Here is a 144,179-nt window from a genome sequence, read left to right as displayed (position 1 = left end):
TTCCCTTCAGCCTTAATATTTCTGCTACCGTATGGTCCAGAAGTTCTGAGATTTTTTTAAAGTAGGTGTTACAAAGAAAGTGCAATTCTGGGGAAGCTTGAGAGCTGGTCAGCTCTTGGGTGAAGGAAGATCGCGGTAAAATGACGATTCACCTCTGCAGGAAAAAACAGGGGACAGGAGGTAACAGCAGCTGGTTTCCAGCTTAGGCTTTGCTGGAGACTTTCCAGGCAAGAAAAAAACCCTGACAGATTATTTTGTGCCAGCATCTCCTGTCCAGCTACAAAGGGAAAAGAGTGTGGCTTCCAGGATCCAGTCGGCACTTGGTTTTGCAAAATAAAAAGTGAATAAAAGCAATGGATTTCTTCTGGGCACGACAGGGTGGGTACCTAAAATTCGGGACACCGACACGCACTGGTCACTGGATAAAATCCAAACCGTGACATTGAGGGAGGTGATTCGCAGTCTGACCACGCGCTCAGGGGAGATAAAACCTAACTGTCCCGTTGGAGATGGCACGGTTTGTTTCATTAATGCATGTAAAGCACTTTTGTGGTCCCCAGGTGGGTTAGGAAGTGTTGTTATAAAACTGGGACTAAATCTGAGATATTCTTCTCCTCGCCTGTAATGGGCATGAACAGAGCAACTGCCAAGCAGACCCTCTACGGTTCAAGTGATTCAGTATTTCTTTATGTTTTACTGCCCTATCAGCTGCGAATAAACAAAGGGAAAACCAACTATGGATGCCACAGCTCATTTTAAAGAAAAAAGTTTTCTTTTCTCATAAACATCCATTGTAAATTTTTGCTCCGGATAGGCGTGAGCTGGGGAAGCTCTTGGGGAAGGGAGGCAGAGGCTGCCGCATGCCCCGCTGCTGAACAGGCTCACAACCACATTCTCCTATTTCTGTTTCCCGGTGTTGCTGCAACCCCAAACAGCCTGGGACCCCCTTTAAACGGCAAAGCCCTTCCCGGTGCCCAGGCCACCGCGCTGGCACTGCGGGCATGGAGCAGCAGCAGCCATTTGCAGGACCCAGCCGTCCCCTTTGAGCCTGGTTTCGCACTAAGGGGTTAAGCCGGTCCTGGCTCACCCGTGCGGTTGATCTGGTGGATGTTCTACGTTAACGCTGTCTAGCAAGGCTGGCACCCAAATAATCTAAGGGAGAGAAAATCAGGGGAATTACGGTGGGAAGCAGGATGCTGCCGAATGGCTTCAGCTGCTGCTTCCCCTCCAGTAAATCGGGGTTTAAACCCCAGGGCAGCCGGGAGCATCTGGGCAGGGAGCCCAGCGCCGGGTGCTGGGGGCTGCTGGGCCACCACCCCGCCTCCGGCCCCGTCTTGGCCACGGTCGGCTCCCGGCGTGGAGGCAGCGAGCACTGCCCTTCTGCTACTGTTTGCTGAACAAAACCAATTCTGTAACTCCGAGCTAACTGGCTAAGCAGCACTCATCATGCCTGATTTACAAAAGAAGGGGCATATTTCAAAATATTTATTCTGCCTTTCCCAGTTGGATTGGCATAAGCATGTGGAAATCTTCGAGGAATCAAACAACTGTTAATCACCTCAAGCTATTCCAGGCTGAGTTTGCTATGTAAGCTGCCGCCCTCTGTTTACACATAAGAAGCAATGACTCAAAGAATCCTATAGAGACTATTTTTTTTCCCTCCTTTTTAACGATAAGGTCTGGCCAAACGGCTTAAAGGGCCCAGCTATTTAGTATTGGAGCTGCACCTTCTCGCCTCCCTCTCTCCCCTGTAATATCTGCATTTGTATTCAGCCGGCGAGCGCTGGTGGGCTGGGAAGGGGGAGGGAGAGGCGGTGGGTTCCGCAGCCCGCCCGCCTCGCCGCGCTGCCAGCCCCGGGGCTGGCTCGGGGCCCGGGATGCAAGGATGCTCCCGACAGCATCGGGCAAACAAGGACAGGGCTGGACGTTGCCAGCGGCTTGGGCAGCATCCCGGCCGCTCTGCGAAGCTGCGTGGGGTTAACAAATCCCAAACCCCCAGGAAAACTTCCCTCCAAAAGGCACCAGGAGCGGAATTTCAAGACCCAGCTTCTGCAGCAAGAGCAGAAGCGGCATCTCCGCTGTGCGGTTTGGACCCTGCTCCCCGTTCTGGCTTTTGGGGCTGCTGCCACCCCTCCGCCCCGGCATCTGGCCAGGCGGGTGCCCGGCTCTGCTGACCCCAAACCCTGCAGCTCCGTGCCCAGGGATGAGCCTTTCCCCCGCGCAGCCTGCGCACAACAAACCCGGCACCGACCGCGTTCAGCGCGTTTTCAGTTAAACCGGGCTCCAGCCTGCTCAGAAGAAAAGCAAACCCACCGGTGCCCCGCTCCCCTTCCCTTTCATCCGCCTGCCAGCGAGCCGCTGCGGCGAGCATGCGCCGGGCTCTCCTTCACGCCATGGCACTGGTGCTGAATGCTGATGAGAAATTCTTGGTCCAACCCCAGGCACTCATTTTCAAGTAATTAACTTGGCACCACCACAGCACACAGCAGATCCGACTTTCCTGACCAGGAGATAACTGAATTAAAAGGCCAGGTGTGGGATTATTTATGGCCAAACTTGCTTCTTCCCCACTCCTAGGTTTAAGTCAGCAATGACAATTTTATCCAGACTCTCCGTCTTCCTACCCAGCCCGGAGGCTGACATGTTTCTTTGTCGGGGAGCGCAGCACATGGGCAGCTGCAGTGGGAAGCAGGGCTGGGATGCTGGGAGAGACCCCGAGCGCTGCCCCGAGGGCATCCCATGCCCAAGCTGCTGGCAGGGCAGTCTGGGGATGGCTGAAGGCTTTTTACCCTTTCTACCGCATGGATGTGCTGTACGTGACGTCACCTATGATCCATACATCCTATTCCTGAACCTGCACGGAAGGAGCGAAGTCCCCAACTCGCTCCGAAGACGCTCGCAGCTCAGCTGAAGTCCGAGCTCCTGTTTGTTGCCCCAAAGCCCTCCTGTTACTGTTCCCCTTCCTCCTCCCAAATAAACCCTTGCCTGGAGCTGCCGAGGGCTGTGACGGGGGGAAAGGAGGGTGGTGTGGTGGCGAGGGAGGACGGTGCGGTGGGGAAAGCCGTGGGATGGAGAGCCAGGACCTCCCGCCTGCCGGGCAGCGTCGGTGAGAGCGGCTGCCTGCTCCCTCCTCAGCCATGCGCAGGCTGCTGCAATCCTACTGCCCCTTCGGCTACGCTGGCAAGTTACTCGTGATTGCAAAACCCGGAGTTTTCTATGTAGAAATCCAAGCCCAAATGGATGGGAAAAAAAAAAAAATGAGGTGACAGACGTGGGTCTCTCCCGCCCACAACCCCACTGCTGGCCTCGTCTTCCAGCACCAGCACCGCTCCTAACGATGCTCCAGCAGTAATTTCCACGCAACGCAACCCGAGGTTATATTTTATACCAACACAGGACTTCTCCCGCCAGAGCCCGCAGCCCTCGATGCAAATACACCTCTGCAGGCCTGCCAGGACTGATAACGGGAAAGGTAAAAATATTCCCCAAGGTCAGTGGCGGAAGAAAAACCCCAAAGTCTCTCTTCGCTCAGCCTCTGGCACGTCCCTCCCTGCTGAGCAGTGCAGAGCTCGGGGTCCGCTGCTTTAGGGCAGAAGTGGGGAACCCCGGTCCCCCGAGAAGCGTGCCCGGCCGCGCGGGGATGCGGAGGGGCCGAAGCCATCTCTGCACGCAGCGGAGAGGAGAGCTGCGGCCCGCCAGGCTCGGGGAGGAAGGCTGCGGAGCGGTGACATATGAGGATAATGAGTGTTGACATATGAAGATACAGCCAAACTGAAAGCTACATCCTATTTAGCTTTTAATTTGGATGCTCATAGAGTGGATTCTGAAGACCCATTTCATCCCTGCTCTTAAAATGGATCTGACTTCTAGGAAACAACCTGATGTGAAACCGCATTACTTATAAACTTGACTTGAATACCACCACCCTCTTCCTCCGCTATCCACTCCGCGAAGTCCTGCGGCATGCTCGGACAGGCGAGCTGTGCCCCGGGAAAAGGACCCTGGCTCGGGAAACCCACTCACTTTACCCATGGGAAACCCATGGATCTGGCCCCAGACTCTGTGGTGAAGACAAACGGTGCGGATGACGTGTCTGGCTTAGCCGCAGAGGTTGGGGCCAGGTCCAGAAATCAGAGAGGAACAGTCCTGGACCAGCCAGAGCCCACCCCAGCATCCCTGCAAGAGCCACTGGGATGGGAGCTGGCATGGAAAACCCAGCCGCGATCACCCCTTCCCTCCCTCGCAAACCTCCTCTGGGTCAGCATCCATGCGGGAACTTCCTGAGCATCGCCGTGAGCGTAGCTGCCAGGGCAGAGGGTGGCTGCTGTCCCTGCCTCTCAGCCGGCGCGGGGACAGCCTGGGGCAGGAGATGCCTTGGTGCCCTCCTCGGGCTGATGCCCGGCCACGCTTCCCAGCATCTCCCCTCCCAACCCGCCTCTCCAAGCCTCCCACCAGCTCTTCCTCTCCCACTTTGCTCCCAGCCAATATTCCAGTTACTGAACTTCGCGGGGGAAGGGCAGGTAAAGGTTCGCTACCTGCGGCTCCTGCTAATCGTGTCCCAGATTCCCCCCTGCCAGAAACATCCACCAGAATAAAATAATAACAGCGACGACAACAATCACACGTTACTATTTTCAACTCTGCTTTTGCTTTCTCCTTTTAAAAAGTCATTCCTGACTCGCAGCGCAGAAGAGGCCCCTGTGATCCCCGGGTAATGGCCTGCCCTCTATGCAGAGTGGAATAGAGTTAGAATGAACGCTCCAGAAACCCTGACAGCCCGTTTAACAAGGTGTCTAACATCCCATTTCCTCTGCACTTCCTCTCCCCTTAATCCTTTTATGCGAAACTCACTCAGGAGTAAGCACGTGTGAAATTGAGGACTCTCTAATACACATTGCGCGACACCGGCTCACTGAAATGGAGTGTCTCAGCCTTGTTCCGTCAAACAGTGCCAAGAGGAAGCCGACGTTAATCAAAGAGTCTTTTCCATGTGTCCAGGGCCTTGTGCACCCGCAGAGCAAATAAACAGCTTTCTGCTGCCGCCGCTCTCCCAACACTTTCATCTTCTTAAAGCTCCGGATTCGACAGGGCGGTTCAGAGAAACAGGAGGGGTGAAAATGGAGAGAAGCGAGGGGCACCGCGCGCCCAGCCTCCCGACGGCTCCCACTTCGGGAGGGGGTGAGGAAGGAGTCGCCGACTTTTGAACCAAGCTCGGATTTTCCAAATAACATCTACTGGCAGTGCAAAGCAGCCCCCCCGGCTGCCGAGCCCCGGAGCTGCCGGTTGGCACAGCCGGGCACCCACAGCTCCGGGAGCTCCCCGGAGCATCCCAGGCACGAGGAAGGCTGGGCAGCAGCTTGGCTTGGAGGCAGGGACAAGGCGCGCAGCTTAGAAGCATGAGAACATTCAAGACCAGGTTGGACAGGGCGCTGAGCACCCTGATCTCGTTAGCGGTGTCCCTGCTCGCTGCGGGAGGGTTGGACTAGATGACCTCTGGGGGTCCCTTCCAACCCAAAACTTTCTATGATTCTATGACATAGAGGATGGGATTGAGCTCGGGAGCAGCTCAGGTCTCCCAAAACTTGGACTGAACCTACTTTGAGGATTATTCCCTTTTTTCCTACTACTTCCGAGTTTCAAGCAGCCCGGATGCGAGGTTTGCTAGTGGCAGCGCTGGGAAGAGCTCGTCAAGCCTGTGAAACCAGTCAGGGCCAGGCAGGCCCTGCTCATGCCGAGGAAAGCTTGTCGTGGCGTTAGGGTTTCTCACGGAGCGGCCCAGAGACACGCAAAATATCACGCAGAGAGGCCGAGGTCCGTGCAAGGGGCTCTGCGCGCTGCCAGACAGCTCAGCACAGATGATTCGCAGAATTATTTTTGCTGTTTTCAGAGGCTCGAGGATATATAAATAAATTATCCATTGTTATGTATTCATTATAATTAGCCTCATTCTGCAGTGGAAAAATACTTACAATTTTACTTACTGACTTGGATGTTTCAGCAGAAAGCTTTTGCAGGGAAAACAAATGCCAGAAAGGAAACCAAATGCTCTCCTGATAAATTCCCAGGGAACACTTTCACTAGTTTTGTGTAATTTTAATCCCAAGCCACATCCACCTCAGATTTGAGCAATTTACTATTTAACACCGGGTACAGCTTATATCAGGGGGATAATGTGCTGCAATTGCAGGCAGACAGACCTGATCCAATAGGTCTATTATCTCCCCCCGTTACTATGATCCTGTCCTAATTAGGATCTCACACAGACCAGATACACCAGAAGTCAATGACAACTTCATTTATCCAAGGGCTTCGGTCTAGGAAAGCTGTCTCGTGTTTTCAAGTCACCATCAAGTAGGTATTGATTCGGCAAAGTCAGGAAACGATACTTCATTTGCGTGCCTGAGCCTGGAGTTTGGGGTGCGGGTCATTGCTCACGGGGTGGCCCTGGGCCGTGAGGGCCGAGCTGGGTCTGCAGTTTGCAGGGAGAGTGGCTAAAATATCTCGTGTCCCTCTTACTCTGCCCGACAGGCTTTCTGAGGGTTAAAATTCACGGTAAATCAACAAACATTTGGATCAATAAGAGATGCAAGGGAGTGATGTGCATCCGTGCTCTCAAACCTCTGCTGGAAGCGGAGCCTGGAAAGCACGCGACGTACAATATGGGGGTTGTAGGGAAAGACAGAGAATCCCTCTGATTGCACGGTGGAATGCAGATTACAGACCTGGAGATGGTGAGCAGTACTAAACCCAGTGCCTAAAAATAAATAACCACGCAATATAAACCCCCAAGCGAATGAGATTTCCGTATTATCATCACACCATGTAAATGATCGCGTCCCTCCGGATTAGCCGATGGAGAGCAGGCTGGGGCGCTGGAAAGATAAGGCATTTTTAATCTGCACACATAATCAGCTGAAGGGAAAATATAAAATGCTAATAACAAATTGGAATTCATTCTAGAAGGATGCAACAAACACCAGAACCATTTTCCCCTTCTTGCCTTTGGGGAAAAAAAAAAAAAGCAAGCCAGCCCCTGCTCTCGCCACCAACCTCCTGGCTCTTTCTTTCCCTTATTTTCCCCTCCAAAATGCTTCATTACAACACTTTCGGGGGCAAAATCTTCTCATAACTAGCTTGGCCCCCATTTCACTCTGCCCCATACATCCAACTTTATGTTTTAAATGGATCAGTTTACTTGTGACTAAATATAGAGTGGATCTCCGCATGCCTCGCTCGGTGGAACACTATAAAGGTAAGTGGTACCATACATCATCTGAAAAGGTGGCTTATCGGGAGAGGAGGGGCAGGAAATATTGTGCGAGGGACTGTCTGCATCTGAGGCGCAATTGGATTCCATTTTTCCTTTTGAAATAGGGAAAGGCGAGTGCGTTGCTAATGCCTGAAAAATCACGTCAAACCACGAGGCGGGCGGCGACGGACGGGCTCCCTCGGCGCGCAGGGGAGGCTGTGCCAGCCCAGGCTGAGCCATTCCCAGCTGTCTCCATCCACCCGGTTCAGGAACGCGCCTTTACGCCGCTGTCTAGCCCAAGATCCCAAAGCCTCGTCGGCGTGCTGGGACCTGTCACGCTGTCACCACGGCACAACCCTCGTATCGAGACAGCACAGCCCTGCGCTGAGGCCGGGAAAGCTCTTTTCCCTATTCTGACCAGCATAATGTAAAATGGAAAGGCAATTTTTCTTCCTAACTGCGACGCTCCCAGGGGCTGCGCCTACACGGCTGCATTGCTGAAGCAAGTCACATCCCTGGGCAGCGTGGGACACAGAGCCGGGCGGGCTCCGCGCAGACCTGCACCCGGGAGCCGCTCCGATTATCGGCCGTGACCTTCTGAATGAGACGAGCATTTCTGCGTTGACCCCTCAGCAGAGGGACTGGTCTGTCCTCCTGCACAGAACAACGCTTTAACGGTCAAAGCCATCCATTCTTTAAGCCTTACAAAGCATTTCTGAGCAGAACGCAGACAGAGCGCGGATGCTTTACTCAATTTCTGCCTAACCCCTCTCCACCTAAAGCAAACCAGCAAGCAAACGTCGTTCTCTCGGATCCCAGCACAGCCACGATCCCAAACGGCCCCGGTGCTGCATTCAAGTGTCCAATGGCCCCTGATGAGCTGTGTTGCTATTTGTCATTAGGTTCCAGAATTAACACCCTGATCTGAATGGGGTGTAAGAGGCAGCTGCGGTGCTTTTTTGATTCCCTTTGCCGTGCCATCACAAGCATGCTGTACATTAAGAATTAGCCTTTTCACGTACTTGAGTTTCACAGCCCCACAGCCCAGTTTCCAGCGTGCAGGTGAGGTCACTCGCAGACTCAGAAAGGCTTCTCCACAGAATTTAAGGTTCGTTCTTCCACATCCCCAGCACGCCAAGGCTCCGTGGCAGTAAAGAAAATCCAGCATCAGCGTAGAGATTTGGGGTTAAGCCACGGGCTACTGCAAACCGCGTAAGCCCCAGTGACAGTGTATTTATTTCCTCCCCACGCCTTTGCTCAGACACTGTAACAGGGCAGATTTCCCATTACACACACGCGCACACACGGCCAAATCCTGTGTACTGGGCAGGAAGATTATTGAACAAAAGTAAGTGATAAAAGCACGGGCCAAAAAGATGCGTTACAGTGTTTTCCTTTGAGGCAAAGACAAAGAAGACACTTTGCTGTTTGTTGTGCCAGAGAATCATCTCTGATTGTTTGTGTCACGGTGGCAGATAAGTGCAAAGGAGATAGATGTTCTGTCTCCAAGGCACAGTTCTCATCTGTATAGTATAAATTTATGCCTGCTGGTTGCAAGCCTCATGATTCAGAGCTGGTATATGACTGCCATCTGAGCAGAGGAAAGCCACTGCCTTTACGCCTGACGTCGATCTGCTTCGTTCCTGTTGTTGGCTGGGTCCCGAGCAACGTCCCCTCGCGTTAGAGCCACCCTCGCCCCGCACGCAAGGCTGTCCCCGGCCAGGGCTGGGCTGCCCCTGTTCAGCCAAGCTCACCCCACCAGGCTCTGGCAATGGCCTTGTTCACTGGGGAGCTTCATTTTCCTTTCCTCTTGGCAGTTTGGGCATCCTTCATCTTCCCATTCCCCAAATCCAAAGCCATTTCTCCGCACAAACCAAGCACGTAGGCTGGAGAGGAGGAAAATGGCTTGGGAGGTGGCCAGCCCTGTGCTCCGAAACCCCGCTCCCACCTTCCCACTGCTCCTGGCCACCGCATTCGGTTTTGGAGGAGTTCTCTGCAGAACAGCAGTGCCGCTCAGTCTGGATTTCAAAAGCCACGTCTAAATAGCTGCCTGTTTGCGTTTTAAGTGTTCACTGGGGCACTATCAAGATAAATATATAATCAAAATAATTATATTCAAACTGAGCTGAAAGAGCATCTTGGCTTCAGCTTTCACTTGTTCAATCACTACCCCATTAATTAAGTATACCTTACAGTGCGCTCTGAAGGCTGCCAAAATCAGGCTTGGAGAGGTTAATGAGACAACGGTAAGTTTTCTTACACAGCAGTGTGTAACTATAACCGACGCATATTAATGCTCAAACAATTAACAAGGACCGGATCTGAGCCCAGATCTCTCCCACCCTTTTTCATCTCCGCCTCTGGGCTTCCCTTCACAGCGCAACAGGAGCTGTACCCAGAGCTTTGCTACTCCTCTCTGTCCTTCGCCTTCCCCAGCCCAGAAGGATGCTGTACCCCAATCCCTTCCTCACGCCGCTCCTCTGGGAGATGGGTCATGTCACTCCTTCCCCCTCCCCGGCCTCCTGGTCCCTCTCGCTCCTAGGACTCTGCAGAGGTACAAGACCTTTCAAACGTATTTTTACCACAAGTACTAAGAGAAGTAGAGGATTAAACCCAACACTGACTGTTTCAAGACCATTTACGAGGGCTTGGTTTTCCTTGTACTGATGTCTCTGGTGAAGTATCAGTGAGACCTGTGCACCAAGAGTGAATGTCAGCAAAGAGGAATGATCAGTCGCCATCACTGCAAGACAAGGGCCATATTTTGCTGTGCTTCCGCCTCTTCCGTGCAGCAAACCCTGCCTTTGCTCGGAAGTTCACTCCTATCAGGGTAAGATGTTGAGTTAGAGCGAAATATCTCACTGACACTTACGTTTGGGTCTGCTCGTGCCAGGAGAGAGGGCTGAGAACCAACGCACGCATGGACAAATGCCGACAAAACCTCTGTTGTGACAGAGGTTGCTCAAAAAGTAAAGGGTGGTGGAGAGGCCAACAAACATCCAACAAATACTTTTCCTTCGGTAAACAGAGGAGTGCAAGAATGGTCCTACCAGGTCAGCCCGAGGTCCGCACAGCCCCGTAGTGGCCGTGGTCCTACCACAAAGCAGCTAAAAGGACATCAGCTGAGGACTGCCAGCCACCGGCACAGTGGGAAACACTGCTGCTACACACACTCACACGTAGGAAAAGCACCCACGGGGCTGTGTGAACCTCGAAGAGCAAAAACCCGTCGCCAGCCCATAGAAGGAAGTGTGAGCAGAATCACAGAATCACAGAATAGTAGGGGTTGGAAGGGACCTCTGTGGGTCATCTAGTCCAACCCCCATGCCGAAGCAGGGTCACCCAGAGCAGGCTGCACAGGACCGCGGCCAGGCGGGGCTGGAATATCTCCAGAGAAGGAGACTCCACAGCCTCCCTGGGCAGCCTGGGCCAGGGCTCCGTCACCCTCAGAGGGAAGAAGTTCTTCCTCATGTTCAGACGGAACTTCCTGTGCCTCAGTTTGTGCCCATTGCCCCTTGTCCTGTCACTGGGCACCACTGAAAAGAGCTTGGCCACATCCTCCTGACACCCACCCTTCAGATATTTGTAGGCATTTATAAGGTCCCCTCGCAGCCTTCTCTTCTTCAGGCTGAACAAGCCCAGTTCCCTCAACCTCTCCTCATAAGGGAGATGCTCCAGTCCCCTCATCATCCTCGTAGCCCTAAAAGAAAAAAGGGAGACGGGGAGATCGAAGGAGCCCTTTCTGACCGAGAGCTGAGAAGGGCATGTTCTGGAGACAAATTCTTACAAAGCAACAGCATCAGCGAGACCTGCACCCATTCTCCCCGCCCGAGCAAGGCTGCTGGGAGTGCTCCTTCTCACACAGAGGATGGTCGTGCTTGCAGGAGTGAAGGAGATGAAAGAATCTCCGGGCTCACTGCTTCTGCCTTCCCCTCCAGAGCAGAAAGTTTGTTTATTTGGGTCTGTAAACAACCCCAATTTCCCCCCCAACTGCTGATTGCTTAATTTCATGCTCCTCTGAAACAAGACCAGTATCTTAGCTCATCTCCTCACCCCTCCTTCCTGCAGGCAATCACTCACACATCCAGCCCCCTCCCCTGCCTCACCAGCTTGGAGCAACCAGCCAGCGAGGGGATCCCGGAGGAAATGAGCTTTGCTCCCATCACCGGACAATCTGGAAGGCTGAGGGAAATTAGGGCTAAGACCAGAAGTTTAATTTCCCCTTGTGATGATCAAGGGACTTCAATCCTTTTTCTTCTTCTTTTGGTACCTCTGAAGTTAGAGGGAATTTAGCCAGAGCCAAAGACAAATGAGAAAGTTCACCAGAGGCTCAGGATTTCACCACAAATCACCTCTGCCGGGGAAGGTTTTATTGCAGGAGTTTCTGGGTTAACCCAACCCAGGAGCAGAAGCGCTACCAACGCGGAGCAGCACGCGTGCCTTGCGCGGAGTCGATGGTTACCAGCCACGTCACATTTCTGAAGCCGGACCCAAACTCTCTCAGGAGTCCCTAAGCACCCATTCCCACAGGAGTTTTATAAGAAGCAAACTTGAAAAGCAAACTTGTGCTGCCCATTTTGGGTCAGTAAGTGTTACCAAAGCCTTTTTAGCACAACGCAAACATCCCCTGGAAGAACAGTGATCTAGCAGCTGCTTTCTGACGAGGCTCCTGTTGCCATCTTTGAAATGCCAAGGCGAAGGAGAAATCCTCGTAATTCTCGTGTCCCTGAAGCAACCTGCTACTGAGCACACGGGGAGCCAGGGCAGAGCTAAACTCAGGTGCTCGGTTTTGACTTGGGGCAACCTGAGCTCAGCCTTTCCATTTCTGTGTCTCCTCGCTGTCGCTGTACCACTGCGATAGGGATCACAAAATCACAGAATAGTAGGGGTTGGAAGGGACCTCTGTGGGTCATCTAGTCCAACCCTCCTGCTGAAGCAGGGTCACCTACAGCAGACGGTCTGGGGACAGATCTGCATCCTGGCGCTCCACTGGTGCTGGTGGTGAGATCTGGAAGAAGCCCAGGAAATTCCTGAAGCCACCATTTCTAAAACGGGGCACGTGTAAACCTGTACTTGCCAAGTCCCCACACAGAGCCCCCGGGAACTGGGAGGGACCTGGGTAATGAAGACCCCGAATTAGGGACCTGAAGAGCAGAGCTTCAGTTCCAGCCTTGCCGCGTTTCTTTGTAAATAATTTCACCTGCCTCGACATCAGCTTCCCCAAAACTGCAAAGCACAGAGCCAACTCCATTTCCTGACTGCGATACCAGAGTTTGAAATCTGTTCTTCTCACACTTTGTATAGCTGAAAATCATAACTTCATGGCATGAGAATAAACAAACAAAACAAGCTATTTAGCACAAACTCAATCACAATTTTGAACTTTACTGGCTATTCACTGGGCTCGGTTTCCAGCTCAGACAGCCGGGAGCAGGACCCTCCATCACGCCCAGACCCGAGCACGCCACTGGTGCTGGTAAATCTGCCCTGGGCACCCCAATGCCAGCGGGCAGAGCCCGGGAAAGCAGAGACGACGGAAATCACCAGCAAACACCCCCTCGGGTACCAGACACGGCTTCGTCAGGAATTTTGCACCTCTCACCCTGGCACCAAGTTCCTCGGAAAGGAGGGGCCAGCTCCTGTTTGGCGTACATTGTCTTAGAAGATTGATTTTCCACCTGTAAAAGTGATCTACACTCTCCCTCCTCTCCTGGATGCCTTAGTCAAAAGAGAAAATGGATCTTTTAAAGATACATGTATCCATCACTATTATTTACATTCTAATATGCGTACGCAGCTCTGCTCCAACAAGGGAAATGTAAATCAGATGGACATCGTTCCCTGAATGCCCTAAAGAGCTCCATTCCCCCCAAATTAGAATAGAAAATGCTCTTCTAAAATGCACCTTTAATATGTAAAAGCTGCCGCATCCCGACTCTAAATAAACCAAACTTGAGCTACATGCCAAATATCTTAGATAAAGGACAGGTGAGATGGTGGTATCTGGCCAAGGAATCGGTCCTAAACAGCTATTTATATTAATGCAAAGAAGGTACAATGTTCTTCCTCTTGATATATGCTGCAGTGGGATATGGTTTTGTCCCACTAGTGAGAATAAAAACGTACAGTTCATGATAGGCAAAGTCACATGTGTGAGATAAAAAGCTCCAGCTATAATATATGTCTTCACCATGTATTCTCTTCAGGATTTTCTTTAGATCTTTGGATGACAACAAGAAAACACTTACTCAAGGTTAGACACTGCTCTCTGGGCTTTTTAATAACCATTCCCCGGATCCTGGGGGACTGCGTCCGTGAAATAAGGCGAACTCAGCTTCGGCTTCTGGACTCGCAGAGACGAGGCAGCATCCTTCCGAGCGCCTTTGTTTCCGTTCCGCTGTGCGTGCGAATGAGCGACGTGCTCGGGCTCCGGGCTGAGCCGAGGCACGGGGCAGTGACCGTGACGGGCGGCTCCGCGTTGGTGCCAGCGAAGCCGACCGTCCCCGCAGTGGGAGCGAAGCCCGGAGCAGCTGCCCTGCTGAACACACACACCCACGTACCCGAGCCCCTCTCTGCCTAACGAAGACGCTTCGTTAGCCCACCGGATGTTCGGGTGGGAAGATGCAGATTCCGCCTCTTCCTATTTCTGCAACACGTGGGTAAAGCCCAAGGAATTCCGCGGCGCAGGGACTCGCTCCGCTCGCTGCAGACGGTTTTATGGCCCTTGTGCAGAGGTGACAGCTCTGCCCCTGCAGCCGGGCACCCCCTCCCCACGGCCGCGGGGGGAGCGGGAGCCCACGCGTCCCAGAATCACAGAATGGTGGGGGTTGGAAGGGACCTCTGTGGGTCACCCAGCCCAACCCCCTGCCCAAGCAGGGTCACCCACAGCAGGCTGCACAGCACCGCATCCAGGCGGGTCTGGAATATCTCCAGAGAAGGAGACTCCCAGCCCATCCCAGCAGCTTTCCCAAGAGCAGGAGCAGGGCAGGGACCGTTGCACGCCGGGGATGCGCTGACGGCGAGGAGGTCAGCACCAGCCCTTACACACACCGTCAAACTTCAAAGACGACCACGCAAACTAGTAGTTGCACTGCTCATACCTATTAAAAGGAGACCCACGCTCACAATGAGATGAATAATTTGGTTTAAAAGCAAACACCTCCTGCACAGCCAGGCATGGGCGGCAGGGCTGCAGCCGGGGCGGTGCGGCCGAGGGCTCGCACGCGCTTCTCGCCCAGCGAGGCTGCTCCTCACAAAAGCACCGACCTCTCCCAACAGGCTCACGGCAAATCTGCGGTGTCAAAGCAGTGTATCGCTGAGCCGAGATGGTATCTGCCCCGTGCCCTGCTCGGCGGAGCGCAGGCAGGGACCGCGCAGTCCCTCGCCGTTGATACCATCTCCCCGATGGGAAGGAGGAGAGATAAAGCCAAGCAGACGTGCACGGAGCGCAGCCTTCCTCCTCCCTGGCCACGCAGTGCGGCCGGGCAGCACCTTCGCTGCGGGGACGGGGGTCTGAGGGGTGGGCAGGAGGGACGGGCAGGCGTGGGGTGCACCGTGGACGCAGGCTGGGGCAGCCAAGGGTGGCTACCAGGGGCTTCACACCGTGTAAATCCTGAGTCTCTGCTGCTCCAAGGGCACACGGATACAGGGCACAGGCGTGAAGCCACGAGCCAGCCTCACCCAAAACCTGTGTCATGGCCGCAGGACCCGTCCCTCAGTCTGGCTTTTGTCTTTTTTTTTTTCATTTGACACACGCAGTCCTCCCTTTTTGTGCAGTCGACTCACACAACCGCGCACCCACAGGGACACAGAAAACATTTTACCTCGGAAGCTGAGATTTTAGCATATGACATCGTGCAGCTCCCAGGCCAGTGGACCAGAACCAAATCCCATCCCACCTACGGAGCGGGCAGCTGCCGTGGGCTGCTCCCCTCCTCCGGACGTGGCACACGGCTTTGGCAGCGGCCGTGGGGAGCGGCTCAGCCCTCTTCACCCCAGCAAGACCTTGCAATCCCACAGGACTCGGGATTTCACTGAAAGACAAACTGAGTTTAGCAGGGGAGCTGCTGAGCTGCCCTCTCTCTGCGGTTCAGGCACCCTTTAAGCATCACCTTGTTCCGAACTGTTCTGGTGTACCACGCCGCAAATGCTCTCCCCTTTTTTCTCTCTTGCTGCCTCTGGATAAATTCACATCTACGCCCTCCGTCCAGGGGCTGCTGGATCACACCGGCAGGCACAGTGTCATAATATGCTCAGCTTGATACTTCTCCCAGCCCCAAAACAAAGCTTAACCAGGCGGTGAAAGCCATACTGAAGATGAAATATTCTGGGGATGGATTTCCTTCTGGGTTGCTGGTTTTTGACAAGTCCCCTAGTCCAGCAGTGCCATGTCCTCCTCTTTGGGACATCAGCAATAGGGGTTTTGCTCCCACCCAGAAGGAAGGAGAGTGCCTGGCTGGTGAATCATAGAAAGTTTTGGGTTGGAAGGGACCCCTAGCCCAACCCCCCCGCAGCGAGCAGGGACACCGCTAATGAGATCAGGGTGCTCAGAGCCCTGTCCAACCTGGCCTTGAATATTTCCAGTGATGGGGCCTCCACTACCTCTCTGTGCAACCCGTTCCAGTGTTTCACCACCCTCATTGTAAAGAATTTCTTCCTTATATCCAGCCTAAACCTACCTTTTTTTAGTTTAAAACCATTACCCCTCATCCTGTCACTGCTGTCTCTACTAAAAAGATTGTCCCCATCAGGACAGTGCAAACGCAGCCCAGAGTCCTGGGGCAGGGATGGCCACAAGCTCCACTGCGACGGCGGCTGGAAGGAAGATGCTCTCTGCTCCGTGCCTGCTCTGCAGCTCTCCTCCTCCCCGTGGTTCAGAGCCACGCAGCCCACCAAAGGCAGCTTTGGGCCCTGGCTAACATTAAATGTGTCAGAGGGTCTCTGCCACGTAACCTGGCTGAGTGTTACGCCGCAGTCTGCAACCCTTCCCCGCGCTGGCCCCGGACACGAGCCAGAATTCACCTCTTTCATTACGGTCTCTGCTTATTATTATCTCTATACCTGTTTTATGATTTAACAGCATTAATTGACTCCGATCACCAGCTCTCAGGGGAACAAGCGGGGTGGTGACCAACGGCTGGAGAGCAGCACAGGCTCAGTGACTGCTGGCGTTACTGGGATGCTGAGCGGTAACGCCGGGACCGACCCGCAGCAGGGCAAGAGTGAGAGCTCCAGCTGCTGGGCAGCTCAGCATCTCCTTCTTCCACCTGACAGACACGCATTAAACCCAAAAATCTGTTAAAATGTAGTCAGCTGGCTACGTATATCCATCAGGATATAACCCTGCTAGTAGAACACGTGTCCCGGTATCATCGCGGTGACCCGTCAGCTGTAAATGACCCAGGATATTTTGGAAGGAAAAACAATTTGCTTCCACTATTTACTTCTTTCTCCTGTTCTTGACCCTGCGAGCGTACAAATGTTTTTCTGCGCCTCCGCTGTGAAAGAGACACTCTCATCAAGGAGGAGTAAATCACAATAACAGGGAAATAAACCTTCCCCCGAAATGATTCCCATTTATTTATTTATTTCTCCGGCTTCGCACAAGTCTACATAAAAGTGCATAAATTGTGGCGGCGGCTGCTGGCTGATTAGCAGCCCGGACTCCAGGCGAGCATCCTCGCTCCGCTCCTGTCCCCGCTCCGCGCTGGCGGGGCGGTCGCGGGGCACGCCGATGCCGTTTCCCTTTAAATCTAACTCAGGTAATGAAAACGCACAAGAAAATAGTGCGGGTGCATCTGGGAGCAGTAGAAAACAGTTAGATCTTCATAGAGCCATAAAGAAGTAAACAGTAGGCTGCTATGAAGATCTATGGGACCCCGCAGTGCCATTGTCTTCAAAAGGAATTAAAAACAAATTGCTGAGGGCCAGCACATAATTTAGAGACTCACGGCAATTTTATGACTTGCTAATGTTCCTAATTACATGCCCGTGAAAGGCTTAATTAATTGGGGGATGTAGCAAAAAGTGGAGCCTGTGTTTGTTATCATGGTTCCACTGCATTGATTTTAGTGCCTATGGAGAATTTAGGGCCTCTTTATTTGCACAAAGAAAATGCAAGTCTCTCGAAAAAATGCACATTAAGATCAACCCCTCGCTGCTATCTAATATACTTTCCTCTACTTAACCAAAGTGCTTGTAATCATATTTTGTAAATGTTGGTGCCGTTAATTGCATTGTGAGAGAAAATAGGTTCCGCTTGACTGGTTGTGGAGAATTTTACAAAGTTCTTTTCCTGCTCCCAATTCTGAGGACTCTGAGAGAGAAACTCATCAGAAGTTGCTGCAGCGGGCAGGGAGCGGTGCCCCTCTGCGTCTCCCCGCCGTCGGCCGGGTCGGTGGGTGCCGGGGCATCTCCCGCACCCACCCACCCAGCTCAGCTCCGCAGCAGGGCTGAGGTTTACCTGCACCCTCCAGTCAGGGCACCCGGGGAGCTCCGGTGCCTGGAAAGCCCTGGGGAAAGGCAGAAGTCTCGGCCTCTGAACCTGCTCGCACCGTGGCGAGGTTCAACCCTCAATCCCCTTCCAGCCTTTCAAACGCGCATGGTGTATTCTGAGCCCAACATCTTGCTGTGATCTCCTAGAGGAAAGGACTTCTCATGGCATTAAATACAGGCCCACGCTGCAGTCCCTCTTCCCTAAAACGCTGCTGGGATCGATGCCGGGAAGGTCCGAAGTGACCATCTTCAACCAGAAATGACTTAATTCTGAGAAATGTAAACACATACGAGAAGAAATGTGGGGCTGTAGAGCGCAGAAGCACCACAGAGCCTTGGCACACTGGCACGACACGCCTGCCTTTCTCATGGCTGTGACAGTCTCATGTATTCACATTGAAAAAAATAAAGAGAAAGGATTTGGATAACCCCTCCTCCGGGCTCACGGGTCTGAAGGAGGAACTGAGGCAGGGTAGAGAGAGCTGCAGAGCATCGGCAAGCGCCCGCTGGGGACAGGAGCAGGAGCAGGGAGGGGGATGGAGCTGGCCTCTGGTCACTGCCTGCAAGCAAGCAACGCGCCCAAGAGCACTTCTCTCCTTTTCCCGGCCCACGTGCCCGGACACAGACTGTCACACTCGGGAGTTCCCTCCAGGGGAAGGTGCCGGATGCCAGCAGCATGGCCGAGGGAGGGATGGGTGATCTGCCCAGCTGAGAGCGGAGGGTGGGCTGCCTGCTGACAGCCTGCGCAGGGAAACCCGCAGACCCGGCGCTGGCTCTGCCCGGCCGTGCCCTGGCGAGTGAGCTGACACTACAAGAACCATTTCACTGAGACGAAAAATAACTTGATTATAGAAGCTTAAGACCAGTATTTAAGCCTACTAAATAATGACATTTTTCCCTTTCACTCCTCCTCTGCTGCTTACAGTTTTTTTGCCCTTAAAGACAGTTGGGAACTTCACACTGACGACCGCTTGGGAGCTGAGAAACTCAGGGCAGCCGAAGCCTTTGCAAGTCCGGGTGGGCTCGGTAGCAGCACAGCCGGGAATGGAAAGTCAAAGCAACAGCTCCTGGGTAGAGAAATCTTCCCAGCAAGGCAGTGCGGTTTGCCTTTATTCCGCACAGGAGGCCGGGGGCTCCTGCATCGTCTGTTGCGTCGATGACAGCCTGGCGGGGTGCGAGTCTGCAAGCACGAGCTGATGAGGATTTACCAGCAGAGAGGGAGCATCTCACAAGGCGCTACAGAGTGGGGTGGGGTACTCGCGGGGGGAAGCCCTGGGGCAGTGCGTGCTGCCAAGGCACCTCCCCGGGCATCGCCCCTCGGTGTGTGACACGCTCAGCGCCCGGCTCCTCGACACGGCCCCGTCGCTGTCCTACAGCAAACCCAGACGCAGTGAGCGGTGCGAAGGCACCACAAGGTCCCCACCTTTTCCAGCCTAAAATTCAGGGCACCCTCACCTCCAGCACACTCACCCCCAGCACCCTCACCCCCAGCAGCACTTTGGCTGTGCACGTGCCCACCATGGCCACTAGCCCCTGCCTGCCTGCAAGCCATAACCACACGGCCTCTTTCCCATAGGAAAACAAGACAAATAGAGCTTAAGGTTTGTGTTGTCTCAATCAAAATTTAAGATTGCATTCAAAACCACAAACAACGAAGAATTTTTTTTAACACCTCACATTTTGATTGAGGTTAAAATCTCTCTGCAAAAGCAAACGCAGCGACACAAGGCCAGAGCAGATGGTCGAGAAGAGCTCTCAGTCTGCGTGTACAGCAAGAGCCAATATCCAGACCAAAACTGGGAGATCGGCCGTGGGCGAGCGGTGGGTGCCAGCTCCAGCTGCCAGCCGCCCTGGCTCCCCGGGGAAGCCACGCGAAGCGCAGGCAGCAAACACCGAGGGACCACTCCGGCTCCAGCATCCTTCCACGCTCGGTCAGAGAGGACAACGTCAGTCAGACAAAGAAAGAAATTCGGAATAGCAGTTTGAGTCGGGACGATGCTCCTGAACTATCGATAAGTAACTCGCTGGGGTGCAGGATTGGGGATGTCAGAAGGAGCTGGGCAGCCCTCTCGCCGCCTTCCTCCTCCCTGCCCCTGCGCTTCCTTGCAGCAACGTTGCAACGAGGAGGGGAAAAAAAAGGCCAAACCAAGTTCGTCTGTTGCTCTTGAGTAAAGGAGACTCAGAACATAGTTGGTGCTTTGTCGATAAGACCTTTGACAGCAACATGAACGACGTGAATACTTTGATCTCCAGTCTCAGAAGCTTCAGCAGCAATTCTGAGTCAAGAGGGGTGAACGCGGGCAGCAGCTCCCGCCGTGCCCCGGAGGGGGGTGATGCAGTAATTAGAGACACAACCCGGAGCATCTCTGCCCGCCCCACGCACACGAGCCAGGGAGGAGGTGGGCTGGGGAGATGCTTCATGAAAAAAACCAACTCTTATTCTTCTGAGAGAAGTAAAATTGACAAGACTTTATACATTTCAAAGCAAAGATCTTCAAAGACAGGTAAAAAGCTAATTCTGCTAATGTAGGGGTTTATGTATATGCTCTGAAAAGGTAAAGCAAATTAATCGCCAGCTTTACCCCCTAATATATATCTGTGTTACAAATATATTACAGCATGTCAGATCTAAGGAGATATATCTGAACAGCGGTGGTTAAAACAGCATTTCGCTTTTCATGCTCTAACACAGTTATTTTGATCTTTCAGTCTTCATATTTTTTGTTCTCATCAAAGGAACGATGGTGCCAGAGATTAGGATGTTATTTATTTCCCTCTCGCTGTCCTGCCCATGTTAATCACTCCCGGTGTCACCAGCCGCAGCAGCGGCGGTGCCGGCAGTGCCCGTGCGAGGCCGGCCACGCTGCCTGCACCCTCCTCTTCCTCCCTGCCTCTGCCCGCTGCCCAGCCGGCACCAGCATCCCTCGGGGTCACCCCCAGCAACACCCCGACCTTCCAACGCTGACGGAAACGCCACGCAGACGGAGGGCCGGGAGGGGACGGAGACGCCTGCGGAGCGGAGGGATGGCATCGGGGAGGCACAGCCCCGCACCCAGCTCACCCTTCTGCGTCCCCGAGACAGCCATGGAAACCGTCCGGAGGACAAAACGCTGACGGCGTGGCAGGGCGGTGCTGGGTGCTGCCAGAAATCCTGGCTCCAAATCACGCACAGCTGGAAGGGGCCAGGGAAGCGGAGGACGCAGAGAGGGAAGCAGGCGCAGGGACAGGAGGTGGTGACCGGGAGGTGCCGCCCGGTTCCAGCCCGTCACAGCCCAGTCCAGCCAGTTCCCTCCTGTTCACGAGGGGATGCCTATCACCGATCGCCCAAAAGTCCGCTGTCGGAGGAGAGCTGACCCTTTGCTTTCGAACAGCATCCCCCAGGGCTCTGCTCCTCTCTGCTGGCCCCGGCCACCCCGCAGAATTCAGCGCTTCGGCTTTTCCATGAGTCGGGACAGAGTCCCGCTTCACCGCGGTGTTTTCAGACCCTTCCCACTGAGCTGGCACCTGTGTTTCCACGGCACATCTCTGCTCAGCCAGACCTCTGCCCTCTGAGAGCAGCACATCCCAGGGTCAGGCACGTACAGAAACATCCCCTCCGCGCTGCCTTACAGGCTTGGCTTCGCAGGCGTGCGTTGCCTCCAGACGCTGCAGCTCCTTTCTCCCCCAGGTTCTCCATGCAGAGAGCCTGGAAACTAAGCTCCTGCATCCGACAGACACAGGGCTCCAGGCCGGAGCCCGGCGTTGCTCCTTGCCCAACACCAAACACCGCGGACGGCAGACAAAGGTGGGGAAGGGATGCAGCCGGGAGCTCAGCTCCACGGGGAACCTGCTCAGCCGAAACGCCCGTCCTACAGCCACGGGGATGAACAATGCTGCTTCTCCTGCGTTCATTTACACCTCGGTCAGGACAGGCAGGGCCCAGAAAACTTTGGGCTGTCTTGAGAAGGACTGAACTTCTCTCTCAGAAAATAACCCGGAGAGTCCACGCGGGCAATAGTGTATGTGTACCCAGGATAGAATCATAGAACGGTGGGGGTTGGCAGGGACCTCTGTGGGTCACCCAGCCCAACCCCCTGCCACAGCAGGGTCACCCAGAGCAGGCTGCACAGCACCGCGTCCAGGCGGGGCTGGAATATCTCCAGAGAAGGAGACTCCACAGCCTCCCTGGGCAGCCTGGGCCAGGGCTCCGTCACCGTTAGAGGGAAGAAGTTCTTCCTCATATTCAGCTGGAACTTGTAGAATCATAGAAAGTTTTGAGTTGGAAGGGACCCCTAGAGGTCATCTATTCCAACCCCCCCGCAGTGAGCAGGGACACCACTAACTACATCAGGTTGCTCCTCTGCTTCAGTTTGTGCCCGTTGCCCCTTGTCCTGTCACTGGGCACCACTGGAAAGAGTCTGGCCCCGTCCTCCTGACCCCCACCCTGCAGATATTTATAAGCATTTCTAAGGTCCCCTCTCAGCCTTCTCTTCTCCAGCCTGAACAAGCCCAGCTCCCTCAGCCTCTTCTCGTAGGAGAGATGTTCCAGTCCCCTCACCATCCTCGCAGCCCTCCGCTGGACTCTCTCCAGTAGCTCCTCATCTTTCTTGAACTGGGGAGCTCAGAACTGGACACAGCACTGCAGATGGGGCCTCACCAGGGCAGAGCAGAGGGGGAGGAGAACCTCCCTCGCCCTGCTGGCCACACTCCTCTGAATGCACCCCAGGATCTCATTGGCCTTCTTGGCAGCCAGGTCACACTGCTGGCTCATGGCCACCTTGTCATCCCCCAGCACACCCAGGTCCCTCTCCGCAGAGCTGCTCTGAGAACAACAGCTTTGAAGTTTTTCGAGCATCCCGACAGCGTTAGCCCTCCTACCCTGCGGTTAGCATCGCTCACGCTGTGCCGGAGCCGCAGCCGGCCGGGCCCCGGGCCGGTGCTGGCAGAGCTGCCTGCCGCAGCCCGCGGCAGCAGGGCAGTGACTTCAGCAGCTCTGCCAAAACGCTGCTTGAAAGGACGATGTAAGATCGCAGAGTTTAAAGAGCAAGCAAGATAGCTGCTGGCTACGTTTTCAACTAACTCACTGAGCTGAACGGATGAACTTGTTAAGAGCGGAAGATGGCGATAAGCAGGTATCTCAATAATTATTTGCAGAGATTAACGGAGCAAGGTGCACTTCGGGCATAACTAATCCTGGAGAGACAAGGAGCAGGAAAAGACTGCGGGAGCTCATGTCTTTGAACTAGGTGAAACCAGTGACATTGCCCACCAGCAGCATTGTGTTCCTTGCCGTTAAAATGCTGACACTCACAGGTCTGACGGTAACTAGACCGCATAGGGGCACCTTTGCTTTCACATCAGATCTGCTGACATGAACAAGAGTCGATTCAGATGGGCATCCAAACATTAAAGTCCTTCCCTATTTCCATAAAATGATTGGCAGGGTGCCTACTGCTGGCGGCTGGTAGCGCTGCTGACAAATGGCATCTTGATAAAAACTTTGGGCTGTTTTAAGGAAAAAAAAACCCAAAAAAACCCACATGCTCTTATTCTGATTCACTCAGCTTCTGTCAGATGAGACGCCTCGTCTCTGACAACGCGATCTCCCAGCACCTTGGCTGTGGGTACGCACAGAAAGCAGCACCCGGCGCGCGGGACGGGAGCACAGCGGGGTCCCACTCTCCTGCTCCCTGCCCACGCAGGAAGCCGTCCCCACCACGGGGCTTCTCCCTCTCCTCCGCACCGCAAACCTACACCTGCGTACTCGGCAGAAAGTACCTCAAATACCGTAAAGGTTATCCCTAGGAAAAAAGGGGGTTTTATTTCCAGGTCTCGAACTACTGAAGCTTTCCAGGGAGTCCTGTGGATAAAACCAGCTGGAGCAGCTGAAATCCAAGGTAATTTCTAAGACAGAGACCCGACCCCTAGAACCAGTTCCCTCCTGCAACTCAGACATTAACAAATGGATGATTCTCGGAGAGTAAAAAAAAGCACTGCACAGATCACTTGCTGCCGATTCCCAGCTAATCCATCAGTAGATCAATAGATCAATACAGGTAAAAGGAAGAGAGGAGGGGGGGAGCTGATTTCAAGCCCTAATAATGTTATTATTCAGTTTTTGTAGCTTTTTCAAGCACTTAACTCTAGGTATTTTTCTTGAGGTTTAAAAATGGCTTCTAAAATGAATCTGAATACTACAGTGGGAACTTTTTACCCCTAGAGATCAAATATCTCCTTTTCTCATACCTTAGCATTTCCAATCATGCAAAAATCCCATGAGCTGGGAGGCCCTGCCAGGCTCCCTGGCAGCGCAGGCGCTCTGAGCACACCATGGACCCAGATCTCACCTGAAAATAGGCGCAGGGCAGGTAACACCTATAGCCATTTATTACTTGTTCTTTTCAATAGATGTCCTACCACCCTGCGGCACATGAGAAGGAGCAAAGCTGCACAGGGCAATGCCAGGGTGGGGGAAAGGACCTCTTGCTCTGCAGCTGGGGAGCAGCCCAGTGACACCACGTCAGCCCTCGCCCACCGCAGCCGTGGTACCTAACACCCTTTGCAGGACACCCATAACGACACACCTTGGAGCAAGAGCTTGACAAAGGTTGAAGAGAGGATGGCCACGATTGCTGGAGGATATCCCATCCTCCTGGATGTAAGAAGGAGCGTGCTGTAACAGTTCCTTTAACTTCTTCAAAAATCTCAGTAAGAATCAACAGAGAGCGACAGCACACGACAGACCTCACTCTGCCTCCACAGTATCACTGACTTCATTTTCTCTTGCAAACATCACCTAATTATCTTGTGGTGCACCAAAGGGTAACATAGTGGGGTCCAGAAACATTCCCTGCCTGCACGACGGCAGCAGCCACGGACAAGGACAACCCAGCTGCACGCAGCAAAGCCTCCAGGAACCACGGTTTGTTGCTACTCAGAACAACCTGAGCATGGACAGACCCTAACGAACCAGCGGCAGAGAGCTCACTCCAACCAACCGGTGATTTACGGAGCTGCTGGCCTCCCCTTCCCCTCCCCGCCGCAGTGCTGCCTCCAGATGTGCTGCCAGCTGTGCCAGCACCCGCCCTGAGACTGAAGACATCTGGCAGCGAGGAAGTGGCTGTCCCAGCCAGGTGAGCGTCCCTGTACCCTTCCCAGCAGCGGTGCTTGACCCTGGAGCAGACCAGACCACCGCGAGTCTCCAGGCTGCCCAAGGACAGCGTTACCATGGTCCTCTCCATCACTGCTTGGCTGCTTGAGGCCGCTCAGGGTTCCCCAGCAAGCTCTCTGCCCCGAGGTTGGCTGTCCATAAGCACCACCATAACGAACGCAATTAACAGCGGTGACATCCCTACCTTGATTCCCGTCATGGTCCGCTGGAAGTTCCTTTGAGAGCTGGGGCTTCAAACCGGCCTCGCCATCATGTGATCTGACGTCGCGGAGAATTTACTGTGGAAACAAAAAAACCCCACAAGTGTGAAATGTGACTGTCGATAAAGTAATCCTCAGCAATCAGACAAAATTAATTGTGTGAACATCATTGATCAAACCTCCTTAATACATTGGGTTTGTAGAAAGCTGGAATGTAATTTCATTACCAATCTGCTCCATCCTAATGAAATTTCTAATAACACTCTAATTTTGATTTCGGTTAAGGAGCGAATGATGGAAATTTTCTTTTGCTTCTCTTGTAAGGTTTTATTCTGTTGGTTTTCTGCAATACTGGGGATACTAATTTTTTTTTTAATTTGACATTTTATTAGCAGGGGGTTTAATACAACAAGACAGATAAAAACAAAATTGCAAAATGGACAAACTTTACAGAAATAGAAATTATGTCAAAATTAAGGAGGCTAATTTTAAAGAAATTGATTTATTATATGAGTGGTGATTTGGGCTTTTTTTTTTTAAGTTCTAGCTGATTTTCTGACCTCAAGTGATTCAAATAATACTAGTTTGCAGTCCGCTTTATCTGCCATTCTCACAGAACGATGCTAGAGGAGTTCAGCCACGCAGGAGAGGTACCAGCACACCTAACGGGTAGATGAGGGTGAGCAGACCCCGGCCCTACCCGCGTCAGTGCCAAGGCTCCCGGTAATTTGGGCGTAACCAAGATTTCAGCTTTTGGGTCAAGTTTCCAAGGACACCGTTTGGTCTTTCGGACTCAGCCGTGTCGGTGCACAGAGGAGGGCGGGAGGTTGACGAAACCAGGAGGGATGGAGCATTGGGCAGGTAACTACTCGGTGACATCTGGGATTTGCATTGAAGCCCACGCGCAAGGTGCCTCACGCACCGGGGCCCAGCCTGTGCTCCCCAGGACCCCGTCACGGCAGGGAGCGGGGACAGATCCCAGGGCTCACCGCTCCACGTGCAGGCAGCACCCACCGATGGGAGATCCCGATGTCCCAGGGAGCCGGGGCAGGACAAGCCGCCTGCCCGGGGCTCAGGGCTGCTGCGGTCACGTCGCCCGTGAGACCGGAGCCTGCAGGCTTCCGCAAAATGCATTTCACTGAGGGCAGGGGAAAAGCCTGGAAAAACCAACTATATTCTGACATTTTCTGCTACGAGGTACTGAAAATGAACAGCGCTTGCCTGTAGCACGCATGAGAGGGCAAACCCTGCTCTGGGAACATGTGGGTACTACTGATGGCTCGCCTGGCAACGTGGCCGGTGAACAGAAATCGCCTCTCCCGGGGCAGAAGCCGCAGGCGGCGGGATCCACGTTTAAGCGCAGAGGATGCGCACCGGTGGTTTGCAGACATCTGGGGGCCTCCGGGTGATGGGACGGGGCGCGATGAGCAGGCGAGGGAGCACAGAGTGCGCGTGCTTGCTGCAGGAAGGCGATGCTCTTTGACTACTGAACTGGTGCCTATCTCTGGTATTTCCATTTTCTGCAATCTGATGTGTTTTGGTGATTTATTCATGACTGGTGTAGTGAAAAATTGGAAAAGGCTAGCGGGATAGCCATGGCCTGGAGATCCAGCATCTGATTGAGGCTACAACTGAATTACTGTCAGAGGCATCATGCAAGGTTTACTCCAGCGAACTTGAAGTTGAATCTTTATATTAATAAGTGAACATGAACTATCAGAGAGACTGGCATATGTCTGCTGCCGGGCAGGTCTGGAAAGGAGCTGTCAGATCAACAGGGAGCTTGAGCAGACAAACAGAGCAGCTCCAGTGCCCCTCTTCACGTGCTACAGAGGTGTCTGCGGGCATTCACTGGAGCCACGGAGCGGGGATGTTCCTAACGCACAGGACAGCTAAAAAGGCTACTGCAGGCAAAGCTGTCTCGCCTTTAACACGTGCTAAATTGCCTGGGGGACAGCACACAGGAGAGCCCTGCCTTCCACTCCGTTACTTAAGTGCATATGAAAATCTAGCCCCTTGTTCAGGCTACACTGCTAAGACACGTTGGGTGAGCACGAAGGATCCATTCTGATATTGCACACCAAACCCCAGTCCAACCAGAAACACCGCTTCAAAAGTGACAGTCCCCGAGAGCTGTAACTCGGGGAGATACCTTCAACACAAACCAAAGCCAGGCAGCCCAAACCTACAGCACGCACTCTACAGAAAGGATAATTTTTGCCGTTTCCAAAAAGCAAAAGGAAAACATCCTTCCGCAGCGCTGAGCGCACCCGTAGGAGCTGCCCTCCGAGCCATTCCCCACGTTAATTTTCACACCAAGTGCAATAAGCCACTTTCCATCTTGGCTTCCAATCTGCTGGGTGTGAAAGAGGGGTGAGGAAATGCCCCTTTCCCCAAGGATCCCCTCCAAATCTGAACTTCTAAGGAAACAAAACAAAGCAGCAATTGATCCAAAGGGGGTAAAAGAAAAAAAAAGGCAAAAAAAAAAAAGAAGAGGAAGCCAAATACTGCATTACAGTAGCATCTAGCAGTTCTTCATAATTACAGTTTCAATTCCACCTCCAGCTTCCCGCCTAATTACTGCCCGCGGTTGGCGTGCACAGACTCACGAGCAGCAGGGGTTTTTCTTTTGCTCGCACTGATCGCTCCTCAGCTCCTCGTTACCGAGCGCTCGCTTCGGGCCCATCAGGCATCCCACCTCCCTCCCGCAGACCCCACGGGGCGTTGCACAGCCTGGCCCCGTGCCTTGCACCAGGGCGTCCTGCCCGGCTCGCCAGCAGTGGGTCCATCCCTCGCTAGAGAGAAGGGACGGTCCCCAGAGACGCGCACGGTGGGTACCCCGGTGGCAGTCAGACAACTGGAACCGATGGGACAGGAATTTTTCCGTCCCTGCTTGCTCTGGACTGCTGCTACAGAAGGTTCTCCTGGACATCCTCAGGTTTTGCAGGGAAAGAGCTGCCAACACCTGAAGCTGGGCCGTGAGCTCCACACTGCGGGAAGCAGACCTAAGCCTTCATACCAGAAAACTAAGAGGTGAATTGGGTTTTGATGTTTCAACTTTCAGCTTCTTGGCAACCAGAATTAACCTGTCTAAGGTTTTGTTCCGGCTCTCCTTTGGACCTTTCCAGGCTGCACTTGAAGCTGTGTAGGTGAAGCTCAATCTTGTGAGATCCTCCAGCTGTTTCTGAGCATAGGAAGTTCTGTCTGAACATGAGGAAGAACTTTTTCCCTCTGAGGGTGACGGAGCCCTGGCCCAGGCTGCCCAGGGAGGCTGTGGAGTCTCCTTCTCTGGAGATATTCCAGACCCACCTGGACAAGGTCCTGTGCAGCCTGCTCTGGGTGACCCTGCTTGGGCAGGGGGTTGGGCTGGGTGACCCACAGAGGTCCCTACCAACCCCGAACATCCTGTGATTCTGTGAAAAAGCTTCCAGGGAAGGTGAGCTGGGGTTGACCCTGGGTTGGCGGTGGCCGTGCACCAGACCTCCAGCACAGCAAATACCCCTCTCGGAGATGAGATGACTCCTATTTTGTTTCGGGGGTTATAATCCTGCTACTGCTTTCCCTGCAGTCCAGTTGCACTTTGCTAATCATGAACACCACCGCTGTCCTTGGCAAGAAGTGGGAAAGGGGCCTTCTTCTACCAGACAGGCAGGAGAGCCGATTTCCAAATAATTTATGGCTTGAACAAAGTTGTAGAGCAGCAACTAAGTATGCAGGAAAGGTTGGGGTGAAAAATTATTTACAAAGTGAATGCCCTGAAGACACTTGTACTGGACAACAATTACGGCACCTTAATTAACTGAAATTTAGTTCGCCCGTCGACTGAGGCATGTCCAGTGCGAAAGTTATGCCACTGCTCCTGTCTACTACTGGTTAATGAATATAAATCAGATGGTTTATAGTTAGTGAACATGTAATAGGCTTGCAATGAGTTGAATTCCAATGCAAAATGCCTGGGGATAGGAACATGCCATCCATAAAATATATATAAATAACAGATTTACATTTCTACAAGGAAAAAAACAAAGCTATCCTCCCATCTTTGTATTCTCCCAGCTTGACAGACCTGTGCCCCAGTTCTCCGACAAGACAAAGGATCGATAAGTAGGAATTTAAGAGTCCGGTCACCCAAGGCGCGGCTAATTAGATACCAAAACTCTTCTGTGTCCTCCGTGTTTCCTTCGCAGCCATTGAGCCCTGTCCTGCAGGTTCGTCATGTGCCTGCTCAGCGCTGCTTGGGAGCAGAGCCCGAGGCGCAGGAGGACTGAAGGTGACTCCTGAAGGTGCAGAGCACTGGGTGCAACCGCCAGAGCCCGAGCCAGGGGCAACCGAGGCCATCGGAAAGGGGAGTGCTGCCTTGGCTGGGTTTTATACCAAAGCCCAGGGATGGACAGGGGAAGCAAGGCTGTGCTTTTGCTATAGCTCCTGTTGGATGAGCCTTTAGTGATAGTAAATGGAAAAAGCAGGCAGTCTTTAGTGATATTAAATGGAAAAAGCAGATAGCTAAGGCTCTACCTCTAGAGGTAACTCACGTAAAAAAAAAACCAACACCTCCCTCCCCTTCTACAGTCAGTCACGAGTGCAGGTCTCAAGCAAGCAAGAAAATCTCTCCAAGTTTCTTGCTTGCAAAATAACCTTTACTCTGTGCCAGCTACGTGCTGGCAGGAGCGGGCAGGCCTACCCAAAGAGCCCTTGCAGCTGGGTAAATCACTTTGCCCGACCTCGGCATCGTCCGTGATGTTCAGCTGCAGGTTGTTGGCCAGTGGGCTCGGGCAGGCACCAAGCCTGAGGTATGAAGGGCCATCAAAAACAGACCCAGTGTCAGAAAAAAACCCTGGTCTCAGCTCTTTACGTTTCCTTGCTGCAGAAGCAAGAAATTGTGGACTTTATTTATTGCACAAATTAGGTACAAGAAAATTATTTTCTTAATGTGAGACTTGATGAATGTTCTCAACTCTCCACCCTGCTAGGAAGAGGGGGTTACAATGAAAATTATTTACAAAGCATGTGCTACCCTGCAGGGATATTTATTCAGGCGGGGGATGTTTCCACAGATTTTGTTGACAAAGGCAAATCAAATTACATTTTTGCGAACATTACAACAAGCATCTTGATTTGATATGGACATCAGCCGCCTCCTGACAAAGCCTGGGAAGCAGCTCTGGCCCAGCACCCTCCAGGCACCGACAAAGGTGGCGATTTGTAGTATTAGGGAACAGATGGATAAAAAGCTCTGCAAGCTGTTCGTGCGCTTCAAAATACTGATTCAAAGTTTTTATTCATTTAAAATGTATAAAAATTGTCATAAGTCTGATGCCTAGATTAGAGACAGTTAGTGACTCGCGGGAGTAAGGTGACCTCTCCAGAGCTCCTGCAAGCCCCCCGGCTGGGCTCCTCCGCGGAGCCCCAGCAGAGCAGCACAGGGCAGCGCTGGAGCCTTGTCCCCACAGGGCTCAAATGAGCCCCACCAGCACGGAAAATGCTCACGCAGATGTGTGCGTACAACTCTGCACCTACACGTTTATGCACAGAACATAGGTGTAATAACAGGGGAAGACGCGCCAAAATCAGGCTCCCGAATCTATATTTAAGTGATTAAATCACAGGCCCTCCTTTTCAGAAGAGAAATGGGCTCGGCAGGGTCTTTGAACAAGCAGCTTGGCCCTTCAGAAAAAAAATAAACCAGGCTACCGAGTAGAAGCCTGTGTCCGGAGCCGAACCCCACCGCTGCCCTGCCTTTGGTCAGGGCTGGCCATGGCAGCTGGTGCTCGGGCAGCGAGCTGCCCATGACAGCATCGCTGCCCTTCGAGTCCCGGCCAAGCCTGAACCACCTTGCAGAGTACAGATCCCACACCACTCAATGGCATTTTTAATCCGATTATTGTTATCTTAAAATGACTAATTTCCGCCGGAGGACGCGGAAGCAGAACCCCCGGCAGAAGCTTCTTTCTTGGTGGGAGCGGGAGCTCGGTGAGAACGCGCTGCCTTCACCTGCAGCCCCTCCGCTCGCAGGGAGGAAAGGCTGCCGCGTGATTAGGGCTAGGATTTTTCCCAGTGATTACACTCTTTATGAATGCCTGCATATAATATCACGATGCAGCTTTCCCCCGCCTCCTCTTTGCATTAAAAATCCTTCTTCCCTGTACAAGCAGTAACTCGCTGTATGGTTTTACGGCATGCGACTGCAGACGGCTTTGCTAAGTGTTCGGGGAGGCAGGCAGGGAGCCCACTGCCGGCAAGGGGACCTTGGACCTGGGAATACGAAGGGCACGGGGATCAAGGTGTCGGTAAAACACAGTAGGCAAAAAATGTTGCACTCGGTTGTAAACGCCTGTTTTTCATCCTCTGCAGCGTGGCTGCCGCGTCGATACACACACACGCTGGGCAAACTAGCGTTACTTGTTTGGCGTGAGTTATTTCTTAAGAACAGAATATACCTACCCAGGTTCACAAGGGAGAAATACAGATATGGAGGGCTCTCTCCTGCAGCAGAGAAAGTCATGGCACCACCCTGTAGCTGAGAGTCCACGCTAGGCAAATTCACACAAGAAACGGAGATATGGATTACGGACAGCGTGATCAGCAAAGCATTTGAACAACACACTGCGAGAAGGATGGATTCCCACCTCTCAATATCTCTTCTTCGAGCTGAGGTTCCCTGTCTGGCACAAGTCCTGTGGTACGATATAGGCTACTGGTCTCAAAGTACAACATAACCAGGAAATTATGTAAGCCTTTGTGATACATAAAGACAGGTTAGATAATCTGTAGATCCTCTCAAGGCTTAAAAATGTGAGTATTTTTGCTGAAGCATGGGGGTTTCTGGCTAGCGAAACCCAGGAGCTCATCCTTAGCCTGGGACCCGATGCAGCTCTCTGCCCGCGGCTGCCAGGTCTGGAAGGGGTTGGGAAGCACACAAAATGCCACTCAGACTTGTGACAGGGTTTCTCATACTGAGAAGAAATGGTTTGGAGCTCCTGGCTAACAGGAAAAATCACTTCAGCTCAACCTCGTTGATCCCCTCTGATTAAACCTGTGGGTCTTAAACTTGGTCTTCAATCAGGTCTTTGAGAAGTCCCAACAGATTACAACATCCCTGTGCTTAGCCATCATAATGACCTGCAAGTGATTAGCTTAACCAGCGTTTCACCCAATTCAATTTCCATGGATGGCCTATACGTACCAAGAAAGACATTCACATTAATTTTTACATAATTAAATCAGGAATGACCCCGGTGCCAATGAAACAAAACCTCAATTCTTCCTGGGCTGCACAGTGCTCATCTCGTCTTTAACCCTCGGAACACGAGACCGACTTGGCTGGAAGGGACGGATCCGGCTCCAAGCCCTCTCCTGTTCTCCCCTGCCTCTTCCAGCCCCTTTGCCCTCCCCAGGCTGAGCGACCCCAATGCCAATTGCCCACCCAGCCCCCAATTCCCCACCACAGCACCAGAAAGCCCCTTGCACAGATGATCGAGTGCCTCACTTCAACCTTTATAGGAAGACACATGCATTTTCCAGGGAAAGCCTTAACAGCAACACAACAATCCCTTGATGAGCGACAGCCCAGCCCATGGGGCCAGGACAGGACCTTCACGATGGCCGAGGAGCATCTAGCCCCAACGCCACAATTTGTGTCTCAGTCCCGCAGAAGACAGTTGTGGAAATCACAGCCGCAGCAGGGAGACCATGACCATGAGCCATGGTAGCTCCTTAATACTTGGAAAATCAAGCGGGCGACGTTGGCATGAAGGCCAGGTCCCCTCTGGAGCAGCGGGTACCTCCCGGGAGGAGAAGACTTCCCTTCCTTGGCATCCCTTCCTGCAGCCCTGCCAAGCTCCCTGCCTGCTTCCACTGCTCGGTGCCCGGGGTCCCGACTGCTCGCCGGGACGTGACATCGGGCTATGCAAACGAACAGGGATAATTACAGTGCATTTCGTTAAACAATCCCCCTTCAGAGGCAGCAGCGATTACTCACTTCCACTGTAATTTTAATTGGTGGGCAAACATGATCTTTGTAGAGACAAAGCCTCATTCTTCTCTCTCTTGTAACAGTTTAAATCAATACTAACCCGGGGCTGCTTGGAAATATTTAATGAAAACTATTTTGACAGAAAATTGGATTCTTGATGGGGCAAAATATTTGTTTTCTACGGAGAAGTTTCACTTTGCTGAAAAGCCAAAACTTTTTCCATTTTCCCTGGAAGGTCAAACTGCACGACGCAGCCGTCGCCCTCGCGCACCCTTCGCTGCCGATGCCCTGGGCGAAGGGAGGGCGTGCCGGTCGCCGCGGGGCTGGGGCTACAGCCTGCGCTCTGGGGGAGGGAACCAAAGCCCTCTGACATCCCCCGAAGCCCCTCTGAAAGGAAGGACAGTCACAACCTTCATGCTGTGACTTGCCTAGCTGTGACAAATGCCATCCAGGGACCGAGGGCACACGGCGCATGCCGGGAGGAGCGGGAGCGGGGCGATGGCACGGAGCGACGCGAGCAGTAACATCACAGCGCACACCGCTCCGGAGGGTTTCGCCTGCGCGTTCACCTTGAGGTGAAATTAGTGATGGCAGAAAAAAACCTTACTCAGGTCTTGGCTAATGATTATCCCATTAAAGAATCAGCTGACATCATATCATTTGGTAGTTTTATAAACCTCAGTGACAACAAGACTGATGAGACCTAAAGCCCTGACAGCTCGTCTGCCCGGAGAAGAGGAAGGTACAAGAATTTGCTATTTTACTGTATTGCAGATTTCATGGTACTAAAAAAAACCACGATAAAATAATCCTCAGAAAGGTGGGCAACCTTTGCCCATCTCCAGAAAGACGTGTATATTCACACCCAGCCCTCCCACTCGTTGGCAGATTTCCACCGAGCCGAAGCAACGCAGCAAGCGAAACTCCCCATGCGTGGCCGGGCACCCAGGTTCCCCAGCCCGCGGCGGGACGGCGGGGACGTGGCGGCCGTGGGTGCCTTCTCCTCGTGCCGAGCTCCCACAGAGCCACCCAGCCAGGCCCCTGGAAACCCCCGTGGCAATAACGACCCAGGACCACTGCAGCCAATGCCGAGGAGCGATCGCCTCGAACTCTGCCAGCAGCAGCGCCGGCTCGTACCCTGGCTCAGCCTCCACCGGTTCGGGACAAGGTGAGGTCAACCCAAAAAGTCACCACAGAACGCTGGTGTCTGGTACAATTAGGCCAATTAATGAAAAAGAAATTAAAATAAAGTGCATGTGCCGCAGTTCCTCTCCTTACCCACACCTCTACACTGGAGGCTTTGGTGCTGGCGGGACAAAACGCCATCTCAATCGACATTCATCTGGTTCGCGGCGACAGAAGTTATTTTGGTAGCGCGTGTGGCCTGTTCTGCTGTCGTTTAAAGGAGGCAACGTCACCACATGCAGATGATATTAGGAAAGATTTCTTTACTGAAAGAGCTATGAAGCTTTGGACCAGGCTGCCCAGGGGAGAGGTGGAGTCCCCATCCCTGGAGGCGTTCCAAATACGTGTAGACATGGCCCCTCTGGAAATGATTTAGCAGGCGTGGTGGGGATGGGTATGTGGTTGGACTTCATCATCTTAGAGGTCTTTTCCAGCCCTAGTGATTCTCTGACTCTGTGAGCACTGGCCAGCAACTCACTGGCTTCCACTGTGGGTTTATGAATGCATATATATGCACACACATAAATATTTAAATTTTTTTTTTTGCTTTTTTTACTACTCTACCAAAAAAATTAGCCAAATAAAATAAAGCATTGGCCTAAGGCATGGCCGCATCCCTAGCATTCAGTATTCTGCATTTTAGAGAGAAAAAAAAAAAAGCAGCTTGCTTTTCCCCCCCTTGCCTGGGTGTCACGAGCAAGAAATGAGCAGCTGACCTGAGTTTGAATTTAGAGTGTTCATTAATAGGATATTATGCCATATGCTCAGCACACTGTCTTTTTTTTTAATGCAGCCACCAATTTGAGAGAATTTCTAATTAGTAATGGTATAATGAGAGTATTCAGAGGCTAATGTGGTGGGTGGGGAAGCGAAATAGATCGCTTGGTGTGGACTGGAAATATTTCTGTTCGAATTCCTGGTGAAATAATGACCCGCCGTAAAAGGCTGCGATCTTTGACAAACGAGGGACGCTGGGGGAGGTTACGTTAACTGCAGAGGGAGCATTTATCGGGGCGGGGGGGGAAAGGGGAGACGATTTGGGCTCGTGAAGCTCAACGCAGGGAATGTCTCGGAAGGAAAAACACTTTTACTGGGGCTGGGCTGAAGGGGAGGAAGCACAAAGGAGGCCTCGGGTGGGAAAGCCCCGGCAGGAGGAGATGCTCAGCCGGGCTCGGTGCGGGCAGCATCGATGCTGGGAGTCACTGCCCCAGCCCGGGGGGTACCAACCCTCGCCGCCACGCCAGCGCCAAGGCATCGGCACCCACTGGCGTGGGTGCAGAACACAGCATGGCACAGCAGCCCTCAATATGTGAGCTGGTGCAGGAAACCCTCTTCTCAGAAACGCGCGCCCGAGCCCGGGAATGGCGTCGCATCAGCAGCCGGCGGGCAGCAGCGTGCCCAGCGAGGGGGCACGGGAGGCGACGGAGCAGGGGGCCGGGTCGGTGCCGCGGGCACGATGCCCAAAACGCCTTTGAAAAGTGCTTTTGGAGTGTATTTGGGGGTCAGATCATTTCATCCCTACTCTGCTACGGAACATTGGGACTAATGAGGCACGGCTGCAGGTGGGTGTTTTGTGAGAACTTGTTGGTATAAAATGCTCAATACATTTTTAATAAAATAAAGCTCTGAGGTTTGTGAGCTGGCGGAGAGCAGTGTCTGAGGCTGGCACGTGCTTCACCCCCCCTGCAGGAAGACAGGACATAAGGACGGGAGATAAACCTACAGCAACCACGACAGCAGACACGGGGCCCAAAGAGCCCACCTAACATCCCAGAGCATCCTTTGATTTGAACTAATTATGAATTTGTCTCCCAACCCATCCAGCAGCGTGGGCACTGTGATTCTACAGCAGAGAAAAGGGACAGATTTTCAGTGTTTTACAAAAAGTCAGACCGCAATACAGAAAAATGGTATTTCCCTATTAAAAAACCACAGACCTCATAAATTGGAAAATAAAACATTTTCCCAGAAGAAAAGGGATTTGGTCTGGTGTGGATCTGGAAGTTGGGCTGTTGGCTCCAACAGCAAAAAGCCAGCCCTTTGGTCTCAGAGGGAAATTCCAAACAGTGACAGGGAAAAACTGAGGGTTGTAGGTTAAAAAAAAAAAAAAAAAAGAGAAGATAAAATTATTGTCCTCTCCCAGGTCCCAGCCAGCACCAAGTCCCTTCTGAGGGAGTGCCCCTCGTGCTGCAGAGGACAGCGTTCCCAGCCGCCGCTTTGCCAGCTTTGGGAATGCCGGGGCTCCCACGTGCAGCCTCTACACAACAGCTAGGACTCATGCAGATTTCTTCAAATGAGACATAATTAATTTGCCTTTTGCTTGGACCAATTAGATCTTTAACACTGTAGGAAATGACTTTTTACTAAGTCATTTACTAAGATTAAGCTGAAGACCAGGAGTTTTCCTCTCCTGTGATATGTTTTTACTGCATTATCATATTACCTTTAAGAAAGCCAATAAAGTTCTACGACTGCGGGGTCTCTCCGGTGCCTCCTGCGCCCCTTTTGCCCATTGCCACACGCGTGAATTTTACAGAAACAGATGCCACAGGAGCGAGGCAGCCCGAGATGGGCACTAAATGATGAGTTTTGGTAGATCTGAGCCAAGCGGAGCAGAAAGGCAGCCATCTACTCGAGTAGATCTGCTGGAGCTCCAAGCCAGGCTTGTGGTGGAGGGACCGGCCGCACTGCCAGACAGTCTGGCACTGTGTAAACCCTGCTCTGAAAATTAAATATTCATAATGCTAATATTAGATTCTAGAGCAGCTTTTAGGAAGAAATAAATGAGATTTGCTTTAAAAGAAGAAAAAAGGCATAGAGGCCATGTAGAACCAAGCCACAGCTTCATAAATAATATGTTTTTATGCCAACACTCAACAATTAAAAGGCTTAAGATTCGTTTTGGAGAATGAATCAAGCTTAAAATTCATTCTCCTACCCTGATCCTTGCGCCACAGAAAATTAATGCCTTCACCCAATATATTTTTAGAAGGGATTTATTCCTTGCTCGCATGCCATCCTTATTTTCCAGAGTAATAGATGTGAGTGGCGAAGTGTAAGCAAGATTTTTTTTCCTTTCTTTAAAGTAAATCTCCATCTTGCTGACAGCCGTGCCCAAATCTGTCAGACCTGAAGGGCCTGAATCCTCCAGCTCGTCTCTTGATGCTGAGCTGCGCTTCCTCTCCCTGCGCCTGGAAAGGCACGGTGCGAACGGCTGGCACCAGGACAGGCTGGCACCGGTGGCACCGTGACTTCTCATCGACCACAACGCTCCCAATGGTGAGGGAGAAGAGGGAAGGGGCACGGGCCATGCCAGTGCGGGCCAACGCGCTCAGTCCCCCTGCCCCGGGGATCCCGGGGGCTGTCGGGAGGCAACAGGCTCTCCACAACGTGTCCCTCTGCCCCTGCCCCACCGCTCCCACCCTCCAACACCACATCCCACCACGAACGTCACCCAGCTCATTTCACAGCCCATTAGCAAGAAATAAATATTAATATAATATGATATTATTCTGATGAAAGTGAAAAATGTGACTATAATAAGGCTATCGTGTTCTACTGGATTAATATGCCTGTTAATTACCAGCAGTTCCTGTGGTCTCCAGCCTAACAGATGGCCTTCGGTGAGCAGTGCTCAGCCCGCACGCCCAGGAGGTTCCCAAGGCTCAGAGCGAGCCCAAGATGCTGCTGCTGTGTAAAGAACCCAGCCCATCACGTGCACTTTGGTGGCCCGGCTGCACCGGGAGCCGGTGCAAGAAGAAGGAGCAGCCACGGGGACATGCGGTGGGGACGGTGCCAGGAGAATGGGCAGGGGGCTCTGGCCACCTTGCAGGCCCCCGGGTGCCCTGGGAAGTCCCCCCTCTCTCCCGTGCCTCCCCGTCAGTGTTTGACATCTAAACTTCACAGGTTAAGGTAGCAGCATTTCACATTCTACAGCTCGAGTGGCCACAGGGCAGAGCCCTCTGGTCCTGTCAAATATTTGCTTTGGCAAAAAGAAACAAACAACCAAGCCAATGCCCCTTGATTCATCTCGAAATGAAACTTCCTACAGAAGTAAAAAACCCGATAATGTCAAAGGTGAAAACACCTTTGATAAATTCAGTCCAAAATCAAAATTTCAAAACAAAAAACTCAAAAAGTTCCATTTTCAAACTGCCAACTTTATTGTCATGCCACTGAAAATTTCATTTCTTATTTCTTTCTGCCTGAAAGCACTATCCAAACTCAGCCTGAACTTCAAAATGGGTTTCTGTCACCCCAAAATCGCTTTTTTCAGTGACCAAGCTATCCATCCAAAGAACTCCTCTCCCAAAAGGCTGATGGCTGTGCCACATCCCGCTTCGGCCCCAGGAAGCCCCGGAGCAGGTTGGCCCTGGGGCTTGGCAGCGATCGGAGCACTGGCACCAGGGAGCTGCTGCGACTCTGGAGAGAGCTGCAGCAAAGCTCTGGCGTGTTGAAAATAATCCTGACTGCAAAAAACCCCAGCCTGCCGGGGATGCTCACTCCTCTACGCTGGAGAGCCAAAGCATCTTCTGCAGATGGCCCCGTGTCACGCGGGGTAAGGCTTGACCGAGCTGCCATGGTGTGGTTGACCCAAACCGGTTCCCACCTCAACTCTGCTGCACAGCTTCGCCAAAATGTCCCACTCGCCCTCACCGTTTCTCTAAGCTTCCCACCCCAGCTTTGCAAACTTTCCGCCCCTTTTCCCAAGCGACACCCAATTCGCCACCACGTCACCGTTCAGGGAATATTTGCTCCTTCCTGACACAGGTGCGTCCCCCCGGGGAGGTGGAACGGATAAGCTGACACCTCTAAGGAGGTCTGGAGATGAAAAATGCTGTAGATGTGACAAATAGGTCTCAGCGCAGCCCCAGGGCTGGCAGCTGCCGTGCCCTGTCCCGAGCCACCAGCGCGGTGTTTGCCGGGACCCGGTCTCGGATGAGCCTCGTCCGAGGGAAACGCCGTGGCCTTCTGCCAGTGCTCCTCTCCCTTTAAAATGTTATTTAAGAAGTTTGCCAGCTTTACTTCGCACAGCCTGGTGCTGTTCATTTTAGGTTTGCTAGAAATGTTCTCCAGCTGAATACTGAGTGAAATAAATTCAAATCCTACTCTGCAAATGACACTGCACATAAATATTCAGTAAATTAGCAGCACACTTTTATAGATTTATCAGTCATTGCTGGCACAGAATGACAGGCAATGTTGTAGCTGAAATATTAATGCTGACAAATTAATGATTTCTGAGTAAATGATGTCATTTTTGCACCGTTTCATTAAAATTTACTCACTTTCAATATCAGCTTCATTTCTACGCCAAAAAAAAATTAAAATCATTTTCATTCTCTTTCTCTCTCTCTTTTCCTCTAGAAGCCTTTTTTGAACCCAAAGGGCATAAATTTCCTACCTCTCCGAGGAAGAAGAGGGGCTGAAGTTGGCAGAGAGGGCAGGCGGCGGAGGCCCACGCTGCGCCAGCATCCCCATCCCCGTCCCACTTCGCATGGGAGCCACGTCCTCTCCCTGCACCGTGCTCGAGCTGGGCACCCGGCATTTGGCGCTCCGATCGGATGCCAGGAAATAAGCCCCTGCCTTCGCCCAGCCCCTTGCCGCCGAGCTCCAGTAAAACCTGTGAACCCCACCAGTGCTGGTTGGTACTCGACCGCAGAGCCCGTTCGTGCAGCGGACGGGGGGAAACGCCGCAGCAGCCTGTTCTCCACCCCAGGGATGCATCCCTGAGAGCATCTTCTGCCGCCCTCGCTGATCCTGGAGCCCTCCCGACACCCCAAGGCCCGTGGGGAGGGGGGACGGGCTGCAAGCGCGGGGCAGGCGGAGAGGAGGACACCGGGGTGTCACCCCAGCCAGCCCCCCACACACCGAGAGGTCCCCAGAGCATCGATGGAAGGAGCAAGGCTCCATCCCAAAGGCAGTGGAGCTCTCCCACACGTTCCCCAAAGCAAAGGGGTGAGTGCTTCTGGATTCATGGTGGTTTCGAGAAGAGAAAGCTGGTTTTACCCGCAGCCGGCTAACAGGGATCTCTTCCCTGGAGCCTTTGCCACCCTCTACCATCCAATACACCGCATCGGGTATTTTTGGCAAATTACCCCATCAAAAGCCTTCCCGCCCAATCTGTCATCCTGGACAGGACTGGTGACATCTCTGACAGGTGACTGACAAAGACAGTTGTAGTGGGTAAAAAAAAAGGGGAAGAAAAAGGAAAAAAAAAAAAAAAAAAAGACAGAGAAAGAGCAAGGGAGAAAGAGCCCGGAGAAGGTTTTACCCAGGATTCCCTGGGCTGAGCTATATCAGTCAATCTCCAGGCTAATTCGTGTCAGTACTTGTTTCCTATCTCCTTGAGTCTCCAGCGGAAGGTTGATAAAATTGAAGTGGAAATGAAGTTGGATGCACAGGAGGATACATACAACAATAGCCCGGTGAAATGGGTTTGTATCCCTGATACACTCTTTGGAGCATCAGGATTCCTCGCGACCTTGGCAGTGTCCTTGGGAGAATGAAATAAAATAAAAGGGAGAATTTCTATCTACCAGAAGAAATTTAAGCAAAGCGCTACATTTACCACATCGACTTTGCGGCGTGAAGGAGCGATGCTGGCTCCCAGCGCCGCGGAGCGGCTTTATTTATCCAGTAGGAATTTAACTTTGCACAAGTATTTCCCCGGCTATCTACCTAAAAAGCAAAGAGAGCGCCTTGTTACAGCACTAGAAGACGCCTGTTTCTTGTAAGAAAGTCTCCATTGCCTCAACTAGTTGTTGATGAATAGAAGAAAACTTGTCACAGTTCAAATAAAATGTACCTCCAAGCGTGCGTGCAGCACATTTCTCTCCAGGCTGCTCGGACCAGTTGTCAATACTGCGTGAGCAAAATCTCAGTGAAACTCCACCAAGGCGCTGGTGGGTAAAGACAAGATGAATCTCTGTTTGCCAACCCCCTTAAAATGAAAACGCTGAGGATAACTGTGGCAAGATGGAGATGGAAGAGGGGGAGAAGGACCATGAAAGCGCTCAGAACATGGAAAAAGAGGAGCCTCTACTGACAAGTAGATACCATCAAGAAATCTTAACACAATCCTTCAGTCCATCTGTTTTTTAGGCCAGGTGTACAGACACTCACCTAAAACCCTTCACAGCCCCGTGCCTGACACCAGCACCTTCCTTATGGAGAGCTGTGATGCCCAGGGCTGGGGCCACCATCCCCGGTGTACGGTCTCACCATGCCCAGCAGCGTGGGGCAGGCAGGCGGGCGAGCTCTTGGAAACAGTGACAGTGCCCATGTTTGGTCTGCCCTCTGCGTACGGCCCCCTCCCCTCGCCCCACTGATTTTGGCTGAAGCACCAGCTGCCTGATGGAAACCCTAAGCGTCCAGGTTGATGGAAAGCCAGCGGGTGGATGAGACGAGCAGCTCTGGCTGGAGCCTTCCCCTTTGGCATCCTGAGGGATTTCTCCAGCGGCCGTGCCATCCTGCCTGCCTGACAGATGAAGGGTTTCCCATACAACTCAGAGCAGCCCACAATGTTTACAGGGTTGGAGAAAGGAGGACTGCATAGGTGTCTATTTAATTGCAGATAAATACGAAGAGGCAACAAGTTTCCTTTAACTCATTTTTCTGCTACGCCCAGCCCTCGTAGACTTGGGGCTCAGTATTGACACCAGGGCTAGAAGATTTTGCCTGTGCAGCGAAGGCACAGGGCTGGCAGTGGTTTGTTCGCAGCTCTGGGGAGATACGACCTTCCCCTTTGGCATCCTGAGGGATTTCTCCAGCGGCCGTGCCATCCTGCCTGCCTGACAGATGAAGGGTTTCCCATACAACTCAGAGCAGCCCACAATGTTTACAGGGTTGGAGAAAGGAGGACTGCATAGGTGTCTATTTAATTGCAGATAAATACGAAGAGGCAACAAGTTTCCTTTAACTCATTTTTCTGCTACGCCCAGCCCTCGTAGACTTGGGGCTCAGTATTGACACCAGGGCTAGAAGATTTTGCCTGTGCAGCGAAGGCACAGGGCTGGCAGTGGTTTGTTCGCAGCTCTGGGGAGATACGACCAGGGAAGGTCTTCCATATGAGGACTGAGCTCATACAGCATCATATCTTAGCTTGATGGAAATGTTCATTAATTCTAACTTGGTGGTGCTGATGGCGAGAACAAGAATATGTAGGTGGAACCGATGCTTTCCCTCAATGTGGTATGTATGGGTTGGGGTGCTTCACCTGACTCAGAAATCTCAAAGGCTTTTGGAGGGATCTTCAGGGAAGACGGATTTGAAGCAGCAGGTTTAGGAGCCTTCGCTCAAGAAGAGACTGTTCCCAAAAGAGGTGCAGAGGGTTGAAAGAAATCATTTAACGGCACCAAAACAAACGGATCCTGGAAACGCGCAGAGCAATCCCAGCTGTGATAAGATCATGGAAAGCCACAGCATCTCACAGTTTGTTTGGGCCTGGCCCTTAGTCCCAGCAGTTGCTGCTGAATGACAGTGGAGTTAAGACCCCATCTTTGCAATAAATAAGAACAATCCTACAACGTGTCCTCCGTTAGAGAAGGAATGGCAGTCACCCCGCTCCCCACGGCAGCACCCTGGAGTGGGTTCATCCCGAGCCACCGAGCACCCACCGCTGCCAGCCTCCCCGGATTTGGATAATACGAACCAGCTGGGTTTTTCCACTCCGATAGCTGTGAGAAACTGATGACAACCTGTTTGACCGCTGACCTCTGAACTTGACCCCCTGCTAATACCTTCAGCTGCTGATTGTCATGGGTGGCTGGCAGAGCCCTTTGTCTTTTGCTGTTTTGGAGTCCAGACAGATAAATGATTTCTATTTGTCCTTTGGCGCAACGGAAGAGCTGATCGATATTATCCACGAATGATGTCAAGGATTTGTCGCCACAGCTTATGAATGACAAAACACTACCCAAAAAAACACCTTTTGGGGCAAAAGATTGAAAGCTGGAAAGGTTTATTGATTTTTGCTTTCTTAAATAGCAGCTCAAGCCACAAAAGAGAAAACGAAAAGCTTTGTGTGCTAAAATGCAGCAAAAAGCTTCCTCGAGAACAACGATTAGATCAGCTCTTGCATTTAAGTACTGTGTGCCTTGCCACAGTCAACTGCTCAATTTTGTCTGCTAAGCCCACTGCAATTTCCACCCATTTTTCCTTATTTCAAAAGCGCTTGTATAGTGAAATACCAGCCTCTGGAATAAAACACTTCTCTGCTTTTGGTCACCGGTCGGGCAGAAGAAGGCTATGCATCTCCCACGAGGGCAAGCAGCGAGCTCAGGAGAGCAGAGGAAAAGCATTTAGGTCCAAGCGCTGGAAAGTTGGGCTCGGGCCCCACCTCTGCCCCGGGCACCCCCGACAAATCACCACAGCCCCTCTGTTCCCACCTCCGGGCGAGGGATGCTCCGGCCGGGCGGTGCTCAGTGACGCTCCCTTCCTCCCTCAGAAACCCACCATGCGTAGGAGGAGATCACGGCACGGGGCATCCCATGGCAAACACAAATTTAAGAGAGAGTTGATGAAATGAAACGGGTCCCCACTTCAATATGTACGTGTGGCGCTGGTTTTGTGCCTCCTCTGGTGGAAGCAACATTTGGCTTCTCCAGGAGCCTGGGGAAAGCCACCTTCCCACCTCGCAGCCTTCCTGCGTGACACACGAGGAGCATCCGTGGGTACCCCCACCGCTCGCTTCTAGAGCTGAGCTGAACTGAGCTGAAGCTCAGGCTCCAGCCTGGCTGCTATAAGCCCATAAAGCCCCTCTAAAAAGAGACCCAGAAACCTCCCATGACACCCTGAACCACAGTGACAAACACACATCAGCAACTCTCGAGCCCAAAGGGAGGCAACAGCCGCTTCCCTGGCACTGCCGTGTCCCCACCGACCACCCCAGCTCCCAGCCACCTTCTCTGCTTCAAGAGAAGTGTTTCACCAGCACAACGCATGCGGGAACGAGTTGCATGGAAAACGAGCTAAATTAGCTTATTGCCAGTAGAGAAACGCATTTGATTTTTATGAATGAACGTGTCTCCTCCAGGAATGGCACAGAGTTTGGAGTTCAGAGCCACGCAGAGACATCTCCATGTCCAGCACTTCTGCGAGTCCCTTCCACAACAAAAGTCCCGTGATGTTCCCCTTTCCTAAAATACGGCACTGCTAGGACCAGCCTCTAAAACAGAGCACTCTGCTGAAGTTCTGGACTTCAGGCATTTTGGGAAACAACTTCTTTCCTCACAGACATATTTTTCAGAATATTTTTCCACAAGTCAGATTTTGTGAGTAGCAGAGAAACAAGGAATAGGATCTCCAACACCGGAGGTGTCAGCATGGTACATGGACACATGTCTGCACACCCTCCCTCACACTCACATCCCACTCAAAAATGGATCCCTCCAGTGGAATTATGATTACAAAATTTGTCTCCTGGGAGAAGTTTGACGTGTTCCCAGACAGGAAAGATCCTCACTGCCCTCTGAACCCCGCAGAAACCAGGTTTGGCGAGGAGCAGACAGCAAATCACAGCTCACACTTTGAGCAGTACTTGCATTTCGGCCACACAACTGATGTTTAAAGGGAATATAAATAGGGGAAAAAAAACCCCGAGTGATTCTAAACCTCGAATGCTAATGGAGATAAGGATTGCTAGAATAATTTCAATTGTATATTTAATTATTTTTATTATAAAAACGGGAGAGGAGAGATGAGAGGGTCTCGACCCAACTCCATGGAGCCAAAGAGAGCATTTGGGCAGATCTGGCTGCGAGCGCAGCAGCAGGGCCCAGCCCCAGCGTGGAGCAGCTTTTCCCACCGGACCTTTCCTTTCCCAAGCTTTACACCGTGTTCAGTTTTCTGGCCAAAACAGCTTCAAAACTCAGCGCCAGCCCTAGATGAAACCAGAGAGTTTCTGCCAGCTCCCACCGGGTCCCAGCCCCGCTTGAAGTTCAGTGAACCTTGCCCAGCCCTCAGGCAGTGATGAATGCCCGCTCGGGTCAGAGGGGTTTGGTTTCAGCGGCACAACGCCTGGCTCCAGGGAGGGCATTGCCTTGGTTTAAAAGGCTGGAGCTCACTGGGGTGAGGGAGGCTTCTCCTCCCAACACGGCGGATCTGCACGAGTAACGCAACTCAGCGGGTGCTTTTGCTCGGGGACTTTGACTACTGAAATGAGACAGCGCTTGGAAGCACTTCTGCTGTGACGATTCTGTGATACAGAGAATATCAAAGTGCAGGAACTACAGAGGGACCTCACCTGCAGCTCCGAGCAAGTTTGCTGAGCCCGTTTGATCCACGTTCCTCCAGAAAGCCCACACAAGCATCCTGTGGTCCAGCAACGCTCAGCTCCCGGCTTCCAGCCCTCCATGGCATTACAAATGACCTAAACCCCTGAGCACTCTCCGGCCACGCCATTCCTCTTCTCCCCTTTGAGCTTTCATTTTGATCTGCGGAGTGTGTCCCACCGCCGGTGCCGAAGGAAGTTCCCGAGACAATGCGCGCTGTGTTGTGCTCGTGGCACTCACCTCCTCGTTTGTACTCCTCGGGCAGCTTGACAGCTTGTTGCCCTAAATTTACAGAGCTCACATTTCATGTATGCATTATTCATTATGAAAGAATCTAAATTCCTGCACAATATCCTGAATCAGAGAGTAAACTGATTTAAGCACCTGGCTAACAAGCTGGGTGGCTCCAGCTTTGGGCTCTTAATCAGACTCTCGTTAAAAGGCACAGCCCAGCTTCTGCTTTTAGAATTGAGACTTCATCAAAAATGCCTTAAATCTGAACCCAGCCCCCGGAGAAGGGAACCGAGGATTTCTGTTCCTCCCTGTAAAATTTGGCCTCGGCTTCCCCGCAAGTGATATTTTACACCCTGCTCGCAGCGGCAAAAACGCTTTTAAGAAAGTGTTTTCTAAGTAATAAAACGTCGCCAAGTACAGGGATTAGACATAATCCAATTCCTTTATCAAATAAAGATGCCATTGTGGCCTTTGAAACACAAAGGAAGAAGTTCCCTCACTGTTTCCCAGCTTACAATTATATCACATAACGCACTCGCCAGAGGCTTGGCCGGCGCCGCAGACACCAGCGCGGCGACATCATGAGAGGTGGAAAGGGCTCGGCCTCCCCTGCCACCTGCTTGTGCTTCTGCATCATCTGGCGAGAGAGGGATTAATCCCCACATTTTGATTTTCCATCTGCATTGCATCAAAGGTAGCCCCTGTCAATCCGGAGACACAACCCACGTGGAAGAGAAGGAAATACCCCGCTTCGCCGCGGATTTTGCTGTGACAAACGAAACGCTTTCTTTAGGGGTCTGTAGGTTTAATTAAATTTTACACGCGGATAAAATGTTTTGTGAAATTTCCACTGTGGGGTGTTGTAATTAAAACTGCCGAACTCGATACGGACAGGCAACAGTTGTGGAGCTGCCTTTGTCTGCCGTCTGAATTCCGGCCGCGGTGCTCAGCCCTACAGCCAGGGTTTGCTTTCAGACGCCAAGCGCTTTCCGAAGGAGGTGCAGCCTGGAGCGATGCTCGTCGGCTGAGAAGTGTGTCTGGCTAAATGAGGAGGACACTCCTCTCAAGAAAGAAAAGGAAATAGAAAAGAAAAAGGGAAGGCAAACTAAGACAAAAAATAACTCCACCTCAAACTTGTGAAAATCTCCAATTTTTGTCTACACCCAGGAGCTGTCACATTTTTCAAAGGGATCTAATTTCTCCTTTGCTCTGACCACCCTGCAGGTTGCAGCGAGCAGGGTCCCGGCTGCTGTCCCTGTGCGAGGACTGACTCCGAACGGGCGTCTCGGTGGGTCGGCCACGCTACCCCCGCCAGCAACAGAGAAGAAAAATCACAGGAACGGACTGAAATTGTGTGCAATCCGAATAGATGCTGCATCCACTTATTTTTATTTACTCAAAAATGAAATTTCTCGTGAAACAGCAACCGTGCACTCCAGCTGTGGGTTCAGATGAGATGTTTCTTCTAAAGAACTGGCTATTTCCCCGTGTAGAAGAGTAATGAAATACCCTGGGGACTGGTGGTTTTGGAAGCTCGAGTTCGCCAGCAGCAAGGAGTCGTTGGATGCTGGCCTGGGTGCAAAGCGGGATCAGACCCATCAGAATCCGATGGAAGATCGGATCCAGAACGGAAGAGGGCTCATATCTGAACCCACACACACAAACTCACTACGAGCCCGTGCCTCCATAACAGATGGGCTCCAAGCGTAGCTCTATGGCCAGAAAATCTTAGATCTTAATTTTATAATACCAGCCTCCACTCTATTTGACATTGATTTTTCCTCTAAGTCGCAGTGCAAATCTATGAATCAGCCCACGCATGATAGGAGAATGAGAAATAAAACTAAAAAACATTTTTACGATTCTTTTTCCGAAGCAGGCAGCAAAATCTCAGTAAGCCACCAAAAATCAACGGAGGAAACGCATTCCCTTGAATTTTGCTCCACCCTTTGGCAGTAGGGATTATGTAAAGGAGCCCTGCGTGGGACTTGTGTTACAGAGTAGGGTTGGTGGGAATCGAGGGCCACGGGTCAGCGCGAAGCTTTCCCTTTTGCCCCATCGACCTCTTGCTCTGTCGTTTTATCTGCACGAGTCGGAGCCCGGGCACGGGACAACCGCCCGATGTGAATTAGCGTAGGGGCTACCCGCCACCTGTCTGAACTGTCAAGTTATGTGGGAAAGCGTATCAATTAACGGCCGTGATGATCTCATCAGACTTCCCATCTGACAAAACAGTCGCCCCCTTTCCAAACTAATCCCCCCGCAAAGCCCCGGCCGGGGCCGGGCGCGGGGCAGCGATGCCCAGCCTCCGCACTTCGCCGCATACAGCTCCACCCCGCAGACAGCAGGTATTCGGGTTCAATTCCCAGGAGCCTCCTATGTTCCCTTCCAGCTTAAAAAGCTGGGACACCGGCCAGGAAAAAAGACCTTCCGTGACCTGCTCTTAACCCCCGAGGAAAGTTACACAAACTCTTTCACGCTTCGCTGGGATCGCTGTGTAGGAGTTGGCCAAAACAATACTTTCCCTTGTGTTTGCCTACCTTATTAAATATCAATTAATATTTATGGAAGTTTATAAACAGTGCAGCTTTGGTTTCAAGGGTGCTTAGAAATCCGATCTCCTCCTCCTCTCCCTCCTCCCCCCCGGCAGCATTTCTCCTGCTCAGTGCTGCATGGTGAGAGCCCCCAGCTCCTCCGTGCGGGGACAGGGTCCCAGGGCTGGGGGGTCCCAGGGCGTGCACCCCAGCCCTGCTGCCCTTCAGGGCACCCCTGGACCCACCACCCTGCTCATGCCCAAAAGTCTGAGGCCAAGAGAAATGCGGCGGCACAGATGGGTGCTGGACCAGGATCGGGCCCGCTGGATTTATACCAAGTAATCTGTATTTATTGGAAGTCCATTCTCTGGGATTTTCCCCCCCCACCTCTATTGATGCACTACTTTGTTTTAAATTATGTTTCATTTAAAGCATTTTTCTGTACCCTTATTTCCTAGGAAGAGGCTTTCTAAAAGGCTCCCGCTGATTAATTGTTGCTGGGCTCCTGCCAAGTGTTGGAAGTTTTACATGTAAAGAGGAAATACGTCTCTCTCCACTTGCCCGTGCCTTTGCCGTTCGGTACTTCAGTCTATTTTACAAACATATGGCCTGTCATTCAAGCCAGAGAGCACCATCCCGCTGTCAATATTTCCCTCCCCATCACAAAGATTAACATCAGAGGCTCCGGCGGCGGAGGCTGGGGTTTCTCACCTCTCACCCCAGAGCCACGCTGCTCTTTGCCATGCAGCAAACACGCTCCCTGCAACAACCCAACGCGACGGAGAAACGACTCCTGCTTCTGCTTTCACTCCTCTGCTTATTTTTGCTGGATAAATCAACATAGCACAGATGCTCATTGCCCAGTATTTCACAGTCCCTTTTAAATTTACTCATTATTTGTAGCAACTTGGAATACTTGAAATTTAATAATATTAAAAACAAGTTGGTTTTTTTTCCCTGCCCTTGGCTTACCCTTCATGTCAAGCCAAGTACTGCGGCGTACTACAGTAGGGTTTGACACCGCTGTGGCAGTAGCTATAAAATATTATCGAGTTTGGTTTCCTTTCATTTTCCAAACACAGACCAGAGCCAACATTGCCAGCGTTCTGCAGTTCTTTCTGCAGCACGAGTCTACCTGCAAGGTCGGCAGCCGGGTGCCGCAGAGGACCGGAGGCCACAGGGATGGGCACAGGGATGCTGGCGAAGGAGCTGACGCTGGCTGCTGCCACGATCCACCGCAGCACCCCGGCCAAATCAATTTGCTACTCCGTGCCCGAGCATCCCCGCACGTGAGCCAGATCAAGCAACGCCTACCACATCTTAGGTGAGCTACATCACAGAGCATCGCCCCAAATGCCGTTCTCCTCCCTCAACACCCCCCTGCGTGGACCAGGAACCTCTGGGTGAGCTGTGAAGGCTGGTGGCAGCTCATCCCGTCTGCTGGGGAAGGCAGCTGCTACCCCGGCCCTGGGCAAGCTCTGCCACGGCGCAGGGGCTGGAGGAACAGCAGCAGCAGCCCTGGCAGCTGATCTGCAAGGGCTATCGGCGGGACCATCTGCAGGCGATTAGGTGAGAGGGTGTCAGGTTTAATGCATCAGACAAACCTGTGCGCTTGGCCTGCCAGACCTTGCAATCTGAGAGTGGAAGAAAGAGAGGGATTTAGGGCTGGATTCCCTTCTGGGCTTCCAAAAATAAACTTCTGCAAGCCCGATTTAAAAGGCAACACTCATTAGACAGAATCAACTTTGGAAAAATCTGCTATGTTTCTGCAAGAACATAGACTGTGGATGATAGTAAGTAATAGTCAAGGAAAAAAACAACCCACCAAAACAATCCCCACTAGTAAATAAACCCCTTAATCTCATGCACGGTTGTTATTTTTCCCCCTTTCTCTCCATATTCACCTCCCAAACCTATCACCATTTAATGCAGAAAAGTAGCTGTGATGTTTTAACAGCTCAGATCAATAGCAACCCCCCTCCTCCATCTTTCCCTTTTTTAACCTCCAAAATTATTTTAGGCAAGGCTAGGTTCATTTTATCCTTATTTATTTATTACTTAATCGGTAGAGAACCCTTGAGGCAAAATAGCCTCATCTGCAAGAAAGATCAGGTGCCGGCAGCAGCAAAGGCAGAGCTACAAATCAGGATGCAAACCAGCTTCACTCCCCCGGCAGCAGGGCTTTCCGACACGGCGCGTGTGCTGTTTGCTTACACGGCTTAACCCAGCTTCACACTGATTTTTTTAAACAGAGTGCTTGTTTATAAAAGCCACAATATGGAAGGGCAAGAAGTTGTTTCCAAACCATGCTAAAAATTGGAAAAGGCATTTAAGCTGAGAAAGCGCATCTATCCCAAACAGCGCTCTGCAATCAATTCTTGCCTCGTTAACGCATTCCATGAAAGATGCCCTGTCTGTCCATTAAGTGTTGTTCCTGCGTGTCTCTCCTAAATCTTTACATTTGTTCTGGTTAATTATTATTAACACAATTTCATTTGCTCTGAATCGGGTGCAAGGTGCTGAATTAGCCTCTACGTGGGAAGAACTTCTTCTTCTGCAGCACATTAAAACAAGACCCCCCAGACCTTCTGTCCAATTTTAGGCCAGAAGAGACAAACGAGTAAATTTTGTTAAGATGGGATTTTTGTGCTCACTAAAAAGAGGGGTGGCCTCACCCCCTGCTTGCCCCCACGGAACGCGATTCAACATCGTGAATCCTCCGTGGGTCCGAGGGACAGAAAGACCTCTCCTTCTGCTGGAATAAACCCATGTAGTAAAGTGAAACACGGGAAACTAGCTAACTTTTGAAGCTGTTCATTGTTGGAGGTTTTCTTAAGCTATATTTCTCTCATTCCAACGATCAAAGGATTCTCTCCTTTCTTTTCCTCGTCCCTGTGTAGGGAGACAGGTAGCAGATCCATCAGATAACTGGCATTAAGATGTCACTTGGACAACAGCTTCTTCTGAATGGTGAAAACAGCAAAGACTCGGGTGAAAGATCTGGGCTGAGAAATGAGTACGAGCCCCCGTGTCACGGGCTGGAAGACAGCGGGAGGAGAACGCGATATCATCGCGCTAAGGACTCGAAAAGAGGAGGGAAGGGAGGAGCCAGCTAACGCAGCCGTAACGCATCCCCACAAAAGCTTCCCCAGCTTCTGATCCAGACACGGGCGGGGAGTCTGAGGGTTTGGCTGCAGTCAGACTCCATAACAAGCAGCGTTATGGAGGGGTATTTAAATGTCGGCAAACTTGAGGCCGTACGTCTGCAGGTACATTTCTTTAATGAATAGTTTGTTGTCCGGAGATATTTACAGCTGTGCTGGCAGCACTGCAATCACCCCACAGCGCAGGGCTGCTTATGGAAGAAAATCACTTGCCTTAACCAAGCGTACTGTAAATTTTCAAGAGCCAGTGTCCTGTTGAAACCAGGGCCTTGCCGCGTGCTAGCGTCTGCTTTAAAGTAACGCGTGCCTTGCTGCTTTCCGTTCGCTGCCTTTACTGGAGATCTGCTCTTGGTACGGCACTTTGCCACGGGGGCAAGCAGAGGGGCAAACCTCGAGCCGGGGATGCTCGCAGCAGGACGGGGCTTCTGGTACCCCAGGGGGTCTGGGTGACCCCACAGCTCAGACCAGCGTGTCCTGCAGGCGTCTGTGTGCTGTGAGACCGCAGAGCCCTGCGTCGGCAGAGATTTACGCAGAGGGCTGAACTTCAGCCGTAGAGGGGGATCCTTCTGCTCTCAGATCAAACCCTTCCTCAGGACGGGAGCGCACGCGAGCCCGTAGGACCCAGAAGTTCAGCCAGATCTGTGTTCTCCTGGTGTGAACGAAAGTTTGAGGAAACCCAGGAGCTTGGGCAAGAGTTTCCTTTGGGTGTGGATTTTTGTTATGTCTGAATCTTCGAGTCCTGCCTGAACGTGGCCTGGAGCCTCCACTCCTGAACGTCAGACATGATCCCAAGAGCCTCCTGTAAGACCCGAGTGAGCTTTCTAAACTAAAGTGGGCCATATCTGAAGTTTATAGCAATGGTGATTTAAGAAAATTCTATATTTTTTCTGTGCATCTGTGTTGTTTCAAAAGGATACACATACATATATGGAAAGGTAGGAAATCTGTAGGAAATGGGAACTTTGCAGAAGGAAAACTGAGGCAGGATGAGAAAAAAATTACAAGAACTATAGAAAAACTCTAGGATTTCTGAACAGCAGAGGAGGAGAGACAGCCGAGAGCCGGCCGTTTGGAACAGGGCTTTCCATGACCTTAGCTCTCTGCTCGTTGTGTTCTCCAGGGAAGAGCAAAAAGGAGCAAAACACAGTTAATGGTTAACTGCATGCCCAAAGCTCTCCCACAAAAACCCTTTCCGACCACGAAAAATATTATTCTACCACTTAATAAAAGCTTACCCCGAAATCCCGCCATTGATAGCATCAACCTTCAGCCTGCGAGGCTGGGGTGACCTGAAGCCACCGGGTCCGAGGCCCGCTCTTAACCCCGGAGTACGAGCGCTCTCCGCGTGTGACCTGCCGATTGATTTACAGTACGGCGAGGGGACACTGGATTAGCAGCGTGTGTAGCTGGATCAGCTTCCAAGGTGGAAAACAAGCTCAGCCTGCTTTAGGTCCGTGCATGGGAAAATTTGGCATCACCGTCTCCATAGGTCACTTGCAATTTACCCCCCCCAGAGGGTTTTTTTTTTTTACAGCAGCGGCAATCAGTCGGTCAAAAGTCTCTTGTAAGTCAAACATCCCACCCTTCCACAGAGCATCACGGTTCCTCCTCCCACTCATCCCTCTTGTTTGTGCTACTTCCAAGGGGAGATCTTTCCCTGGGAGGCCAGAGGAAGAAGGGAGCAGGCAGTGAACTCGAGCGCACAACCTCTCCTCGGCCAGAGGAGATGGCAAGGAGAAAGAGCGAGAGATGCAGCTCCATGTTCAGCGAGCAAAAGTGCATCAGAATGAAAAAATCACTATGTGAAAAGAAGTGGCCCGATGGAGGCTGATTTGCACGTCCAAGCGTGGCGCGCGGGCAGCACTGCCTGGCTCCTCTCCCTGGCTGCTGCCTGGGCTGGATGCTTCTCCTGCTCCACGTATGGGCAGAAGAGGCAGCAGATTTCCAAATCCTTTCCTCAAAGTATTGCAAAGCAAACATGAAGAGAGAAGTTAGAAACCAAAACAAAAGATATTCGGAAATAATAAAAACTGCATTGGGAACAGAAACTGAAGCAGGGGGAGTCTGGAGACTTCTCACACGCTTCACAGAGTAATAAAACATGATACCAGGGAGGCAATTTGGTAACAGAATTACTTATCCTCGGGAGCCAGAAATTCTCCGAAATCAGACCGCCCCATTTCTTTAGCATCATTTACACCGTACTGACAGCAGCTAGCGACTGATGCGCCCGAGTGACGTGGTCACGGGGGTCCCTCGACAGCAGCTCGGGTACCACAGGACGCAGGCACAGCCCCTGCTGAAAGCACGGCACCAGATGGGAAGGGTGCTGGGATGAAGCCTCTGCCAGAGGCTCTCACAAACTCCTCTCACCTTTTCGTTCTTTTTTTCTCTCAGGCAGGGGGAGGTAGGGTGGGAACACCACCGACAACCCCCAGTAAAGATTACATTTACCCCTGGGGGTCTGAAAAGAGACTTTTGAGAAACACTACATTTTTGGGGCTTTGGGAAGGGATCAGATTTCACAAATCGCCAAATCCTTCACTACCTGTTTCCTTAACCCTCCCGAATGCCCTTCTGCCCAACACACAGCTCTTGCCAAACAGGACGCTTTGCTCTCATTGTCCTCAGCACCCTGTCCAGGGGCTATGCACGGTGCACACCGGCTCGGTGTGTTTAAAGTTTGCCTTTCGAGTGGCACTGCCTTCTCTCCGCTTCTCTTTCCTTCCACTGAAGCAGGAAAACACAAACCGACCCGCTGCCTCGGAGCTGCCTCGAGCAGCGTGCATCTGCCGAGAACAAGGATGCGCCACAAACTGATAAGGATTAGAAAAAAGAGAATGATAGGCAGAATGTTTGGGGTTGGAAGGGCCCTCTGTGGGTCACCCAGCCCAACCCCCTGCCCAAGCAGGGTCACCCAGAGCAGGCTGCACAGCACCGCGTCCAGGCAGGGCTGGAATATCTCCAGAGAAGGAGACTCCACAACCTCCCTGGGCAGCCTGTTCCAGGGCTCCGTCACCCTCAGAGGGAAGAAGTTCTTCCTCGGGTTCAGCTGGAGCTTCCTCTGCTTCAGTTTGTGCCCGTTGCCCCTTGTCCTGTCACTGGGCACCACTGGAAAGAGTTTGGCCCCATCCTCCTGACCCCCACCCTGCAGATATTTGTAAGCATTTCTAAGGTCCCCTCTCAGCCTTACTGAGAAATCCCACTTGCTGTACTTCATAGCAACATACAGTTTGAAATGGATATTGAGTCCGCTCTTAGACGAAACTATTTTTTTTCAGAGATCAGCTGTGAAGTTCATGAAGTTCTTGTCCCACCCTGAGGCACTGGTGCTGGCCATAGCAACAGGCAACGCGGCGAACGCCAGACCTGCACCAGCCCAGCTGCCCCGGTGAGGCTTCTGCCAGGCTCTCTTCGGAGAGGGCATCACCAAAGCACCAACCGGCCACCACCCCGCAGCCGCGTGAGGTCCTGCTCCTCCATCTGCCTTAGCCAAGCCACTCTAGTCACGCCTCACCCGTTTGTATCAGTGTTAATGCTGCTAATGACAGACCGCCACAGTGCTCTGCTCTCCTGCCCCAGAGCGTTTTGCATTTTGCCCTTTGCTGTTTTCCGAGCTGGTACCTCCCTACCCCAAAAGCCATGCACCAAACGCTGTTTGGGGAGCTGGTGGGTGACACTGCAGTGGCACGTGGAGAGCAAACCCAGGCACTGGGGCAAGGATGTGCCGAGGGGTCTGAGCCGGGGACATCGCACCTCCCTGCCGAGGGACCCTCCGGGAGCAGACCTGCATGATGTCCGTTCTCCAAGGTCAGGTTATTCAAACCCGTACTGAGAACAGAACCAAGGACACTGCTGCAGAGTTCTGCCGCTCCTCGCTAAGCACAAGGACGTGACACCGAGTCAAGGCGGCTCAGACCACGTCCGTTCACAACCATGGGGCCGATGGCACAGCAGACCAGAGGCTCCTCATCCACCCGGGGCACAGGGAGCCACGGCAGCACCCTCGCCCTTCGCAGAGCCTCTCCAAGGGACTGCCACCATCCTTGGCAGGAGGATGTGCCCCGGCAGAGCAGCTGCAGCTCGCCCCGGGGCACACGGAGGGGTTTTTATCCACCTGGCTGTGCGAAGAAGGGCAAACTATAGCCTAGAAAACCCCACCAGCAGCTTTGATTTCAAGTTGTTATTAAACAGGGCCCGAGTACAGCTACCAACACCTGCAAAGGGCTCCAAATACGTTTGCGGAAGAAGATTTGCTGCTTCCTCCTCCCTCCCTGGCACTGCGCAGCCAGTCGGCAGCAGGGCACGAACAGCACGGCTGGGAGCAAACCCCTCCTTCGCGCGGACGGTCCCTTCTGAAGGTCTCCAAAACTGGTGAGAAACCCGAGATGGTAAAATTTGGCACAGCCGTGTGGCGAGAGCATTCCCCTACAGCCGCTGTGCGCGTGCACCCGCGGCCGCACTGCCCCTCCGAAGCGGATATGTCTCTATCTGAGGTGACACAGGCAACAAAAGGGATGTCCCCCACGCCACCCGTCCCCATCTCCTGAGTGATACAGATGGGTAGTTCGGGAGGACCGTGTGCACATATGCAGAGATGCTCTCGTGTCCTTTGACCCCTCGTCCCTCCATCATGGGAGATCTATAACATTTACAATCCAAAAAACAAAAGAGAAGGGAGAGTAGGGCCAGAATTCATCTTCCAGGCTGACACCTAGCGTTAATTAACGACTTAAAAAATCAATGACATAAGGGACAGGCAGCAAATGACACCTCCATGAAGAGCCTGTCTGCTTTCAGGAGCAAGGGAAAAATATCTTTGAGGACAGCTTTGACGCGCGCCGTACAGGGGGGACCCGGAGGAGCGGCAAGGCGGCACCCCCAGCCCACTGATCTCAGCCAGTTCAAACACCCCAAATTCCCCCACTTAATTTTTCCATTTTCCAGGCACCAGAGTGCCATGTTCGCGTTTCCCTGGGGATGCTGCTCCCAAAGGTACGGGAAAGCTTGACAGGTTTTAAATCTGAGCATACAGCAAAAGCACCAGAAGACCTCAAAAAGCTGTCAGTGATGTTTTGCTGCTGTACGTTTTGGGGGACAAAAGGCTGGTGGCTCTGCGTTCACCTGGGCGCAGCCGGGTCCTGGCCCACAGCTCGGGGCTCGTTCCAGGCATCCCGCACCGCAGGCGAGAGCAAGGCAGCTCCATCTATTGTCAATTTTACCAGCAAAAGGCAACCCCAGGGGTCCCAGGGTTTTTTTTTCCTGGTTGAAACGTTTTTACACCCATGCATCTCCACCCTTCAGTGAAATCACTTGTGATACACGTCATGGTGGGATAGCCTGGTCGGCTCCGTCTGGCACAGGCGTGGGGCAGGATGCGAGTGGGTCCCTCCGACGGGGCCAACCCTCGTCTCCCACGCACGCATGGAAATAGAGAAATGGCAGAAGAGACTTATATATTGACTTCAAGTTAGGAAAATACAGGCATATTCACAGGAACACTTTGGAGTTTAGCTCCCAAGCCATCAGAAAAGCACATTTGTTACTTCCCTTGTTAGGCGAGGCGAGGAAAACGGGTTGGAACCCGCACCCCTCTCCGAGTGCGGTGGAGCATCCCTGTCTCGCTTGCACCAAGCACCAGGTAAACCGAGACCGGGGGCGACTGCTGCTTCTGATGAGAGGAGAGGAGAGGCAGGTACCACCAACAAGGCTGGTGGCTCCATCCCACCTCCGTGGAGATGGGGCTGGGAGAAACAAGCGGCTGCGCCCTCTCCGAAGTGCAGCAAAGGGTGACATTTATAGCAGGGAAAGAGCCCGTAGGCTCAAACCACCGCTCCCCCGTAATCCGTGATGAGTTTTGCAGCCTAATCTAGCTAAAACAAACCGACCCCCAACACGTGCGGGATCCTCGAAGGCCCGGGGCAGAGGTGTGATCCCCGACGCTGCCCATCCCCAGGCCTCAGCGCTGCTCCTGCCCCACTCTGCCACCGAACTTCTGGGCAGGAGCTGCGTGGAGGGACGGTCCTGCAGAGCAGATGGCCTGCCTTTTTTTTTTTTCTTTTCTTTTTTTTTTTGAAGAGAAAACCTTTCTGGAATACTAAATCTTACAGGAGCTGTAAATGTCAAATTTAAATTCATACTTTGTACCACCTTTGATTTCAAAGAGGATTACACCTATTCGCTGAAAGCAAAGCAACACCAAAGCTACATGAAATGGAATTACGACTACTTAGGCCTTTTTCTATTGCCTCTTTATATTGTTAACTCCTTCCAATTCATTAAGTCTAATCCTTATTAGGCTAAGTAACACACATATGAATAGACAGGACTGGACACAGGAGCATATGTGCCTTTTGTATCACTTCCTGGTTAATCCCTCGCCCGGGGAGGGGACGGACACGGGGAGCAGTGGCCGGCCCTCGCCCGCGCCGGCGTGCTGCCCGGCAGGGAGCCCGGCTGGGGCCACCGACCCGCCCCGGGCGGCCACCCCGGCGCGATGCTTTGTTCATCAATCTGCTACGGGGCGAGGGCACCCGGCACGCCGCTCCGTTATGGAAATCCGCTGGACTCCGGCCATCCCGCCGCTCTGGACATCGACTTCAGAAGCGCGTTCTGCCAAAGTGGGAAATTTCGCAAGGTGGGGAGGGAGGGACTGGAAACAGATGCATCGGTAGGGGAAAAGAGAGCCTATTTCCAGTTTGCCATCTCTATTAGCAAAAACCTTCCAAAAGCATGGCCAGCCACAGTGATTTCTCCATCCCTGGGCTCTTTCTGCTCTGTGCATGGACTCGCAGCTCAGGTAGCAAGACCGGGAAGGGGCTGAGAACTGCGCGTGTCACAGGGGCACCGGGGCTGCCCGCCTCGCACACACACGCACCTCTGGCACGCTTATAGCCCAGGACCACAACAGGAAAAACTCCGCTCCATGCCGAGCTGCACACACAGCAGTAGTGTCTCCCCTCGCATGCTCTCTGCAGAAAATCAAGGGGTAAAATTCTGCTTTCCCGGGCAAGTTGTAAAGCAAAAACGACGTTCGTGGAAGTCAGTGAAGTTCCACAGCAGTGAGAGAGATGGGAATCAGACAAAGTACATAAAATAGGTATTTATACAGCCCCAGTCTTGCTCATAGTGTTTTAAAAACAATAAAGCAGCAGCTTATATAGTCTCTTGCATATTGCGGACATGAAATAAAGCCAAGACAGGAGCCAGAACATCTAATTCCCTGGCTACAAGGAAGAGAGAGTGATTCAGGTTTACAGGGTGCCATTCAGTTTTATGACAATATCTCCTAATACAGCAGGTTTATCAATTGAGCAAAAAGGCACAACGGGGTGTGTTATTACTGGAGCCTAATCTCACGCCTCGGGTGTGTTGTGCGAGGCACGGGGGCAAAAGGCCGCACCACTGTGTGATTATCCACCAGCAATGCTCACTCAGGACGCCGTGTCTGGATTATAAAGAGGATTGGCTTAGGTTTTAAAATGAAATGTTAACATTTGTTGCTTAGGTTTCAACTAAGGATGGATCTCCCTGCTGTGGGTTTAAAGTACAAAGTAGGGTATGGACAGCAGAAGAGCAAACATCCTGCTCGGTTTCTTTGGGTCTGCTCTTTGCTGGTGAGGCTGCCCATGGCCTTGGGGTGCCACATTGCATCTGCCCAAATGCTTCAGAGAAGAAAGCATCTTCCTGGGCCATAAGAGCGAGCTACGACATAGTTATGCACATAAACCTAAAAGGAGAAGCTACATTGCCGCGGAAGACTCCCTGAGCAAGTCAGCAGTAAACCAAATGCTCCTTGCTGAAGGTGAAGTTGGGAGCTTCCCTGGCCACGGAGGAGCCCAGCTCCTGCACCCGCTGCAGGCCTTGGTCTCCCCATCCTTAAGATGGAGCTAACGTCTTGCTTCTCTGTCGATATTCCTGAGGTCGAAGAAGCCGTCTGAGATCCCGGGCGCGTACGCTACGTATTGCATGGCACCTGTGCAAGAGCCACTGAGCAGAAGACTCTCTGGTGCAGGAACAGAGCAAACCATTCCTTGCTGGATCGGTCCCCTTTACACCAGTGGGATACTGGGGCACATGCTGGATACCCGGAGGGAGGACAGTACCCTACAGGTTTTAATTAGCACTCTTCTAGCAGCAAAGTTCCTGTCTATTGTCACTTAATTACTGTGTATCTACCCCAACAGACATTAAGCTTTCCCTATGACCTCTCGCTCTCTACACCCTTGTCATTCTCTGTCTCAGAGCCCTGTGTGACACTGGGGAAACATGGAGCAACTTCTTAATTAATTGGACTAATTAGCCTCCTAGATGGCTGGACAGCTGGACCCTATCTCCTCCCTGATCTGCTCGTGGAGGGAACAATCAAATCACGGTTTGTTTCTCCAGAGTTGACAAAGTCTCAGTGCTGCCCGTGATCTGGTTCCTATTAACCCGACTCCCCCGAGAGCGCGGCGGAGGATGAAGACGTTTTCCCTGTTTTCCCTTTGGCTAATGAAGTCCGCAGCAAGACCACGCTAATGCCAGAACAGTAGCCTTACGAAGAGGTCGAGAGGAAGCCTCGACCCCTTCCCTGTTTCGCAGGGTTTATAACACGGCTGTAAAACTTTGCTCTGGCTTGAAACCCTTCCCACTAGGTCCCAGCCCCACACCGTAATTCATTATACCTTCCAAAATTAAATTTATGCCTTTTTTTTTTTTAATAACCCTTTGAATCAAAGCTGATTTTTCAAAAAAGTCCAATATTTGATCCCCCTGAAAGGGTATTTTTCTCTTCCATGTCCACAAGCACAGTCGGCACCCGAGACCTGTCCCTTCCTGGGGCCCCTGTGAGCAGAGCGCTCACCTCCTTTTCTTGCTCTACAAACAGAGGCGCTTCCCGCTCAAGCACAGGTTTAGATAACGCCGCCATTGCAAGGGTTAACCTGCATCGCTGCGTTTTTTGTAATTCTCAGAATGGGTAGACTTTTACTGGTTTTCGATGCTTTTCTGCCTTTCGAGAGCTCAGAATTACCTTTGACTCACAATGGGAACATGGGGAATAATTGGTCAAGACTGTCAATAATACGAGGAAAGCAAGCACGAAGAGTGCGGAGCCAACCTCGGAAAGCAGCAGCTGAGCCACGGTGCAGGGCTGGGGCCTGGGATGAGCAGCAAGAGGCCACTGGGCTTTCTCTGGCACATTAGTATGAATTAACACAACAGGCAGAGGGCTGTGTGGAGCGGGGAGCGCGCCAGACCCTTCACACCGTCCCTCTGGTCGAGGGATAGCTCTTGGGCACAAACACCTCGCTCGCTTGTAGCTGTATGAATATCTACGTCCGTAATCTGTCATCAACGACACGAAAGGAGAGGCCGAGTGAAAAGAACTGGGAGATCTCCAAAAGCACAACAGTGTATGGTTCACTACCAAGGTCAGACACAGAAGGGAAAGGAGGCAGCTGGTAGAACATTTTCTGCAAGAAAAGTTCAATTTCTTGAACCAACACAGCTCAGCGTGGACTGCCAGGACTTTGGGCTCGGCCATCGTTCCCTTGTCCACGCTCTGGGTTCAAACTCTGCAAATTAAGCTGTACAGACATAACGAAAGACACAGCCAAGTGTATGTACACCTGCACAGACCTCCCTGCTCCAGCCCACGGCAAGCCCTGGAAAAAACTCCCCGGGAACTCGCAGCTCTGTTGGGCACCGGATTACCGCATCCAGCATCCCGCCTGCTCGCTCCAGATCAGATGTTCCCCCTGATCCTGTCCCTGCCTCACCTATTGCTCCAAAGATAGGTTTTGATCAGAAGGGGAAAGTCACAGTTTCAGCATGCTTTTGCCGTGCATCGACACACCACAGATTGGAGAGAAAACAAGGTAAAAATAGTTTCTATTTCTGTGAGAACTCTTGCAGTTCTCAAAGTGCTGAGATTTTACTTCTGATTTGTTAGATTTGAACTCCACCTAGAAGCAAAGAGGGGGATTTTTTTTTTCACCCTGTCTATATTATTTCCTTAGGGGCTACAAGATGCTTTCCTCAAACGATACAGCTTTAAAAGGACCTGGGAACAGTCAGCATCCATCTGGAGATTTAAAACAAATACACTCGGTGCATTTTGGACGCAAACGCCAACCGGCTGAACAGTGCAGCAGGAGGGAGACGCAGGCAGCGCGGTGGGCTGACAGACAAGGAGCAAAGGAACCGTTAGCTCCAGGAGCAGCGGCAGTCACATGAAAGATGGCTGTTGAGTGCCGAAACGGGCACGGCGTCAGAAGCGCTTTCCGGAGAAATAAAAAGGTACGGGCTTCATTTACATCAGCACGGAAACCGCGCGCTAGGCTGGCTCTGGCTTTACCAGCACCCAGCCTGGTGGCAGGGGTCGTATAACTCGGTCGAAAGGAAAACCAGCAGGCAAGAAAAGCACTTCCCAAGCACAAACACAGACCCAACGCGTCTCCTCCCCTTCTACCGCGGTTCGCAAAATTGTCATCGGGACTAAATTAAAATAAATGAGCAAGCACACCCGGGCAGGCTCTTCCCTCCCAGTCTCAGCAGGCAGGAGCTCAGGGAACCTTCCCAAGTCCCACAAGTTAAATGGCGAAACAGAAACAGGAGGAGCTGAAGTTTCCCAAGCTGCTCCAGAGCCTGGCAAACCCCATTCCCTTTCATCCACGTGCAAAGCTGGGTGTCTAAGTCTCCTTGCTTGCCTTAGAAAACCGCAGCTGCAGAAGCCAATGGTCGATGCTCTGGGTCCATCACACAGACCTCCAAGATGTCAGGTTTTGTGCTGGATTGCAATGAGAATAAGCAGGAAAAGGGAGTAAATAATATAAATGGAAAATACTATTTTTCAAGAATGTATTCTGTCAGGGCATGCTATGGCAGACGGAGGTGACCAAGTTTCAGGTGTGTTGATCCTTCATCAAGCAGATGACCCATTCTTCCATCAGAGTTGTTTCAGTCCCTGTGACAAGCGCTGCGAGACCAGCTCAGCTTTGGTGGGGTCTGTTCTGTTCCTCAAGCAGGGCTTTGTTCAGCGCCGAGCCCGCCAGTCCCTGAACTCTTGCAAGAGTAAGAAATGACTGAAAGAGTGAAAGGTAAAGCCGGGGCTCCGAACCAGCAGGTCCTCGGATTGAAATGCCAGCGAGATCCATTGAGCTCCTCCTGGCTGGCCTCCTCCCCGAGCTCAGACCCAGGAATTTCAGACACACAGTTCCAGCGGCTCACCCACACCCCCCCAAACGGCATTTTGTTTTATAAAGACATTCAGCCTTTATTTATTAAACTTTTGAGTGATGGAGCTTGTACCATATTCCCTGGCAATTTTCTGCAATGGTTAATTACTGCGAATGTCACAACACACACTTCAGTTCTTGTTTTAATATCTCTGCCATCAGTTTCCAGCCATGGAACCTAGTTCCTAGTTTTACACACACACATATATATATATATATGTTGCGTTTTTTTTTTTCTGCTCAGCTTTAGAGTCTTTTACTGTCTTCACTCTCCCCCGCATTGGTATTTGTAGATTATGACCACATTGTCTTTTAACCTTTTCTCACGCAAAGATTGGTTTGAACTCTTTGACACCCGATACAAGATTATCCTACCGCACTTCTGCACTGCAGAGAGACCCCAGAAAGGGAGAAGGATTGCAGGCAGGAGGGACTGTACACACACGAGAAGAAAGGCAATCAAGCCCTGCAGAGCAACCTGTGCAACTCACTTGTATCCATGGTACTTTTTTGCATGCTACCTAAACAACGGTCACTTAAACACACAGAAGGAAATCGTTTAGAAGTCACAGATATCAAAACATCCCCGATAGCTTGCCTATCGGACAAAAAAATGGGCTAAATTAAGTCCTCTCTTGCTAAATACATCACTCCCCACTGCCTGAACTCAGAAACCATCAAAAGGACTGTACAGCCCGTTTCCCAGCAACTCTCGTGCCCGGAGCACTGATCTGCCACCTCCCATCCTCTTTCTGGAGGGAGAAGAGAACCTGAACATGCCCCCCGAGAGCCTCGTGCCTCCCGCCGATCCCGGGGAGCAGCTTCCAATTCACTGCCGAAGCACCAACTATTACCTTTTTAACTCACGTATTTTCAATACATACAAAGAACTTGTACAACAAGGTTTTGCTGTGGTCAATAATCCCTGAAATGATGTTTTCAACAAACCTCATTTCAAGTCTAGATCTGGAGTAGAGAAGCGATTGGATGAAAGGCCATTATATGACTGCTGTAATTTATTCTGCAGAGAGCTAAAACCACCAATTATCTGACATGAATGACACCACTTCTTTTTCTTACCAACACAAAGGTGCACAGTATCTATTTTCCCGAGATCTAATTTAAATTTTAAAAAAACCTCCTATGTTTAAATAAAAGGTGGTGGATACAAACCAGCTCGAGTCAGAAACACTGAGCAGAAGTAAGAGATGGAAGTCAAGGCCAGCGCTCCATCCCTTGGTCCCCGGGGCCGCACTCCGGCTCCGCGGGGAAGCGGCTGTTTTGTCGCTCCGTTGACACTGTCTGTGTGCAGGCAGAGCTGGGACAAGTTTGTGTTTTCTTACTTTGACAAGCGAGAAGTGGGGCTGCAAAAAGGGGGGATTTTAATTTCACACAAGCTAAAATTATCCACATTCTGTGAAGCAGAAATTGGCTGGCAGACAGCCACCACACTAGCCACCCGATTGTGGTAGAGTTTCTTATCTGGTGCCTTGCTAGGTCCGAGCTGCAATCGCCAGCGGCCTTGAGTAGATTATAAAATTAAGCCAAAAGTCCAGAAATCCCACTGTATAACATCGGAGGTGTTTATTTACGGGGCAGCGTCCTCTGCTCTGTTCCCCATCCATGATACCTTCCTCTGGTTGGGGAAGCTGGTGACCCACTTGCTGGACCAAGTTAATTAAATCTCATTCACTCATTAACGCTAACTAGAGAGCAACTGCTTATTTTAGAAGCTCATTTATTTCCCATCCTCTCCTCCAGAAGGACCGCAGCATCCAGTAACTGTTTGCGTGGTGCTGGTGACGCTTCTCGGGACGCCGGCACCGGTGGACTTGGGTGGAAGTTCTGCAGCAGCAGTTTGCGTCCGAGCGTCACCGGGGATGATGCTGAGCCAGCACAGAGAGCTCAGCTGATGCTTCAGTCACTAATTTACTGCAGGGAAAGGCTACTGCCGCTATATACTGGTTTATGGCAAACAGGGCAACACCTTTTAAACTGACAAGTGAGTGACACACGGGAAGCGTTTGACAACATCTTGCCAGTTTGCTGAAGGTGGAGGAAAGCAGTCTGGATCATAAAGCGCCGGCTTTAATCTTCCACAAAAAAAATTTACAAGCAAGAGCAGGAAGATAAATATAATTACAATATTCTGAAAAGCTCTGTACATATGTGCATCCATTTCTAATATTCACCAGGGGAATTACAACGTCTTTGTTCTGTGGCACGGTCTATTTTGCCAGCAAGGTACCCTCAGCTCTATACAGGCCAACACAACTCCTTGGATTTAACGAGAGCGTCGTCCCACAGTTAGAAGGGGACAAGTAGCGGGGAGATTGAGCTTTACCTTTCTCATGTTTGATCTTCAACACTGACTTCTGGAGCTCGGTATAGGGCAGGGACCAAAGCAGGCAGGGCCCCTTCTCCACCAAGCTCCACAGCTGAGCGGCCCATGGCAGGATGGGGAGAGGCAGTCCGGCCGCGTCAAGGCCATCCGGGTGTACCGAGGATAAATATTAATTAATTAATTAGTGCTTAAGCTGCCCTTTTGAAACCTCTGAATTAAATGGCAGTATCATGAATCTGCTATATTACTTTTAAATGTCATTAACATTGCTGGTGTTTCAGGTCAAACCGGAGTTTGAAACCCTAAACAATCCAAAGAAAAACATTAGCGCTCGGAGGGGGGGAAAACCCCACATTTATAGGATAGGGATATATAGTTTTCTAAACTATCTTTAACTTATTGCAGCAGCTCCTATTTATCTTGAACAACCACTTCATAAACTCCAATTCCAGGACTAAAAAGCAGGCAAACACTTTTTATGGACTGCTTCAGTTCATTTAGCTCAATTCCTCGTAGCTTTGTGGATGTAACCGGTGAGCGCGCCCGTTCCTGCCGCGCAACTTTACGCCGGCGCAGTCCTTCAGGGGTGGGAGGCGAGAGGACTCCGAGCTGTCACTTTCCCCTCCCGATGTTTTACAGCCGCCGCTGCTGGAAGTGGTTTCTGCTTTTCCTATCACGGTGACATCTGAGCACCGCTTTCATTGAGGCCAAATGGCCAAGTTCTAGCAGGTTTTGGACACTGGGAATTAATCAAAGTTCAACGTTTATGTCCCGCGCTCATTCATCAGCGGGAACAGCCAGCACCGCTCCCAGTGAGGACACCTGGGTTTTCCTCCCAGTTTTCTTTCCCAGCTCTGCAGAATCGGGGAAGTTTGGCCACAGAAAGCCAGTTTGGATCCTCACAGCTGGTGCTGTTTAGCATAAACCCCCCCAAACTCCCTGTCTGATCTTCAGCCTGTCACTAACCTGCCCCTGAGCCAGTCCATCAGCTGTGGAGGAGCTATGTGCGACACGCAGCGCGGTGTCTGCCGAGTTAAATGTTGATTCTTTTAACCCTTTCCCATAAGGGTTAGCCAGAGGGGAAAAAAGCTGAGCTCTCTGCCTTTGGGTTTTTGTCGTCCATCCTTCTTTATCCGGACAAACTTTGGATGTTTCCATTTTTACCTTTAGCGTATGCATTTTCAAATAAAGCACAGGGGGTGATGAGACTGGAGCAGGCACCATGCCGTGAGTTGGAAGGTAACTTTTTCTGGAAGCTTTTAAACTTAAAAATATGATACGTCTCAGCCGATTTCTTCAGCGTTTGGTTTCTCCTACTGGGGAAGGGCCGGACAAGACGGGGCAGGAGGCAGTTTGGGAGGTGCTTGCAGCTTTCCTGCTCCTCTCCCCGCTGAGGACAGCAGACAAAGGCGACGCTTCTGCGACTCCCAGCTCCCTGGCACACACGCTCCCCGCGCTGCTGATCTGCAACATATTGCTCTGACTCACCCGCGTCGGAGAAGAGGGGAGCGAGCAAGCTGCCAGGGAGGGAGGGAGGGAGGGAGGGATGCCTCCGCGGTACCCACGCTGGGACCAGGGCGAGAGCTGCCAAAGCCGGAGCGCTCTGCCAGGCACGGCACCGTCCACCGACGGAAAACTAGGGCAATCGCCTTCGCAGCCCTGGAAGCCAACACCGAAACCCTTGAGAGGTTTAACTCGTTCAACTTGCCACACGTGATGGAGATGTTACCCAGCCCCTTATAAAGAGGTCTAGAAAACAGCCGCTGCAGAGTTTTAAAGCGGCTGCTATTAAGATGTTTTAAAGAGGGTGAGTTCGCGTGTACGAGCGCAAGAGAGACGGAGCGAGCGCACACGCAAGCGAGCTAAAGAAATATTACATGAAATAAAGAACCAATTAAAGGGGGGGGACAGTCTCTTCAGAATGATCGGCTCTGTCGAAGCCGAGAACTGGAGCATTTAACCTTTTGTTTGTGCTTCACGGAAGTGTTGCCTCGCTATCTGCCAGGGTCACAACCAGGTCACAGCCACAAACCGTCCCCGCCGCGGCCAGTCGCCGTAAATCACCGCGGCTGCGGATGCCCAGGCTGGCCTCGGCCCAGCCCTTCCCGATGCGCCCGTCACCTCTGGAAAAGGCACGGGGATGGCGATGAGGCACGAATGGGATTCTGGTGGCAACGGCTGCTGTTTGCTTCGTTCTGAAGATCTGGAAGAAATCCAGAGCTGAATAGAATGGATTTTGCAACGGCGCGGGCGCTGCTCCATCGTTACAACGGCTGGTCGGGGCGCTGCGGTGAGGCTGCGTCAGCTTTACGATAGGATTGATCTGCCCCAGGACTCACGCTGGGAGAAAAGTTGGCACTTGGAGTCTTCATCCAGGAAAGAAGAGAGAGGCCTGAATCCTCCTTTCAGAGGAGCTTGGATTCTAAGCTTGTATTTGAACATAAGATTATGATAAAATTGAAATTTCTATGTGTAGGACACAAGCATAAAGGGAATTGTTTCTTCTCGGGTGAGAGATCCCCAGACCTGTTGCTCTGAAAGGGAACTCAACCAAAGAGACAACCGCAGTTATTCAGCTACTTGCAGCCCAGAGGCGGGTCCATGGGTGAAGCACAGCCTCGGCCGGGACATGCGGCCCCGAAGCCGACGCACGAGCCAGACCGAGACGCAGACAGTCCCCACGGGGCAGCCAGAGCGGCTTACTCGGAGCACGGGAGATGGGATAATCTGGCGGGATAAGCCGTGCCAAGCCAGAAGCCTGTCCCTGTGTCCCTTCCTGCAGCTTGCCCTGGCAGGGGGAGGCAGCGTGGGTCTCCCCACTCCTCTGCAGCCCAGCCCCGCAGCCGGCGAAGACTTCATTCCCTCCGATAACCACAGAACACGATGCAGAAAGCCCTTACTGATCCTCAGCCACATCTCCTTTCTCAATTAACAGCAATTTTGCCACGTTTTCCCCTTCCACCCGATGACAGCAACGTCTTTTGAGTAAATGGTAGGAGTTAGGAGCCCATTAATTAAACACACCATGGAGTAGAAGGAGAATCAGATGAAAGCAGGGAGGGCTGAGGGTGCCGAGAGGTCCCCTTCGTGGTCACAGAGTATGAGCAAACCAAGAGTAGATTTTTGCTTTTAAATACAGGTTTATCTTTCTGCTACAAAAGTAGTATTTTCACGGTCCTTCTGGGGTGCAGTAACAATCCGACATAGGTACACTAGACAACATCTCTGGAGTGTGCCCCGTCCAAAGCTGGAGGTACTCATTCTGCAGGTTACCTTCAAGGGGTTTTCCTGAATGGATGCAGCCAGTAAGAAAGACTGGATTGTGTATAATGAGTAAATAAAAAGCTTTTCCTACAAGCTAGAGTTTTTCCACCGACGTAAAAACTGCACAAGAAAATGTTAATTCAGTCCATCTTTCAGCTTTTCAAAGAAAAACAGAATCCAAAATATCCAAAATCTTGCGGTGAAACAGATCAGGCAGAGGGCAATTTTTTAACTCATGCTTTGAAAATCGAGACTGATTTCCTACCAACCAAATTCCTCCCTTCTGCCCAGGTTTCCGATAAAAAATATGTAACTTTCTGAAGTCTACTAGGAGGGAAGGAATTATTGTCTCCTTGGAGGTTGGCTAAAAAAGTGCTGAGAGGCAAACAGAGAAACGTACCTCTTCACGGAGCGGCCACAGACGCATCTACCCACAAGGAGCTGAGCTTATTTGTTTACCTAGTAATCAAATAAATTGTTTCACTCCATCTCTCTAGGCTTAAGTCCTCTATTTATTCCTAGCGCTCGAACCACCGAGCACTGGCACAGCGAGCCTCCCTGCACACCGGCGCAGCAAAAATAGCGCAAACACGAACACGTCCTCTGCTTGCACGCAACCACACGCCCGCTGCCGGGGCGGTCGGTGTCAGCCTGACCTTCCCAGCTGCTACGCTAAAATACTCGTGTCCTTTACTCCAGGTGCAGGAACGATGCGTGTTGCCAGTGTGCTGCTGCACGGGTTGCAGTGCATGGCGTGCATGCTGGATTTGGGACACCCGTGCATCCCAAGGTGACATGTAAACTCTTTTCACGGCCAAATTAAACTCATGCACATGAGCACTGTGGCCATCTCTGCTGCTGTGCTTCCTCACTCTGTGTCCTTCACCCATATCACACGTGCTCTTTTTCTGTCAGCTTATCATTTGCGTATTAACTCTCCATTAGCTCAGAGCTGGCCCAATTTCTCTGCCCCCCTGCTGTAACACTTTAATGGAGGATTTGTACCAGCAAAGCGAAACGGCTCCTTTGCCCAAGAGACTTTCACTTAAACATAAAGATCCAGAGAGGGAGAAAACTGGCAGAGACTGCCGTCCCCATCACTCACCCACTGGCAAAGTGGAGGGATGGTCCTGGGGAAGGGCAGCCTGCGGTTCTTGCTACACCACCGTTTCTGACTTGCGTTCACACACTTTCATTGGCTGCTCTTAACTATTTTGACTTTCAAAAACACAAGCAAAATAAGCGAAAGGCAGCACAATCTCTAGAAACACGTCACTGGATTTCACGTGCCTCCGGGACGTTGCCCATGACGGTCCCACTGTAGCCTAAGAGCATTGAGCAGATGAGGACTATCTGCTCCCAGAACTCCTTTATTTTTGGAGCCAAGGTATCAGTGCTCAATCTCCTCCTTCCTGCCAGGGAGAGACGAGGGACCTCTTGCAGACCAGGGAAGGGGAAACCTGGTGTGAGCTAACATTAGACAGAACAAGAGGATCCTCATCAATACAAAAGTCTCACTGTGCTTTGCCCCCCCACCAACTGAAAGACATGAGATGCCTACACTGAACGCCCAGCACAGGAGGAGTGGACGGTGAGGACTGCAATGACAGATGAGGATCCCACGACATCCGCACGGAGCTGGCGAGACCCCCAGCAGAGCCCAAAGCGAGGACCTCCACGCCAGCACCCAGGGCCTCTGCTCTTGCCCCGGTGCTAACGAGCAGCACCCTGGCACGAACCCCCCCAGAGAGAGGGGAGCTGCCACCTGCCCAGCTCCACACAGTCCCGCAAATACTGGGACACGTAAGGAGATATGAGAAGATATAACTTCCAACATCAGAGACCAATCCAAATAAGCTCAAAAGCAGAGACAAGCACACAGCCGTGCTTGCAGAGAGAAGGAGAGGGCTCTACTGGCTCAAAACAGCCAGAAAAACCAACCCAGAGGTCCTGGTTCAACATCACGAGTTAAACGCGGATCTAGTTCTGTTCGCGCAGATACCTCGCTTAAAAAAAAGACTGCTCATCCTAAACATTCATAACATGCATTGCTAACTGCACATTGCACCTCCAATCATTTGTATGACAGGAAAGGAACCTAATCCTGAATCTGAAAAACTATGTGATGGAGGATTTACAGTATTAGAAGGCAAACAGTGGCAGGTGTAATTAGGAGAAAAATTTGTCATGCTCTTGACTCTAGGAGAGAATGAAAGGTCTGGAATAGCAATCTCCCAAGTGTTTACCCAATGTGAGCGCACACAAGATGGAAAGCACATTTCCGACCACGGACAGATTAATATTTGATGCCAGAAAGAGAAATGCACGCTGTTCATGTTTATTTAGGATATTGTGAAATACAGTGAAATTTGCAATTTTATTGGATTCAGGGGTTCTGTGTTTTTGAAAAGTCCTAAGCTACTGTATGTTGTATAAGCAGCACACATGGTAGCAGTTTAGACATGCCAGCTGCAGAGAATGGAGGAGCTTCCCCTCCCCCTGATTTTAAAGAAGGAAAAAAAAGATATAAAAAGATTAGCCGCAGGATAAACTGGGAAAACTCCACTGAGCTTTCTGTGTCTCTTAATACTAATTTTAGTAGCTAGAGCTGCCACAAAGGAGAATTATATCTAGGTTACTTTGCCAGCCACTGCAGCTCCGAAAGATGATATTAAAGCAGCCCACTCCTGCGACGGGCTGGGATGAGCCCCAGCCTTAGGGGGGTTCGCTCAGCCCGACGAGGGGTCTCTCGGGGGCACGCGGCGCTGATCACCTCCCCGTCCCAGCGCGGTTTCCAGCACGACTGGCGTTTCTGGAGCTCTGCCGTGTGAGTGCACAAACACCCAACGCTGGCCCACAAAAACAGGCGCTCCTCCGGGAAGCTCGGCCGCCCTTTCCCGAGCAACGCCCCGACTCCAAGGCTTTGCCACAAGGCTTCCCAGGATGATGACAGCAAATAAATCAGCAGGATAGGGTGGGAGCATGGCGTGATTTTATATTTGTCTACCCTCCGCTAATTAGTGAACAAACCGGTTGCAGAAACCATGTGCGTAGTCTGCTCTTCCACGAGAGAACCTGGCTCCGAAAGCTGCCCCTGCCCATGGACCATGGGAACTGCCCTGCTGTTCGCCACGCCGCAGAGCCCTTCCTGGGATGCTTTATGAGTGAAACATTCGGTCAGACGAGAAGAAAAACAACATAGAAAATTATATGGGCATGTATTAGCCATGTACAAACCCTCGTGCATGGCACGACCCTTCATGAGAGAGCCCTCCTGGCTTTTGCCTGCGAGCTGGGCTCTGTCTGCTGGTTTTGGGGCTGGATGCAGCCATCCAGAGCTGGTGCATGGAAACCCAGGGATGGGACCAGCGAGCAGGTCTCAGGAGAGCTGGAAGGGGATAGCGAGCAGGTCTCAGGAGAGCCGGGAAGGGCACAGCGAGCAGGTCTCAGGGAGCCATACTCCGTCCTCTCTGCATAAACTCCCATCCTCTCCAGTGCTGCACGATGCAGCTTCATACCTCTCCCTTTATCCCTTTCCAGCTCAGGGCCCTGGAAAAGCAAACTCTGCCACCGGCTTTTTGGCACCGGTTCCACAGCGCTCGCACCGGGCACAGCCCACAGCCTGAATTTCTGCGGGAGGGCGTGGAGGTCGGGCTGGAAGAGCAGCGCTGAGCTCTCCAGCCCGTTTCTGCGCCCGGCAGCACAGCTCGCTGCAGCCCTGCCCCTGCTCTCAGCCATGCAGCGCGTCCCTGGGCCGTCCCCGCATCTGCACGGGCTTTGTCCCCAGAGACGCAGCCTAAGCCCTTCGGGAGGACAAAATGATGGCTGGGACGGCGGTGAGAATGTCTGTTAGGGTTAAAAGGAAATCAGAATATTCTGGGTGAGGAAAAAGGAGGCAGTTTGTTTCTCTCATTCCTCTGCCCAGTTGTGAGCCCAATAAAAGGGATATATTATTTTCCTACACATCATTGGGCAGGAGAGGAAGTGTGTGACAGCTTCCATATTCCCCACACGGCCCGGGTAGGGAAGGAGAAAGACGGGAAAATTCTCCTTTTCCCCAGGCAGAGCGGCAGAGAGGGGGGTACCTGGTCACCCCGCAGTGATCCATCGCACGCAGAGAAATGGGCTGCAGCAGCAGACACATCATTTGTAGCTGGAGGAAGAACTGTTTGTAACAGAGGGAAGGGGATGGAGAAAGAGGGAATAAATAGCAAAATAGAGAAAATATACCAAGAGAGACAGAACCTGGAGAGAGATCCGCGCAACAAGGCAAGGGGAGAATTAACGGTGAGAGTAATAAATAAAGCAGGTTAATGAAAGACCGAAAAAGACATTGGGAAATCCTATCAACATATTGCGGTACGAGAGGAGGGGAGAGCAGAGCAAAGGGTGAGATGGGAGGAAGAACACGTGTGGAGGTTACACGGCACCTTCATCCATTTCTGTGCTGAGGACGCTGGCTGCCGTTAAAATATGTAAAGTGACCAGAGAGGGACACAGGCTGCGCGACCTCACGCGCGAGAATAAATGACCCCAAATGGTAAAGTTGGGGTCAGCCCCAACTCCTTTGTGAGAGGGGGCACGTTTCACAGCTCTTAAGACAATTGAAATATGAGCAAAACCAATTAATTAACCCGGTGGTGCCTCGATGGGCAGCAGGTAGGAGGCAGAGGAAGATGCGCGACGTTTGCGTATTGCTTCCCAGGGCTTCCCGGTTGTTCCAGGATTTCGCACTAAACCCTGGGGTAGGACAAAAAAACTCCCTGAACTTCAGGAATTAAAAAAATACTCTGAGCATCGTAAAGGATTGTCCTATCTGTGAGCGTGTGTCACATGCACAAGCCCCAATTCATTTACACAAACCCCACAAAAATACATTTTACACAGCTGTGTATGTGTAGCCACACCGATGTCTCCTAAGAGGTTTGCATGAGACAGGCTTCTCCATGAACCCTAGGCAGCTAAAATTAGTATGAAAATGGTGGTGTTTCATAAAAGAAAGATATGTGGATGCCCGTAAGTGCCATTTTATTTCTCAGTGAGAGGATAAAGTGTTTTTTCCTACATAATTTTTGATGTAGAGGCTAAATTAGGCCCGAGAAGAGGGACAATACAACTTTAAACATCATTAGTATTCAGTCTACGTAAGCCAACCAACAGCAGTTATGTATTTTTGCAAGTATGCATATAATTTATTGTGGAGAACACAATTTACATGGGTAGTCGATGCCTGTTTTATAGCCTCACAAATAGATGTATGAACTCAAGCATATAATGGCTCAACCAGCAGGCGCAAATACGTTCTAAATCTTCTAAATGTGCTTCACAAAAATGTAACTGAGGAATATAAAACAGATCAATTCTTGCATGTTATATATTGGTTTTTGATTTACAAATCTAATCTGGGAAATTTCTTTAGAAATGAGTGGATTTTTTTTTACTGAACTTCTTTTACAGGATTGTGCCAGTCAAATCCTAGAGGATTCCCTTCTGTATATGACTGGTTTTAGAGGTTTTTTATTATTATTTTAATCTATGTATAGAATACAGTATTGTATTTGTAGCATTTGATTTCATAGCTTCCTGCATGTCCTAGTGCTAATTTCCTAAGGAAACCCTTTTCCACTATTTACAAGCTCATAACACACAGTGTGTTTTATCTACGTTTGCCCTAATTAGCTTCCCAAAAAGAAAAAGAAAGGAAAAACAACAACAACAAAAAAAAGAAAACACATTACTGTGTGGATTCTTGCACATCCTAGAAAGTTGGCAGTTTCATTTCTAATTCAGGTGCAGGGGGAAGATAAAATCTGGGTGTCTGGAATAAAACACATTTCTAATGGGATGGAACGACAATCCCTTATTACCTCCCACCATTTTTCTCATAGTTTTGCTCCAAGTACAGCAAATCCCTGTGCTATATTTTTTCCTAATGTATAGCTTGCTATTACCTCTCAAGAACAATTTTTATAGAGAGGGTGCCCTGTTCAATAGATCTGTAGTGTCTCCAAGGGGGAATTCACACTGGGTTTTATTTATGGTTACACTCAACTCTACCATGTTGCCAAGCTTCCCCTTTTGGATTTGTCAAAAAAAATACTCCTTTCTCCACCAAAGCCCCCGCATCACAAGGGTATTAAGATATAAAGGAAATAATTATTTTGCCCTTTTAAGACCCTTATGGCACTTGTCTGATATAACATCAAAAGAATAATAATAATAATTAGAACAACAAAGTTGGGCATTTGAATATCAGAGAATGAATATTCCAAAACACAGGTTTTGCTTTGAAGCATGGATTATCCAGAATCTCCAGAAAGATGATTGTTGCCGAGCGTTCGTATGTTTTCTGACTCGCATATGAAGCATTCATCTGTTTCCAAAGGTTTCTGGTATCATCTTTGCTGATACCAGAACACAAACAAATTAATTCTAGCAGACCCCTCCAATATTCTTCCATTTAGACTCAGATTTTAGCCCTTTCCACATACAGCCTAATATTTTCTGTCCAATTAATTACAAATTAAAAAAAAATATATCACTGGTTAAAATCAAAAGGAACAAATGTTTATCATTATACAAAACGAATGCCACCTTGTGATGACCTTTCCTCCAGCCCTCATTTCCCCGCGGGGGTGTGTGTCTGAGTGTCTGTCTGTCTCATCGCGCGTCCCTGTCTCTCGTGTGGGCGCTGGCGGAGGGAGAGGTACGCAATTAAACTCCTTCATTAGAAAACACATCTGGGAGCAGAATGGGGGCATTCAGATCCCAAAGCCCCTCGGCTCACAGCGCTGAGCCCTGCTCCCCCAGCACCACGCGGCTGCTGCTCCGGCAGCAAAGGGGAGAGCAAAGCGCCCGCTCTGCTCGAGGAACCACTACGGGCACCGCCAACTCCTCCTGTCCTAACCTTGGAGTGACGGAGCAATGTGGGAGCTCAGCGCAAGCTCAGAGCTGCAAAATTATTTTCAAGTCATACTTGGAGGAAAAAAAAAAAAAAAGCCATGCCATTTAAGGGCTTGGTAATGGTTTTGTTTGGGTTTTCAAGAAATGAGAGAAAAGCCAGCATCCTTGTGGCAAAGACAAAAACACCCTGCAAATTTTGCTGTCATTCTCCCGCAAGAGTACATTAAGAATGCTTCTTATCCCATTGGGAAAAGTGCCTGATTTTCCAGAAAAGAAATCCATATTTCTATTTTTTACAGTAAAAATTCTACAGCTTGCCTGTGAAAAGATCAGTGTCCCAAGTGACAGAAGTTCTGCGGAAAAAGGAAAACGCTCTTCTGACAGCGATGACATCTCATATTAAAATCCACACATTTAGTTACCACGAAACAGCTGTAGATTGTCTTTTCCATTGCAGTAACTTCTACTACAGATGACCGTGGACCTTAAACCACCCCAACTCCTATGAAACTCCACCAAGCCCAAAACACCCGTTCGACCTTCCTGACAGAGGCGCAGGTTTTTAAAACGTCTGTACCTCCCAGGTGAAGCTCAGAGCCAGCCGAGCCCCACGAGCCCCAGCATGTTCCCTGGGCCACAGGAGCGATGATTGTGAATTCCCTGGATGGTTGGAGGAAGGACTTGGATCCTGCAGGAGCATCAAGAACCATCAAGGTAGTCGCTCACCAACCACAAGCGAAGCGCTGCCGCAGCCTGCTACGCCACGCCTGCTCTCCAGGCTGCTGTTTCAGACGCGATGTTTGCAAGAGGCCAAGCAGCAGCTCTGCCAAGCTCACCACAAAGACACGAGGTGATGCGAGCCCAGCGAACAGCCCCACACCCCCTCATCCCCTCACCTTTGTCAAGTCAAGGACACTGGAAAATAACCCTCCTCTAGCAAAATCTTGCACAGCACTACGCATGGCTGGGCTAGACCTAATGACCAGGCTCGACTCTCTGCTCCAGAACAGCAGTGGCAATTAAGGAAAATTTGGTAAAGGAAAAAAATTCAAGTCATCCACATCCCTATTTCCCTGATCACTGAGCAGAGTCTGCACCGCTGAGAGCAGCCCTGAAGGTCGGAGCCCTTGGAGACTACGGGCAGCACGTATTCAGGTTAAAGGAGAGCAGCTCTTGCAAGGTGGATATTTATACACCAGGAGTTTAGAGGGGGCCCAGACTCATTTCATGTAGGACACCAAAGAATCACCACAACTTTGAACAGAAATGTTTTAACAGAAAAATATCAATAGGTCACGGAAACATCCAGGAGGAAAAAAAAAGCACTCTTTGGAAGGTCAAAATGAGTATGATGAAAAAGAAGTACCTAGAGACAATTCTACTTAAAATAAGAAAAGTAAATGTTTCTCTGCCAAAATATCATCAGTTCACCTAAGGATAACCCTCTCGGGCCAGCCGTTGCAGCTGGAGACAGCGGAAGAGCTCCCATCTGGAACACCAGGCTCCCAGGGAGCTCCAGCAGCTCCCAGCACAGCACCAGCACACCCACGGCTCGCTGCCTCAGGGCGTCAGGGGGCTGCTCAGAGGGGACCCCAGCCCCGCACGGGCAGCCCCAACTTCCCCCACACTGCAGGTTCTTGCTGCACCCACTCGGACACCCCACGGTGTCCCAGCGCTGCAGGTGGAAAGGTGTCCAGATGACGACAGCCTACGTGGCACCAAGCCTCTTGTTGACGCTCTGGTAGCCAGCGTCCTCAAGTAAGGAGGGCTGCCTAAACCTTCCACCTTACTGAGCATTGTAATTAATAACTACCCTCTAAGAGACAACGTGAACATATTGTTTTTGTTAAATTGTTAGCGCCGTTACAGTCAGTGGAGATGGTGACAATCTAGCCCAGGAGTTCTGCAAACGTAGGTTTAGATGTGGGAGTACAACTGGAGTTAAATTTCCAGACCGTGGTACGTGGTGCATCCCCACTTCATTTTAATTGATCCTGCCAAGCAAGATTGATTATCTGTGAAAGGGCATATTAACACGAGAGAAGTAAACAAGGATCTCTGCTAGCGGGAAGCAGAGATGCCATAAGAGAGTAGCGACTCTGCTGTCAGAGAGAACAAAATCCCGTGGAAACGGGGAAAACCAGGGAAGCTTTCAAAAAAATCTTTCTGAACAGAAGGCGAGAAGGATGGCTTTGCCTGTGCAAAACCTCCACCCGTGCACAGTACAGCTCCCAGCACAGGCAAAGCTCAACTGCAAACCATCACGTCCTCCTCCAAGGTGTACGGAAAGCATCTCGGTCAGCCCAGCAGCGTGTCCGGGACCACCGGGATGCTCTGGCTCCCACCACACAGCCCCTGCCAGAGCAGCCGCTGCGTGCACTGGGCTCAGCATCTCTTTCCAAAGCAGGTTTCAAGAGGAAGGTCACCACCAGTTTTGATGGGCTCGGTAGGAGGTGGAATGGCCTACAGCTGCCCAGCTGGAAGTCACGGGTCGGATTTGCACCGTGAGGACCCAGCACACTCGCCGGGCTCTGGGTCTCGGCATATCTGGTGGTCACGCTCGCTCTCATCGTCTGTCTCCTCCTTCCCAACTACAGCTCTGTCAAAATGCTAAACACACAAACGACCCCTATTTATGGTTGAAAAGAAAAACATATTCTCTTACTCCTTTCAAGGCCGGCTAAAATAATAGTAATAATAATAATAATGTGAAAAGACACACATGCAGGGAGAAGGCGCTGGCTGAAGTCACATCCTGTTCGTTCATTACAGTAACAAATGTGTTCGGCAGTAATTATCCAAAGGGGAGAATTCCAAATCTTCTCATCTTGCTCTCTCCTAATTAATTAATAGTTTAAATGTCATCATGATGGGAAGTGCTCATCAGAAGCAGAATCTGCTGCCATGATTTACAGCTCTGCCTCCAAAGGCTCTGAATCGGTGGCACCCCGGGGTTAAATTTAATTCAAAAACGTAAGGCTCTCATTGCGCTCCTAACCGTTTTTGCACTGAAAATCCCCCATCGAGTGAACGGTGTGAAGGGAAGATGCGGGTGAGCACTTCCTTCCCCTGGATGTGGTGGGTTTTTTTTTCCATCATTAAGTTGGAAACTGAAAGATTAAATTAAAATTAGTCGTTTGTCAACTTGTTACAGATTTGTTGCAGATGGCAATTGAGGGACAAGCCCGCTGCGTCGCTGAGCAAAGCTGATCTAAAGAGGGGCCCTCGTACTTAGTGCCTATGTCAGAGCTTCTCAACCCAGCTGGAAAGGGAGCTCAGCACTCCAGCTTGAGAACAATGACGAAAGCGATGCCGTCTGCTTGCAGAGGGTGACATGGTCCTTGTTCCCAGACAGCTTCCCCCATGCACTAAGCATTTCACCAATTAGCCAGCGCCGTTCTTCTCTCCGAGCAATTCTGGGCCAGAATAATTAGAATTTGCACTTAACGTAGCCTCTCCTGCTGCAAGAGGTTTGCACAGTGTTAGCAACTGTAAGTAAAGTTATGGGCTAAAGGCAGCAGCAAATGACGGTGTCGAGGAGCAGAGACTTCTCTGAGCCCAGGGGAAGCCCTCCAAGGCTGACCTCAGATCTCCTCTGCTCTGGTTCTCCAAGCAGCTCTTCGACCTGGGAGCCACAAAAACCATTTTGCTATGCAGCAAACTGTGCTCCCATGAAGGAGAGGCAGATGCAAGAGTTCCGTCTACCTCATTCCAAATGAAACCCTGAATATATTATCACCAAGCACCATGCGCCTAATGGCAGAGTAGTCTCATGTGGACTCAAGCTCACATGGGGAAAAAAAACCTGCATTTGGAGAAGCCTATACAGTAATCTGCATTTTCAAGTACCAAGAGGCCAGCTGAGAAAGTGATCTTCAGAAGATGCCCACCCCTATACAGGTATCCAAATAACTTCCCGAGTTGTGAAAAAAGCTCAGCACCTTCCGAGTGCCATCACAACACCCACCAGGTCTTCCAGAGAAGTCAGCGCCCCGTGTCCTGCAAAGCTCGCTCCAGTCCATATCTGAGCCGATGGAGCTCAGATTTTCTGCTAGAAGAGGACAGGATTCCACACAATGGCTGTGAGCTACCCGGGGCGTTCAACTACAGCTACCAGCCCCGTGTCCTTCACCGACGGGTCGACTCCATCTGGCTGAATGTCACACCAACCTGCTCGCCTACTCCAAAGCAACAAAGCCCTGTCCTTCGCCTCTCCCGCCTTCCTCGCACACACACATGCAGACACATGCACATGTTTCAAATCCATGAGGCAGAAAAAGGGAAATTACAGATCTTTATTTGCCAACTTCGTACATTTTTCCCTCCCTCCCCCCTTCCATAAAACAACTCTTTTATTCCCAAGAAGGAATGGGGGGTGGGAGCTTGTTATTTTTCTATTTCAGATAAAAGGTTGGCAAAAGAAGAACCCCATTCATGTCATTGTATTTCCTTATTGTCTGCATTAACCTTCCCCATGGTTACTTGTTCTTTGTAATGTTACACTTGTCTTGCTGTAACACATGAATACCCGAGCCAATTTTGTCATGCAAATGAATTCAGTTGGATTGTAAATTGTGTGAAGGAGCATTAGTTTATCAGGAACCCGCCTGCATGCTGCACCCAACTGATTTCTCCTATTCACACCAAGAGTGCAATGTTTTCTAGTTGATCCTGAATGTCCATTCGAAAGCTGTGGGTTTTATTATTATTTGTAAGGACTTTTACATTTGCATTTACTTATTTATTCAGTCACAAAGCTGTATTCCTTTTCTAAAGCTTGATTTATATAATCAAAACCCACGGCTATGCCATCAAAAATGAAATATTACTGCAACCCATGTTTGTATTAATCGTAAGCCTGAATGGAAGGCTCGTACCCATGTTGGGAAGGAACAGATATTATAATCTGGGAGCCGCCAGGTAGATATCGTTGTTGGCATTTCACACCATAAAATGAAAATCTTTCTGCTGAGGTCGATACCTGTATTTAGAGTGACATTTCTTCAGCCAGCCCTGGGGTTATCACCAATCTGGAAAGCCCACTCAGGACAGAGACACAAGCAACGGTATCTGCAGAGCAACCTCCTCCCCGCCGGCTGCCAATCATCGCAGGAAAGGCACTGCAAGGAAATTCCTGAGCTTCCTTTTGATCTCACCCAAACACCTCAGTCCCCATCTAATTGCACATCTGGCTCCCCTGGCAGAGGGGAACGCTGCCCACCGCCCTCGGTAAGGCCCCGATCCCAACAGCTCCACGCTCAGTAGCTGCAGCACCCCACACCGTCGCTCAGCCCCAACCCAGCACCATCCCGAAAACCAGTGCAAGTGCTCAGCCTCCCCTTTGTTTCAACCCCGGAGTTGTTAGAAAATGCTCACACAACTTTGCTTTTGAGCTGGAGACCAAACCCACGATCTAATTTCAGTACTGATGATGAAGTTGAAGCCGCGAACACAGACCAGATATCAACAACTAACTCTCCGACCTGCCATGATTTGTAGCGAGACACAAAATTATCAATAAGTTGGTGGCAACAGCAGAACAACCTCCAAATCAAGTGCAACAGCCTTATTGCTCTTCTTATCTCCCTGCAGACTAGGCACTATTTCACCGGGAAGCTACAGAAATGAAACCAGAATTCACATTTCCTCACAATTTTCTTCCAGAATTATAGATGGAGTCAATACGCTGCTAGGCATCTGCTTGATCGTACTTGATTAAACAACAAATGCCAGGGCTATCGTGTGCCCTGCCTTCCAGGCCCAGCTGGAGCAACGCAGTGGCATTTGTCCTCTCCTCACAGTGCAAGATACACTTTGTCAGGTCCATCCAGACCAGCTCTCCACCCTCACAGGAGAGCTCTGAGATGCTCAGAAAGCCAACCATATCCTGGGCTGCATCAAGAGAAGCGTGGCCAGCAGGTTGAGGGATGGGATTCTGCCCCTTTACTCCACTCTCCTGAGACCCCACCTGGAGTCCTGCGTCCAGCTCTGGAGCCCCCAACATAAGAAGGACATGGATGTGTTGGAGTGGGTCCAGAGGAAGGCCACGAAGATGGTCAGAGAGCTGGAGCACCTCTCCTACGAGGACAGGCTGAGGGAGCTGGGGCTGTTCGGCCTGGAGAAGAGAAGGCTCCGGGGTGACCTTAGAGCAGCTGCCAGTGCATGAAGGGGCCGACAGGAAGGGTGGAGGGGGGCTTTTCACAAGGGGGTGTAGTGATTAGACAAGGGGGAATGGCTCTAAACTAAAAGAGGGCAGATTTAGGTTAGATATTAGGAAGAAATTCTTCCCCCATGAGGGTGATGAGGCCCTGGTCCATGTTGCCCAGAGAAGCCATGGCTGTCCCCTCCCTGGCAGTGTCCAAGGCCAGGTTGGATGGAGCTCTGAGCAACCTGGTCTGGTGGAAGATGTCCCTGCCCATGACAGGGGGGCTGGAACCAGATGATCTTTAAGGTCCCTTCCAACCCAAACCATTCTATGATTCTATGATTCTCAGAGCCCCCAGCGCGCTGCTGCTCTGTCCCGATGTGCCACGCCTGCCCCGCTTCCAGGGCTGCGTTCTGCTGAGCAGTCCTCGCAGCGACCACTCCTCCTGCCCACCAAACCATCCCATTGCAAGGATGGAAAATTCGCCTGAATTTCACAACGTTGTGAGAGCTCTGATGGGCTCTGACCCACACAGAGGACAGCACTTTGTGGTCCACGGCACAGAGGGATGGAGAAGCATCAAGGGCAGCTGCATCCTTTGGGGCACCGCGGGAGCAAAACTAGAATGAATGGGCTGGGGAGGCTGTACTGGGTTTTGATCTCAGGGGACTGTCCCATCTAATCAGCCTTGAAATACAATGGAAGATCAGCGGGCAGATCCTCGCCCTGCGTGTGCCATATGGATAGCAGATTAGGAGCCTCTAGGGCCGCTAATCCAGCACAATCTCTAAAAAGGCCCTTGGTTTCGTTATTAGAGCAGGGCTTTGGGACTGGGCTGCGGCAAGGCGAGGAATCGCCAGCAAATCTGCACAGATTCACCCAGCTTCTGGGCCTCAGTTTCTCCAACTGCAAAAAAATCCTTCTCCTCCTCAGAGGCGCATTGGAAACTTATTCTAATTTCAAAAGTACCTGTGAAAGCTCTAGATCATCAGTGTTACAGGGGTACAGAGTGTTTTTTACAAACTCACCCAGTAAAAACAACTTAAAGATCGTGCTTTATCTGCTGGGGACCTGGCTTGGATTCAAATGTCATTTTTCCCCCCTCCACACTGAAGATAAAAAGATCAAACTTTAGGCAACTACGGACAAAAAGGGAAAAGAGCAGCACCCTAGAATGAGCAAGGGAAAGGAGACATTTGTCGCTCTGCAGAACAGCAATCTGAAAAAACAAATCAAAAAGGCAGGGAAGCAAATACCAACGGGGACACCAGCACGGGGCAGATGCGCGCTGTCCTGTCCCACCCCGTTGGGTTACTCTGGCTGCTCCATCTCAGCACAGCCCTCCAGGGAAAGCGCTGGCCAGGCGGGCTTTTCCCAAAACAGAAGGTGAAACTCCAACAAAACCGACATTTTTCACTCCACAGATTTGAGGTGAGGATGAGTCTCTTTCCCTGGCCTCCATCAGGGTGTTCCTCAGCTGGAAACCCTGGGGCTTTGGGGTTTGTAGGTACAAGAGAGGTTGGAGCCGATCCCCTCCGCGGCTTGGCTGCGTTTGGGAGCAGCCGCCCTGCAGACGGATGTGTGCGGGGGTGCAGTCGATAGGAAGGCAGCGCTGGTCACTCCGCAGTAAGCCCTCTCTGTATTTATTGTCAGTCTTTGGAGTAAATAGGTCTTAAGCTTGTGGCACGCCATTATAACTTTTTCGAAATAATGATGCTGCCTTTAGTTTTTTTGCTATAATTTATGCCCAATGCACTAGCGCCAGTCACTCAATACTGTAGAGTCTGCAGAGGTGGAGATAGCCCTTAATGAGAAGAGGTTTTGCCTTTATCTCCTTTATACTTCAACCATTATCTTCCTCCAGTCTATAACCATGCGGTTACCACTGACAATAATGCTCAGAGGCAACAAATGCTGATGAGTTTTCTATGCAGTCTTCACAATAAGTCTATCAAAACAACCTCGAAAAATTATGAACCCTAGTGACAGACAAATAGAACCAGCTTCAGCACGAATTTACAGCCCAAATGCAACGTTCCTTTTAATTCTTCAGGCTTTTCTTATCTCTGCTGTTCCTCTTCTGGCTAGGAGATAACAGTAATTCTTCTGTATGCTATTTTTTTTTCCAACTGAGTAAGATGTTCCTCGTGTCTTTCTGCTTGCTAAAGATAAAGGGTTAAAGACCAACTTGTGTTGGTCGCTTTGTGTTGGGGAAAAAAAAAGTAATCAGTATTCAAGAGATTGTTATCAGAGGTAAAGCGCAGAGAACAGTAATTTTGCCTGCTTCAGTTAGGGTTCTTTTTTTTTTTAGGTTTTTTTTTTTTTTTTTTATGAATGCACATAATGCCTGGAGTGTTGGGGCCAGATAAAAGAATTAGTGGCAGCACAGGGGGACGGAAGCACAAAGTACACCGGAGAATTAGACTGTCTATCTTTGTCTCTCCCAGCTCATCCAGGCAGCCAGGGCTCGCAGCTCGTAAACAATTTAATCTTTTTGCTACAGTTAAAATACAAAGACAGCAAACCTCCTCCTTTCCAAATGGGGAGGGGGTACGGTATGGTGGGGCGGGGGGGAAAAGGAGAGAAAAGGAGGTGGCAATTGTAGCAGGGAGAAATCAAAAAAGGGCTGACACAAACTTTTCTGCCTCAGTTTAACCTCTCGCCTTCCGCCATCAGCATAATTTTCCAGCCAGAAATTCAGGAGGATATTTTATCTCACCAGCCAGCCCCACCTCCCGTACGTTTTCCCCATCTCCTCTCCGCCTCCCCCATCCCCAGCTCAACAGCTTTCCGTTGTCGGAGGCTGAGAATTCCTCTGGCTCACAGGTTAAAAAGCTAAGCAGATTAACCCACGTAGGGAGAAAGAGAAATAAAAAATAAGATGTCAGGCTTCTCCCCCCCTCCCTGCAGGAACATGGATTCAGGCTCTGCAACAAAGGTACAACATGGTTGCACCTCGTTGCTTGCCGCTTAGGAGAGCCAGGAGGTCCACAGCCCCAGAAGCCGGGGAAATCTGAGTACAGAGGCCGGGAGGGAACGCAGTTCCGGAGCCCAGCTGCTCACCCACGCCGCATGTGATGGGGCTGGCGAGGTATCTCCTCCACCTCCGCGGGAGGAAGGTGGTGGAGACTCTCGAGCACGGTCGAGCAGGAGCTCTGACCTTGTCTGGGACCCCACGCCTGCGGTGCCTTCGAGAATCACCTCCACCCAGAGAGCATTTTCTGCAGCATCCCACATTTGGGGGTTTCCTAGCTGTACGTGCCCGGGGAGAAGGAAATGAACTCACGGATGTGCTGAGCACTGGGAGAGGGAGACAGAGGGAACCAGCTTTGGAGCGTTCCGAAACCAAGGCTTAAGCTCTGGAGACTGAATCCAGATAGACAAACCAGCCCATAGAGTCCATTGATGACTCCTGCTCTACAACTACCGCAACAAGCACAACTAAACAAGCAAATACAGAAAAACACGGGCCCAGAGGAAGCGGCAAACAGCAGCAAGGCAACTCCAGCATTGGATTTCCCTTAAGATCATTTACACAGCACCTCTGCTCCTCCCCTCCAAACAAAGGCTCCTCTCTGGGGACTCGACAGCCACTCTCCTCCATCACCAAAGTGGTCATGTCTTTGGGGCGAGTCTGAGAGGGGTGGAGAACAATAATTGCCTTGGATTAACAAATTAACTAAGTAATCATGTGTTGGACTGGGCAGTCGTTCTTCCCACATGCCATTCCGTACGTAAAGACTCCATCTCTGCCTATTGGTCCTCAACCAATCTGCATGTCACACATCGATATCACTCACACATGAATGACATTTACAGGACAATAACCCAAAGGCTTAAAAAAGCAGCCCAGGAAAGCATAACTGAGTGGTGGTGCCAGGGGTGAAAATAGCATGGGGACAGCTTGCTCTTTCTGACCTTCCAAATGACGTCTTCTCTGCAGGCTCTAACGTCCATCACCACCACCACATCTCCCTCCCTGCAGCAGCCCCTATCCCACGTATGGCATCTGCTACCTCTGAGACTGCAGCACAGACAAAGTGATTTGGTACCAAACTACTTTCAGTTTAATTCTTTCGTTTGGCTAAAGACAGATCATGTACACAAACAGAAAATCAGAATAAAGTAGTAGAAGCATAAGACTTTGGAAGGAAGAAATATTCTTCCTGGCTTTAGAGCGAGCTGCCAAGAGCTACTTTCTTGTATCACAGAATGTTCGGGGTTGGCAGGGCCCTCTGTGGGTCACCCAGCCCAACCCCCTGCCCAAGCAGGGTCACCCAGAGCAGGGGGCACAGCACCGCGGCCAGGCGGGGCTGAAATATCTCCAGAGAAGGAGACTCCACAGCCTCCCTGGGCAGCCTGGGCCAGGGCTCCGTCACCCTCAGAGGGAAGAAGTTCTTCCTCGGGTTCAGACGTTCATGCATCTCCATCTAGGAGTCGCCAAGGGCGTTAGAAACACTGTTCGAAACAGCCTCATCCGCTGCTCCGCGGAGGGGATCCTGCCCGTTCGGTGAAGTACACGAGCAGAGGAAAGCGAGTTTCGGATAAAAACATTAGATTCCCATGCTGAGGACCCGTTACCCAAGCACTACCTGATATTAACGGCTGCGGTAGACTGACTGTTGCTCCCTATATACTGCTGCAGGCTGATTTTAAGCACTTCCAAGGAGGTCAAGAGAGGGATTAGGGTGCAACACTCAGGATCCTCGTTTGAGAACCAAGACTGGCATCTGGAGCCGGTAACCCACGCGCGCTGCTGGCTGCTCCCCCACGGGCGCCCGAGGCAGGCGCAGGCTGCCGTGCTGGGCAGGGATGCCGGGGCGAGTGGGCAAAGGGCAGGTTTGTGCCTCCCGGGATGCCAAGCCAAGCAGGGCGCTGCACACCAGCTCAGAGGCCGGCTGGAGAGGCTTCGTGGTGCGAGGAAAGCAAAGCACAGTTCTGCCTGTGCTCGCCGCTTCCACTAATGTTAATTCAAACAGCTTTTTGCTTGCACATGTGAAGCAGAAAGGGGAAATAGTTAAACGATATTAATATTTTTTAAATTAGGGGACAAGGAGATCCCGTTTAGGAGTCAAAGGCTGCTCTCACCCAAGGCTTTGTTTTAGAAAGGAGTGCAGAAGTTAACGAACCTAGAATAACCTTTAATTTCCAGTGTCCCCTCACTGCCTGTTCACTCCGCATGCACGGCGGTGGCATTGCTCCTAATGAACGACTTGGTATTCAGGCAGCTCTCCCAGTATTACTTATGTGTCTGATCTCTCCTAATGGAAAAAGTGATTGTCACTGGGAAGTTATGAGGAAATATGAAAAAGATCTGATCCACGGTGAAAGTTTCTGCACTGTAAATGAAACTGCCAGATGATGAATGCAAATAAATTTGGGGAGCTTATTGGTACTGAAGTTTAGTGCCTTTATAATTTATATCTTTACTGGAGAGCATCTGATCTCCAACTTAAATGGAACCAAAATCATTATGAAAAGAGGAATCGCCTTACTTTCGCTATCTTTCCACCAGCAATCACAGCCGCAGCCTCGCCAAGCCTCGTGTTTACATCGCAGCTAATTTGTTTTACATCCATGCTGAGGTAAAGATTCCTCACTAAGCCAAGAGAACTTCTTTCTTATTTTTAAATTATCTATGCAATGCTATAGATGCATAGAGAAACCGTGCTGTGCTTCCATCTTCTCCTCCCGGGCCGATCACCGCTCGGGCTCCCGGCACTCGCGAAGCCGCTGCAGGAGGCAGGCGGTGCCGGGGCCCGGCCGCGGGCGGTGGGAACTCGGTATCCGTACCCGGCAGGTCAGATTCTTCCAGTTTATCACCCTGTTGTGTATCCACCTCACCCGGCGCCAAGTCCCTCTGGTCAGGGATGCTCAGAGTCCCCCCAGTGTCTGCCACTCCATTGCTACCCTCCCACGGTGGTTTAAAAAGGCACCTGGATCTCCCGGCTATCCTGAAAGAGGATGCCTTAAAAAAAATATATAAAAGGAAAATAAGAGAGACACGCACTGTGCTCCTGCTTTCTGCTTCCGATGAAGCAGCCATAGAGGACGCCTCCCGCATTCCCTTTCCGCCTGCACACGCCTGGCACGTCCAGCACAAACCTGGCAAACAGCGAGGGGCCTGGCACGTGGAATAATTTTCACTGTTAACAGTTGTATAAACCAGGCAGAGCAAAATAATTCACAATTTCCATCCAGAGCAGACCTAGGCAAACCAAGCTACATAAACCCTCTGAAATCTTTCCGTATGATTTGTATATTTGAACAGGCTTTGGTATTAAGTCTGGGCTGATTGGGAAGATGAGTTCAGAGGCGTCACACCAGAATACCAACGGGAGCTGCGGCTCAGCTCGCTCCCCTCCTTCCTTCTCCCCTTCTAAAATTCCCCTAGAGGTAGCAAATATCTCCTCTCCTTGCAAGCACTTTACAGCAGCCTTTCTTTAGGATAATAACGCTAATGAAAAATGCATGCGAATGATTAGTTCTAGCAAAACAAATTTCCTTCCCAGAAAAGCTGGGAGTTAATGCCGCGCTCGGAGCCCCGCGTCAGCCCGAGCCCCAGCACAGACCACGCCGCCGCTCCCGTCTCTCCCCAGCCCCCAGCCAGCTCTCCTTCCACAAAGGCACCGCTGGGCCCTAAAAGGGGTGAAAGCCCATCGTGTTTGGCTCTTTTGGCACAGCCAAACTTCTTGGAAGCAGCAATGGTTCAATGCCGGCCGAGAAATGCGTTTTAATTTTTCCACTGTCTTCCCAGGCAAATTCTTCACCTGCTCAGTGCCTCAGTCCCCTTACCCAACACCAGGCACACGAGGCTGTTGCAAAGCTCGCCTGCTTTTTGGTTCTTCAAAACACGCTCCTCCCTACTCTGGCTTGTTGTCGCCCGCGATGTGCTCAGCTGGTTTTTCCCTCGTCAGCAATCCCACAACGAACCAAAGCTCTCCAGACGCAGAAGCGTGCGACGGCAGTGCCGGCGGCGCGCACCGTGTCCCTCCGGCTGACCCAGGACAGGCAGCCAGCACCCCAACCTCCCCTGCTCCTGCAGTCAAGTCTTCGACATCCTCACTTTTTCAACAGCTTTCTCTGTTCCTCACCAACACTTTTTTCCCCAGTCCTTTTCCATTCCCACCCTAACAGACATTTGCACAGGCAGGGTATTTTGTACGAGCACCTATGGAAAACTTCTGAAGAAGCAATTTTTGATTCACAGAAGCACAGTGCTGGTGCCAGAAATCCGACCCTGCTCCTCTCCTGCGGACGGGTCAGTGTAACCCACGTGCAAGGTTCCACGGCCGCACCAGCCCACATCCAGGAGGCACCTGGAAATGCTTTTAGGCATCTGAGAAAACCGAGAGTGGCTTTGCTCACCACATCACCACAAACAAGTTTGAATTAATCCAGTAAAGTCACTCTTCGTTAATTATTTACCCAGATTCTGTCGCAGCTAAAGCTACGGCTTCAACCCAAGATCATCGATCATGGGTGGTAACCATTGAGGGCTTTATTTGGCCAACGCCAGACACTGTTTTTCTTCACGCACCGCAGATCGCTTGGCAATGGCTGCTGGGATCCAGCCCTCTTGGCTGGAAAGCCTTCCAGATGTTGAAGTGTTGCCCTGCACCTCATCCCGGCACCCACGCATGGCTGGGCTGGCCAAAAAGCAAAGCTTTCCAAAGCCTGAGCTTCTCGTGCCCAGACAGCCCAGCACGGCTGCGCCGTGGCATCCCACCAAGGCGGGCAGCAGAGTGAGCTCCACGTGTCACCTTGGCGACTAAGATTTAGATATATTTTAATAAGGCAAACTAACAGTTAGGAAAAAAGTGATAATTTAAGGATAGTTACCAACTCATGAAAAAGCATTGGAACAGCAGCCAGCGCCCCAGATAAGGAGCATCGCATGGTTACAGACTTGCTCAACCAAGGACGTGCATCCACTGTGAGACTGGGAGCTGGCAAGAAAACAAGAACTCTGGTGTCCTCAGATGACACGTAACCATAAAAGGACAAAACAAATTGGGGCATTCTTCCCCCAGATGACAACCAGAGACCCTCTGAGACCCCTGCGCGGGCATAAAAGGCTTTGCTTGCTCAGCACAATGAATGTGTGTGAGAAAGGTGGAATAATTGTATTAGTTAGGTGGGGCTTTGTAACTTTTGTGTCCAGTAAAGAATCCCAGGGGTGTGCTTGATGCATGGGAATCTTTCCCCTTACGCCCTGCGCAGAACACCACAATATCTCCTCTCTAAACATACTTCTCTGTGTTTCCAGAGTTATTTTCGATTTTGGGCAACACACAGGTGTGATGGTGGCTGCAGGCTCCCTTGTCCAATGGCTAAGACCTTCTCTTCTGCACCACTGGCCACCACCATGCTTGGCTGGGATGTCCGTACCCACCCTGCCTTAACCCACAGCAACACGAGGCGGTCGGGGAAGGGGAGAGCCCTGTCTGGCACCTCAGGCCACCAGCACATGTGAAATGTCTCCGAGAGGCTCTGGGCAGAGCCAGCCGCCCACCACGGGTGCATGGCCGGTGTCGGTTGGGCTCCCGGCGCTTTGTTCTGGGGCTGCCAGATGGGGTGGGATGGGGGTCAGCCCTGGCAGCGGGACACAGAGCTACTTTACTCACTCCAGCGTGAAAAATGTCACCCTCCTTCGGGTTGTGGGGTTTTTTTTCCTCTCTTTTTTCTTCCCTTTCCCCCCGCCTTCTCCTCACAGCTGTCAGCGAGACAGTTTGCTGGAGCCAGACACAGACAGGCACGGCTCGGCTGCTGCCCGGGGAGCGGGCAAACAGGGCAAGGTGGCACTTTTGGTGTAAACATGTGGCACGTTGGCGTGCCAAAAGCTTGGTTGGTGGCCTCTATTTGTTTTTCAAAGAGCTTGTCAGGTTCATTTACACACGTCACCGCCCGCATATGCTGGAAGAGACGGGGGGAAACACATTCTTTGTCTGCCCTGGGACCGCAGGGCTGCTGGAGCTGCCAGCAGGAGCACGCGTCCTCCTGGCAAGCGGAGGCAAGCAGCAAGGTCTCCGCGTGGCTTCATGAGATCCTCACGCCACCAAGAAGCACCTCCTCAGCTTTCAAGGAACATAAGCGGCAGGTCCTGTCCTGTCATGCGTCTTGTCCTGTTTTTCCTAAAGCCAAGCTTTTCTTCCAGGGTCTGGGAAAGGCAGACCTGGCTCCTGCACCCAGTCCCTGGCCGAGAGGGTGCTCAAAGCCTTGTGCCTATCCAAGCACCTCTTCTGAGCATGAGCGAGGTTGCTCCTCGAGTCCCACACAAAATTGAGATCTTCTGTGGTGGGTAAAAATCCCAAAACTTATCAAGTTTTGATTCTTTTCTGAGATGTTTTGAGTTTTGCAAAGAAACTGGTACTGGAATGACGATCACCTGTCAGAATTGCTACCAGGAGATACGTGCCTTTTAACCAGCTCTGAAACGCTACTTGAGTGAAGTGGAACAGAATTGAACCAAAAGGGTTTTACCTCCCCAATGTTAAGTGCATATTGAAGATTTAAGTAGCAATTAAGGTTGCTGTAGAAGATGGCAAAACAGCATGTTTATTTTCCAAAGATAAGAAAAAAAGAAAGAAAGAGGAAAAAAGGAAAAAAATAGCAATTAGGAGAATAGACTGGGGGGAAAATATTAAATGGATGTTTCTGCACAAAAAAACCCAGGCTGACAACATTTCTGCTTTGTAAGGGGGAAATTACTGTAACGCGCTGTTTACATAGCAGAAATCAGGGGAAATTATGCTGTCACACTGACATCTGTAGGAGAAGGACAATTTTAAAATTACACTGTTCAACACCTTTAATGATTTGTAACACAAGAGGTGTGGCTACTCCTATTAAATGTGTTGCCAAATCAATAAAAGGCATAATTGGAGTTGTTAGAGCAAATTATAGCACCACCGTTATGTTGCAATACAATGTTCCCTTGTAAACTGCTATTACGGGTAAAGCTGTATTTCTCTCTTATTTGGCTGTTTTGTAATGAGTTGGCATTTTGCTCCATAATAGTTCCACTTTCTTTTATGGAGCTTTCACTTTTACTTTCCTCTTTTGTGCAGCCTATAATTTCCCTTCCCTTCCCTACCTCTCTGCCTGTTGACAACTGGTCTATACACCTTTGAAAACAGCCCTGAGGTTATAAACTATATTATTTAACATTATTTGTAATCTTTTTCAATTGGAAGTCAAGGGGGGAGGCACAACATTCGCACATTTAGAATCCGAGACGTCTTTAGGCTGAGCCTTCACCTTCCCCGGCGGGAAGGGAGCTGCAGCGGGGCAGGAGGTGGGAAGACGTTGCATCAACTCTGCAAGGGTCTTGCTACCGGCATCTCAAATGAAGGATTTGGGCTTATCTATCTAGAGCACAAGGAGTGGCTGTAAAAGCGCTGGCGAGGCTGCGTATTACTTGTAAATCACAAAATGTGCCCTGCGTGCTAAAGTTACCGAGGTCTTGGGTACCGCCTTGGATCGCGGTGCCCAGGAAGGGGACCACTGCTTTGCTCAGAGTAACGAGGGGCCATTTGTCCCTCCAGGCGAACCGACATCCGCTCCCGTACACGCTCACCCCCCATCCCACGGGATACAGAGGCAAGCGGGTGCCAAACTGCAAGGTTCCTGCCCGGATTCTTAGGTGCTCACGCAGGTTGCTGGGCTCCCTCGCACCTATTTGGTTCGAGGGAATGCCAGAGATTTACCATTATTCAACAAAAGTATCTCTTCAGTTCACAACTAAGAAAAAGAGTGAGGGAGGGGAGAAGGAGAATTGATCCTGATACAGACTTTACCCAACACAGCACAAGCCTTACCCCACTCCACACAAAACCCTCGGGATGGCTGTATTTTGAGTACCTGCAGCCCCAGAGCTGTTGAAGAGCACTGCCCAGACACGCCAATGCCCACGGCAGAGGAAGTTGCTGAGCCAGCCTGACTTCCCTCTCCTTGTTGAGAAGAAGGTAATAGCTAATATTCAGCCTGCTTTGCTGGGAGAAGTCACTTATGTCTTCTTTTGCCACTAAAACATTGTAAAGCTTTATCAGCAGAAGACGTGGACATGTTTGGGTCATGGGACAGAGCGAGCTCTGGGCAGGCAAAGCTCTCCAAAGGTCCCACAAGCCGACTTTTGAAGGGAAGTTGTTAAATCAGAATAGTTCTAAAATAAATCCTTGCAACTCCTAACCCGCGAACGTGGAGCGTCACAGCACCAGGGCTGCCCTTGGCAGGGTGCTGCCAGGCTCAGCGGGCAGGGATCCGAGCGGCGAGGCGGGCACGGCGCGACAGGCAGGGCTGCGTGCAGCTCCCAGTGCTAAACTTCTTGCTGGAGTTATTTTTGGCAGTTTGAAACAAAGTCACGAAACAAGCTGCGATTTAATGCAGGCGACCGGCAGAAGCGGGGAGGAGGCAGCTGGTGAGCTATGAGATGATTTGTGATCCGCAAACAAAACCAGGGAAAATAATTGCATCGCTACGAAGCAACACACAGATGTTTGGAAATTAAATATTTTCCCCATGCTGGCAACCATGAGAAACAAGGGGTAGACTTTGCCCTTTGGTTTGTGCCGGGGAGAGCTTCAGGGTTAGCACGCGCCTCTCGCAAGGAGACGCTGCTCGGGCAGGAGAGGCACGCGAAGTTCGGGCAATAGGTAAAGGCGCCTAAACACAAAGACTGCAAGTTGTATCTTCACAAAATAACATTTATTTAGCCTCATTTTATTAATTGATAACTAGACCTACAATACATTCAATTTTTATTATGTTTACAGAAAGTTTTCTCCGAGCCCCGTGCCAGCTTGCACTCAGCTCCTGTCCTCTCTCCCAGCAAACAGGGAAACTGAGGCAAAGGGACGCTCAGCAGCAATTTTCCTCACGTGCTCTCGAGCGAAAACAGGAGCAATTTTTGTAAAAGATGTGTGTAAAGGACTACAAGAGCCTAATGGAGAAGGCACCGAGGTGCACCCTCACAGCCTGGCTCGGTGGCTCCGGGGCCCCACGTCCTCACCCACCCCGCAGGGTGGGCAGCAGGAGAGGCGATAGAAGCCAGCAGACACTGCGCTACACAAGCGCTTCCCTGAGCTCAGCATGAAGCCCCCCTCCCTCCATGTTTTACCCTTGAACCAGGAGGGATCTGTTCTCTGTTTTGATGCCATCGTGCTCCAACACCCACTGGTGTCCACCCAGGTCCGACCCTTAGACCCATTCTGTAAGCGCAGCCTGGGCAGCGCAGCCCCAGGGACAAACGCTGGTGAACCAAAGGGGACATGGAAGGTGCGTTTGTAAACATCTTGGGATAGAACTCAGGTATTCTCTTTCTGACATCAGAGGGATGTCATCTGACAGCAGAGGGAAAAAAATCATAGAATCATAGAAAGTTCTGGGTCGGAAGGAACCCCCAGAGGTCATCTAGTCCAACCCCCCCGCAGCGAGCAGGGACACCGCTAACTAGATCAGGGTGCTCAGAGCCCTGTCCAACCTGGGCGTGAATATTTCCAGGGATGGGGCCTCCACCACCTCTCTGGGCAACCCGTTCCAGTGTTTCACCACCTTCATTGTAAAGAATTTCTTCCTTATATCCAGCCCAAACCTACCCTGTTTTAGTTTAAAACCATTACCCCTCGTCCTGCCACTGTTGTCTCTACTAAAAATGTTGCAGCTTGTCTCACGAAACTGAAGCCGTAATTCCCCCACGCACACGTCTGAGCTGGACGTGCGGCTGACTCCCGGGGTGGCACTGGTGGCAGAGGACGAGCAGTTCGGCCCCAGTGGGGCACGGAGGAAGCCAACGCGCCGCGTGTGCCTCTAGCGCAAACCCCTCTCCCCGCTCCGAGCACCAAGGGGGCAGCGGGGAAGAGGAGCAGCTCCGTGTCCACGTATTCCCTGCCAGAGGAGACCCAGACACGAGCCAGCACGGCGAGACGCGGGCGAACGGGAACAGGCATTTTCCCAGCAGCTGGGGTTTTGTTTCCAGCTAGAGCCCTCCTCCTCGACTCCTACGCAGCAAGGTGGGAGGGGGACAGCCAAAAAAAGCGAGGCGCACATTTCATATCGGCACACGAGCTCGTTTCTCGGGGTTTGTCAGGCATAAGGATGCGCTGCTCGTAGCCCAGCCGTAGAGCAGTTAATAAACGGGCTGTTAATGTGTCAGTAGACAGCAGTAGACAAGACGCACCGTCTTAGGCTCCCCCCACCTCCTCATAATCCTAATTGCATCAAATCTAATCATTTTTATGGGATAAAAAGATTTCCATAGATGACAAAGGGTTACATCCTCAGCCCTGTTGATCCATCTAGTAAAATTAGATAAGAAATGGATTTCCAGGCAATGCATTAAAGACGATTGAGGGAGGGAGGTAAAAAGAGAAAGGGGAGATCATTTACTGCAATTCCGTGTCTCGCTCTGGTTCAAGAAAGAAAATGTAAATGGGATGTTCGTTTGGCCACAGGCAGCTGCTGCTATCAGCCACCGCAAACTGCAGCAGGACAAAGGGGTAACTCCGGTAAAAGGAAAGGTTAATAGCAAAGCCGGGGAAGGGGGGGACGCTCATCGGCATGTACAGCACGTCGCAGCCTCGACACTCGGTGATGGGTTCGAACTGGGAACTGACATGAGATATAGAAGTGCTCACTGAAAATAATTCAGAGTGACGGCCGCGTTGGCCTGAAAATGGAGAAGGGCTGAATCACCAAGCGCTTGGCGAATATGCAGGAGCAGGGTTGCCAACTGCTCCTGATTATTTTCAGTAATAGCCTGGATTTTACTGACCACTCCTCTCCTCCTCTCCCCTACCTGCCCCCCAGCATCTCTCGGAAGCTGAAGATTCAGCGTCCTGGTGGAGGCGACGCTGCCGTGCGCTTGTGTTTTAACAAGAAACATACGCACCAGCCCCTGTGACATCTGCGGTGACATAACTGCGTGATAATAGAGCGAATGCTAATTAGGAAAAAAATTAAGACCGCAGTCAGCCTCCGTCTCTAACATTAATTTTACCAGCAAATATCCTTAGAGTCAAACTGCATCACTCGTGCTGAAAATGAAACGTATGAAAGAATCCCGGCCTAGCACGTGGCACACGCGTCCGAGCGCAGGGCTATTCACCGTCTGCAACAGACACTCTGAAGGAAGCTCTGCATGCACTGGACAATACACGCACGGATATTACGCCAGAAAAACATTATTCTTGAGCAATCAAAACACCACCTTTTCTATAGACACCCACACGCTGGCATTCAGGTGTCTAGCACCTCAGGGTGCTGTGGAAGAGCAGAACAGCTCTGCTCTGCAACAAAATGCAAGTGCTGAACAGTTTGAAAAGCTCTCCATCGTATCCATTAGAATTTCAAATGATCCTCTTCCAGGTTTCTATAGACAGATAGCTCTCGTTAGGGCACGTAGCTCCCCTCGCTGCCCTGGAAGGACAGGGAGCAGCCTGTCCCAGGTGGGATGCCGGGGTCCTGCTGGGAGGGCAGCGCGCGTGGTGGCAGGTCACAGCCGCGTCCCTGCCTGGCTCAATAGCTCAGCCTGCCCCGATCCCCTCCCCATGTAACTTGTTCCAAGAGAACAAGAGGGTCCCTGTGTCCTAGCAGGCTGCTTTCAGGTATTAACAAATGGAAAAGTCTCACCGGGTGCCTCGTGGGTTTTGTTTGTTTTTAAATCTGGCATGAATACGTTTGGAACAACAAAAGAGAGGTTAAAAATACGCTAAAGCAAAAATAGATCCTTCATCCGCGGTTCATCTGGATGGTTGGCACTCACCCTAAAACTTGAGTTACTGGAAGATTCAGAAGCTCCAAAAATCAGTATCCAAAGAAAAAAAGACAAAAATGGAGACAATCTCCTGCAATGCATGTATTCATGTGACCCCCAGCACCATTCCCCCTCCGGCATGACCCTCTCCTCTTGGTCTTAGGGGGTCTTTTCCCGGTGTGCTGCTGCAACAGCCGTACGAGCCAGAGCTAAGGCCGCTTTTGGACCATCACCTGAGCATACCACAAAACAGTGCTGCTGCAGAGAGGCAACCTGTCGTGCAGTGATGCCAAAGAACAATTCTTCTAGTGCTGAAGATAATTTGGAAAAGGACAGCAGTGCTAACCTGTGAGCCATATCGTGAAGAGACCAGAGCCTCTTCTCTACAGCAGGCTCCTTGCTAGCTCAGACCCCTCAGCAGAGCCCCCAGTCTCGCACGTGCCCAACAGACTGGGGTATCGCTTGGACCTCAGAACGGAGCCTTCCTCCCCCTCGTATGAGCCAAGGCCCTGCAGCAAGCTCTGCCTCCCTTCCCAGAGGCTTGGCACAGCCCCTCTGTGCCCCTGCTCCAGGTTAAAAGCCACAAGCCATCACACAGAAAGCAGGCAGGGTGCACGCCTCAAAGGCACCCACGGGTGAGCCCCACCAACCCCTGCCTGCTGCTGGCCCAGGGTAACGCCAGCCACGCTGAGCACGCAGCAAGAAGCATTTCACAGGGTGCTGGGAGTAGGCTTGCACCAGCTCCACTGGCTTATTTTGGTGTCCAGGTAGCCAGTTATTCACTAAAAAACCTTCAAAGTGTCTTACAGAGCGTGGAGTTACTAGAAACAAAAAAGCCGTGAGGAAGGAACCTCTGGGCAAGCTTCAAGTTGGCTTTGCAAGGCAGCGCGGCTGAAAAGCCCGGCTGTAAGTTCAGAGAGGAGAAGATGCTCACGCTTAAAGCGTGGGACACAGGGTCCCTTCAGGCAGGTCACCTCTCTGGGGTCTCTGCAGTGCCCTCAGGAAAATGGGGCACACTTGCAGAAACCAGCGACGAGGTGTCCGTGGAAGCCGTCAGCCTTTCACGGCTCTCGCGACGGAGCCGGCTCACAGGTCCAAGGGCACAACGGCAGCCCCGGAGCCGCGGGCTCTGCTGGGGAGGAGGCGAAGGCAGCCCTGGGAGGTCAGCACAGCAGTCGTACCCAGAGCGGTGCCAGCCCCTGCAGCTGAGCTGCGTGGAACGGAGAGTGCTGGGTGCCGACGTCCTCTCCCCCTTCGCAGGCTCACTCTTCAGACACGCATTTTCCCCTCAGCACAATCCACTGCAGGATCTGGGGCGCAGCTCGTACAGCGCCTGCCATGCTCAGCTTTTCCTTCCCTCCTTTGTCATTTTAAAGCCGCCCTTGCGAGGGCCCTGCTGAAATTATGTAAAGCCCTGCTGGTTAGAGGAGGGCAACCTGTATTTATAACACCGGTGTTGAAACACACACTAATTCCACATAAATCTGCGGCAAGTTAATCATGCCTGCATTTCCAATCCAGTTTTACGAGGTCGGAGCTCGCGGTCCAGCACTCCTCCCGTGCAGAGGCGGTGGTGGCTGTGCCCACCCAAGACCTGCACCCACAGGCTGTGCCGAGGGGGTTCCCCTTCCAAGGGCTGTGGTCTGGCTCCCCCCAGACTCATCCTACGGCTTCACAGATGTCAACGCAAGTCAGAAAGGACCCGCTCTCTGCAGCCAACTGCTGTTTGAGCTGGTCTGTTTTTTACTGTTGTGCGATCTACAGAAAGGCACCAAGTTGTGAGTCATTACAGCTTCAGAATGACCCCATTTTGTTCTCATCCAAACCATCTTATTAAGTTTCAAAGCAATTGCTACACCCTGTACCTGGTTTAATGCTTAGCAGAGATAGGGAAAGGCGGCACGGACACCCGAGACAAGCCATGTGGAAGCCATCGCTAGAGCCTACAACCAACACATCAGGCAGCACATCATCATCACTTCTCCATGGAAGAGCATTTTATATCCACACCTCCTTAAGCTCTTCTCCATCATTTGCCAAAAGTTTTACTAATAGCTATGCAACACCTAAACCTGGTGTCAAAGCTGGTTTTTGTATAGCCCTTTCCCATCACAAGAATCAGAGCAGGTACCATGACATCTGGGGTCTCCTACACGAGCTCAGGAGGAAGCTGCTGTCGTCCTGCCTCAGTTTCCCCCCTCTGTACTTCGAACACAAACTTTTGCTCAGATCACAGCATTGCTGTGCTGTCGACCTTGCTAAGGCTTGGCTGTGGCATAAGTCTTCGCTTGAAGAACCAAAGAGCATTTGGATCCCAGCTCAGGAGGGTTTTGGCACAGACGGACAGAGAACAAACAGATTTCATGCCACTTGGAGTCACTGGAAGGAAACAATAGCTGGTAGCAAAGAAAACAACCAAGCTCAGAGGCACGTCCTGTCCCTTCCCATTTCTGCGCTTGCATGAAATTCGCAAAAATTTGGGGAACAAAAACAAGCTTTGATGCTTCAGTTGTTCTTCCCTGTGGATGCAGTTACTGAAGTAGAAAAAGAAAAGGTCGCTTGGCTACAGTCACCCTTCCAGTCCATTTCAGGGTTTTAGCACTGACATTAGCTCATAAATAGTGAAGGTATTTTGTGAAATAAATTTTTAAACTGTTGTGTTTATACTAGACTTAGTAAAACATGTAAGGTCTTCCCACAGTCAGCTTTGGGAGGCCTATGAATTGATAGTCACCTGAAGAAAATGAAGGGAGGGACTTCTGGTGATTTGAAGATGCAGCTTTCTACTTATTTTACCTTTTTTTCCTAGATGACATTATTTTGCAATAAAGAACAGTTATCTAAACTCATTTCTTAGTTGCTAAATAAACTGGTCAGCAAAGATGACTCTGAAATGCTCGAAAGTTCTTCCAGTGCACGCAGAAAGCTGAAGATGCTGGGACCACTTTGCCTGGATTTCTGTGCTCGGATATTTGGCTGCAGAATAGGCTTATCAGCTTGCTAATAACCATCTGCTTAGACCTCAGTTCTCAATCCCATTCAATCTACACTCCCACAAGCTGAAATTAAAAATATTGACAGAAACAATTTCTGCCAGGCAAGAAAAGTTCAAGCTGTTACTGTATTTTTTTGTGTTTCTCTTGAAGTTTCTCTGTGCACCCTGTATTACCTGCCAACCGTTATTCTATTTATTTCACATTTCTGAAGTGTGAGATATTAAGATAATATAAAATAGAATATAGAGTGTAATTTCTCCTGCAAAATGCAGGCAAAAGCAAGCTGGGGAGCATACCGAGCCACAGTTATTAGAGCAGCAGCCCTCACCAGGCAGCGTTGTGCCCATCAAAGGAACAGATCCTGCCAGATGCCAGTTCAGAAGGGCCCTGGGATGTAGCTGGGAGACCCGAGGAAGCCATGCGATATGTCCAAACTATGTGCAGATAAAATACCAGACAAGAAGGGCCGAGAGCTGCTCACAGCCCTCTGGTATGCACTGGCTGGGCCAACGTTAGCATCCAGTCCAAGAGAGGCTTCCATGCCACTTCAGAGCACGTTGGGGCACGGGTTCCTGCCACTGATTTTTCACACCCTTCATTTCACATCACTTCTACTGTCCATTCTCCAACGCACATAGCTTATGCTGCACAGCAAAACCCATTTATAAGATATTTTGCCTTATGATTCAAACTATTCCATACCTTGGGAAAAACTTAGATATGTGACTTTTTGTTCAGGCCCATTTGTACTTCAGCAGCCCATTGGAGAAGGCTGCTGTTATAGTCTACTCCTGAACTAAAACCTTGTTTTGGAGGCTGCGGGCCTCCAGGAAGGAGTCCAAAATAAATCTATACATGCAAAATAAATCCATACATGCAAAATAAATCCCTATCTTGATGACACAGGGAAAAGCCGATATGGTGGATGCGACCGGCAAGCATCTCTGCTTTCAGGGACCCTACAGCAGGTTGTACTCTTGGGACCTGGTACAGCTCTGATATATATTTTTTTAAAAATCTCTACCAAAATGACTTTTTACACCTGCTAGAATTTGGCCCTGCAGTCTGAGCCCTACTCACTCAGTGACCAAGGAAGCATTTATAATAGTTAAGCTGTGACACCAGGCTGCAGTTGCAAGCTACGCTGTGCTAATAAAAATGTGAGTATTGGGGAAAAGTGGCTGCAATGGAGCCAGTGCCCAGCTGCTTAATATTAACTATTTTCCCTTCATCCTGGGATACAAAACCAGGCCTAAGTCCTCAGTGCAGCCCACGGAAGAGGATTGCAGTGTTTCTTTCTAACCCCTGCACTGCTGCTTGGCTTCGTGCCTGTGTAAGCGCAAGCTGCCAGCGACCCTTCCGCAGAGGGAGCGATTATCCCGTGCCCATCGCGTTCGCCGGCGGGCAGCAACGTGCCTCTGCTGGAGATACTCTCTGTGAACTCAGATATGATTTATGGAACCAAAGAGTTCATTCAAAATTAAGAAACACTCAAAGTGTTTTCCTTTAAATGGCCTGCGTAGCAAGGAGACCGGCCACGTGCTTCAAACCGAGCGGCACAGGACTCCCAGACCGAAGTCTCGTGTCCATTCCCTGTGTTCTCCACTCACGGACACGTGCTGAAGGCCAAATTCTGGCTTGCAGGTGACAACAGCTTCCCTGCATTCAGACCAAGCTATTAGTGTAAATCCACCTCATGCAGCGCTTTTTCACCATCCAGGCAGCAAACCCTGCAGCACCCAGTGTCCCTCAGCCGCTGGGACTTGCGGTACGCTGCCCTGACTTCCCAGAGGCCCCTTTTCTTTGCCAGATGCAGGGGGTGGCTCTGGGTGTCTCCATCCCCATCCTGTCCTCCCCCCCAGCCTCATATGTTTCTCTCCGTAGTGTCCCCGGGCGTATTCCTCAAGAGGCCAAGGCAGGGGAAGGTGACCCCCTTGTTTGCCAGATCACTCAGAGCACAGGACGAGCTCGCTTTCATCCTGGATAACAAACACCACTCCAAGCTCTTTAAAAAACAACCAAGCAAAACACCCCCAAAAAACCCCAACCAAACCAAAACACACTGCTATTACTAATTTGATAGAAAACATTCTTCTGCTTTCATGCTGGGAAAGAGAAAACCACAAGAACAGCAAGAAATACACAACCTCCAATAGGAACAGGGGGAAAAAAATCTTGTGTGGTGTCCAGAAGATAATTAATGTGCCTGTGCCATCTAAACTGGAGTCCACTACTTCCATCACCTCAACCCACAACTTCTGAAAAATCTGCCAGTTTGCATTTTTCTGCTTCCAATTCCTCAGAACAAAATGTCCCCTTAAAAAAATAAAACACCACCAAACCCCCCAAAAAACCAAAGGCACACACAAATCCTGCATCCAACAAAATCAGGCTGGACTTCGAGCATTCGGGGAGTCCTCTTGCTGCCAGCCAAGCAGCTGAAGCTGAGCTCATGACAGAGCTGTTTCCTGAATTGCAGCTGTCTAAAAAGCATCAGGAGCAACCTTCCTGCCTGCCAGCATCACTTCATGCCAGTGTAACCAGTGGAGAGGCCTCCCAAGCGCTGCCTTCCTCCCCCAAACCTCCGTTGGAGTTCCCGGGCCTCAGGCATCACATTTTAATGGCCTCAAGTGGCATCAGGGGAGGTTCAGATTGGATATTAGAAAAAATGTCTTTATTGAAAGAGTGGTCAAGCACTGGAACAGGCTGCGCAGGGCAGTGGTGGAGTCACCATCTCTGGAGGGGTTCAAAAAACATGTGGATATGGCACTTTGGGACATGGTTTAGCAGGCGTGGTGGTGTTGGGGTGATGGTTGGACTTGACGACCTTAGAGGTCTTTTCTGACCTCAGTGATTCTATGTGTCCTCACGTGTCCCTCGCACCCTATGTTCCTGCAGCCCAAGTGCTGCACCCAGGGCTGCCAGGACTGCAGGGTGATGCAGGGTTTCTCAAAGAACACAGCGTAACCAAATCCTACTTGCTTAGGATTGTTTGGAGCATTAAAATAAGGAAAGCAAAAAGAACAAAGCTGTAGTAATTATGCTCAGCAGGACATATCTTACTCAATTCAAGTGTAATAGGAGCATCACCGGGTAAATGCACACACATAAACACTCCCTTCCTCTACACGTTCTTCATTCAGAGGTGTATTGCATGCACAAAAGATACTTTTAAACCAAATATACACAACATTAAGATTGTTTTTATTAGCTGAAATAAACTCCACTCTGTTGTATATGCACCTACCTCCACCTGACAGGGTAGATGCTCAAGCTCCGCAAACCCTCCTGCACAGTCACAGCAGAATTTGCTATAGAATTTCTAACTAGAATATTTAAATTTTTAAAATTTCTTTAGCTTTTCCACCTTGATTTAGATAGGTTTAAAAAAAAAAAATCTTTCCTGAGATCATTTGCAGGCCTTTTAAAGGAAAATTAAACCCCTATTACCTCTTGGATCAATACTCCGTAGAGCCAGCCATTAGAGCAGGCTGCCCCAGACCAGTACCCTGCATAAAAGGAGGGGAGGGAAGAAGGGAGGGGGACAGAAGTAGTTGTCCTCATAGGGACAGTCCTACCCCTGGAACCCAAGACCACCCTCCTGGCAGAGGTGAAAATCCAGGGAAGCAGGAGCGGGATCCACGACAATCATCCAGCTCAGGGTTCACTACTGCCCTTTGCTTTCCAACTCCCCAGAGCTCGCCTCCTCCTTTTTTTTTCCTTGCCTAGGTATATCTATTTTCCATGAGGACAGATGATCTATTTGGAGTCTAGTTATTGCACACGGGATTTTTCGTCGTTGTTGTCTCTGACAGACTTTCCCCTCGCAGACTTTCGTCCCCCTTTCTGCAGAGAAGCCCCTGCAGAAGGAGCATCCCAAGAAGGCTGCGAGCATCTCTCGTTTGCGTAATCAACCTGTCTGCCATGGAGTGGGCTGGGAGGCAGGAAGGGGACATAACAGACTTGCCATTATCTCTGCTCTTTTTGCACCTTCTTTTCAGTCTCTCTCTCTCTTTTTCCCCTTACCAGCTTTGCTCCCGTCTATGAAAAATCAGCAAATAAAAAGTTACATTAACCCCACCCTGACCTCTCCGACATAATACACTGTGGGCTGATGGGCTGCCTTTGGAGCTTCGTTGAAAAGCTGTCATTCTTCGGCATCCCAAGTACAGCCTAGGGAGCATTTACTGGATAATTAATATATTAAATGCATGAAAAATAGTTACACAGGGCCCCCCCGCCAGATCCTTCCCCCCCACCACATATACTGCCATCTTTTTCAGGGAAAGAAGGGATGCAAAAAAGAAAAGGGAAAAAAGATAGATACAGCATGCGCACCATCAATATAAAAGCATCCCCTGAATAGCCATCATAAAAACTGTTCATAATTTTATAGCTTCATTCGTGCTGGAGCACCATAAAGGCAAGCCATATTTTTTACACTCAGGATGCCTCATAAAAAAAGAAGAGAAAAAGGAAGGAAGGAAAGTTGGCATGGGAGAGATGGAAGCACAGCACAGAAGCCGTCGGCTCACCTGAGGACAAGAGCTCAGCAGAAGGGGGTTTGAATCTGTCCTCTCTGACCTGCGAGGTTCTGAATCCCACTGAGGCCATCAGAATAATTATTAATTGGGAAGTCTTTAGTTCGCCCCCCTCCCCTCTTTTTCTTTTTTTGCTGACTGCATATTTGCCTTTTAAAAGGATGATGGAAGGCCAGGAAGGCAGCCCTGCCCTCCAACTGTGTCCTTCACCTTTAAGTGGGCCAGCACCTTTTTTGGTGCTTTGAATCCCCCTCCCCTTTCCCTCCACCTCCCCAAATGCAAAATTCATGAGCTGGAGCATGGATTAACAAATAAATTATAATGAAGGCAAATGGGCGGCAATAAAAAATAATAATAATAAAAAAGGAGGCCTCACCTTCACGTGACAGAGGCTGAGCAATATAACAAACCAGCTCGTTTATTTTCACCAAAGCCTGCTCTCCTGCTTGGGAAGGTAGGTTTTTAAAGCATTTTATCCTTTATTTCCTGTAATATATTTGGACAAGGTAGCTGTAAATCTGAGGCAAGAGGAGAAATCAAAGAGTGGCAGGAGAAGATGGGGGTCGAAGGGAAAGGAGCTGTGTTGGTTTGTGGATATGGCCCCTGAGCTTTTGTGATCCAGGGATTTAGAGCTGTCACCTACACATACCAGTCCGCTGGGCTCCCAGCACACCACGCTGCTGCGCCCGGCCGCTCCAGGAGGTCAGACTGGGCCTTTCTTCTACACTATTTTATATATATGTGTGTCTTTTTAAGTGTGATATGTACGATAGCAGCGATGTCCCTTAGGCATATACACACTAGCCTGGCTACACCCATCAGACATCCCCGAGTCAGGAGAGAAAACGTTACAGAAATCAGCTGTTCTGGCCAGCAAGGCAGAAGAGGTAAGTTTAAGGGAAAGCCCTGGATACCTGTTCTCCACTCGGAGATAGTCAGGGGTAGCTATTTCCTCCTCCAAGCGCTGTATCACAAAAAGGATGTTTTTCAGCCACGGGAAAGTTTCAGATGAATCTCACCTCAATTTTCAGTCAAAGGTCAATATTTTGCGGGTTTTTTTTTTTTTTTTTTTTTAATAAATCAAGAATAGAAAATCCTAATTTCCTGCACAGGACTGTTAAAAAAACCCCAGTATTTGGTCCCACACTAAAGTTTCTGATTAAAGGAAGCTTAAGAGAACCTAAAGAAAAGGAAAGGAAAAAACTAGTCACTATTTTTCATCCCAGTCACCCTCCAGATCCTGACTTCAGTGGAGCTTGTCCCCCACCGCCTAAGCACTGACCACAGATGGAAGCCCGGAGATGTGAGTCCCTTTGGCTGTGGACCCGAGTGAGGGCGCAGGGGCCCAGGGCAGCACCCGCCTTCTGTACCTGCCAGGAAGTTCATGCCATGTGCTGGGGGCAAGCTGCTGTCTGCCAAGATGAACCAGCAAGTTCAGAGCAATGGTTTTAGCCAGGTACTGGGAGATGCCCAGCTGCCTTCACTGGCATGATGCCCTGTGGCCAGCTCCAGCAGCTCCCACTCCTTTGCTGCAGAGTCGGCAAGGCACCAACAGCACAGCTTCTGTGGGTCTCCACAGAAATACCTGTCACTTCTTTCCAGTATCTTGGAATCTAAGGAGGTATTTTCCTGCCTCAACCATGAAAGCGTCTTCCAAGAGGCAGCGGGAAGGGTCTGCAGGGCACATCCCACTCCTGACCAGCATCGCTTGCTGGCAGCCACCAGCTTCCTCACAAGTCTACATCGGCCAGTGACCCCACTCCTCCCAACCTAACATGCTTGGGAATTAAAGCCAGCTGGAACCCAGAGTAACTTCACTGATTTTGCTGAAACCACTTCTAGTTCACACAAGTTTAATTCCAGAAGTCTAGCGGTGTGTGTGCTCACAGGACTTCCAAAAAGCTGCAGGAAACACGCTTGGTTTGCCAATCCAAGCATGGCTATACCACACCATTTCCAGTCTGGGCTCCCAAGCGCTGGGAAGAGAAGTCCAGTCCCCGCAAACTCCCCAGTGCCTCCCAAACCACCACCGAGGAGAAGCCACCCCACCGGGAGGTCCAAAGCCCAGCCATCTGCGGGCATCAGGAAGGAGGAATAACGCACGGCTGGCTGCGAAGCAACCGCCAGCGCTGCCTCATTTGTCTCTTTCATGTTTATTCATGGCGAACTCTGACAGAGGGATACGGCTCCATTCGGGAGTTGTCAGCAGGTGGCCTAATAGTGAGAATTAGTGAGCCACACAGCAACGAGACATACTGGGGCTGCCTAATGCCGCTGATATTAATGCACGCTTCAGAAATGAATAAAGCTTCTTCGAGGGGAAAAAATAACAATAATAAGGGGATGAAGAGGGGTAGGAGGAACCGAGGGGGAGCCCTATGTGCTGTGCTAAGCTTGGCCAGCGCTCAGTTACTGCAAAGGTGTCCTCCTTCCACGTGGGTGCCGACCTCGGTCCCACACGCACAGACCCCATCAACCACAAATGGAAGAGAAAGGTTTTGCTTTCAAACAACCCCTAAGAACTTGCAGGAGAGAGGTGGGAGAGGTTCCCTGGGCCATGCCCGAGCCACCAGCAGCTCCTGGGGTACCAGGCACGGGGAGGCAGAACCCCAAGTCTCTACCGGCATCATCTCCTGCTGCTTTCACTACAGCGTGACCCAACCCAGCTCACAACCTCTGGGTTTTTTTAATACAATTTCAGCACACAGTTTGCATCCGGAAACAGTTAACTCCTCAGGAAAGGAAAACAGGAGACTCCAAATTATTTTGCATAACATCAGCTCTTTCTATACCCTGTTTCACCTGCTCTTTGGAAACCAGGGGCCCAATTTTACAACCTGCTTCTTCAGTCTCAATGATCCCAAGAGTGAGACAAAGACAAATGAAGAAACAACACCTCTCGCAACACCGAGAGCTAGGTAGAATCCAGTTTTCAGGCAGAGAATAGGAACCAAAAGTACATACGACTAAGCAGGTCTCCAAAGGTCCCTTCTCACATTTAGCTGCCATATCACATTTTCTAACATAACTACCAAACATGATGGCAGGAGCTGAAAAACTGTTCCAACAAGCAGCATCTCGGTAGCCAATTTCCTCACCCCTTTCCTCCTGCACACATACCCGGTAATCCTGAACATCACTCCAGGCACAAGGTTTTAGAAAAAAAAAAAAGACCCTAGAAAACCAGAGGACGGAATAATATCCCTGTTAAACTCACTTAAAAAAAAAAAAAAAAAAGGGTTGTGCAGGATTAGCCCCTAAAAGCAGCTTCTGCCTTCCCCCTCGATGTGCTCGTAACACTTGCATTAGCATTGCTGGCAGCTTTGAGCGTGGGGAGAAAAATGAGCGCTGCCCTGCCATGGCCCCTGCCCACGGCAGGCGCGAGCCTCAAGCCGTGTCATCAGGGCTGGTACCTTCCCTGCAAGCAGCACAATAGAGAGCAGCAAGAAGATTTTGTTTCTTCTGTTTATAATCAGTTCCCATTGTAAACGTGAATTTTGTGTTTTCCCCAATAGTTTTTAATCTTTTTAAATGCTAGAGACATGTACAAGCCGGGAAAAAAAAATCAAAAAATCCTCTCAAAAAAACCCACCAACCAAAGCCCCTTTCCTCACATTCCTCTTTCCTGCAGATAGGAAGGACACTCACACACCCCCCACACCCTTTCGTGTCATACCAAACACACACAATTCCTGCCTAGCACTGCAAGCTCATCTGGCCGTATGCCCTTTTCATGAATTAGACACATTGTTGTTGGTTTTTCCTCTTGAATTTTAAACAGTTTTCACACCTGGTCTGACGAAGGTTCAGGTAAATTACTGAAAAAGCACCGACTAATTTGAAAAAAATATTTAAGAAACTCCAAATTCCCTACCTTTTTTACTATCCTCTGCTCCATAATTACATTGCACTGCCTGATATTTTCATGGAACATTAACCGAAGTCAGGTGACTGCCCCCTTACAGTCTACGCCTATCCGTTACCCATAAGACCCCCATGGACCTTGACATTATTAATAGTCCTATTCATTAAGTATTACTCTTGTAGAATGAGTAGCATAATATTGGCCTGGAGATAGGAACAGGCAGAAGGAATAAGTCAAATTAATTTTCCGCAGCAAACGCCCCGATTCTGTAAATGACATTCTATACTGTTAGCATTTTAAATGTGACACAAATGGCAGGAGATACAATTTGAAAGCAAAATAGTAGAAGACATGGCTCAGGGTGTAATGTGCTGCATAAAAATCCAATAACATCAGTTACATGAAGGAAGGGAATGAACCAACCCGATGGAGGGGTTTAATTTGCATTTGTTTAAAATGGCAGGTAAGGGAGCAAGAGAAAGGCTGCAGCTCCCCAGTTGCGACTTCATCCCCTTCTGCTGAGGACAATGGTGGAGAAGAGCTCAGAGGTGTGCTCCTTTCCGACACCTCAGACCTTCCCACCACTGCAGACCATCCTGCCACCTCCTCCGCACTCGCTGGCTGAAGGTTGCCAAAGGAAGAATTGCTGGCCCACCCGAAAGACCCGATGAACAGCCAGGAGGAACGTGCAAGCTCAGCTTGCCTTGTTTCAAGTCCCTTCAGGTAGCTCGGCTTGAACTGCAGCTCCCCCAGTTCACACGCTGCTCGGGAGAGAGGGCGAGATGAGAGCGAGCGGCTCGCAGGTACCAAATCCAGAACGGTGCTGTGCCAGAGCACTGCTCTGAGCTGATGGGCGTTTGATCTATGGCAGCAGATTTGGAAAACAACAGAACCACACATCCCAGCTTGACTGGGTTTCTCCAGTGCCCAAGCTGCCACCGCCACCACCTTTCATGATAGCTGCAGTACCTTTCCAGACCTAGCATAGATGGTCCAAAGCCTGAGCTCTTGATTTAAAATCAAGCAAAACATGGCTGCTTTGGAAGAGTTCAAACCCAGAGCTAAAGGCTAATTTTGTGGGAAAAGGACTTTCCAATAGTTCAAGTCAAGCTCTCAAATCCAAAGACCCTAAGCACCTGCCCAAAGGATGAATGGGACTGAAACTCCACACCAATGCTGAATTCCATGCTTTCAGCCTTTTTTTCTTTAATATCTGAATGCACCTGGTCTAGAGGGAAGTACAAGAATGTAGTTCTCCAACCCATTATGCATTTTTTTCTTCATTTCCCTTGTCTTTCATTTCCTTCCTTACAAAGATCACCGTACCAAAGCTGTATACCACCAGGCAGGAGAGATTCCATCAGGAAAACAAGAATAAATGCAAAGCCTGACCTCCGTTAGTTTTATTTAGGGTAAAGCACTGCACTGTAGTTTATTTATTAACAACATAAAAAGACATCACCTATAGAACATAGAATAAATACTCATAATTTCCCCAGAAAGAGCATTGAGCTGGCTTCCTGAGGGGAAAAAAGCTATCACTTAATTGAAGCAAGAAATGTTCAATCCAATAATCTATAATTAGATATTTTATGGAATATGTTACCTAGAGATGTTTATTTATAAAATGTTTCTATCAATAATAAGTTGTTGGGAGGGGGCTGGGCTGCCTGTTTATGTCTGAGGGAATCTCAGCAGCAGCAAAGGACGCTCTTCCCACAGCTCATCGTACGGGCTACGGGAGCCTCCCTCAGCATCGCCGGGTGCTGAGGCCATCAAAGTGTCATCAGAGACAGAGGTCTGAAGTCTAGAGAATATAAGCTTCTAGCCATGCTCATTAACAAAGGCAAATGCTTAAAGCCACCTCAAAACAGAGAGATACAAGTTCTCAGCACTAGGCCTGAAAAAGCTGTGGGTATCTGAAGAGCCATTGCAGGAGCTGCAACCTACGACTTTCTCATTTCGAAGCCATTAGGTTGCCTTAAAGACCCTTCCTTTCATATTCATGTACTCCCAGAACACATTGAACAGTTCACATAGTGGATGCGAGCAAATATTTGAACACTGTTCTTGTCAAATCAGCAGGACTTCAAAGATGAAGAAAGAGAAGGTGCCTCTGAGTACAAGTCCCACAAAACCTATAGACCCTAGTGACACACACACAACCCTCCCCTCACGCCTTCTGACTGCCGTTTTTCCTCCAGAAAAATTATTATTTCTGTTGGTTGCAACCCTACTGCTGTTCTTATTACAAAGGCAATTTCTCCTCTCCCTTTAATTTGAGGTTGCTCTACAGCGTTCGGTGCTCCAGCTACCTCTGCAGCATGGCGAACTGTAAATTGTGGTTGAAACTACAAAGTGCAGACTAAAGCAACTGATTGAAGCAGTAAAAAGAAAAGAAAACACCAAATCCATGTTGGTGGAAGGGCTATAGGAAAAAGATACTTCATTCATCAAGGTAACAAGATTTGGGAGGGGATATACTTGTCAGAGATGAAATACAGGAGATAATTAACACTTATCCTACACAGGACAACACTGGCATAAAAATACCTGGGCAGAACTGTCAGGTGATTTCCAAAAAAGATCAGACTTAGACTTCTTCTAATCTCTAACAATTCACATCATATGAACAGGTCGTGACTAGAAAAACAGTCTGTGTAGAAAACTGAAAATTTGCACAGATATTCAGAACGGGAAGATCTTAGCAATAACATATGATCACTTCCTTTTTTCTGGTCCTAAAACCACATTTGAAAGTGCTGGTGCGTGGTGTGTTTCCATTTACCTGAAAACAGCCTACGAACGGCCTGGTTGCCCTTGCACCCGTTGTCCTGGTCTGATCCCAGCGCACAAGGCAGCGCAGGATCTGCGCAACCATGAACGGGAGACGCCAGGACATCACAAGAGGAGTCAAGGTCAGGGGTAGAGATGAAGCCCTGCAGCTAAGAGCATGGCTGAACACACAGTGGCTGCCCCCTCCGCCGGACTCGCGCGAAGGATGAACAACTGAACTCCTCAAGTCAACTGTGACGTCCACGTGGTAACGTAAAATAGCATTTATTGGGTGCCAGGGAGGTGGCACTGCTGAGTTATATGGCAGAGTCACCAAAGAACAAACACAAAGCCCTCGGTCCCAGTCTCCCACAAAGGGCAGACAGGAGAAGGACCTGAAGTGGTATGGCAGTAGAGAAGAAAAAAGCCATTTTGCAGACAAACACTTTGTTTGCCTGTTTCAGCAGCTCCCGCCCGCAGCCATCTCCAGCACCCGGAGGCTGCTCAGCCCACCGCCGCCGGCCCCCCAGCAATGAGCTCCTCAGCCCGCGGCTCCAGGCCCCTCGCTCCCCACCCACCGCTAGACGAGGACTCTGCCACCTCCGACCCATCAACCGTGTTTACACTTGGCTCCCTCGCTCTACCACGAGCACGAAATGGGGGGAAAATTATAATAATATCACAAATGAAATTGAATGAGTAACAACATTTTCTAAGAACCGAATAAATACAGTTGGTGGCGCCTTTTTTTTTTCCAATTTAGTATTGTTTAATATGCATTTAATCAACCCATTCAGTATTATAGAGTCTATGTACCGTGACACCCTCCTATGCCACAGAGGAAGCATTCATAGGCCATTAGGCTAAAGTAATATGTATGAGGAACCACTTTTCCCCAGGGTGTAGTAACTATTTTTGCTCCCCAGTCGTCCCCATTAAATCATTAAACCTCATGACTATGCTTTCTGAACTCTACCCTGATCTTTAAAAAGCAGAACATTAAAGGGCAACTGTCACCCTCCATTGCACAGGCCTTGTGTTTTATATATTCAAAGCATTAAGCCTTTTGTCAGTCTATACATCATAAGCACTGGAAGACTGTATGCACAAACAGGAAATGTTTATAACTGATGTCCCTTTTATAGTGGATGTGCGAACGGGCAGGATAAAAAAGCTGAGGCTCGGCTATTTTATGGAAACCGAAGCAACGTGATTTTCCCCAGCTGCTCGCAATAAAACCATCTTCGTCACTTATCTTTATGTGGCCAGTTGCAGGGGGAAAGAGAAGCAGCTCAGCACAGGCAGGGAGCTGAAGGCCCAGGAGTCATGAGAGGCTGCCAACTCCGGACTGGCAGATCTCATTTCCCTACTTTACGGCAAAAGCTTAATTAAGAGAATAGCAGTAGACAGGTTATTTACCGAGAGAAGGCTGGGTTGGAGTTACACAGATCCTTCCAGCTCCCAAACATCCCTTCAGATGTGGGGTTGTCACTACTGAAACGCATCCACCTCCGGGGAGGAGGAGGAGGTTAGCAAAGAATTAGGGGCACGACCACCTCTACCACATCTCTGACAGCATTCCTGTTGGCTCCTCTTGAAGGTTTCTCGAAAGACCTCTCACAGCAAACTTCCTTTGCCATCTCTCTTCAGGCTGGGGGCTGCAGACACAAGGAACAGGAGAGGTCTCTACCTGAAAACCCAGCCTAAACACTCTGCCTTGCACAGCTGCAAAAAGACTTGGAGACCATTCCCAACTCCGGCATGGAGCCTTGGAAAAGAGGTCTCAGCTGCTTTGTGCCTTGCAGCTCCCATTTTCCTGTTGAGAAAGCAAATAATGCTTCCCACAGCACGCGTTAGGAGCAAGTTAATTTTGCTCATGCTTCTGACCTTCTGTCCTGGGTTTTTGAGAAGCAAGGTGCTGCAGACACCCACACGATGCGGGTGAATAGTACAGATCCCCCTGCATGTGGACTTTGATGAAGATTTTGGGCAAGTCACTGCCCTGCACCTACATGCTGCCCTGCGTACGACCACCGAGCTTTCAGGAGTAGGACTACTCTCCCGTCAGCAGCACGGGGAACACCTAGCACGGGGCAGAGCTTTGCCACGGCTTTTAGCACTTGGGCAAGGGGAGACGCAAAACAGCCCCTAGAAAAGGTTCCCGAGAGCCTGGGGATGGAAGCAGAGGTAGACAGTAACAACCTTAAAAAAAGAAAATTTGCAAATACCTTTCAAAAGCAGGGGAGGAAAAAAACCCATAATAAATGTCAAGGTCAGGTGAGGGGCAAGGGAGAAAAATACTTCCACGTTCTTGAACCTGTAGTACCCCAGTACTGCACAGCTCCGGAGCCCACCTCGGCGCGTTCCCCAGGTACCACACACCCTCCCCACCCCTTGCGTCGGAGGACACTCCCCAGCTCCCTGCAGACCCCTTGTAAAACAACAGGGAACGTTCAGTTAACACGGCTTCGAGAGCGATAGCGTAGCTTGCAAAATGTCAGAGCTTTCATCCTGTATGTTAACTTCCCAGCCAGCGGTATCAATCTGCAGCAAAACACAGTTATTTCATCATGACATTAGTTCACCTTTAAAGGCATATGGTAAAGCCTGCTTTGTGGCTTGCAGCAGATGAGCTTCCTATAATTACAATTTGAACTGTTCCACAGGCAGCTCTACAGATAGTGGATCAGTGATTAAAGTTGAAATCACAGGGTAAGTAGTTCTGTGACACCGTGAGTCACAACAATCATCAAAGACTCAACTCTCCGGTTTCTGATGAAGTGGAGATAGTGCAGTGATTCAAGTAGGGGACTGAGACTCAAGTGCTGCTACTTGGAGGCAGGAAAAGAGCAGACACATGCTCGAGGAAGATACTCAGTGCGTGCTATTGACTGGCCCCAAGCAAATCTTTAACCCTGCGTCTCGGAGAGAGCATGACTGTGCATCTCATTGCGGTGGGGCCCCCAGTGTCACACCTGAGGATCACAGGCTCCAGTTAAACATTCTTCTTGCTGATGCCTCCTTTGATTTGAGGAATAATGCATGCAGGGCACAGGGCTGCCGCAGCGATGCCAGGGCTCGGCGACAGGCTGAGGCGTGCGTGCGTTTTTCCCTACAGAGCTTTCTTGCTCCCCGAGTATCCTGTTAGCACGAGGCGCGGAGGGAAAGAAATGTGCGCTCACACTGTTGTACCCCTTGCTGACCCCCATCAAAAGTAAAGAAGTAAAGGGCTTTTTTTAAAAAAAAAAAAAAAAAACAACTAAAAAAACCAACAAAACCAAACATAGAAGCAGCCAGCCTCTAGTCTGCCTGGCAATGAACAGAGAAAATCCTGCCCTGCCTCTCCCGGCAGTTAACGGGCTAAAGCATTCCCTTTCCCCAGCGCCCCTCCATTAAACCTTGGTGAAGCTGACACTGAGATAATTTTGGTCCGGAAACATCAATGGGTTCAAACACGTAAGAAAAAAAAGCAACAATGGAATTGCCACAGCAAAAAACCTCCACGCAGATAAGAATTCGCTTAATTCCTAGCAGAGTGGCACTGCAGTGCCACGTACAGTAAACTGAATTTTAGCACACGGACGGTATTGGATGTCTGCTCCCTTTCATTCTTAGGCTATAAGGTCTGCTCTTTCCTAGCCCCACACACATCCACTGTGCACAAATCCAGGTGCTAAAGAACTTTTACTGTCTGTAAAATACAAGAAAAGGATAAACTGAGGCATTGGGGACTTCACACCCATGACTCAGGCGATGCCAAGCCAGCAGCCACAGGCAGCGGTGTCCCAGCCCAGGGGACACTGTGCAGCATCCCAGAGGGAAGGGTCAGGAGGGGACTTCAGCAGGAAAACCTCTGTCTGAGGACCCCATCCCACTGCAAGATCAGCCAAATTCCGCAGCCAGCCCGCGGCACTGCGCAGATGTTTGAAGGGAACGGCTGCCTTTGCGCCTTTTTGAAAGATGAAAGGCGTTTCGTCTGGAGTGAGCAGGGGGAGGAGCAGCAAGCACAGGGACAAAGCCAACAAGCTTCTCTGCTCCAGGAAGATCGTATCATGGCTGCTGGCCGCCTGCCACAGCTGGCTTGAGCATTAACCACGGACAGGGAGTGATGGATGCCGACGGTGCCAGCCGCAGAGACCCGTTGGGGAGGGCGGACGACAGCCTCCGGGCTCAGCAGGCGTGCTCCCCTTGGAGGAACAGGGACAGGAGCGGGGAGGCAATCAGCCCATTCTCCATGCTGGTGCATCCTGGGGAGAGTCACTCAGCCCCAGCTTAATGCTCCAAGAGGGAAGGCAGGAGTGGAGCATTGGTCCAGGTCGGCACTCGGTTCTGTGGAAGGAGGTGAGCTGGTGTAACAGCCCTGCCCAGCTTTCACACACCACTGGGTGTCTACAACTCAACCAGCTTGTGTCTTTCACAGGTTGTGTAGAAGACTTTGAGACTGTGTGTAAGGGAGTATCTACGCTGTACACCGGTACAAGGAGAGGCTAACAGATATCGGTAAGAGGAAAGAAGAGAAGCCAAACAGTGTCTAATGCACCTGGCCTCCAAGTGAGTGGATGTGTATTGGCACCCATCAGTGTATAAGCCCTGGACACTCACCTTGGCAAGACAGTGTCGCACCAGGGACCTGTGACCCTCCAACACCTTGACCAAAAGCAAAGCCTTGGGCATGCAGGAATTTGAGCCTCTGAGAAATTCACCGTGAGGTTTGCTCCCAAGTTCATGGTGCTCATTTTAAGAGGATAAACTGAGGCAAATACATTAACTTGCCAGGCAAAAGGACGCAAAAAGATATTCACCACTTCCATTTGGAGCAAATATTCCCGGAAGAGTTTCAAAACCACAACCCCAGGTATTGGCTTAAGCAATAGGATGACAGAGCTTCCTATTTTCTTTGCTGTCCCTACAGAAATTCTCAGCAGGCTTTGGTGTTCTGCAGGAGATTCAGGACCCAAAGGCCTGGCTGGCCACCCACACCCAGACGAACAACGCGGGGCATCCACTGCTGGAATCTGCTGTCTGCCGGCAGCGTTGAGCAGGGAAGGGTTAAGCCCACGGGCGCCTCAGGCACGCTGCAGCACCAAGGTCCTTCCCAAGGCTTCGGGGAACAATGCAGCTATCAGTCTATATTTGGCCTTTGCCCTTGGATCATTTATGACTTATTCTTCACCTCCGATGACCACAGCAGCAAGCTTTCAATCTCTTGCTCCCTAGCCTGAAGCAAGAGCTCTCTCCCTCCCCCTTTTTCTAAAATCACACCATTTGCAATTAAAAGCAACTGCCAGGAGGTGGTCTCAAGCAGGTCTTCCCTTGCCCCTTGGTGCCCTTTGCCTTGCAAAGACCAGGCTTCTGGCACGATATCACGTCGGGGGCCAGGAAGAGGCGGTGGTCCTGTTGTATCAGGAGGGGGGGAAGCAGGAAAACAGAGACGTCTCGCTAGCCCACAGCTTAAAGTCCACACTGCAGGCTTAGAGAGAAGGTTTAAATAGCACAAGCTTGGGTGGCCTTTTACTTTACAGACTGTGGAGTAAAAAGGGATACCGCTGCGATCCAAACCAAGCCTCGTTTAATCATTTGGGCTCCTGTCCCCACCAACTGACCTTCGTGAGCAGCCTTATGCTACTGCAGAAGAGCTGGGTGCTCACAGCCCTTGCAGGCCCCAGCAGCGTGCAGCATCACCGGCAGGAGAAGAGGTTCAACTCAGCATGTATCAGTAGAGCTCTGAAATTTTGACCATTGCCCATCTCCAGGTTCGGCACAGAAGCGATGCAGTTGCCACCCACACGACATGGCAGCAGGTAAAGGCAGGGGGTTATTTCCTCACAATTAACCAGGTTTTCAAAGGGGAAGGAGCAAATCACAGCTTGGAATACTGCACCCTTGAAAGAAGATATGCCTGCGGTCACCACAGGCTGACAGCTCAGCCACTTCCCTTTAAACCAGAGCCCCACCAGTCTGAATAAAGACCTGGTCACGTCCTTGCTCCGAGCAGACTGCGAACGCCCGGCCACACCACAGACCCAAGGGAATGCAAACTCACAGGAGGGTTACTCTCCCCGCACAGCGCGGCTCTCCACGCTCCAGACCCCGCAGCTCTTCCTTGCAGCAGGGTCCTCCATGCTGGCAAAGGCTTCCCCATTTCCAAAGATGTTGAAATCCAAACCCTACCCTGTGCCCCATCACCCCGCTCGGTGCATCGCACGCCACAGCCAGCAAGTGCCCCGCAACAGCAGCCGGGCTCTGTAAGGAACGATTCCTCACCTGGGCTGGGCAACAGACATGCAAGAAGAGTTAGACAAATCCTAGCTGCCACTCTCTAATCTTCCAGCTGGAAAGTCACCTCCGTTTTCCTTCTTTATCAAAAGGCCAAGGTGCTGGTCAGACGCAAAGCCCTTCTCCTGTAATAACGTGTATATGCAACTAGAAGCTGCTGAGATTGCACCAGATGTGTTTCACTCAGGAGAGCTGGCATCTGTTTTCTTGGGATACAGCTTAGCATTTATTTAATTTCACAGCCAAAGAAATCACTTGGTAATGCAGTCTTCTCCTACCTCACTCAAAATAAAAAAATATCTCTGATGTAAACATACAACATAATCCTGACAATAAAGACAGAAGCCTTGCAAGTGTGCCTTGCTCCCAGACACTTCTATCGGGACCTCAAACACCTACTGAGAAGTTTAGGAGTGAAAAGAACCATTCTGAAGGTCTTCACCACTAATGTTAACATAGAAGACTAAGGAAATGGGCTTAACGTTTTCCTCAAATCTGTGGTGGTGGGAGCATTTTGTGGTTAACAATTCAAAGCTTGGACCTCACCGCCGCAGAGGCTCTGGGCATCCTCCGCCTCACGACGTGAGGACGTGCGCAGCCCTTCCCAGCGGGGCAGGAGAAGGAAGGTTGGCACTGTGCTCTGCTCGTCTCCCTTCACAGCATTAGGACGCGTCAGATGGAGAGTTTTGCACTGCTTGCAGTTATTGTCAAGGGCCCGGTGAGGACACGTGGCTGGAGCACAGCGCACGTCTCTGGGCTGCGCTTGCAAGGACCAGCTCCACACCGCAGCTCGTGTGCGGCTTGATCAGCCCCAGAACAAAACAAAGCCATAGCGTACTGTGAGATCAGAAGACACTAATCCATCTTTCATAGTAACGAGGAGAAGGTGAGTTGATTTTTTTTTTTTTTTTTAATGCCTACAACACTGCCTTTCCAGTGTTTGTTTTTCAGAGACCAAGGTCAACGAACCACGTTAGCTCCCCTGCTGCTGCTCAGGCACAGCTCCACTGCCTGACAGCTTCTAATCCTGGCTGGCCAAAAGCGAAGCAACCACTCTTTCTCTCCCTCACCCAGGTTTTCGGGAACATAATTCACAGACAAGTTTCTACTCTGACGAGTCCCAATCCTGCTCAATCCCACAAACTCACCCTAAAGTCAACCTAAATCCATACGGGCTGATGGTATCAAGGGATGAGTCAAAAAGTCAATTAGCCTCCAAAATCCTTTTTAAAAACCAAACAAAGAGCAGAAATAGACCAGCAATGGATATGAAATACTTGATAGTGCCTCATAATAGAGTAATTATACTATTTTCTTTTACCCTCAACATGTTTACACTGTTGAGCAACCATTTGAAGCCCCCCCTCTTCTCTGTGTAAGGGGGCAGGGGAGAGGAAGAGAGAAGGCAGGCTGCAGGGGTGCTGGGGATGGGCAACTGCCTTCTCCAGAGAGAAATCTGCACATGCCATGCAACCGCACGCAGCTCCTCCTCCTCCTCTCTTCCTCACTATTGCACATGCCTTGCAGTTGGTGCTCATTGGAGAATTACAGCTCTGTAAACACAAAAGGGCTTGCAGGATTGTTCCAGCTTTACGTAGCTCTAGCAAGTATTTTTGCCTCTCATGCAAAGTCTTATCTCCTCCAGCTCAGAGCACGGAAAGTTGCCATATAAAATTTGCTCACTTTTTCCCCAGCAAAGCAAAAAGAAAATACTGCTGCTATTTTCTGCTGTTATTTTGTTTCTTTTTATTTTTTTTTATTAAAACTGCCAGTCTCCTCAGTTTTAACTAGCTAATTTTCCTGCAGAAATAGTACATTTCTTTTATGTGTTAATTTTTCTTCCTCTATTTGCACTTCACAGCATGTAGTGACATGTCAGGCATTGAAGAATGAGCTTCTTCCACTTTCTTCCGAGACGACAAATATTCCTGGTGCACAAGACCCTAATGCATCTGTGAATTCAGCTATATTTGTGCATTTTGCAGGAAAAGGCTTCTTCTAATGATGCAATTTTCACTAATATTATTCAATTCATCTTGTGTTAACCTTTTCCCTTTTTTCCTACAGGGCTAGCAGAGGAGCATCTTGCTTCGGAGTCTGGCGAAGAGCTTTTCATCCAAACCCTGACCCATGTTCTCAATAAAAGGATGGTCAGCCAAGTTCCCAGATTTCATTTCATACACTCAAGACGTGCTGCTTGGAAAAAGAGGTGGTTTGCTTCTAAAACACCCATCTAGGAAGTCATTTGTTTTATCGGAGCCGTTCAAGTGAAACGCATGGAAAATTCCCAGCTAAAGGGAGGGTTGGTTCCTGCCAGCAGCACCACAAATAACCAAAGAGGGGCCCTGTCGGAGTGGCACAGCCGTTTGTACACGAGGAAGCCACAAAAATGGCAAGTCAAGGTGAAAAGGGATGCCTGAAGTCTGGGAAGTAACAGCAAACGTCTCGCAAACCGCTCTAACCCTGGCCCACCAGAAACAATTCCAGCACAGGCACAGCTCACCCTTTGGTTAGGGAAGGGCTCCAGGTTTCCCCGCTGCACGCCACAGGCTCAGCCCACCCAGCAGAAGATCTCAATTCAGAAGTTCGTAACAAATAACCCCAGAATTAACCTCACTCCCCCAAATCTCAGATCCACTTTCGAGCTATGACATCTGCCCCCTCCTGTCACTTCAGAGAAACATCGGGAGCTTCGGCGCTGGGCTCAAACTGAAGAAAAGACCGGCTGGCTTTTATGTTTACCCCCCTTCCTGAACTGTCTCCGTATCCGAGCCTGAAATTCCCCAGCTATGGGAACCCGAGTTACCCTGAGCGCCGATGGGAATGCTGCCCAAGACCCCCGGTACAGCAACTGCTCCTCGCTAAGAAAACAACCTCACGCCGTCAGAGCAAGCGGGTTGACAGGGCCGTGCTCTGTGGGGCTTCCTCCCTTTTTATTTCACCGCTGCCCCCAGGATGGCCACGCTGTCCTCGCCGTCTCTTCCCCCCCTCGCCCTGCCCCGGCTGTGGCAGGGGGCTTTGGCAGCTGGGGTGTGAAGTCAGCTGCGCTTCCCCACGCCGCGGTTTGCTGAGTATTCACATTCGCCTCCGCTTGCTTCCCCTCGCTGCCGCCGACAACTGTTAATTTTGTCACATCAGCCACTTTTGTAGATTTAACTTTGCTCTCCTGCTCTAGCCATTGTAGCTCGATAATAAATCAACAGTCTGGTGGCTTCACGTGGAACGCAAAGGCCTTTACGGTGCACGTGAAGATAGGAGTCTTTACATTTTTAAGTAGGACTATGTCACATTCATGAGGGGTAATAAAAAAATTTACATTTTGACTTTCAGGAAGAAAATGTAGTGGCGGTGGAAAAATACTGTTCTCTTAGCTCGCTCCGGATGCGTGACATGCCTCAGAGCTCACAGAGAAGGTCATCTTGGACTTCTGAGCCATCATCTCAGGCAAAAAACGGTTTGCGGCTTTCCCTGAGGATGCTAAGAGCAGACCTTGCAGGTAATGCCAGATTTAACTGGACAATCTTCCTGCTACGCCCGCTTTTGGAGTTTACACATCCCCTGCGCAGGGAGAACAGCGGACGCAAGGCAGCGTTCCCTGTCAGCTCTCTGTGGGTGCCGTGTCGGCGGGTCCCGGCATCCCAAAGGGCACACGACTCCCTGCGTCCTGCTGCAGCATCCCAGGGGAGCTGGGCCCGCTCGCGGATGGTGACGGAGCCCTCGAACGCGCCAGTGGCACGGAGGAGCACGTATGGCCGGCACAGAAGGACGGACAACTTCGAAGTGTTCAAGGCCAGGTTGGATGAAGCTCTGGGCAACCTGGGCTGGTGGAAGCTGTCCCTGCTCATGGCAGGGGGGTTGGAACCGGATGATCTTTAAGGTCCTTGCCAACCCAAACCATTCCATGATTTTATGATTCTGTGACCTGTGATGCTTTGCGAGAACTCCGGTGGAGGGCAGAAAATAACACGGCAAAAGCCTCTCCTCTGTCACCCGCTGGTGTAAAATGGGGCAGCTGGTTCCTTGCTAAAAGGAGTCTAAACGTGCGTTCAGGTGCAGCACGGCGAGTGAGCTGGGACCGGCTGCACGCACGCTCCCCACGGCTGGGCTGGCTGCCACCGAGCGCGGCACGGCCCCGGCACTGCCGCGACGCCGGGGTGAGCCGTCACCAGACCTGGGGTGGCCAGGGGGGATGCAGCAGACCAGAACAAGGGTTTACTTGTCTAAAAATCCTCTCCTCTGCGGACAGGCTTTTGGGGAGGGTCTCCTGCAAAAGGCAACCTGCCTTTCGGAAGTCGCAGCGGATGATCCAAACCCAGCGTTTTCCACAGATTATCTCTCCCTGTCGCTTCCCTTCTGGAGCCGGCTCGCAGCCTCGCAAATGCCAAGGGCCCTTGCAGCGTGCGCAGGCAATCTGTCCTTTGATGAACTCTGCCAGCTCACGCTAAAGACGCGGCGCGTACCTTGGAGCGAGGCACGGGGAAAGCGGCAGCAGCCGCCTTTTGCCCTGTGGATGATAACCTCGCATGCATATTATTTCCCACCATAATCCTACTGTTTTTAATTAGCACGCTGTAAAAGGAAGCAGCACCACATCTCCAAGGGGAAAAGGAGGAGGGAGGAGGAGAAGGAGAAAAAAAAAAAAATCAACACAGAGGATTCTGTCCAACTTTTCCAAAAGCTTAATAGATTTTTAAATGGGGTTATTCACACCACCTATGAATTATTTTAGGGACCCAATTATAAAAAACAAAACCCAGATAATTAGGTTTCCTGAACTTGCCTTGACACAGGTGAAACAAGATCTCTAAATGCAAGAGGATTGAAAAGCGAATCACTTCAAACAAAGAATCAATGAGTATTATTGCAGAACCAATTGAACAATTACTTCTTTAATTGTTGGCACCCTGCTACCTTCACTTAACAACAGGATGGATCAGAGTTACTTAACCTCCTCCAGTAACTAAAAAGTATACTGTTAAAGCCAAAATAGATTGCTGCCCTTTGGAGGAGTTGCTGGAGGTGAATTAGCCGCCCGCCGCGGAGCGCGTGCACGGCCCATCGCCCGCCGGTACCGGCCGTGGGAGCTGCGCTGCTCCTGCCGCCCGGGACCTGCTCGCTGACGAGAAGCCACGGGGTTTTCATCCGAGTGGTGATGAGAGCTCGTCCCGCACCACCCACGCCACAGACAAGGTGAGTACACGGGGGTTTTTCAGGACACGGCTTCTCGACGGGAGCTGGCGTGCAGCGACATGGCACGGCTGAGCAGCGCTGAGGCTTCTCCCTCCCCAGCCCTGAGCTGCGAGGGGATTTAGACCCGCTGAAACTAGACACACGCAAGCCTTCACGCAGCTTGGAAAATCCCAGCCTGGAGCCTGGCTTCGATGCTACAGATTTACTGTCTCAAAAAAGGAGATGAACCCACGAGCAAGGAACACAAGCCTGGCCGGGGCGAGCGGCGGTGGGTGACAACCGCAGTGCCCACGGCAGAGCGCCCGGCTCGCTCATCGCCCGTCCTCCCGCCTGCAAAGAACCTGCACCCGGTGCCGGCAAATCCCACCGCCACAGCGGAACGAGGATTGAAAACCAGCGAAGATGACAGAGCGCCCTCTGATGTTGTCAGAGCGGGGAGGGGGGGACCGGGCGGGGAAGGGGCTGCGCGGCCGGCACGGTCCCGGCTGGGGCTGGGGGCTCCGGGGAGGCGTGGGGACAGCAGAGCCTGCCTAGGGCTGCCAGCACCCCTCTCCCCAGCCCCGCCAGCACCCCTCCCTCTCTCTCTCTCTCTCTCTCTCCATCCCAGCCAGCACCCCCCTCTCTCTCTCTCTATTCCCGCCAGCACCCCCCTCTCTCTCTCTCCATCCCAGCCAGCACCCCCCTCTCTCTCTCTCTATCCCCGCCAGCACCCCTCTCTCTCTCTCTCTATCCCCACCAGCATCCCCCTCTCTCTCTCTATCCCCACCAGCATCCCCCTCTCTCTCCATCCTGCTCCGTACCCCAGGGTGCTGCGCCTCTCCCCAGCGCAGCCAGGGACGCGGTTTTGCCTGCGGATCGGCAGGATTGCCAGCATTCATTCCAGGCTCCGCTGAGGACTCTGGTCAGCCTAACGCTCTGACGGGATTAGCTCTGTCCCTGTACCCTGCGTGCACGCCAAGAGCAGAACTGAGCCTCTCGCAGCCTGGCCAACGCGGTATTCCCCGAGCCAGCACTGAGAACAAACCACAAAGTGTAAAAACCAAAAAAGAAATCCTAACCACGCAGGGAACAGGGGCCCTGGAGCAGCCTCCTGCTCCACGCAGCCATCTCCACGTCACGCAGGTCTCGCCACGCGTTTCTCCAACTCCCCGCCACGCAGCCGTGCGCGACGTGGCAAGTTCCAGCTCCAGGAAGAGACAGGCCACGGAGCCTCCACGCAGAAAAGCTGCTCCCCAGTAACCGAACTGCGAAACCACCAAAAACTCTGCCAGCAGCCACCCAGGCAGAGCCAGCGGTGCTGCGGGGGGGTGCTGGCACCGCTCGGCTGCTGCGCCCCGCGGTCAGACCCTCCAGTCATGGCAAATAACACCAAAGTGCTGTTGGACAAGCCAACAAAATGTTCAAAATTCAGAGGTAATCTTTTCTATTGGAAGCTATTGCTGGAAACTAGGGTTGCAATTTGTGGAGTACAAACACAGCTTGAGAATGAAGGGAACACTAATAGAATACAGTTTTCTTTAGGTGAAATAAATCCCATTTTAGTATGTAGGAGCTAGCATTTCTCTGCCCAAAACACACAGAACAGAGCAGGAAAGCTGCCTGCACAGGGCGCTTCTCTAATACTATCAAGTTCATCTGAGCATGGCAGGTTGGGTGGCAAAACCTGGGACCCGCAGAGGCGAGCGTTCGAGATGATCATTGCTCGCGGACATTGTTTCAGGCAGATAACACTTCACCCTTGCGGAGCACCCTTCACCTCGGGTGACTTTCTAAGGCACATCATTTCACAGACCGGGAAGCGCCTGCTCTCCTGCATATTAACAAACACTGCACCTCACCCCACATGGCAAAAGGAGATGACAAATGCAATAACCCCTTGACAGGGGGAGAAAACAACACACAGCAAGTGGTATCTATTGTATAAAATAAAAATAAAAAGAGGGGAAAGTGTATATTTCTGTACCCACATATGTAGGCTAAACGCAAAAAAATCTTCAAGGCAAAAAAAAAGAAAAATCAGGTAAAATAGAGTTGCTCTGTGTCCCCAACAGCTCATTTGCAAACATTCCTCTTGATGACAGAGAAGAAAAACAAGCTGAAAATCAGGATGCTTGGTCTGGCAGCACAGCAGCAGCTGCCTGATCCACAACCCACTGAAGCAAGTACGAATGGGCTTGCAACAGGCTCAAGAGCCTGGCAGGAACTCTAAGGAGTGGGTATTGCAGATTTGAGATCCTCCTCCTCCTCCTCCCTGGCCTTCAAGTACATTGCTGAACCTTCAGCAACAATTCAGTACAGTGGTATTTTGATTTTTCTCTCCTAGCAATTTACATGGAAGACCTCCTATTTCATCCATTGAAATCTAGTCTCTAGTTTTTTAGAAAAGTCTGCATTTTAAAATCTTTCGCACCAAGAATCACACTTCATATACATTGCCGATAGCCAGAAATCAGGCCTGAAATGTGATATCTGATCTTTAAAAGAAAAAAAAAAATTATAAAAATAATCAAGACCTTTTTCTGCACATGTGCCGTTTTCTTTCTTTGAAAAAAATCCTAATTGTGACCTCCTCATTTAAAAGCATGTTTAAAGTAAGCTGTCCATCTCTAGCGGGCCATTCGATTTCACAAGCATAAGAGCACAGTTCCCAACAGGAATCAGCTCTCTGATTTTGAGATCAGCCGTGATTCCTCCTGACAGCAAAGAACACCCGAAACTGATGTGACTGCCCGCGGACGCTCACGCTTGCAAATTTGCTGCCTGTATTTTTAATTGAAACCTGGACTTCTCGTGACCGTTTCTCAGTGTCATTTCTGAAGCCCCTCGTCTCGGCACCCTTCGCTGCGGGGGGTGTCGCGGGACGGCCCCGGTGCGGCGCGGGGCTCTGCATCCCTCCGACCCGGGCTGTCGGCCGAGCCCGTGGCCGCTGCGACGTCGCACAGCCTGTCTCTGCCACTCGGCACGAAGAGTGGCAGCGGAAAAAGGAGCTGAGCTGGCTTGCGTATGAGCTTATTTTCACTAGTGTTGGGCAAAAACAAAAACCCCCTTCACCGGTGATGTTATTCAGCTCTCGTCAGCCCACGAGAACTTCCCAGCGAGTGCTGCTGCACCTTTGTGGACTTCAGGATGAAGGGGGGGGGGGAATCATTCAAAAGTGGCAGCCCAGCACGACGGGCGCTGCACGGCCCCCGCCTTTCCGTTCTGTACCCTGCCAATTAATCTGAACCCGACTGTCACCTTGACACCCGTCGGAGACTCTCAGATCCAGAAATAAACTGATCAAATATGCAATAAGCGGTCAAGCAGTGTCCCCCACAGGCAAAGAGAGATTGGGCTCTCTGTTTATAAGCGATGCTCAGCAGCCAAGATGCTCTCTCCTCTCTCGGATCTGAGAGAAAGGGGATTCTCGTCACCTCCACAATGTAACAATAACTGAATTTAGCTTAAGAAAACACACTACATTAAGTAAGAGATCTAATGGTAGTATACTTGTCCATTTTTTAAATTAAATGATGTTCATTAAAGAAACATCACCTCCCCATAATTAATTTTGCTTTGAGAAGGAAAGGAAAAAGCTACAGACAATTAATGTACCATGCAAGCTCTAGTAGATGCTCCATATATTTTCTCCCTACGACCACCCCTCCTCCATAACAGCATCTCTGCTCATCTCCCTTCCACTTCTGAAGCAAGGACCGAGTTTTTGGCAGGGAAGCTGCACAATGACACACAGCAACGCCCTGTGCGCTTCTCCCAGCCTGACAGCGTTGCAGCAGGGTTACACGTTCACGTATTGATATCAGCAATCATACTCTGTGCTCCCAAACTTTGAGATCCAAGAAAAGGTGTCACTGTTGAAGACACCCAGACAATGAAATTAATGGGACGGTGACAAGTCTTTGCAGAGTAACTTTCCTCCTGCAAATGAATAAAAGTGTTTGGGTTGTAGTGGCACAGAGGCAGGGTGGCAGGGAAGAGGACACATGTCATTTTGGGGTTTTGTATCATTTTCTGCATTTTTCCTGAAGATTTAAGCCTGACAGGAAGAACAAGAGTGCATAGCCGATGAGCCAAAAATGGGAAATAATCACAAATAAAATAAGATTATTCTTCAGCTGTGAATCAGTAGATAGCACTTCCTACAGGCCAGCACGCACAAGACAGTGACACATGTAAGGTCACAGAGTGATAAAATCAATAATTCCCCAAGCAGGGAAGAAGAGCCTAGTGGTTTCAGCAAATGGCACAAATTAGCCCTCTCTCCGCAGCCGCGTGCAGCTCTTTTGGAAGCCTTCAAGAACGAAACCCTTGTCACCCCAGGAAGGTAACAGAATCCGTCCCCACGCCTCTCTGTTTATAAAGACAGGAGAAGGATGCAGCTCAGAGGTGTTTGCTTATTTTATCAAACCGCAAATTGATTGTAGCTGTTGGATAAAAGCACTGACATTTCATAAACTGCACAGAGGAATTTTGCTGACACAACTCCAAGTAAGTCCGGTTTGATTAAACTAACAGACTCCTCTGGAAACACCCACAGATTTGCCACTATTTTGACTAACCTGAACTTCTACTACCTTGTCTCCTAAACACATAGGTGTTAGCCAACAAACATGGCCTGACTTGAGAGTGATTAAACCGAACCACCTCAAACCCCCACACTTTGGCTAAACTGGGCATCACGCTGTATGGAAACTGGGACGAAGGCTGTGAAGCTTAGCGAGCCCTTGCCACAGAGCAGAAACGCATTTCTCACAGCCGAGCCCGGCATCGTACCACGGTGGCACGGAGGATTCCCTTTGGTGAGGAGCAGAAAGCCATCCTACCCCTACAGAGCTCGAGCTCTCACACGTGTGCGTTACCCACGCTCGGAGCTGGTACCTAGGCGACATCTTTCACGGTGCTTCCACGTCACACCACATTGCCAAACTCTGGGGCCAGACTCTTTCCAGTGGTGCCCAGTGACAGGACAAGGGGCAACGGGCACAAACTGAAGCAGAGGAAGTTCGAGCTGAACCCGAGGAAGAACTTCTTCCCTCTGAGGGTGACGGAGCCCTGGCCCAGGCTGCCCAGGGAGGCTGTGGAGTCTCCTTCTCTGGAGATATTCCAGCCCCGCCTGGCCGCGGTGCTGTGCCCCCTGCTCTGGGTGACCCTGCTTGGGCAGGGGGTTGGGCTGGGTGACCCATAGAGGTCTCTTCCAACCCCGAACATTCTGTGATTCTGCCAGCACGACAGCCCATGGCTCAGCTGGGGGCTGGCAGGCCAGGGAGCGGCTCCGTGCTGCCTCTTCGGCAGGAGCTCTCCCGTCCTTCCGATGCATGTTGCAGCCGACAGGAAAACAGGAGCTTGCAGCAGTTAAAAAGCCGGCCTGATGACGGACAAGTGAATCCTCCCAATTACTGCCAGCGCAGAAATCCTCCCCTCGTTAGCAGAGCGTTGGCAGAAATATCGCTGGAACCCGCCATTGGCCTCACTCCCCTTTCAGGTTTCCATTCTCAGCAGGCTCATGTGGGTCTCCAGGTTGTGCTGGAGGTGATAAATATTAGAAAGAGGCAGCTACACTTCTCTTACCACTTCTGCACAATTCAGACCACTGTCTCGAAGGTTGTGTCCGGGCAGGACCTCACCAGAGCCCAGAGATCTTTGCTGCTTCAGGGGGTGGGAGGCCAGGCCCTTCCCTCCCTGCAGGCACGTGGAAAGCTAAGCCCTCCCCTTCACACCCATCAACCCAGGCCTTTCAGATAGCCGTATTTCTGAAAAACTGTTTGTGTAATGTATGAAGACTAACTTGGATTCATGAATATTTGATTTAATATACATTTATTTCCCCTAAAGGAAGATACATTTTATTTAATACTGATTGCAGTTCTTATTACCTTCCTAAACCCAGCATACCACTCAGCATTCCAATTACGCCAGCACGCTATAGTTATGGCTGAAAAAGCACTTTCATTATAAGCTTCTGTTTTTCAACACTTGTAAAACTCCCACCATTACGTGCTCTTCCCCTGCACCCTCCTGCAAAACAATCCTTTCAGCTGAAGATGCTCAAGCCGCTTCCTAGCTGAGATAGAGCAAGACTTCAACCTGGCTGAATCAAACCTTCCTGTTCACAATGACCTAAACACATGATCCAGCACAGATATCTGACAACAGCAACAATATCTTGCTAAAAAATTCAATGACAGAAAAATTAAATCCTCACCGCTAAGTTCACATTGTGATAATTGCTTGAAGCGATTTTAAATCCGGACCAACTTTAATTCAACCACGCAACACAACGCAGAGCGCGTAACCCTACGTACAGCAATCCCTAGATCTCGTCTGGTTGCTCTGACACTTGTTGGAGGCCTTGGACGTGGAGCACATACAGGAGAAACAGAAACCCAACAGCTCGTATATTTTTCCCCAGGAAGCTTGCATTTGTTGAAGAAATCCCTCCTCTCTCAGGAGATCAATTGCATTTATGGCGCAGAGTTACCGCTGAAGAAGAGGCAACACTTCTCAGGTGACATTTTGCCCAGTGTCTTTATGTCCCTGGCTGGGATGCTAAGCACTCAGACTCACACAGCAGCCCTCTCGGATCCCCGGGCTGATTTAGGATGGATGTGGGCTTCTTAAGAGAAAAATACTTCCCACCTGTTATCTTCATGACTGCAGTCAATCTCGGCAGCCAGCATTTGGAAGAGAGTTGGTTGGCTGGTTTTACAGCTTAAATGGTGCTAAAAAGAAACAGCATAGGTCATTCTACTTCCTCTCACCCAAAGCGTTACAAAGTGCTTAGTGATGTGTCCACCAGCTTCAGTTTAGACTGGCAAGAGCCCCTCCATCAGCTGCCGAAGCGCACTTTGGAGGTGAGAAACCAGCCACCCTCAGACAGAATCAAACAACATTGACATGGGAGACTCCAAGATATTGCTCATCCCAGCAAAATGACTACACACACTTAGACGGGGGGAAGGCAATTAGTGATTTTTAAATTCTGAGCAGGGCAAGGAGTAAAATAGGAGAGACTGCCCTAGCAAAGCGTGCGGGGGCATCGTTCGAGGGCCCCAAGTGGCGAGGAGCTCCATTCTGCCCAGCGCTGCTGCCTGGCAGGCAGGACCGGGGCCGAGATGAATAGGAATGCTGATCGCTTCCACCAAAGCTCGGGAAATGCTCTCCGATCTCATTGAAGTCTCCGGAACAGTATAATTGGTTCCTTTGTCTAACTCCATCCATATCTGCAGCAATCTATTGTCCTTCGCCCGCCAGCTCTTGCCTCGTGTGTTCTGCTGCAGCCCCCCTCTACGCAAAGGGTCTATCCCGTATTATATTCAAGATTCGATAAGTGGTGTATTGCTGTGTGCTGTGTTACCGTTTCACGCCGGGATGTAGAAAAGAAAAATGCAAACAAACACTGACCGAAGGGGAAGAAAGGGAGGAAAGTAGGCAGAGAAGCAATTTGTTTTGAGGCTTCGTTACTCTCTTCTAACAAACAGATTTTTGAACAGGTGATGATCCGAGCACTTGTTTAGAAGCTAGAAGGGGTTGGGATGTACAGGAGAAACACGCGACACGCACCAAGCCTGGCTGGAGAACTGCAGGGCACGGGAAGCTTGGGAAAGTCGCCTGCGTGACATCGTAGCAAAGTTGGGCCCCATTCAGGACTCTGCTGTTCCTCTTGCTGTAGGAAAACAACGACAGAGGACAAAGTCCTTGCCCTGGGGAGCTCACAATTCAGACTACAGCAGAGGATACCTCTTGCAGAGGCATTGCCAGGCCAGGATGATGATGGAGGGACCAGCTGCCAGGCTGGGAGCCACCAGTACCTGCCTAGCAGGAGCAGCAAGTGGCTAGCAGCTCTGAGCCCCCGTCTCCAGACTCCTGCAAGCTCAGCCTGACTCAGCACACGCTGGGAGCAGCAGCTTCACTTCTCCCACCTCCTACTCACAGCACATCGCTCGCTTCCTTAAGGCTCCTTATATTCCAGGCAGACCCCAGCCAGCAGAACGAGACAGATTTACCTAACGACAACCTGCAGCATCACCCCGCTCCTGGCGCCAGTTCTGGCAGATGGACCTCTCCCGCTCCGTGTCCCTAAGCCCGTGCTGTGGACACCTCTTCTCGCAGGAATTGGAGCGTGCAGGCCGAGGTTGTGCTCGATAGATGAGCACAAGCCCTTTGCACTTCCACAGCCCTTTTATCCCAGTACTTCATAGTGCTTCAACAACCATAGATCAAACCTCCTCTGTCCCTGTCCTCGAGAGCCACAAATCTCTCTGTCTTACAGACTGGAGGACCAAAGCACAGAGGGATTTAAGGCTGAATCCCACGAGCTTCAAGCAAGGGAACTCACGTTCCCCAACCCCAGAGGCAGAGCCTCCAAATGTCCCCAGAGAAGGGGTGGCCCAGCCTCTGGGGACAGCGGTGGCCAGAACCGTGCCCGGGATAAGGGCTCCCTCTCCCGTTACAAGAGGCCGCGACCTCCACCTTTGGGTAAATCCTCAGGGGCCACGCAAAAATCCAAAAGGTAGCTGTAGGACACCGAGGAGGATCAGGCCTTGGACTAGGAAAGTATTGCCCATGACCATGTTCCAAGCACAGGGGATCCCCAAGCATTTACTAATCAGAAAATAGAGAAGGAAGGAAAGAGATCCTCAAAATAATTATTTCCATAGGGCAGGAAGGCTGGGGTGAAATGTCAGCTAGTGTGGGTTCATTTGGATTCCCAGGATCAGCACCAGTGACAAAGCTCTGGCTTGGCAACTCATTCAGAGGATTAATTTAGTGTTTACTCGCAGCATTTTTCCTATTGTCATTGCTCCTTTGCATTATGCACAAAAAAAAAAAAAAATCATCATCTTTGCTTCCTTGAGACTTCCTTCATCTATTATTGCCTGACGGGGAGGAGGGAGGCGTGGGGCGAGACAAGTGTGCGTCCTCCTGCAGTCCTCGTGTTAATTCGAAATCACGGTCCCCAGCCCTGAACACGGGTATTTGCTGCCTCTTGGCTCTGCCTATCAAATCATTATTAATCTTTCTGGCCTGTGTATATTCATTAGATAAACACCGAAACTGTGATGTTGTTTATTGTCTGCTCTGTACACATCATAACCCTGGGAAGACAAGATGAATTTGACAGCTAATGTAAAAATTACAGCAGGCAATATATCTTAGATTTGGGTGGAACACCAAGATGAGAGTTAATCAATAAAATCCTAACTTAGGTATTGTATGAAATGGCACTTCATTCATTATTAGGAGTTGGTATAAAACATGATTTACTGGTTTGATATATTGGCCCTTCACCTTGGGGACCTATTTTCAAATCCAGTCCAATCCAATGTGACTAAAGATCCCTCTAGCCTGAGGGCTTGGGAAGGAGACTGTTGCCAGAAATTTATGTGAGCTTGCTTGTAATACATGGTTTGTAGGCAAAGAATGGCACGTGGATGCTGCAAGGCTTAACCCCCAAACCAGCACTGACAGTCAGCCACTCCCTTTAAAAACCAGGAAGCAAAAATAAACAAGTGGTGGGCATTTCTTTCTCTCCTCTTGGATTTTACCCAACCCCTTGACAGCAAGCGCTGTATCACAGCTCAGACTGCTTTCCACTTTCATTTTCTTTTCTCCCTGCCTAGTGGAGCTCCAGGAAGAACTGCTTGGGTTTTTTTTTTGTAGACCTCAACATGAAAGGCACCTTCGAGTTCCTAAAGACGGATCCAGGGGGGATAGGACATCTCAGGCCCTGCCCAGCGGAGGTGCTCCAGAGGGTCTCACCAGGTCCCCAAGGAGCCAGATTTACATTTACGCGATGTCAACCTGGCGCTGAACTCCAGCACAGGAGACAAGTTCCAGCGCTGCACCATGTTCTCCTCAATGTCACAGATCTCAAGAAGAACCATAAAAACCCCACACAAATCAGCTCTCCATGACCTACATTTTGAGTTACTCGTTAAAATACCTCCTTTCACTCTTCCACCCTAACAAAGGACATTTTTACTAAATAGGGGAAGGAAAAAAAAAAGAAAAGCCAATGTTTTGTAGTGTTTCATTTCTTGTAGGGAAATACAACTGGCAAAACTGGGTCTTTTCTCAGTGCTTAGGTATTGAACTCCACTGAATTCTCCCGGTATTTTTAAAGCCGTACTAACACATTAGTCTATGCTACAGCAGCTGCCGAATCATTCCTCATCGATTTGGAAGTCTGTTCCATGTAAATAAGACCTTGCTCCCGCAAAGAACAAGTTTAACTGTAATGCTAACCATAATACCCCCAGAACAGACCTCTCCTGGAGCCGCTCTGCCATGGAGCTCCTTTATCTCCGTTCCCCCGCCACTCTAGGCAAGACAGTGAGGAGACGCTCACACGCTCCAGTAAAAGAGATCCCAAGCACTCTTCAAAATTAAGTGGGTGGGTTTTTGTGGTTTTTGTTTTGTTTTTTTCCAAAATCCCTACAGTTTTTGCATCAGGGTATTGTACCACTATGCACAGCATAAACTCAGTCCTTGTACAATATTTCAAGAAAAAAACCTTCAATAATTCGTAGAGAAAACACATGGTAGCACAGCCCATCCTCCCTGTTCAAAAGGCACAGAAACCAGTGGTTTGCTCTCCTGCTGTCTTTTTACAATCAATTGCTCCATGAGACCTTGTACAAAAGACCTGGCTCAGGTGTCCTATGAATCTAGTAGCCATCACAGCCCAGTAAACCTGAATGAGAAGTGGAATGATTTAGATGCTAATGACTAATGGAGTGATATCTGTCTGTGCAATTGGCAGCCATGCAGGAATAGCAGTGAGCTTTCTCAGGTCTTGCCTGCGCAGGGAGAAGAGAAAGATCCCTTATCGCATTTTATAAGTTTGCATTTATAGGGCAAATAAAATAGAACATTTTTAAAACCAGGAAGCATTTCAGAGAACAGATTTTTTTTTTTTCCATATAAAAATCACAGATAGAATTTAACTTTAAATACTTTTCAGGCTAGCAGAAAAAAAAAGAAAAAAAAATCAATTGAACTGATTACCTTGTTGAGTATCAGTGAAGATTTTAGTTGTCTTTGTAATTGCACTTTTTCCTTGCTGGCTTTTAAACATAAAAGGAAAGTGACTTTACTGCTGTAGTAAAACCACGGGCCTTAGTCAGAATCAACAAAGCAGAGTATTAACCCCCTCTGCGCTGTTTCAGGCACCTTTCCAAGGCTTTCTGCTCAAAAGATCAATGGCAAATTTATCTCACATGCTTTAAAGACAACACTTGTTTGCTCTCCACCCCTTCCCACCAAAAAAAACCCAACAGCTAATTCTGACAAGCTCCTAGAAAGAGGATTTCAAGGACCTGGCCATTGTTCACTGTAAGAAGTAAAGTGGCTTCCACCGAAAAAAAGAGGCTGTGTATCAGGTTCCCAGTGGCTACAGGCAAGGTGAGTAGGAGACAACTCGCTGCTGCTGAAGAGCCAGTCTTCCTTGTGATTCAGCATCCCTCCACGTGCCAGTGATCTGCACCTTTCCTCGCTGCTTTTCACCTGCAGTGGCATGGTTTCAAGAGCCACTGGGACCTGCATTCAGACTGCTTCAGCCCATTGGGTCGGAAGAGCAGAGGTGCGCTGCCGCATGAGTAGAAAGCTCTCAGAGCCTGCTGACCAGCCAGAGAGCACGCTACACTCCCATGGAGAAGGTGATCTCCTGGGAGTACCATCTAAAACTCTGCACAGCCCTATCAGATTAGGTCAACACCAAAGTTTCTTAGGTCAATACCATTTCTCAGGTCGGGACAGAGAACACCAACAGCAAGATCTGCCCTTGGCAGATTCCACAGACCATTGGCGTTAGCATCTCCAGCATTCTCCCCTGCTCCATCAAAGTGACAGAAACTATTCAGGCCACGTTGGACTGCTTCAGCCTCCCCTGCATCTTCTGCCTCCCCCGGTTCGCCATATCAGTGCATCTTCAACGCCAAAAGAATTTTCACACTGTCATCTGCTCGTGAATGAGATTCTGCACATGTCTGCTGAGATCTAGATACATTGCTCTCCACTCATAACAGACATGGTTACAAGACAATCAGTTAAAGGGAACAGAAATAGATTTCCCAAACCAAACATCATAAATTCAGTGCTTCATCCCTCCTGGTTTAAAACCAACACAAACTGTGAGTATGAAGGTGACACTTCCAAGGTTTCTGCAGCCCCGCTGGCTCTCTGGACAGGGAGCAGGGCCAGAGGGAGGCAAGGACTGGGGCTGGAGAGGCAGCTTCCCTCCAAATAATCATCCAGGAGCTAAATAGACTTTCCTCAGACAAACAAATAAACTAAAATAGCAAAGATCCTGCATTCAATAACCACCCCTGGTCAGAATTTACTCTGCTTCTGCTGTCCTGGGTGCTCTAGACAGCTATTCATGTATTCCCCCTGCCACCCTAAATCACCACCTCTACTGCAACATTTTTCTTGTCTCCCTGTTAGCAGGCATAGACTGTCATTTATGTGCAAGACACGCCGAGGATGGAAGGAAGGGAAGAGCCCCTGGATCCAGGTGACAGGGCTGCCTCCAGCCTCAGCCCCCACCAAGGGGGACAGGACCCCGAGTCCCACCTCACTTGCTGTTAGACTCGCTCCCATTGCTGGAGCTTTCTGGACTCCCAAAATCAGCTCAGGCCCCTCTCTGGATACTTCAACAATTTCTGTTTCACTGACTTTTGAAGTTGCACTTCTTGCCCTTCAGGGCTCTGCATTTTCATCCACATGGCTTTCTAGAGCAGGTGAGGTCTTACCTGGTTAAACCTGCTAAAAACAAGTCCAGCTAAAACCACAATGCCCAAATTTACCTCCGTTGGGATCCCAGCCAGCTGGCCCTCCTCTAACAGCTCCCCAAAACCTGCAGCTGTTGGCACTGAAATATCATAAGCAACTAAGGGGAAACACTGTGGAAGTGACAGAGATCACACGGTTTGAAAGATTTCAAAGCTTGTTCTGGGACTGACACAGAAGCCTGGTAGGCACTTGCTAAACTCACAGTTTGCTCTCACTCCATAGACCAAGGCTGTTGTGAAAGCTAATCTGCAAAGCACTTGGCAGGGAGGAGATCAAAGGGACATCTACTAAACGACTTCAGCGTTTTTGTCTGGGCAGGAAGCAGCCAAGTCAACAGATTTTTCTTAGTTCCTCGCTTCTCCATAGGGCTGGTCAAAGGCACCTTAAATGTATTAGAAAGCCACTGCCCTCTCCTTTTCCACAGCTATGGATGGCATCTCCTGTTTGCCTTCCACAGCGCCCGCCTGGCAGACTCCTCTGCCAGCATTCACAAAGGCTTGGAGCACACTGGATCTTCCCAATTTTCTCCCTGGATGCCCACGCACAAGGTCCAGCGTGGTCCTTTCATGGAGCAGAGAGTGGACTCGTTGAAAAAATCTTCCTTTCGTAGAACAGGATATACAAGGAACAGAGAGGAACAAGTTTGGCTTCGTATCTGAGCTCACCCTAACGCCTACGGCTTTATTGCCTGCTTTCAGATGGGCAAGAGCGACAACGTTATTCACGAAACCAGGCTTTGGGCCCATATAGCCAAGTTCTCCAGTTGGCTTCAGCAAGAAACCCAAAAGCACCAGCTTACTCCTGCAAACCGGCCCAATGTCAATACACAGTGAACAAAAGCAAGAACAGACAAACCCAACACCGACAAGCCTTTATTAATTAACTTCTTGCACACAAGCCCTTATTAAGCCAATGCTCACTAAAAAAAGGGAATGAAAATACCTGGAGAACAACTGCCCTCAAAGACACATGCACACACAACCCTAAAACAAAGGAACTGAGATTCCAAAATGATTTTCAAAGAAAATTAACCGTGGGGGGGAAAAAACCCGTTTCTATTTTGCATGCCAGAATTAGACCTGATGTGCAGTGCTGCGTAAATGAACACCCACAGAGGCACAGCAACGCCAGCGTACAGCCAGGAGGGCTGAGAGTTGCTCTGTGTTTAGAATGAGCCCTGTGCTCTGGCTACCGCAAGTCAAATAATGATTTTCTAAGAGGGAGGGGGAGACAGAATAGTACCTATGTGTGCACACAAATTATCGGGCTTCTTCAACATGTATGTTCAAACACAGAAAAAACAACAACTAGCAGACAGAGTTCTCATCTTAGTGAGATGAACAAAAAACCTACACAAATTTAAGCTAAAATATTGACCTGAAATCTTTTCCTACAACAGCTTACAAAATCCTAATCCAACGCACATTTGAAGCGCCCGTGTTATTCACTGCGCGTTAGCAGCCCCCCGCTCTGACCCAGCTTTGCAGGTGGGTCTCGCACTAAAGTGGCCATTAGTCAGGAATGGTTTCCACTGAATATCTGGAAGCAGCACCGCGCTTAATGCCGCGCGAGCCATTTACACATCGCCTCTCCGGCGCCAGATTCCCGCCGCATGCAAGCCTTGTGCTCTCCATCCTCGCGCTGTATGTTTCTGCCCTCATCCTGACTGAGGATTTAGCTCCTTGTTGTCAGGGGATGAATGTTTTTATTCTGTTTGCTCCCAGGCCAGTATCAAAAGCTCCCAGTCCATGGGTTAACCAGATGATCCTTTAATACACAAAGGACCCCCAAACAGCTTAACCTTAACCCATCCGTAAAGATTCCACCCAGCCTGCTAATGCTGTCCTGAATCGTGTTCTCTATTATTACTTCTGAAATCCGTTAAAATTTCACACAATTTCCTGCACAGCAGTGTATATAATAGTGCTGGGAGCCAATATGTTTCTATAATTGGGCCTGTAGTGGGGCAGAGTCCAAAGCAATTAATCCAGCCTCCTTCCTTGTTTGCGCCCATATAAAGCTGACAGGGTAGAGAGTAATTGGAAGTGAGCGGCCTCTATCCCCTACTTTAAATTAATATTTTCCTGTTCTGATTTAATTTCACCCGGTAACAGTGACACAAAGACACGCCATGTCAAGCACTAAGTAATCTGCAGCAGCTGCCTTAGGAGGAAACTTTTATTCATCAGTAATATACTGACCTGTATATCACTCCACATACAGTACACAATATTCCTGTCAAACAGACAGCTGCATTTAACTCCGTATAATCAGCAGGGATGGGAGAAAGAAAAAATATATATAGCATATACATAGTGCTATATATATGGGGGTGTGCACGGAACATACAAAACAGACACAGGAATTTAATTAATCATGAAAAATTCAGCTTTCCAAGGGGGGGGGGGGGGGGGGGCGGAATTAAATGGCAAATATAAAAAACATGCTAATCAGCAGAGCCAAGAATCCATGCAAATGAAAAGCCAGAAGTAATGGCCAAAACACCCAGGCCATTAAATCAAATCACTGAGAAAATAATGGCTAAACTCTCTCTTACTTGTAACACTCAATTTATGTAGTCAATATGGCTCTGAATGAATGAGTGAAGGTACTAAGAGCACAAATCTAAATTCAATATACATATCTTAGAAAAATCCCCAGCGCACGCGCTCGCACGCTGACAAGCCATATAAAGCAGGCGTTGCTATTGCATGTGGTGTGGAAGCAGAAAGAAAACTGGCTTCGTTTAAGAGGATTCCCTGTTTACAGCAGACAAAATATCTAAATACACACAGATTATTGTAACAAGTCCACAGCTGCCGAGGAATTTAGGGGAGTCTGTGGCAAGCTGGGACAAGCCAGGGCTTGGAAGGAAACTGGGACCCTTCTCCCCACATACACCAGCTGCAATTCCTTGAGCTACCCTGAGACCACCCTTAGCTGCGAGCTGCCCAAGGTCTATGTCGCAGTTAAGCAGATCTTCCAATCTAGTGGAAAACACTGAAGCTGTTTGCACTTCAGCACCTGGTATATCCATATATGATGGCTAAAAAGTATGCAATATATTTTTTTATGCCTAGATAGACTGCTCAGCCACGGACCTGAAGGAGGACCTCGCACTTCAAGCAGCATTACTTGGCAGAAGCAAGGTTTTTATTTTCCAAATAAATGGGGGTGCTCAGTGTAACCCCCCAGGTTTCTTTTCAAACTCAATGAGCAAAGGTTTCAGGGGAATTTGAAGGTAACAGCTTCTTTCTATCCAGTCCACATTCAAGCTGCGAGGCAGAGATGAGAGTGCCATGCTGGATAATACCACGACGACCATGGACACTGCTTCCCCGAGCAAGGGCCTCCTGGCCCAAATCAGAACGACAGTGGCTGTTAGCACCCAGCACACTCGGTTCTCTGCGAGCTTGGGAACACAAAGGAGCCCCAGAGGACCAGTTTGCAAGATGAAGGATCTTCTGCCTTCAGCCCGCATGGATTCAAACACCCCAAAACGGAGATCGTAGTTTACAAACCGATGTTCAACACGCAGCCAGAAGCGTCCGTGTCGGTGACACAGGAGGAGCCGCGTGAGGTTTGCTGACAGAAAAGTGGAGTCTTGGGAGACCACTGAGGGACATGGCAGCTTAGCCTTCTGTGGATCAGCAGCTTATTTCCAGTTGCTTAAATTTTCTCTCCCTCTCTTGTTCTTGATTCCGTCGGATTTTCTTCCTACTCACTAGTATCACGTTTTCATTTACAGGCAACGTGCTGAGGCTGGAGATGATCACCAGCACTGGTAGCCAGCAATAGAGCTGACACAGGGGCCTACCTCTAAAGCGTCCCCTGCATCAGAGCACAGCTAAGCTGCCAGATGATCCCACAGCAGCAGTCGTAACCCAGCGAGACCCCATCTGCCTCCCCTCTGGGAGCCGAGGCCGTTGGGCATCCTCACCAGCTATCACGGTGCACTCACTTGCTCACAGAACCAGTGCCTGCCCTTGCATGCGCCTTCACTCTCAGAGGTACTAAAAAAGCCCTGGGACCAGCCATCTCCCCAAGAAACTCCATCTCCTCACTGCAGCCCTGCTCCAGCTGCCATCACAAGAGGCAGGATCACCTCCCGCAGCTGTAGCACAGCTTTCACCAAGGCCCCTAGAACCCCCAAACCATCGAATCTGCAAAATCCTGCAGAGCTCTAGTGTTTGGCCCACAGCTGAGGACACCTGAAGCTCTTTCCACCCAACAGGCTTGCACCCATGCCAGCGGTGGTAAGGTGTCAATTTTGCAGGAGCAAGGAGGTTTGGCTCTGCACCTGGTTAGTTCTCTTACAGCCTGTTTAGTGCTGCTCCTGTCACCTGCCAAATCCATTCACATCACACCAGATTTCTAAATCTGCGCTTGTTTCTGCATCCAAACAAAAAAAAAAAAGCTCTTTCCAAACAATACTTTAAACACAACAGCACGTCCCATCATGGTTCTGCCACACATGAAACTCCAGCAGAATAAACACCATGAAGAAGCAAGCTTGCTGCTTAACGGCAAGGTTTCTTCTAAAGAAAATCATCACAGAATGAGTCGCAGCAGCATCCTTCAGCTGCCCAAGGGCCACTTTGGTACTTTGGGGAAAGCTGCAGCAGCACTGGAAGGTGCAGAGTAGAACTGCTTTAGCCAGGACAGAAACCTTCCCAGTCCAGCACGGCAAGCTGCAGCACGAGGATCCTTTTTATTTCAACAAAACCATGCAATGACAATACCAGCGATATATCTAACTGCACACACTCCTGCTCTTATTCAGCACTTTGCCTCGAGGCTGCACTGACACAATCCTAGCCTTTTTATCAGTTTTCCTTACTTAATTTTGCTAAACTCTGCTGTCAAAAATAGTAAATAGGAAGCAAATAGATCACACCAATTCTACTCATTATTTCCATTGATTTTAAGTCTGAACAGCGCTAATATGATCACATCACAAATTGTCTATTTCTAGAAAGAAAAGTTTAAAAAATGGTGAGTTATCTGTTCTTGCCCCAGAGTGCCGGGCAGCGCTGTAACCAGCTGTTACCCGTCCTCCCGAGGTGCCCGCGGTTCGTGGCAGAACAAATGAGCCCTTTGTGCCGTTTTTGCATAAATGTTTGTCAAACGTCTCGGGCTTCTCTCACAGCGTCGGCTATGAAGGAACAGGAGTAAAATTCCCTAGAGCAGAAGCGCGTGCGAGGAGTTATCCACTTAGGCTAAAGTCCTCATCAATATATTTTTGTCTCGTGAGGGTCCGCATGCAAAGAGGAGAATAAAGTCAGCGATCACCATGCAAAGGGTGGCTGCAGCAGAACAGGCAGGTGCAGGCAGCACTTCAGCAATTCTGCGGCGGCACGAACCTCCTCTGGCTGGCAAAAAATGCTGGAGCCAGCATTAAAAAAAAAACAAACCACCCTCAAAAGCTTTTTGAGCATCAGCCTTGCAGCCAAGCACACCCAGCACACTTCGATTTTGATGTACAGTTTGAAACAAATCAATAGCAGTATAATAATACTCAGCACGCTGTGTAATTTTTATATCATTAGTTTTCATTTTCCGCTCCCCATGCATCAAAAAACTTACAACGGGCTCGTAAAGTTTATTTAGTATTCCATGAATTCCTAATCAGTTTCATTTCATAATGATTCAGAGCGGCCGTTGCCAGGGCCCCGGTGTCAAAAAATCGATAAAACCAACACACTTTTCCTGATGGCGGCTGCAAAAGGATCTATTGTAGGGGAATTATGATTTATGTCTGGGCTGCACCACGAGCAGCGGCAAGCGACAGCCTGGCTCAAGAGCTGAGATGTTCGCCAATAATGATTTATATGCGTGCCTCTCCCCTCCTCCAGCTCTTCTTGCCCCCCTCCCGCGCACCACCACCGGCCCCATATGCCGTGCCGCAGCGGCGTGGGCTCTCCCGTGCCTGGCTGCAGCTGGGTGCTGCAACACAGACCCCAGCACAAGCCCATCCGTGGGCCCACGGCTCACCGGAGCCGATGCTGTCCCCCGAGCCGATGCTGCAGAAGGACAGAACGCCGCGGCACTGCCCCAGTCACACCCCCCGCTCCCTGTGTCCCCAGGCTCTCGTGACAATCTATTCAGCTCCGGCTCCAGATGAGCACGGGGACGGTTCGATTTTCAGCGACGTGCAGAAGGTGCCTATTTATCTTGGGGCACCCATTCTGTCAAGCCTGCCCGGGGTAGCGAGGGTGGCGTGCGAGCGGCTGCCGGAGAGAGCCCGTGCCTCGCTGAGTATGCAGGCACGGGCCAGAAGAAGGTAAAATGAAAACCGTGCGGGGAAATAAGGACAGGTGGCACTGAGGTATTCTAAAAGAAAAGTTAAAGACTTTTAAGGAAAAACCCTTTTCTGAACACTAAGAACCCAAAATCTGCAGCTACCTTCTATCATGTGGCACAATTTCCTTAAAGTAGGGATATTCTGGGTTAGGAGGGTGGAGGATGGTTATAACTGGTAATTTGGAAGTTGCTCATATAGGACAAGGAAGCAGTAATGTGCAGAGATAGCACTGGGTTCTGCTTCATTTAATGTGTTAATCAGGTTGGTGGGTCTCCACCGGGGAAAGGGAAGGCCAAAGCAGCATATTGGAAAACAGAAAGAGCAGGTAGACCTTGTTGTTAAAGTCCTGTTTACAGAGAGGATTAACAGCATCATTTAAACACCTAAATGAATTTATTGAGATGCCTTTACTACTCCTTTCTCATGTCAATGGAGACTTGTCAGCAGCCCTGCTCCGTCAGCAGCTCGACTCCCCTCACGCTGCTCCAGGAGGAGAGGGAGCTGTTGTTGCTCCTCTAAGCAGAGTCCTTCAGCCTCAGAGCCACCAGCCACCTTTCCATCCGAATTTTACCACCTTTATTAAGATGTACAGCAGCATGTATGATTAACAACTTGCTTTCACCTCTTCTGCGCTCCAGCAGAAGCTGTGAGAAGGAAGATGTGTTTGGAGTCACCAGGAACCAACACGGAGCACCAGCAGCTTACAGCACAGCCTGCTCCATTATGCCAGCTGATAGAGTAAATTAGTCGGGTTTTTCCTACAGCAGAAATAGCCTGCTTTAATAAGTACATTAGGTAAGAGGGGGAAGAAAAGAGGGAGAAATATTAAAATAATCTCCCTCTTAGGTGAGCTGCCTACCAGAAATAAGCAGGTTCACATCCAGAGCACACTTGCTCTTGTCCTGAGGAGCAGACCATGCACTCACTCCTACCTTTAAGCCTCTAGTGATCACAGAAGAAATGCTCAACTCTGGGGGCTGGCTGGGGGGAAGGAGCACACGTAACCTATGAGTACAGCACATGCAAACCATCGCCTGCCTTCCCTCCATCTGACCAGCTGGAATATTGCCTGGAAACTACCGCAAAAAAATTCTGCGCAGAGCAAGACAGCCACACAGAGACACCAGCAGCTATCGCTCCTGCTCCACTGCTTTACAGCAGTCACACTTGGAGAAAAAGGGTGGTTGTTTCCCCCCCAGTTCTGCACACAGAATTGCCTGCAGGCAGCGGGAGAAGCTTGGGAGCAACCTCGCTGGAGTGCCAGGCTCACTCCCTGCCCGTGCTCCTGGGCTGTTCATCCTCTGTTCCTTGCGGTGGGAAAGCAGAGTATCCAGGTACAAACAGTCCCCAGACCTTGGCTGCTTACCATTAACTTCTTGATACAAATGCTGTTTCATCTCCCTGACATTTACCAGGAATGCTAAAACATTTCGGCTAAGTAACACCTAAGACACTCACTACAGACTGTCAGTATACGCTCCATGACTGGCACATTTTCCCTTTTTAACTCAGCAAAAGGAGGAGGACTTCACAGCACTGTATTAATGTCAGCATGGATTTGCCTGTATCAATGGTAAAACTGGTATTTCAGACACCCTGTACAGTTAGAACAGGCCAAAGTGCTGCCCGGTGCATCAGGACAGAAGCCGAGGTTCAGTTGGAGCTAAGGTGTTAATTTGACAGACTGAGGGGAAACAGACATCAGCCACACACTCGACCTCGTGCTTCCCGCAAAAATCTGTTGAGAGTTAGAAGAATGAACAAATTGATGTTTTAAAGTGAGCATGTGAATATTAGAAATTGCGCCTGTTGGTTTTTCATCATCCTCTATTTAAACAGATCATGTTTGTAAGATTTTTCTCTGTTAAAATACAGAGCTGAAATTTTCTTTTAAAAACACAGCTGAGATTCACACCTAGCTCGCTCATCGCCCGGCTCTAGATCTTCGAGTTAAACATTGCTTGGTCTTTCTATAAATACATATAGTTAGAAGGTTGAAAATTAAGTATTCAGCACTAGCTCTTCAGCAAGTCTCTAGTAAACAAAAGGGAAGTTTAAGTTGGAATTATGCCACTTGGTTAATAACAAGCAGTTATGATGAGATGATTCAATAGCTTGGGTGAAATGAAGGTCCCAGTGATACTATTTCATCCATTTATTTACACATGTCATGTTCACACACATACACATTCACATTGTTTGCTGATTATCTCAGAGAAGCAAAGGTTGAGATCCAGGCTTCTCTTGGTCTCCCTCCTCCGGTATGAACATGGTAGATTAAGAGTATGCCTGCTAGCAAAGCGCTGAGACACCCAAGGGTGGTGTTCTTATTTGGGGAGGAATTCTATCAAAAGCATCCTCTTTAGCAGGAACATGCAAGAAATCTTTGTACATTTTTAGTACTTTCCTTAGTCTTTGACAGAACAGTTGACAGACATTTGCTACCAGCATGAAGCCAAGTCTAACAGAAGTAATTAGCCACCAGCTTTCAAAATTTATATTCTCTTTGCGAAGCGAGACAACCGATTTATTTATTTTCAAATTAGGCTGATGAATCATGGTGCTTTAGGGAACCTGAAGTGACAGCAGAGGTTTTGTACTATGTTTCACTATGTTTTCCCTCCAGCTGATTTCTGATTACACAAATGAAGTCCAAGGGGAAGAGAAGATCTGGCACAAAGTTTAGAGGGGAGAAGTAGCAAGATGTAGCCTGTATTCAGAAGAGGGGGAAAAAAGCTAGTTCAGTGGAGAAAGATGCACAAAATGGTGAAAGCTATGAGGATTTGACTCTTGCATTTGATGAGAGCTGCCGTACAGCCACATTCTCCTCCTGGTCCCGTCGCGGTTTGCTCACGCCTGCCTCCGAGATGCTGAGCACCAGCTTGCTCAGCGAGGAGCCCCACAAAAGGCACAGGTTCTTAACAACCGATTGCACCTCCCCATGAAAGTAGAACTGGGCCAGCAGAGAGCACGCACCTGCACATAAATATCTTCTGCTAAAGAAGTTTAGCCCTACTTTTATCACCTTTGAATTTAGCCCAGGAATTACTGTATAAAGTCATTAAGACTTGCAATCTTATTTACAAGACATTTTTTAGAAAGACAAAAAGACCTGCATGGACAACATAATTACACTGCGGTTGGCATAAGTTAGCAGTTTCAGTACAGCCACATTAAAAAGAAAATAGAGTTTTCTTCCCCTCAAAAAAGTAGACACTGCTTGGAACTGCACTTTTATTATATGGGGGGGGGGGGGGAACCAGCTAAAATATTGAGATTTAAGGGAAAAAAATAATCATGGGTTTATGTTCACAGGCTCCTGTGAATATTTTCAGCATATTTCACCATATCATTGCAC

Source organism: Opisthocomus hoazin, chromosome 20, assembly GCF_030867145.1.
Source record: "Opisthocomus hoazin isolate bOpiHoa1 chromosome 20, bOpiHoa1.hap1, whole genome shotgun sequence".
Taxonomy (NCBI): Eukaryota; Metazoa; Chordata; class Aves; order Opisthocomiformes; family Opisthocomidae; genus Opisthocomus; species Opisthocomus hoazin.
The sequence above is the reverse complement of the archived record's forward strand: the minus strand, read 5'-3'. Positions refer to the sequence as shown.